This window comes from Dipteris shenzhenensis, chromosome 14, assembly GCF_047967505.1.
Source record: "Dipteris shenzhenensis isolate YYH24624 ecotype China chromosome 14, Dip_SZ_1.0, whole genome shotgun sequence".
Classification (NCBI taxonomy): Eukaryota; Viridiplantae; Streptophyta; class Polypodiopsida; order Gleicheniales; family Dipteridaceae; genus Dipteris; species Dipteris shenzhenensis.
The window spans coordinates 10,049,389-10,193,567 of NC_141609.1; the positions used below are offsets into that span (position 1 = coordinate 10,049,389).

The 144,179-nt window shown below is 42.8% G+C and overlaps 1 protein-coding gene and 1 pseudogene across 1 annotated transcript; both read left to right on the top strand.

Moving 5' to 3' along the window:
- Positions 1 to 22,951: 22,951 nt before the first annotated feature.
- Positions 22,952 to 24,997, top strand: LOC147894175 (L-type lectin-domain containing receptor kinase S.4 pseudogene; annotated as a pseudogene).
- A 13,991-nt stretch (positions 24,998 to 38,988) lies between these two features.
- On the top strand, positions 38,989 to 84,298 carry LOC147894176 (guanine nucleotide-binding protein subunit beta-like). Its single transcript, XM_087384829.1, has 7 exons — positions 38,989 to 39,642; positions 39,937 to 40,031; positions 65,972 to 66,390; positions 66,655 to 67,012; positions 81,400 to 81,513; positions 81,647 to 81,737; positions 83,486 to 84,298. Exons 1-6 carry the CDS (start codon positions 39,519 to 39,521, stop codon positions 81,680 to 81,682), a joined length of 1,146 nt encoding a protein of 381 aa, XP_087240955.1. The 5' UTR covers positions 38,989 to 39,518; the 3' UTR covers positions 81,683 to 81,737; positions 83,486 to 84,298.
- Positions 84,299 to 144,179: the final 59,881 nt, after the last annotated feature.

Sequence of the window (144,179 nt, forward strand, 5' to 3'; positions counted from 1 at the left end):
ACCTGATCAAGTCATATAGCCTCCTTGCAACCCTCTGTGGCTACAACATACTCAGCCTCTGTGGTAGACAAAGCAATGCACTTCTGTGCACGATACATCCATGACACTGCACCACCTACAAAGGTGAACACATAACCAAAAGTGGATCTCCTACTATCCACATGCCCTGTATAGTTTGAATCTGTGTACCCAAGTACATGCATGCCTCCTCTACCAAAGTAGATGCACATCTCCTTGGTACCCTTCATGTACCTCATGATGCACTTAACTGCCTCCTAATGCCTCTTTCCTAGATTAGCCATATACTGGCTAACAACTCCCACTACAAATGCAATGTCTGGTCTAGTAGCTATCATAGCATACATAAGACTCCCAACCACTGATGCATAAGGAACCTTGGCCATCATGGCCCTCTCCTAATCTGATTTGGGACTATCTGTATGACTCAGTTTCACATATGGAGGCAATGGAATACTCACTGCCTTCCCCCCTTCCATATTGAAAGGATGCAATACTTTTGTAACATACTCCTTCTGTGAAAGCCAAAGGAGTTTCCTACTCCGATCATGCGTGATGCGCATACCAAGAATATGACTTGCAAGTCCCAAATCCTTCATATCAAAGGCCTCATGCAACTTGGCCTTTAATGCATCTAGCTCATAAGTATTCTTGCTAGCCAATAGCATATCATCCACATATAGTGCCAGGATTATCAGGCTATTATCCTTAGCCCTTTTAGTGTAGAGGTAGTGATTACTTTCGCTCCTTCTAAAACCCTGGGACTGAATGAACGCATCAAACTTTTGATACCATTTTCTAGGCGCTTGCTTAAGACCATAGAGACTCTTCTTTAGCTTGCAAACTAAATGCTCTTTGCCTTTTTCTTCAAAGCCTTCTAGCTGCACCATGTAGATTTCCTCATGCAGATCCCCATGCAAGAAAGTCGTCTTGACATCCATCTGCATAAGCTCCATATCCTCTGCTGCCACTAGTCCAAGCATGCATCTAAGTGTGGTCATCTTCACAACCGGAGAGAATATCTCATCAAAGTCCACACCCTTCTCTTGCTTGAACCCTTTAGCGACCAAACGGGCCTTGTACCTAGGCACATCATCACCTGTGACCTTCATCTTGTAGACCCATTTACATGGCAATGCTTTCTTTCATGTGGCAAAGAAACCAAGTCCCAAGTGTTATTCTTCATAAGTGAACTCATCTCTGATTGCATACCATACTCCCACTTGCATTGATCCTCGCACATCATAGCCTCTCTGTAGCAAGAAGGCTCCCTGCAATCAGTAAGCATCACATAGTCTACCCCTAGAACAATCCTATCAGGTGGTCTAGACACTCTAGATGATCTTCTCAAGGGCATTTCAGCTTGCTGTCCCACCTGCATATCAGCCACATTTGGCTCATCATTTCCATTAATAGATGATCCATCATCTACCCTTGATTGTATACTTGTGGGAGTACTTGGTGGTACCATTTCTTGCACATTTGGTGCATGGACAACTTGCTGTCTATCAACATATGCAGGTGGATTCACATCCTGGAAAGTGATTCTCCTCATTTCCACATCCCTCATGGGTGCCTTATGCATCTTCTTCTCATTGAAGACTACATCATGGCTATGTATGATCTTCTTTGCTTCTAGATCCTAGAGACGATAGCCCATCTCTCCACTTTCACCATAACCTAGAAAGATGCATTTCCTAGACTTAGGATCTAGCTTCTTTTGAAGCTCTTTTGGCACATGTGCATATGCCTCACACCCAAATATACGTAGATGAGAGTAAGAGGGCTTCTTGCCACTCCATTCCTCTTCGGGAATACCACCATTTAAACTCTTACTAGGTGATCTATTGATCACATGCACTATAGTCTTCATTGCCTCAGCCCAAAAACCACCAGAAAGACTTGCATTGGAAAACATGTATTGTAACCTTTCTTGAATGGTACAGTTCATCTTTTCTGCAACAGGATTTTGCTCTGGAGTACAAGGGGATGTGAGCTCCCTCTTAATCCTAGGGAATGCCTCATAGCATGTTGTGCACAATGTAAGGCCGTTAGAGAAGTTCTTAGGTGCCCAATTGAAGTTGTGATATTGCTTGGCCTCCATAGCATATTCTATAGTGGAGATGAATCAAAAGAAGCCATTGGCATATTTATCCCCACATCATCAACGAGGAGAGGCAAAGAAAGAGCTTGAGAAAATGGAGAGCTTGAGAGGATGGAGAGGTTATAGGAGAGTGTAAATGTGTAGGAAAGCTTGCACTTGAATGGGAGCAAGGGAAAGAAAGGCATCGTGATGCATCGCACCAAGGTTTTTTCGAAAAATTTGCAAAAAAATGACGTGAAAATTAGGATCGATACTAGGACTATTAAGTTTTGTGCGGAAGTTAAAGGACATGAATACTTGTTGCTATATTCAACACATACAAATGATATACTTCAAAGAGGTCATCAATCATGTTCTGTCCTCGTCATTTGGTATGCATGAGGTAACATGTGCTTGTTCTTGCAAGATCTGCTTATGTGATAGAGAGAATGGGTACATCCTTGCAAGCTCTTCCTTTCCCTCTTCGGACTCTTCCTTTCCCTCTCTATCCCTCTCTCTTTTCCCCTCTAGCAGCCCTCTACCGCCCTGTTTCTTACTTCAAGGTAAGCCATCTCTCCATTCCCCTTTCCCCTCTTTCTCCTCCTACTATATATGCATCTTTTACAATACATTTTCATGCCACCATCTAAAATAGTTACTTTGTTGCGAGTGCCAATTCAAGTTGAGCACATATAAAGCTAGTCCTTGCGCGTTTCATTCTAAGTTACCATAAATGTCCAAGTGATCCAAATTGGTGTGATCATATTGACCTTTTAAGGCTTAGGCTGTGCCACGAATTCCTTTCAGAAGCATGAAGTACCGATTGCAGTTCCTTCCCTCTGTCAACCCTACTTTCTACCATTTTGAAGTCATTGACCACTCCACGATGACTTTCTAGACATGTGATCGAATTCCAAAAAACTCTTGTCTGCGGAGTAGAGGTAGGTGCATAAAGAAAGGGGGTTCATCCCCTTCAAATTGGACTTGCACCCAGTCTGTCATTGAAGAACAACTAATCAAAATTTCCTTCGGCGAGATACCTTGGCTGCCAAGTGGGTATTGATATTTCAATAGAGCATCAGTGGGGAGTAATCATTGATTGAGTTCTCTTTGTCTATGGTCTCATTACAAAATAAATATGGTTTGTTTTTGTGAGGTACAGACATTGGATTTTTTAAATTGTATTTCAATGATTTTAATTTGGTTATTAACCTACCAAGGAGTCTTTGGACTCACTTGTGGGTCTGTATGTGATGAGCATGGAGGTTGTAGACTCAAAGGTACATGCACATCATTGGCTTGAAAGTTGGCCCATGGTCAGGATCAAAAACCAACTCTTTGCTTTTATTTAGATGTCTTTTCTTGACCGTTCGACCTCGTTTATGGATGTCCCAGAGTAAAGTGATAAGGAGCTCGAAGAAGTGGATGGTAACTTACACATTTCTTTCATTGAATTTTTCAAGGTGGTAGACAAGTCCATGTGTGGTGGCAACTATCAAGAAGTTGAAGCAAGGAAAATTGAACAAAACATTGGGGTCACTAGCTTGTAACTCCCAAAAGACTCTCCACTTACATCTTCATTGTATAGGCCACTTCTCCTCCTCAATTTCAACTCGAGTTACTCTAGACCACATCCAAAATTGTGGCTACTTCCAAGTGGGTTGCAGTCCAGCCTTATCATCCATGGAAAGGACTCTGCGTATATTAGGAGATGCATAGCCACATCTAGTCTATTTAGGGTGGGTGGCACACCATGGTCGGAATGTTTTCTCTATGAAAGCCATGAGCTTGATGTGAGGGCCCATAATATCAACTGGTCAGAGGTCAAAAGTGTCGAGCTTGCCCTTCCACTAGCTAACGTCTATGATATCATCAAAGATTGCTAGTAGTTTGGTGGGTGCAAGATCACCCTCATCTTTTGTATGATCTTATTTTTATATGTTTGAGTATATAGATATGTGTATAACCGGGGTTACCTAGACAGAGGGGCATTTAACCCCAATAAAAGGATAATGTGCCTTTAAGGGAGAACTACTAACTGCCCAATGCCCATCAATACGCAACAATACTCAAACCACCACTGAGTAGGTAGACTCTTCATCAACATATCTACGTGGTTATCATCTGTATGAACATTGACAAGCTTTAGAGTCTCTGCGCTTGTCCTCAAGTACCTCCCTGATAAAATTGTACCTGACCTCAATGTGTTTAGTCTTTGCATGAAAGACTAGATTTTATGCTAGCTGAATAGCACTCATGGAATCCCTATGCAATGTCGGTACACCTGAATGAATCCCCAAATCTCCCACTAGCTGATCAAGCCATATAGCCTCCTTGCAACCCTCTATGGCTGCAACATACTTGGCCTCTATGGTAGATGGTAGACAAAGGGGAGACAAAGCAACGCACTTCTGTGCACGATAAATCCGCAACACTGCACCACTTGCAAAGGTGAACACAACTAGAAATGGATCTATTGCTATCCACATGCCTTGCATAGTCTGAATCTATGTACCCAAGTACACGCATCTCTCCTCTACCAAAGTAGATGCAACCCATCCCTCCAAAACCAAAGTGGGATACCCTATATAGAGTACTTAAGAGAGAACCTAAAAAGTAAGCACATAACTTATAAAATAATCATGGAATCAATCCATCCCTTTAGAATTAGAGGGGTATACCCTAGACTTATATAGCTTTTTTTGTGTTAATCTTCCTTCTATTACTTATTGAATCCTAGTTTCTTCGTTATATCCTTCTTAGCATCATTTCAATCACTAGATCTACACATGAGCAGCTTTGGTCTAGTCACTCTCACTACCTTCTAGATGGTCTCTTGGTGCTTATGTGTCTACATCATTTTGTTGATCATCCACTTCTGATGAAGTACTTGGACTTGAGCATGGAGGGCTCTTCATTAGCTACTTTATAAATCACTCTTGTTTAGTCCACATCTTGCTTGCAAAAATGTAGTGTCACATCCTTAAATCTGGTCATGAGAAAGGAGCGCATGCAATTCAAGACCACCTTTTTGTTCTTATTTTTCATTACATCCATATCAATTTCAACCTTGTAACGGAGGATTTTCCAGTGCACACTCAACTGTAAAGCATGATATACATGACCACACCTCATGTCTCACCTCCACTTTGACTCTCACTGTATGAATCCGTTCGATGCCTATGATGTCTCACACAAAGGCTTGACCTCATTTCAAGAGAGAACCATAGGAGGGACGTCCTATACTTCTTATCCTTATCCTCACTATCTTCATTGGACTTGATGTATTTTCTCTTATGGCCCTAAGATGATTTGGACTATCAATCAATGACCTACACCTAAATCAATGGACCTAAGTGAAAAGGGAGAGGATGTGAGAGCAAGAAATAGAGAGGGACATGGAATTTGATAAGGGGAAAGTGAGTGGGAGGGGGAGAGGGAGACCCTCTCCATTCTTAGCCTTGTTTATCTAAACTTCCTAGCTCCCTAAATTTAAAAGGAGAGGTAGGGGATAAGTAGGAGAGAAACATTTAGAAGGGGGGAGGTTATGAGAGGGGGGAAAGGGGAAATTTAGAAGTTGATGGAAGGGGATGAAAAGGAAATGGAATTTAGAAGCAAATGGGAGAAACTAAATGAGAGGGAGAAGGCAAATCTTAGGAGGGGATTGAAGGGAAACTTGGAGGGAGAATTGAGAGAGAGGCCCCCTCCATGCTTAACCTTGTTTCCTTAAACTTTCTAGCTCCCCTAAATTTAAAAGGTTTGGGGGGGGGGATGAGACAAAGAGGGAAATTTTATCATAGAATGGGGGGAAGGTGAAATTTCAAAGTTGATTGGAGGTGACGAGAGGGAGTATTAAATGGGGTGGGGGAGGGGATGAGACGGAGATGGGAAATTTTAGAAGGGGGTGGATAAAATGGGGGAACTGGGAATTTTTAAAGGGTATTTACAAGGAGATGGGAGGGGATGAGAGGGAGAGGGGAAATTCTAGAAGGGAATGGGGAAAAGGAGAACTTTAGATGGGATGGGAGGGGATGAGAGAGAAGTGGGATTAAGAAGGGATTGTGAAAGGATGAGAGGGAGACTAGAATTTAGGCCGGGATTGGGAAAGGGAATGAGACATAGAGGGAAAGGGAGAAGGACATAATTTTGTTTGAAGGATATGGGGGGATGAGTGGAAGAAAGGGATGGGAGGGGATAATGGAGACTTAAAATTTACAGGGTAAGGGGTAATTTGGAAGGTGATGGTAGGGCATGAGGTAGAGTGGGAACATAGAAACCGATGAGGGAGAGGAGAAATCAGAAGGGAATAGTAGGGGATGGGAGGAAAGGGGTAATTTAGAAGGGGAAGGGAGGATATGTAGGGGAAGGAATAATACATAGATTTTCTCTTAGTCCTAGAAACTTTTCTCTCATCAATGCTTTGGTGAATGGGTCCTAGTTGCCCTTCTAAGAAATAGTGGAAGAGTTTTAATTGAGTGATTTTCCTATCATAGAATGCTTGAGGGGAATCTATAGTACTTATGAAATATGATTAAGTTATGTGAATGTACACATATGATGTTTAAATTTAACAATCAAACATGTAGACATACATATGAGGGGTCAACAACTATGTAAAAACATGTAGATTTTGAAATTATATATGGATGTTTTTATAAATGTAAAATTTCAAATAAGTGGGTATCTTATATGCACTATTACATAGGGACCACCCTAGAAGGCTGATCAAGTGCATCACAAACAAGTACATGAACATTATTTCAAATATTTTACTTAAAAGGGAGTGTTTTTTTTAAACAAAAGATAGAGAAAATTGCATGGAGGACTACATCAACAATGCGGTAAAAAGGGATGCATAGCTTACTATAATAAAATTCATAAAAGACAAAGATATATTTCTTCACCATCATGACATAAATATGCACACAATTAGGGAAATTTCACTCTCTTTCTCTATATCAGAGGAAAAGGCATGGACACACAATTGAGTCAAGGTAGCAAAGGAGAGGAAAGACCTTATCCCCACCATTATTAAAAGGGATATCTTGAAGTAAGTTAAGGGCTACGTAGAGAAGATGGTGACTAAACACCAATTGAAAAAGTGGACTTCTCACCATACTTTCACTTCATGTTTCAATAAGTGCCAAAACTAGGAAGTAAATATTATATAGGGCAAATGAAAACTTCCTTCCTTTAAACATTGCATGGGAAAATAACAAATTTTCTTTATCAATGAGGTTATAAGCACAAATATCATGAGGTTAGAATTGTTCTTTATCAATGATGTTACAAAGCACAAATGACAACTTAATTATGGATAGACCTCTCTCTACTAGAATAATTAAAGTAGGCTTTGTAACATTGTTGCCTTTGTTAAAAATAAAGATAAAGAAGAGTTGTTTAATTTCTTACAAATTTGGTACTTGAATATACTAAAATATATAACTTGGCATTTTTTATATGGAGAGAAGCAAGAAAGAGCATGGAGGCACATCTTCATCGAATGCATGACAATCACATATCAAGTCATGTCTTTACCTAATAACGTATGAGGGTGTTATGAAAGCTTTGTAGCTTTTGCTTAATGATCATGAAGTTCCATGGTCTATTACATAGGAATCATATTTTCATTGCTCCACATGCAAAATTAGTTGTAGAATTATTGAGTATTTGCCACTGCTTGGATGGAATGTTAAATTATGGAGAATAGTAAATATATCTAAAGATGTGATTAAAAAAGGAAATCCAAGCAATATAAGTGAAAGTAAAGCCTACATGCCTTACTTTAGATTTTATTTACTTTGGAAGGATATCTCATCTTAAAATGGCTTAGATCGTCTTACAAAGTCTATATTCCTTATTTGGAATGTTATCTCATCTTACACAAGGCGTTATGAGGACACATCCATGAATGAGAACTTTCAAAATGAGGAGCATGGAGTGGACACAAAAGAGGATGGTGAGAGTGATGGAGAGAGACTCAATGATAAAGGGAATGATGATGATGAGACAAGGGCTAGGGGGAGGATGAGGATGAGGATGGTGATAAGGACATGGATGGAAATGATTGGGATGATGATTAAACAAAAGATGATTTAGCGGATGAGCATCTTGCCCATCCCTTGCATCATATCCATCATCTTTTATCCACATAAAGAGAATGGATGTGATGATAAAGATTTTGAAGGGGTATGTTTCATAATTTTCATAAATGCAATATGTTTTTCAAGTGTTAGCCATTTAGCTAGGTTCCTATTCACTAATCTTGATGATGAATTCTAGAGCCTCAACCCTATCAAGTATAGGAGCTAGATTGCCTGCCTCGGTTCACACTTCATCGGCCTTGATATGACCATCATCTGTGAGTAATAGTAGAAGGTCATAGATTTCAAGAAAACCAAAAGGTTAAAGTTCACTCCATCTACTCCACTCATGTCCAATGAAGTAACCAATACTAACCAAGGGGTCTACCACCATTGAGTGTTTAGAAGTAGATTGAGGTACATTGGTCCCTTGTATTTTTGTTTTAGTGAGTGATCCTCCTTCAAGTGGAGCCTTCAAAACAGAGAGCCTAGATGTCTCTATTGTGTTTGTTTTCATTCCCTCTGCTATGACCTCTAGCCTTGATTTGCCTATTGTGCCCAAGTGGGAGAAAAATCCAAATATAATTTATCTTTTCCACTCTTTATGATTTTGGCCTAGGGCAAGCTACACTACAAAAATATCTTCTAGTTTGTGGGGACTCATGATAGAAGAAGATGACCTAGTTGCAATAGTGAGCTGCATTTGTTAATTGTGTTGAGACTACCAAAACTCAGGTTATCTAGGAGGTAGTTCATGTGAATGAGTGCATAATTAAATGCAAACTAGTATGTTGAATGTTGAGCTTCTAGCCCTAACGAATGGCATCGATACCTTGAGCTTTGTGCTAGAGTAGACCAAATCTCTGCATTGGGGGATTATGGATGATTTGTAAAAGCACATGGTTGGATTCCTTATTGAAAATGACATTGAGATTCGTAGTTGTCAAAGAGCCAGCATGTGATCGCCACTAAGCCTAGTGCACACAAGATCAGCAAAAGAACTAAGAAGGCTCAAAGCACACTAAATAAGACATGAGAGGGAGATAGCAAATGTATATCTCTTGCAATGTGTGTTCTCCACAATACATGATAGGCCTTTTATATAGAGAGTGCCCTTTGAATAGTCAACACTTGTGGGATCCTCTCATCCACATCTCTCCTTGTGGATATCCTCAATCCACATCTCCACATCATGTAGTCCACATCCTATGGTGGCTACTTTAATACATTCCTTAGCACATACCTTAGCCTTTAATCTATGTGCACATGGCACCATATCTCAACACCTCTTCTTGGTGCCATGATCATTTGGCTACTGCAAGGTGGTCAGATGTGAGTTACATTCCATCATTTCCCCTTAGTGCATGCATTGCTACTTAAGGTGGTCAAGTGTGGCTTTTACAAGATCAAATCCTCCTTGGATGCTTACATGGCAATTCTCAAGTGGTCAGGTCTGATTACAAACATATGGGCTGAAGGTGGCAAGGTTGTTGCTTCTCAATGCTTCATGTCAATGGCGTTCACATCTTTACTCAATGTAGCTTGATGCATGATGCTTTGATCTTCCATGTGCCTTAATGCTTTGTGTGTGGATGCCATGCTTTGTGGTATGGTCATCTCATGACCTTGTGTTTTGGGCATGCTTATGACATCGATGTGTGCATTAATGCTTTGATTTGTCATTTGTTGCAAAGGTCTTACCAATTTATTTTTTTCAATATTGGCAGTGTCTAATTGCTAACAATGATTCTGATCTAACAAGCACCCACGTAGAGCTTGAAAAGACGACCACTTTTTCTTTTTGGAGCGTGTGCAAATTCCTCTTGGATTGCAAGTTACGCTTTGTTGAAGCTTTTGTGAAGAAGAGGGGCCTTGATGATGTGGCTTGGCTATTCACATGCAGAATACAAATTGTGCTTGGCAGGGGTTGTGTGCTTAGGTGGCATTGTGATGATGTGGTAGTCCTTTAACCCCCAATTGCATTAACCAAAGGTTTAACCAAGCTTAACCATAATATAGTGGTTTGACCTCACTGAGGTTTGGCTTGACCAACCCTATCTACTTACTGACGACACCAAACTAACCCAGGGTTACTTTGAACTAACCCAGGTTAAAAGCTATATGCCATGTGGCAGAGATAGACAGAAGAAGCTTGAAGGAGCTTCTCTGCAGAAGCATCGACTAGCGAGAAGGTGCAGGTGCTTGAATTTAGGACGGGGAAAGGCTAAGGATGTGGAATCACTCGCATCCATTCTCATCTGCAGCTGTTGTATTGATTTGCAAAGTATGTTGAGGTCACCCACATCGCTCGTGAAGGGAAGGATGCCCGTGAGCTTTAGAGCTACTTAGCAGGAGCTAGTCTATGATGTTGGCTATGGTGGAGCGATGACAGGAGCTACTGCTGAGGTAGCCGAGGTAGCCACACGTAGAGAGAGTGCGTTGGAGGCTAGAGTTACCTTGCTACACCGTAGGTCGTCTGTGCACATAGGACGTGGGAGGCGGCTAATTCTAGAGAGCCTTGGAGCCTTGTGACGATGGAGTCACTTGGAGAGGAGTTTGCTCATCATGCTTGAGAGGCTAGTAGAAGGAGCTTAGCTTGAAAAGATAGCAGCTGCAATGTGCTTTTATTCAGGATTTTCTCTATGATAAAGTTCGATGCACTTGATCTACTAGTCTTTTTGGGTTTCTTTGGAGTTTCCCACTTATTTGAGGCATATGGAGGCTAGCTGTCAGAGGAGTCGCTGAGGTGTGGCTTGGAGCTGCTGGGGCTTTGGGAGCTGTAGGTCGGAGGTTGTGCATGAAGGAGCCGCATTGAAGGTAATTGTCAATGGAGGAGTGCTGAGCCTAGAGAGCTGGCTGGCTGGGGGAGTCATTATGGCAGCGAAATGCAGCAAAGGTCATTGTTGTTTGAGGGAAGACAACAAAATAAGAAGTGCACATGAATGTTGCACATTTTTGTGGTTTGTAGCAGAGATGAGAATTCGTTAGATCGTGGAGAACAAATTCTGAGTTTCAGAACAAAACATGAGCATGGATTAACAACACGCAGCAACATGCAAATTTTGGATATATTGGTTCGAGCTTGTAGCTCTTCATTGGCGATGCAAGAGCTTGATATAGATAGCCAACCGTGCTTGTTGCTCTTGAGAGTCGCCTTTGTAGGCCGAGCTTGAAACCCATATGTAGAGTTCCTTGGAGGCTAAACAATAAACAACAAACAAAGAGTCTATAGCCAGGCGAGTCATTTGCACAGAATAAGGAAAAAAAATTCCTACAAAATTGTTTACAAAAGGAGCACAAAATTTTTAAAATTACAGGTATATCAAACACAAATTTTCCTTATTGCAATGAATTAGAGAAGTTACTCAATTTTGTTACACTGTGAGATACTCCTTTTTATTGACTCCCAAAAACTTCAAATTTTTCTCAATAGAACCGGATGTTTGAAGAATTGTCCAAAAAATGATTTCCCATCTTTAGTTTAGGCTTTTCCTAAGTCCAAATTTATTGAAATCCATGTTCCTTGTCATGGTATTTCTAGTGATGTCTTATCTAATCATGTTTGCCAACCTCTATAGCTAGTGATTGTTGTTATAGGCTTATAGAATTTGATGGTGCTTTTTGTATGTAGATGTGATGTAGTGAGCATGATGGTGTGATAAGATATGAGTGGCATTTACCATTCATGCAAACGTGTATTTGGTCTACTAATCATGGCCATGGATGTTCTCTTGTGTCTCTCTTATATCTCCTTCGCCCTACTCTTCTACAATGAGTTATTTTGGAGTTTGAGCCACCTTTAAACGTGGAAGCTCCAATCTTCAAGGCTTTGGGTGTGTTTGCAGGTCATGAACAACCTCATGCATCAACTTCTTGGTTGTTGTGAAGCTTATGTGTCTCTTGAGATTAGAGTTATGGTCTTTCATTCTCATGAAGGTTGGGATGCATGCTACAACTAACCTAAGGGTTTAGGATTAAGAAATTGTAATAATGAATCAACATGATGATGTGTGTGGAGGATGTTCACCCAATGATGTAGAGAATGACTTACCATGATGGTAAACCAATGATGTACTGAATGACTTACTAGGTAATGTGGTAAGAATCTACATGTGGCATGTTGCCACTTGTATTCTTGATTAGAACATAAGGCAATCACGTGGTAGATGGATTATAGTGAGCATGATGGCATTCACCATGTACTTATCCTTTCTTGCAATAGATTTGATGTGTGCATGGTTTGATCATGCCTATTGGATGTTCTTTTGCATGTCTCCCATGTCCCCTCTGTTCTTCATCAATGAGTCATTCCAAAGTTTGAGTCCTTTGTGTCATCGCCACCTCCAAATGTAGGAGCTCCAATGATACATGAAGGAGGTCTCCCTCATCATTACCACCCAGCCACGGATTCCCCTCGAGCTCCCATCTCTGTTCCTCCAACTTCACACGAAGTCTCTTCCCAAAATGGAGCTCCTTGTTCTAGAATCCTACCCCTTGCTTAGCACTTACCATGTGGCCTTCCCAATTAGTGCCATGTGTCCCATAGGGGACCTTGGCATATGAGTTCGCTCTTAGAATTCTTTTGCACCTTCTCGTTTATTTCCTAGGCCAAAAACACCGTTTTTAGATACACCCCATTTCTAGAAACGAAAACGCCATTTCTCAGCCTTAGAAATGCCATTTTAAAAAACTATGGTAGCACTACATCTGGAAGATGTCACTAGCATCTAGTTAAAGGCACTTGAGTCCCAGTATGAAGAGCCAGAGTCTTGGCGACTTTTTGTATGTATGCTGCGTACACAATTTCTAGCCTCTCAGTTCAAGCAGGAACTCTTGAGCGAGTGGGATTTGTTCCACCAATGACACACAGAGACAGTCCGTGAGTGAATCTATCATTTTTCCAAGACTGTTCTGAAGGTCCAACACTTCAAGCATGGATTTTAATGGGTTGACACTCAATGGTGTTATCTTGGCACAGGATTTCAATGCCTTAACACTCAGTTTTTGTCCATAGGGGTAGACCAATAACATTGCATGGTATTGAAATTTCCAAACTACTAGTCATTTCAGTAAGGAAGCTAGCCAGAGAGCTAAAAAAGGATAGTGCCATATATGCATTGAATTTGTCAGTGGCTAGGAAATAAATGAGAAGGTGCAAAAGAAGTCCAAGAACGGTCTCATATGCTAAGGTCCCCTGTGGGACACATGGCACCAATTGGGATGGCCACATGGCAAGTAATGGTGGGCAAGGGGGAGGATTCCAGAACAAGGAGCTCCATTTTGGGAAGAGACCTCATGTGAAGTTGGAGGAACAAAGATGGGAGCTCGAGGGGAATCCATGGCTAGGTGGTAGTGATAAGGGTCCCTCCTTCATGTATCATTGGTATTATGGAGGAACAGAGATGGGAGCTCAAAGGAAATCTATGGTGGCTGGGTGGTAATGATAAGGGAGCCCTCCTTCATGTATCATTGGTATCAGAGCTGACCATACCTCCCGTGCCCATAGCCATTGCCAATCCAACACTCGTTGTTGTAGTAGCACACAATAGTACATCGCCATATCTGCACTTAGAGCTACCAGACAGAGCTCGTAGCTCGCCATCTCCATTGCCTCAGTAGGCAATCATAAAGCTATGTCTGATAGTCTAGCAAAGCAATCGCCATAGCCTCAAACATCAGTTCACCGCCACAACCCCGGCCATAGTATTCATGCAACCACAACCATAGTATTCGTGCAAGCAACACCAATTGCCAAATGCCAAATTTCTCCTGTTGGCTGTAATGAGTTCATGGTTGCAACACGATATCTAATATAGCTGAAAGATCTCTGATAGCGTGAATTGAACTGAGAAAGCACAGAGAGCACAAATTTCATTGACGGATTTCGTTGTTACGGTTGTCATGTGACCTTCATAGAGAAGCCATTGTAGTAGAAAAAGAATCCACCATGTCATTCAAAGGTTTTTCAACCTTTGAAAAAGCCACCTCACCCGTCTCTTTTTACCCCTCTCACCCTCTAAGGTTCTTTTTTTCACCCCCTCTAAGAATATATATCTCTAAAAATCCCAAGGTCCATATCATCTCTTTTTCTCTAAACCTCACGAAATTCAAAGAAGAAGATCGAAGCGAGGAGCTAGAGGTTTTGAAGCGAGGAGTTTGAGCTAGAAGAAAGCAAAAAGAGCGGGGTCAAAAATGAACATCGGGAATCAAAGAAATCAAAAAGATGAGTTAGTGCCTCGAACAAGTACCAGGGAAATGGGCATCGCATGTTTCTCTCTATTATAAAGCTTTCTGCTTTATATCTTCTAGAAAAAAATTGCATTTGAAATGGCAACTCCAGAAAGGGATGAAATGATTAGGGACATTGAAGAAAGAGCTAGAAAAGGAAAATCTATAGCTGAAGAGGGAATACATGAGGAAGTACGAAACGAACCTTAGGAGGATAACATGGAAATGGACATAGACTATGGTGATTATGGAATTCTGTATACAGAATTTATTAAACTTGAAACTCGAATGCAAAACATTGAAACCTAGTTAGGAACTATTAATGATACATTGAAGTCCCTAACTGAAGACATAACCAACTTATCCGATTCTCAATTGGTAACTTCTATGAAAAAATCACCAACTCCTCCTAATCAAGTTGCGAGGTCCACCTCTCGACTTCGAGAAACCTCTAACATTCTTAAGGGGAAGAAAAGGAGCGTAATAAAGATGCGATTAATACGTTCTTGCAAAAATGGCAAGACTTCCATCGACTCAGGAATACCCATCCTGAAAATCAAGTTGTGGAAGCAAGTCTTTCCCTTGGAAATAAGGCCTATAAGTGGTGGATGAGAGCCTCAGAGAAAATGATAGAATTCCTAGGTATTGGGATGAATTTAAACAAGCCTTCTTAAAAGAGTCTTTATTGGAAAATGAATTAGCAAGAGCGCAATTATATTATGGGTAAATAAACTTTAGTCCAGTATATAGCAAATTATAGGGAGGTAGTCCTTAAGCTGAAAGGGATCAACGAATTGCAAAAGATAAGGGGTTTCATTAGAGGTCTAAAAGACACGTATATTCTCCCAAAACCTTCGAAGAAACAATTAAGTATACCCAAATATAAGACGATACGATGGGGAAATCCAAAGCTGGAACTTTAAAACAAATAGGTTTTGTTCCTAAGTTCATCGAATTTACCAATTTGAAACAGAAGGGGCACTTTAAGAAGGAGGCTTCTCAGGCACCACCTAAGAATCCTCAAACACAAAAATATCCTCTCTTACAGAAAGAGGATTATGAAAAGGCCACAGAGGAAAACCTTTGCTTCAAATGTTGGGCCAAAGACCATGCTACTTGGAACTGGCCTAAAAATAAACAAGCAGGAGCTAAAGCTCCAAATAGACCTCCACAAAAACAAGTACATGTGCTGCAAGTGTTATGCTTAATGGTACTGAAAAGTAAACTGAGGACCAAGGTAGAAGTCTATCTTAAGGATAGCGTGCTATCTATCACTGGCAATGTGGCATCCCACCTTTGGTTCTCATGATTTAATGAGGATGCATAAAAAAATAAAGGGGCAAATGGTAAGAGTAATGGTTGATGATAGTGCAACACATAATTTCTTGAACTACTTGTTAGTTAAAAAATTAAAATTGCCTGAGAGTCCAAGTGCCCATAAATATGTGGTCTCTTTGGCAAAGGGCATTGATAAAAAGGTTTAGGACACCATGATACATGGTGTAGAGGTGGATATTCAAGGCTATCAATATGCCTTGGATTTCCAAATTATGCATGTCGATCAAACAGATGTCCTCCTTGGTTGAGAATGGTTGTATAGTCTTGGGCATGGCTGTTATCTTAGTAACTCCATTATATTTGAAAAAGATGGTAGAGTCTTTCAGATTCAGGGAGAACATGATGTGCCCAACTCTCCTCTTATTTGTTTGATGGAATTGGAATGACTACTACACCAAGAAGAATGCAAGGTATATCTCTGTGAACTTACTTTTATTGGTGATTTTACGTTTTCTACATCAAAAAGAAGTTATCTTGTTTTTTATCATGTTAAAAAGTATAAATCTTCTTTTAATGATTTAATGTTTGAATTTAAAGATATTTTTTCGTCTGATTTACCTGATGGTTTACCCCCTGAGAGAGAAGTAGATCATAAAATAGATTTGATTCCTGGATCTACCCATGTTTGTAAACCTCCATATAGGCTTAGTCAAATGGAGGAACTTGTAGTCGAAAGACAATTAATTGAATACCTTAGGAAAGGCCAGATTCAACCAAGTAGCTCACCTTGGTCTGCACCAGTTTTACTGGTAAATAAAAAGGATGGTACTATGCGTTTATTCATAGAGTACTGAGCATTAAATAAAATCACCATAAAAAATAAGTATTCTATGCCTTGCATTGATGAGCTCTTTGATCGATTATAAGGGGCAAAATATTTTACTAAAATTTATTTAAGGTCAGGATATCACCAAGTATGAATTAGAGAAGAGGATGTCCCTAAGACATGATTTCATACTAGGTATGAGCATTATCAATTTAAAGTAATGCCATTTGGTTTAACAGATGCTCAACAACTCTCGTGACACTTATGAATAGGGTCTTAAGGACATATTTAGGGAACTTTGTTGTAGTATTTTTAGATGATATCCTGATTTATAGTAAGACCAGGAAAAAACCCTTGGCGCATTTGTGAAACATGTTCCAGCTACTTAGAGATACTTATAAAACGTGTTCCAGGTACTTAGAGATAACTTAATTTTCGCTAAAGAATCCAAATGTGAATTCTTTGCAAAAGAAGTAAAGTACTTGGGACATATAATATCCCAAGAAGGGGTTCCTATGGATCTTGAAAACGTAAGGGTCATATTGGAATGGCCACATCCTACAAATCTAGAAGAATTACAAATATTCTTGGGTTTGTCTGGATTCTATAGGAGATTCACCCAAGATTACGCTAAGATTGCTATTCCGATGACGGACTAGCTTAAGGGGAATGGAAGCACCTTCATATGGGATGAACCTTAAAAGAGAAGTTTTGAAAAATTAAAAGTAGCTATAGAAATAGCTCCTGTCTTAAAGGTAGTGAATCCCAATGAACCATTCATGGTTGAGACAGAAGCCAGTGATTTTGCTGTTGGGGCGGTACTTTTACCAAAAGGTCGACCAGTGGCTTTTGAAAGCAAAAGTTAGATCGTGTCCAACGGAATTACTCGGCATATGAGAAGGAACTATATGCTATAGTCTATGCTTTGAAGAAGTGGAGGCACTATTTGTATGGTGCCAAATTCAAGATCATCTTTGATCAAGAAAGCATTAAGTGGATTTGCAATCAGATAGAGCTTCAAGGTAGAAAAGCTAAATGGGCTGAATTAATGCAAGAGTTTGATATACAATTGACATATCGAAAGGGGAAGTTCAATGTGGTAGTAGACTCCCTTAGCCAAATGCCAATTGCTAATGAATTGAGTTTTACTCAATTTCAAAATGATTTCCTAGAGTCCTTAAAAGAGAAATGTGAGTTTGATCCTCACCTCTCTGAAATTTAGAGGGCAATTACAAATAGCGATCCAACTAATTGAGAGGCTTTCACTGAGGAGTCACATGGAAATGGTGACACATCGGTATAGATTGGTGATGAAGGGCTCAAATGGAAAAAATATACTATTGAGGATGACTACCTACTCTACAAGGGTAGAGTATGTGACCTGGATAATAATGACATGAAGTGCCAAATTCTATTTGAATGTCATGATCGTTCGAGTGCTGGACACTTGGGAATTCAGAAGACATATGTTCTTTTGAAAAGGCAATTCTTTTGGCCTGGAATAGGTAAGGATATCCAAGACTATGTATCGAAGTGCCAAAAATGCTAGGTCAATAAGGCTATATGCCTGAAGGTAGGAGGTCTCCTACACCCATTGGAGATTCCTTCTGGTAAATGGGAAAGCATCTCCATGGATTTTATTGTGGGATTACCTAGAACACAGAAGGGGCACAACTCTATGTGGGTAATTGTTGATCGGTTGACCAAGATGGCTCATTTTATTCTTGTCAATGAAGATGTTAAAACTTTGGAATTATCTAGGCTATTTGTGGAGCATTTATAAATTGTATGGGCTACCAGCCGGTATCGTTAGTAATCGGGATAGCAAATTTAACAGCCATTTTTGGAGGGCTGTGTTTATGAGATTGGAAACTTTGTTGAATATGAGCACTACGATTTAAACTGAAAGGTCAAACTGGTCAAATTGAAAGGGTGACACCATTGAGGATATGTTTCGAGCATATGTTAGTAAATGGCAAACTAATTGGGAACAATATTCGCCCAGATTATAATTTGCACGTAATGATGGTCAAACTGAAAGGGTCAGATCATTGAGGATATGTTTCGAGCATATGTCAGTAAATGGCAAACTAATTGGGAACAATATTCGCCCATGTTATAATTTGCACATAATAGTGGCAAATATTCAACTATAGGTTTCAGTCCATTCATGATGATGTATAGATTTCAACCAAGAGCCCCAATGGTAGGGGACTCAAAAAAGAGAAGGTTCAAGCAACCAAAGACTTTCTTGAAGATATGAATAAAACACTTAAATTAGCTAAAGATAGTATAAGAAGAGCTCAGAATAGAGCAGGAAGTTATGCAAACAGCTTGGAGTTTGAAGTAAATGAGAAAGTCTACCTCAAGGTACCTGAATCTTCAGAATCCCTAAAGATAGGTAAATGCACGAAGTTGTCTCCTAGGTATTGTGGACCATTCACAATACTTAAGAGAATTGGAGAACTTGCTTACAAGTTAGCCAAATATGCTCTAAAGAATTGACATTAGAATTAAAAACCATTTTCATAGTTGCTTCAAGATTATCGATGGTTTTTTGGACACTCATAAGTATGTATCGAGTATATATCAATGGTTTCTTTTGACAACAATATCATGATTAGTGTTTATTTTTAATTTATTCTAAAAATGTATATATTGGTAAGAGTGAAGATCCACTCCAAGGGTGCCAATGCATGAAATATCCATTGGAGCTCCTCCATGCAAAGTTTCATGTTGACTAAACATCATTAAGTCATCTTTAAAATTTACCGTGTGAAAATTTGGCGCTTTTGGAATGGCTAAATAAATTCCAATCATGGTGGGGCATTGTATATACCAGGATATTTTGTGTGTCGATTGTGTTATTTATTTAATAATGATTAGGGTACTTTTGATGGTTTTTTTTATGCTTGTCCTATATCAACAGTTAGAATTTTGTATGTAGGTATTGTGATGCTTATGGTATTTTGTTTTAAGTTTTTTGGATGAAAACTATACTTTAGAACATAGATAATTATTTGTTTTGCATGCTTTATAGTTGAGTTTTATTAGATTAGCTACAATATTGAGACAATATCAACACATAGATTGATCTCATTTTCCTTCTTGAAAGTGTAGTTTTTTATGAAGTCCACCACTAATACTACCACATCTTCAAGAAACCTTAGTCTACCTACAAACATAATTGTACTTGATGAGTTTGACTCATTAAAAGTAAAAGGTCATTGCAAAGCATCTCCTTGCCTCCACAGTGTTTGCTTTGTGTCTTTCTCCCCTTCAACTTGGTCATTGTTTTTACATTGTCAAAGACCTTTGCCATAACTTTTTCGGTTTCATATGGGCAACATGATAATTTTTCTAAATCACATTTTTTGCAAACATTCATGATGGTGAAATGTGGCTCTTGTTGGTTTGGGGCACAGGTGCACAACTCGTGCACAAACTCCCAAAGAGATATTACACTCTTGTATGCATGTTGCAAAAATTTCTTTTAATACTTTAACAAGTTTGACAACCACAATTGCATCCATGAAGGAAGAAATTGAATGCATCCTTGAGGAAAGATAGCTACACATCATAAATGAAATATCTTGTGTACCCTTCATATTTGGCACAAAATAAGGCTTCATGCATCCTAATGAGTGTTGTTAAATAAGCTAGGATGCAAACCACATGTTTCATTGGGCAAAATTATGGACTAACATGCTCAAAATTGCTCAAGAATCCTAGTTATTTCCTCATTGATGGGGAAGCATGGCACCACATAGAGAGTGAGTGGCCAAAGTTCAAATATGAGTCTCGCCATTTACCTCTTGGATTGGTAATGGATGGTGTTAATCCCTTTGGATGCTAATCCACATCTTGGTCTACATGGCTAGTGATAGTTGTAAACTACAATATTCCTCTATAGCTTTATCTAAAGGAAACAGATCTCATGCTAGCCCTGATAGTCCAAGGCAAGCATAAGGTGAAGAACATGGATGTGTATCTTACACCATCGGTGGATGAGCTTCAAGCTTTGTGGCATGGCACTCAATTGTATAAATATATCTGATGACCCATCGATGAAAGAGAACTAATGTTACTTTATGGACCATCTTTGTGTCACATGATTGTGCAAGTCTAACAATGCAAGGATACTATGCTTGTCCATTTTGCGGAAATAGTTTGGAGAGTTGCCACTTTTGTGCACCTCAAAAAAGTGGTGTATGAAACAATCAAGAGTATCTTCTGATGGACCATCCCTATCGCATTCATGCTTCATTTGGTGACCTTCAAAGTGCCTTTAATGATAAAGGCAGGGGATTGGTTGATGGAGTGGCATGATCCTAACACATCGATAACACATCAACACCGTGGAAAGGCTTTCTATGTTTCTATAGCCTTTCTTGTTGGAAACGTTTAAAAGTTAAAGATCTTTTGGAATTGAAATATTTCTAATAGCCCATGAAAGCTTCTTGTATACTAAAGGGTTTAAATACATTAATTTCCATGCAATAAACTATGAAAAAGAAGAATGTATCTTGTCATGGAATATTTGCAAGGTTGCAATTTAAGAGTTTATCTCACGAGCATGATTGATGCTTATTTAAAGGTTTATTTTCATGCTTACATGGCACAAAATTCTAACAGTTGTATCGATGTGCATCAATTTTGTTTAAAAAGCATTGAAAAAAGTCCTATATTGTTGTAATGATGTGGAGTGACATTGTTAGTAAACACCCATGAGTGCTTTTTTTGGTGTTCTTATCACTAGTAATGTCCATCTAAGAAAGTCCTTTACTTCATGGCTATGTGACCTACCTTGAGGTATAAGAGTACATGAATGTGAGACAAATGTCGAGACTTGAGAGTCTATCTTACTTGCATGCATATGTTGCAACCTTTCCCATCTTGATGCCTACTACTATCTACATGATGAAGGCTAAGGTTATTAGAAGTTGTTTGCCTGTGAGCGAGGTTTTCATAGGTTATTTGCATCCTTGAAATGTTGCACATATAGTTGCTTGCCATGCACATTAAATTAAGATATTTGTCTATTGCATTCCTTAGTATTGCAAGCCTCCATTCAGGGTAATGCATTTTGTGACATTTCTTTTATGGTCGGAATTGATACTCGTTATTAGGAGGCTCAATATCCTCTTAGCTTCTCAGAGTTGCTTGAGCAACATTCCCTTTTATGCTCCTTTTTGTAGGTGAAGCTATTTTAAGAAGTGAAAGTGAAGAGAGGGAGAGAGGGACCCTCTCTTCGGGCCACCCATTGTGAAGACCCATGTTGTTCTTGGGAGATCCACTTTAGGTGGAGTTTAGGTGTAGCCATGCATGTAGAGGAGCCTTTGGTAGTGTGCCTACTTGAATAGCCTCTTCAATGGATGGCGTTGGGTTGGGAAGGTGTAGAGGTGAGACCAATCCATGGGAACATGATCTCCACTTCCATGGGGAAACTCTCATCCATGGGAACATGATCTCCACTTCCATGGGGAAACTCTCTGACCTTGAAGTTGCTTGAACTGATCCCTCATTAGCTTAGATAGTCCGAGGTGTACGTGCTTGCCTTGTTTCCAACATTGAAGCGAAAACGCCCATGCAGATCAAGCAAAATGTTGTCGACTGAATGTCGAGGGCTTCATAAAACTCAACGACAACAAAGTTTGCCAAAGCAGTTCAAGAGAAGTAGAGCCGTTCATGACTCGAGCGACTGCGAGCTGGTGTCTCCAGCAGACGTGGTGTGATCAATCAGAGAGCAGCCAAAACAACTTGTCGACGGAGATCAGCGACATGACCTTGGACTAGGGCTGCTCCAAGCAGCCCACAAGCAAACGAGCAGATATGACTTTCCGTTCACAGAATTGAGAATTCAGTAAGCACAATCAGCCACCCTTTACAATGGTTGTGGACCGCGCTTTCACCATCCTAGACCTTTACAATGCTGAACCTCCGAAAACCAGAAGCTCCACCTCTGGACGTCCTCTGGACGTCGATCGTAAACGACACCCCAGCTTCTCGCAAATCATGACGACTGGCTAGTAGCTACCACTTGATCTCCACCAGATTGGCTCTCTCACCTCGCACGATTTATGCAGCAAAATCTAGACTATAAAACACTCGCATCCTGCACCAAGCTTCGTAGCACCCATGTTGACACTTGCTTCGACGGGAACTTGGACGTGCCTCGATATGGGCTACAAAATTGTCCACTTTGCAACTAATAAAATGTTACTACGCTAGAGCATGTGCGGACTCCGTCCTTGAGCTGGCCGCCAATAGCTTCGTAGTTATCCTTCTCTTCCCCATCGACCACCTCACTCCCATGTCCTCGCCTTCAGAATGGTCACGTACTCATCTTGTTCTCCGCTTCCCTTATCTAATCCAGCATAAATTTCCTTTGCAGTTTAGTTTTGTTAACATAGCCATGTAGCTTGTCTCGTCACCATGAACGTCTTTCTCCGCAGAGCTCCAATTCCACCTCCCTTGCTGGGATGCTTCCTGTTCTTCGTTCTCCTCCAGGCAGCTGCCAAAGAGTCTAGCTTCATCTTCAATGAATTTAGTGCAGGTAGCAACATCATACTGAGTGGGATCGCAGAAATCGAATCCGCACTGATTAGGCTCACAAATGTGTCTGCCCATTTCTTTGGTCGAGCACTCTATTCCTTCCCTGTGAATACAAGGGAAACCTGCACCAACCTTACCTCCTGCTTCAGCACGACTTTTGTCTTCTCGATCACGCCAATATATCCGACGTTGTGTGGACATGGCATGGCCTTTCTCATGGTTCCTTCTCTGGATCACAGTGGCGTTCTTCCTAACCAGTACCTGGGCTTGCTAAAAAATGTTGCCGATAACGGAAACGCATCGGATCATCTGTTCGCAGTGGAGTTTGACACGGTTCAGGACCTAGAACTCGCAGACATCGATGACAATCACGTGGGAGTAGATCTTAACAGCATGACATCCGTCAACTCTAGCACAGCAGGTTATTGGAGTTCTCCAACAGCCAAGGTTGGCGTGAATTTGAAAGGAGGACAGAATATTCAAGCTTGGATACAGTGGCAGCTGAATGTAAGCATTGCTCCCGTTGGGCAGCTGCAGCCTGTAATCCCACTTTTATCTGTAAATCTCGATTTGTCCGCAGTGCTCAATAAGTACATGTATGTTGGGTTCTCTGCATCCACAGGAGTGCTTTCTGCAGAACATAAGCTGCATGGAGCTTCTTCAATAGCAATGGGGTGGCCGGAAGCTTGGATCTTTCGAAGCTCCCTTCCACCTTGTCTTCACCGTCGCCAAGTTTCCGATCCAAACGATTAGTCGCTGGTGTGTCAATATTGTCCGCCATTGTTTTCCTGCTAGTGGCTGCTATACCGATGGCGGAAGTGGAGGCGGCGCGAGGTCTTGAAAGGGCGGGAGTTCGGACTGCATAGATACACCGACAGGGAGCTGAGCATTGCGACCGAAGGATTTCACGATAAGCAGATACTGGGTGCGGGTGGCTTTGGGCGCGTATACAGGGGAGTGTTGCCAAGCTCCGGTCTGGAAGTGGCCGTCAAGCGCTGGTCCCCCGAGTCGGATCAAGGAGAGCGCGAATCCCTAGCAGAGATGAGCAGCATCGGAAGGCTACGTCACCGCAATGTGGTGCAACTGCTAGGCTGGAGCAAAGGCAAGGGGGAGCTACTTCTGGTGTACGATTACATGCCCAACGGGAGTCTGGACAAGATGCTGCACGAGGCCACCTGCACCTCGCTACAGTGGAAGGAGAGATACAAGATTGTGGAGGGGGTGGCAGAGGGGATGCTCTACTTGCACGAAGGGTGGGAGGAGCAGATACTACACAGGGATGTGAAGGCGAGCAATGTGCTACTGGACGAGAAGATGAATGCGAAGCTGGGAGATTTCGGGTTGGCAAGGATGGATGATGGGAAAACAAACACGACGAAGGTCGTAGGGACGGCGGGCTATATAGCGCCTGAGTTGACACGAACAGGGAAGGCTACAACGAGCACGGAGGTGTTCAGCTTGGGAGCTCTGTTGTTGGAGGTGGCAACAGGAAGGAGACCTACAGAGGAGAATTTCATCTTGGTGGAGCATGTGTGGAATCTCTATCGATAGGGAAGGTTGCTCGATACACTTGATCCAAGACTCGCTAAGAGCTCTTCTCCTCTTGGTGATGATGTTGGTTATGATGATGTTACAAGACTCGCTAAGAGTTCTTTTCATCCTCCTGATGATCCAAGATGGCTACTATTGATGATCCAAGACTTGGCTAAGAGCTCTGCTGCTACTCGAGCTAGTGGTGTTGCTACTCGTGCTCGTGCTCATGATGATGATACAGAAGAGATGGGGCTTGTTGTCCTTGGCCTTGGCTTGCTCTACTCCCATCCCCACTGCTTTGCCAGACCTTCCATGCTAGAGATCGTGCAAGTGCTTGCTAAACATTCTCCTCTTCCTCCTCTTCCTGATCCCTTGAGTGCCTTCTCCTGCTAACATCACAGAACATCAATGATCACAGCCGGACCTTCCCATGCTACACGTGCAAGTGCTGCTTACCATTCTTCTCTTCCTACTCTTCCTCCCTTCACTGCCTTCTCCAGCACATAACATGAGCAAGGATTTTCAAGAGATTTAAATCAACTGATTTTAAATGGTGAATTAAATGGATTGTTTATTTTGTAAAATTAAAATAGTTGAAAATAGTTCAAAAAATCACTTGATCATGGGTTTTTGTCTTTGGTGATTAGTGGATTGGTAGATTTTCATCATAATATGTTTTTTAGACTACCATGTGATTAATGTTGCTTGTATATGGTATACCATGCAATGAAATGAGATATTAACTTTTTCTTTAAAAAAATGAGATAGTAACTTGTAACACCCATTTCATTAATTTTGGACATTTTTTTCGTTCATTTTTAGACAAAGCCCAAAAATCCTTCCTAACTGAAAAGTTTATTTTCTGAAAATATTCTTCCTAAATCAAAAGTTACTTTTTCGAACTATCCTTTTCACATAAAAGGTTTATTTACTCACACTACTAATAATGCAAAAACTAAGAAACATAATTTGTATCTTACTCTATATTTGAAAAATCCTAGTGTAAATTTTTATTAAATTCCCTTAAAAAATTTTACTTTGTTAATAATTTAAATAAATTTAAATCCATGAAAAAACACATCTTTTCTCTTATACAAAATCTTTTACTGAAGAAAAATAACAAACAAGTAACAATCTGATGCATAATCTGTGGTTTTTCTCTTTTTTTGCCCCCTTTTCTCCTTTCTTTTTCCTTTCTTTTTTGTTTTATTTTTTCCTTTGTTTTATGTTAGTACTAGTGTCGGTATATACCAACACTAAAGAGTGTGGGTATATACCGACATTCAGACAAATTCGGTATATACAGACACTAAAGAGTATCTATATATACTGACATTGAGACAGTGTCGGTATGTACCGACACTAAGAGAAGTTCTTTTACCAGTGTTGGTATTACCAACACTAGTAAAAATTTTCCATACCAATAGAATTATAGGACATTGTTTGCAAAAAGACCCAAAATATTTTTTTACTACCAGTTTCATCATTTGAAAGATAAAAAATATAAGAGTATGTATACCACTATAAAAGTGAAAGGGGCAAAGATAAAAAGCCTTATCGATGGTGAAAGAATCAATCAATATGATTTACATCAACAGCTTCATCTTGAGCTAAGTTCAGCAACCAAATAGGTCTATCTCTAACTATATAGTCAATTGATTACCTATATCATCATCGCCCTTGATCCTCTAATTCATCTTCTTCAATAATATCAGGTGATACAAGATCCCTATCTTCTTCCCCAATATCCTGATCTCCATCTTCCTCCATTACGATGTCATTATATGCACTTTCTTCTCAGCCCATATCGTGATCTTCATCTTATTCCCTAGATCCATTGGGATCAACTGGATCCATTGGCGGCATCTTCGTATCCACATCCCTATCTTCAAAAGTATATTTACTTTGAGGAGCAACTTGGACCACATACCACCATCATCGATCAAAACCATCTAGATGGACGGTCACCACCTATTTTCAAGATGCAAATTAAATGCCATCAATTGTATTAATCGATGATTAATTATATATGAACATGTACCAATTCTTTAAAAACGAAGACATTAGCTTAAGTAATTTATTAATACGTACCTACTCACAATGCTTGGGAAGAACAAAAGTATCACTTTCATCAGTCCATAGTTTGGTGGAGTCTATGGTGAAGAAACCGATGTTGTCTTTTCTTGACTATAGCATTGAGACTATTGTAGATAGTTCTAAACCATTTATTATTAACAATGAAAATACTAAATCATCTAAAATCAACTTCATAGATTTCACGTATGGTTTCACGTCCCAGTTAGGTGCTCTCAACACTAGTGTAGTGGCCTGGGCTAGTTTGAGGGTTTCGAAGTATTTCTGGCATTCATGGGTGAGCCCATCACCTACTCGTATGGCCTTCTTGGACCGGGTCTACGGATGTTGACGGACCTCAGGACCTTGCGGTAGGGGCCCTATACCCTTCCTGGCCTCTTTCCTCATTGCCTTACCTATTGCTTTGGCTTGCATCCTTGTGATGACTTTTAAGGGTACTGCGGCCACCTGGCCTTGTTTGATACTGAGCAAGTTAAGGCTAGTGCTCTTAGGCTGGGTGACTGGGGTTGTGGGTCTTCTAAAGGGACAGCCCTTGAACAAATGCTTGATTCCTCACCCTGCACACAAGGGTGTAGGGCCAGTCGTGGGAGGAGCGGTTGGGGTAAGATCCCTATAGGGGCAGTCCTTCAAGAAATGCAGCCCCTGACACTTGAAACATGACAGCGGAGGGTTTAAAGTACCTTCGTAGGGGCATTCACTTGCCATGTGTGGGCTCTGGTAGGTATAGCATTGGATCAGGGGCCTTCGGGCGACAAAGTTTAGGTCTTTAGCCCTAGAGTTCAAGGGAGCAATCTGGCTTGCTGATCTCCTTGCAGGAGGTATTGACTTAGGTTGCCACTTCCTTCCTCATAGGGGTAGTAGTCGAGGGGTCCGTGGTCTCTGGATCTGTCTCCTCCCAATCATTGGGCACTTCCTCTACCAATACCTGATTGATCGGAGCTATATGGGGTAGTGGAGGTTGAGGACCCAGTATGGGTGGTAGTAACGGAGCATGTTGGTCCCTATACTGGCTTGAACTAGCCAAAGGGCTACCTTGTGCATTCATAGGATTAGGCGGAGCCATCAAGGCTAATGGCGATCTCGTTTGATACATCGGTTGGGGCAGGGACCTCAAAAATTGGCATTGGGAGGTATCGTGGTTTCCCCATCTATGACAATGTGCGCAGTAGAGTGCTACCCTTGCCCTCAGGTGAGGACACTCATTGGAGGGATGGTTGCCATTAGATACCCCACACCAGATGTTGTCTCTCCATGGAAACAAGTGGGGGTTGCTTGGTGCATCCTTGGAGGTTCCTGACCTTCACTATTGGCCTAGCTGATTCAAAAAATTTGAGGCCAACTCACTCATATTTAAGCCCTTGGGCTCGTTGGTTTCCTTCTTAATTGTCTCCACACTGGAAGACTTGACTGATGGTGCTAATTCTGATGGGATCGAGGTTTTATCCGAATTAGACTTGTCCATCATATTGTCACTTATATGGATAGCCACCTTGCTACATAGATCGAAGGAGGTAGGATTCATAACCATCAAGTGGTCGTGCAGCTTCGGGTTTGCCAATCCAGCGAGGCAACAATCGTTCATCGCTCATCCGCTTATATGGTTCGCAATGGGAATTGAGGTGCTTGATTCTAGCTATGTAATCTCGAAGGGATTCCTTGTCGTTTTGCTTTACCTCATATAACTGGTTAATTGGGCTCCATTTATGTCTACTGGGGGCGAACCCCACAATGAAGGCTTTTCTCAGCGTCTCCTAGTTGACATTTTCTCCTGGGGCAAGAGCCCTATTCCATTGGCCTGCTTTGCCATCCACGCTAAGACCAAACGCATTAGCCATTTCTAGATCTGTGGGAGCTCCAAAGGCCTCACATATCTGCTCAAATCACTCCACATGGGAGATCGGGTCTCCTTCCCCAAGGAATTTGGTCATTAACTTGGAGATGGCTATGGGTCGGCTCCTTGATTCTGGCTATGTAATCTCGAAGGGATTCCTTGTCATTTTGCTTTACCTCATATAACTGGTTAATTGGGCTCCATTTATGTCCACTGGGGGCAAACCCCACAATGAAGGCTTTTCTCAGCATCTCCTAGTTGACATTTTCTTCTGGGGCAAGAGCCCTATTCCATTGGCTTGCTTTGCCATCCATGCTAAGACCAAACGCATTAGCCATTTCTAGATCTGTGGGAGCTCCAAAGGCTTCACATATCTGCTCAAATCGCTCCACATGGGAGATCGGGTCTCCTTCCCCAAGGAATTTGGTCATTAACTTGGAGATGGCTATGGGTGGGCTCCTTGAGGGATTTGTGTTCCTGCAGGCAACACTGGGGCAGGTGGAGGTGGTGTGGCCTCCCTTCCTAGGGCATTCACCAAGATGTGCATTGCCTCATCAGTTAGCACTGTTTGGGCAGCTGGCAAAGGCGGTGCCATTGTGGGCCTAACGGGACGTAGGGGTGGCCTTAAGCCTAGCCCTGGTGGTGGAATCCATTGACTTGCTGGTACCGGCATTAGGATGGATGCGCTAAGGCCTACATTCATAGAAGCAACAGGTACGAATGGAAACGGTCGGACTTCCAGAGGGGGTGCATCATGGGGCATGGGCACGGTGGTTCCATGTAAGCTAGGGTGGAACTGGTGGAGCCACATAGTTGATGAAAGTCAGTGGCACAGGGACGGCTGGGGGTTCATAAGACGCCCCTCCTTGAGAGCCTCTTGCATCTCCTCAGAAGTCCCTCATCCATGGATCTTCATCATCCATGCATTGCTGGGGTCTTGTCCTCAGAAGTCCCTCATTCATGGATTTTCATCATCCACGCATTGCCATTGAGGTTGCCTTGCGAAGGAGGAGGGTCATGGATTCACAAAGGGGGGTTTAGTCCCTGTCTGCATTTTAGGAGCTGGTTGTTGCTGACCTTCCCTTCCGACTGACATGCCGGCGAAGGGGTTCTCCATGTCTATGCACTCTGTTTGCCCTAAATGTTTGAACATGTTGGAGAGTGTACCTCTTAATCTGGATGCTACAGAAGGAGTAGGAGAGTTGGGAGAGGCCACACTAGTGAATGGGGCTTCGAAAGCCCTTAGACCCAAGGGGTCGTGCATCACCTCGTCCAAGCTCTCCGTCTCGTTGGAGCGAGATGGATCCTCCTATCGAGGTCCTATTACGGAGTGGGAGCTAGGAATCGAGCTTTCAGATCGAACTAATCCCTAGCTAGGGCGAAAGGTGGGTTGAGCATAGCTCGAAGCACTGTCTTCAGGTGCAGGATCCTTGGACAAAATTCTTCCGGACCGCAAGTGCATGTATGAGACCTTTAACAGGGCACACTCAGGATGAACTATAGTTCTTAATTTGTATTATGGACTACCCCAGAGGTATCCCCATGGTCGTAGGGATGCTCTATGGCGACGGTCATAGGGATAGATTAAACCGCCGGTTGACGGGATACCAATATAGCAACAGGTGGCAAGATAATGCCTAATGCACCGATTGATGGGATAGGTAGTGCCACGTGTTCGGCAGCAAAGGATGCAAGTGGTATCCCCATGGATGTAGGGATGAGCTTAAGACAATGGTCAGAGGAATAATGGGGTCGGCAAGATAATGCCTAACGCATCTATCGGGGGAATAATTATAGCGATGGGAGTGGGGATATCAAGATGGCAACGGTTGCGGGGATGAGCTTACCGCACCGGTCGGCGGGATATATGGATCAGCGGGATACGAATATTGCCATGGACATGGGATAATTGAAGGCACCGATCGACAGGATAATGTTATAGCAACAGTCGTGGGGATAGGCGCTATGGCCATGAGTCAATGGCTATCAGACCGGCGGGATAATTAACTCTGACATGCATTTAATTAGGGCAACAGGCTAGACCGTGGTCAAAAGTTAGGTCATGGGGATAGCGCTATGGTGACGGTCAACAAAGTTTGATTGGTGGGATATGGCTATGGCCACGGTCGGTGGGATAGCTCTAAGCCATCGACCCGTGGGGATAGAAAAGCGCTATGTCATCAACTGGTTTTTGATGATTTTTGAAAGATTTGGAGTTTCTGTTCAGGTTTTTCTATGCTAGGGGGATGCTATATACCTAGTCTACCTACTCAATGAAAAAAACTTGAAAGAAAAACAACATTTGAGTGCCAAAATGCAAGATTTCTTGAGGGGTGACTGTTACCACACAAAATAACTTCGAAATTCAGCTTGATTCTTCATTTTTGGTTGTTTTTTGTGAAATTTGACAACATACACACCTTAGCAATCTGGGAAACTACCTTCTTATCATCTCAAAATTCAAACAAAACTCAAAAACAAGCTTCCTAAGCTTGTGTGGAAATTGAAAGGGAGAGAAGTCTTGTGGAAGATTCAAGAGGACTGTGTGACACTTATGCACAAATAAAGCTCGTGGTCACGGGGGAGAGAAATCTTGCATTCAGGAATGTGCACATCGAGCCTTAGGTTTTGAACCTTGAAGATCACGCCAAGTACTCAGCCCGGCATCATCATCTTGGGAGAACTGCAACAGCTCGTTGGCAAACTTCGAAGTAGACTCCCAGAGTCCTAGTGCGTAGCCAACCTACATCTTAATTAATTGGATTTCGTGCCTTCATGTAGTCAGGACTCAGGAGTCATCAGTGAGCAGCGGCTCATAGCAGCTCGGCGCCCGCTCGTCATCCATCCGTTTCCCTAAACCCAGCCTTGCATTAAAGGATAAGTGCGCAGTGCAGCCATGCTGCCTTTAATACTTTGGCAGCCTCGAATTCCGCCTCACGCTATGATCTGGATGATAGTAGATCGCTTTAGTAAGCGAGCTTATTTCATCCCATGCAAGAAGACTTTAACAGCTCAGCAAGCTGCACATTTATTCATCAAGCATATCTTTGTTCATCATGGCTTGCCAAAGATTATAGTGTTTGATCAAGATTGAAAGTTTTGCATTAATTTTTGGACTGCATTATTTCATAATCTAGGCACTAAGTTAGATTTCTCATCAGCTTTTCATTCAGAATCGAATGGACAAACTAAAGTTACAAACAGTACTATTCTGGATATGATAAGAGCTCATGCGGGAAGTCAACCAAAGACTTGGGACAAATACATTCATCTCTTACAGTTTGCTTATAATAATACTCCTCATTCTGCAACTGGAAGAGCACCCTTTGAGATATCTATGGGAAGGTTTTACCTATTCCTATCACACGATTGACCCATAGAGTGGAGGTAGCAGATGCATTTACCCATGACTATCAAAATATTCTCAAAGAGGTTCGAGAAGCCATTGCAATCGCTCAAGAGAAGTACACAAAACAAGCTAATAAGAAACGGAAACACATGCTTTTTAAAGAAGGTAATTATGTACTTCTTCGGATTGAAAAAGAAGATGAAGAGTGTTGAGAAATGGCCAGTAATCAAGATGTCCCCACGTTTTTATGGACCAGTCAAGGTGATTCAGAAAATCAATGATCTAGCTTATAGGCTTGAATTACCTAATACATAATGCTTTCCATATCAGCCTCTTAAAGCCCTTCAAAGGACCTTTATCTATTCATCCTGTCTATGAAGAGGCTCCATTGATTGTTGATGAAGAAGAAATTCTAGAACCTGAATGCATTATTGATCATCAACAGACCTCGACCCGAAAAGGAAATATCTATACTAAATACTTGCTCAAATTTAAGAATCATCCGAGAGATGATGCTTAATGGAAGCCTGAGCGGTTCTTTCGAACTTTTCTAGACCTCATCAGTTCCTATAATCAAACACGCAATTGAGGTTAGTTGCAATCCAAGCAAGAGGGATGTTACGAAAATTATATTTCTGATATATCTTGCTTTGGACATTATTATTTTAGTCAAGTGTGACTATGGCAAAGTACTCCATAGGAGCGCACCGGACGTGGCGGGGGTCCTACTGGATTTTTGTGTGGTTAGTTGGGGACACCTGACTAGCTTGTGTTTTGCCATGCTAGATGGTTAGTATTGTGGGTGATTCCATGTTAATATTGATGTCGCTAGTGCTATTGGTGTTGTGCTTGATTATTGTGCTTTGAATGCGATTATGTTGGGATCGGTTGATTCGGTGATTCGTTCAATCGATTGTTAATAATAACTAATGTAATTGGCAGCTTGAGTACAGGTGATGGAACTCATAGCAAGCATTGGAGTTAGTGCGAGGGTACCAATTGAGATGTCACACAACGCATTTTATATGGCCATGGGCCAATTTTGTATTTGCTTTATTATTGCAAGTTTGAGCAATATACTTTGTATTGGACATAATCGATTTTTGGGCCCTAAGATGGCTATGTAAAGCAAATCCCTCATTTTGGAAGAGAGGGATAATTTTGGCTCCTTGGTGCTTTTATGAAATATCATAAATACTCTAGATGAGGAAGCGTGAGCCACTCATCTAGGGGGGGAGATTGTATCCAGTCTGTTGTCGTTTTCGTGGTGTGATTGTGCTGTTCTTCTCCAATTGATTAAGTGGTGAATTTGTGTTGAAGATAATTATCTTTTGGTTTCACTGTTGGGGGTATTTGGGGCTCAAACTCCCTGGACTTGTATTGTACTCCCATGGCTATAACTATTGAAGTAAATCATAAAGCCTAATCACCTCTAATCACTAGCTACCCTGCATTCGGTGACTGTACTTCGTGGATGTTAACATTCCTACTTACTGCTAGAGCATTTTGTACAAGGAGCTATTGCTACATTTGCTCTGCCATGCTTTTTTTGAGCTTATGAATTTCTATCTCAGTACTTTGCAACTTGGTTTGGAGTGATGGGAGACCATGGTAGCAAATAACTCTGACCATTGTTGCAACTGTGTGGAGTCGTCAACATTGTTGACTTGTGATTCTTGAAGAGGCATGCTATTTGGCTCACTTGTAAAGTTATTGGATGGCATGGTCTCCTCTTGGATTTCTTCCCTCGAGTCCTTCTGTTGTGGTAGCAATACTGAATTGAGTTGCAAGATTCTTTGGCAGAGTTCCACATTGTCATTCTCTAGAAACTGTTCAGATTGTCATCCATCCATATTATCCATATTGAGACTAGGTGGAGGCTCTAGCTCCCATTCTAGTAATAATATAAAATTTTAAAAGTCTTCTATATCTTGTGTTGAGAGGGGTGTAGAGGCTTCTTCTTACTATATTGCAAACCCAATTATAATGGCCAATAGATGGGCAATGTAGCTTTTGCCATTATGTGTAGTGGATACATAATTAGTTAGTAGCAAGGATATGTGTTTAGCCCAATCTTGTAGTTTTTCCTTGCTAAGGAGTGTAAGAGTTTTTACTGACATGTTATTTTTTCTCACTCCTATATGATTGAAAATGTCAGCCAAAAACTTGGCTGCCTCTTTACATATGGGATCCAGAATCATGTCATAGCTTATCTCCACGCTTTGTGACTTTGTGTTAGGTGGGAATAAATCCTGAATCTCATAGAATCTTGCATCCAAATGTTTCTTTGGATATTCTTCTTGTGCCTCTGGGAATGAGAAAGCTTCCTGCATTGTGGATCTACTAAGGTAGATCTATAAGGGCTTTTCATTGTACATTATTGTGACATACTTATCCTTCTCCAACTCTTTGCTTTTATAGGATGTTATGAATTGACAAATGTATTCTGTCATAGCAGGTGTTGATAAGGATTGCAGCTTCTCAAAAAGACTTCCTAGACCTTTTGATTGCAAGAAGTTGTATACATTAGCTAACACGGCAAACGTTGAGACTTGTGGCCATACAAGCTGTATTGTTCCATCTATTGCTAGCTCTTTGTTAGCTTGGGCATCAAGCTGTTCTGCACCTGCAACCTGCATAGTCAATTGCTATGCTGCCTCTAGTTCTCCTAACTCTAGGTTCCTTAGGTTTTGTGGCATATCTCCTTGGCTTGTTGCATTTATTTGCTCATCACTCTCACTGTCCATAACCACTAGCCATGGTCATTTTGGGGTTGACCTCTGGGTTGGTGATCCTAGATCCTGTCCTTCTTTAGGTTGGTTAATTGCGGGGGGGCGTTTGAGGTTGAGGCTTGGACATTTTGACATGGTTAATTGGGGGGGGGCTATTGAGGTTGAGGCTTGGACATTTTGGTGTGGGGTCTCTTTGTTGAATGCGTTGTAGGCCTTTTTCCCATCTTAGTGGGCTGTCTTCACCCTGGCATTTCACAATAAATCAGGTCCTAGTCCGATAGTGCCAATATAGTGCAATGTAGTAAGAGTGCATGTTTCTTTTGTGAGTGGCTGATGCAGTTTACTCTTTTTGTGATGATTGTGCCATGTGTGTGAAGCAAAGCAAGTATCTTTTGGGGCTTTTATTTGTGTAATTCATTCGTGGTGCTCGAAACGTGTGGGTGCACTATGCATGACTACTGAGGCAGGCGTTCCTCCTATATGCTTAATTTGTTAGGGAAATCATCAGTCATCACCTCTGAGCCCTAGGTTGAAATCAGTTGAAGTTACCTATATGTATGAAGATATGCTAGTGAGTGCTCATGATACAATCTAATTCTAACTATGGAAGACTTGGGCCCCCCAAATCTTCATTATTGCCGGGAAGGCTTGCATGTTGATGTAGTAGTGCTTCGATCGCTCTCGTTTATTGTTATGGTGAATTGGACTCCATATAGTGTTTCTAGCAGCATTTCTCCGATGGGATTCATCTTTTCAACTCTATAAGGTCCTTGACCTAGATATTTGAGTTTGCCCTTATGGACTTTGGCATTGTATAGCAGAACTAGGTCACCTTCCTTAATCTCTTTATCTTTAAGGTTTCTGTCAAACCAAGCCTTCCTTCTTCATTTTTTTGATGTCATGGCATGGTAGGAAACTAACCTTGTCTCTATATGCTTTTCTAGTTGATAGAGTCTTTCCTTTAGGGACTCATGGTCGCCCATGCATTCTTGCACTACTATGTGTAGGCTTAATATTACAAATTCTACTGGGACCACTGCTTCAAGACCGTACACAAATTGAAAGGGCGTAAATCTTGTATTGTGTGTGTGTGTGAGAGAGAGAGTCATGCAGCAAAACTCCCTTGGGCAGCTGCCATTTTTGCTAGGTGGACTCTGCCTTGCCAGTGACGCATAACCTGCCTAGTCCATGTTGTCTCTTTGCATTGGATTATGCATTGGAGCCTCCTCACATCTTGTAGAGGAACAACGACTATCTCTATGCTTGCTGTCTCTGCCTCTTCCCACATTAACTACACCCAACCCCACTACTGCCACACTTATTAGACTAGCTCAGTTTTTGAGCTGTTGAGCTGCTATCTGAATAGTCTGCAACAGGCTAGTCAGCTCCACTTGTTGCATAGCTAGTTACTTCGGCTCTATGATGTGGGCTCCTACATGGCTGCACCACATGCACTGGTTGCAATCTCATTAGCAACCTTGTGTTGCTCATTAGTGCTACCTCAGTCTCGTGAAAACTATAGCTTCAAGGGGCAAAATGAGATACAGTCCATGCACTAGTGTTCCAACCAAGTAACAATCTTTGTTCGTTAGAATATAGGCCATGCACCATGACACATAAATATTGATCAATTTCCTAAATCATTCCTATCCCTATTTCTTTTGAAAGGCATTTCTCATATCAAAAGGCACATCTTTCATCTCTCATTTGGCTCACCTTCACATTTGCCTCTATGGAAATAGAGCAATGTAGTGGCTTTTAATGCACCATATCATAGCCTCATTGCACCTTTAACATCTACCTACTAGATATGATCTTACTATTTCAATAAGAATATACATAAAATGAAGATTAACCATATTTATATAAATATGAAATGGATTAGAGATATGTTACTATTTAACAACTATAAAAGCATTTTGAACATCTTGCTCCATCCTTGAGGCATTGAATGTAATAAAGATGCAAAGAATTATCATAAGCATTGTCAAAAACTTAAAAATTGTTGGCATGAAATGTAGGGTTCTAAATGCTTTAGGTTCTTCATGCACCATGACACATAAATATTCGATCAATTTCCCAAATCATTGTTAATCCCTATTTGTTTTGAAAGAAAAGACATTTATATCGAACAATGTAAGAATGATGCAACAAAAGAGTAATTCTTAGCACATGCTACTTTGAATAGTTGCACGTTATTGGCATTCTAGGAAATACATTTTGTGGTCTGTATTTTTATTTAATAGCTTTGAAGGGTGACCCTATCATTGCTAGTTCACATATACATCATGCATCTCATTGAGAAATTCCATTTGTAGAAGATTCACATTTTTTTCTCATGCCACAAATATTAACTTTATCTAATATGTCCCACCAATTGAAAAGAATTCATAAATGTATTGTTTATAGGGAAAGGGAGGAGTGGAGGGAGAAAATCAGGCGCTCATTTGGGTTTGGGACAAAAAGCTTGGTGACCATGGTATTCATTTTTATTCTTGAAAAAACTATGATGATCGCCTGTAATAGCCAAACTTTGACAACCAATATCTTTTGATTGACAAATCTAGATTGAGTCATGTAGCATATGAAAATCAAATTGCAAGACATGATTTGGATAATTGTCATGTTTTTTGCAACGTTTAGTAAATAACTTCTTTAAAAAAATGATGATTATTAGGTTTTTTGCATCATTTAGTAAAGTTTCTTAGTTTAAAAAAAATGACAATGAGAATCAATCTTTTCTGAAGGTGAATGTTACATGGAGCAAAATAAGCATCTTATGAAGTTATGGCTCATTTTCTCTAGCAAATTTAGAGCATGGTCACCCTTTTTAGGATATCATGTCTCAAGGGTGAGGATGGCATGATAGCCCACTTAAGCGCTCCCTTTTTGAAGATGCACCTTTGAAAAAAAAATGCTGGTGAGAATTTTAAACGATCATACTTTACTTCTTTTGCAAAATCTTCACGTACCCTAGTGGTAAGACCTTGTGATTGGGTTTCTTGAATTCACTCGTCCCTTTGCAATAACTTTTGAAGCTATCCCCTTGAACTTAGCTTAATTGGGTTACTCCACCCTTCTTCACCTAAGAACTGAAGTTGTCAATTGAAAAACAAAGGCCTTAGTTATATTATGGAATAATTTGTTGAGATTAAGAGCCTTTACAAGATGGGAAATAATATAGAAGAGCAAACTAATGAAGAAATTAGGTGAGAGCCACTAGTGGGATGTAAATTTTACATAGTAATGATAAGAATCGAGTGCATTGATTGATATTGGAGGTGGCCCCCTAGTGATCAATAGGATATCAAAACCCTATGGTGCTTGATGTTAATCTATTGGTGAACGTGATTACCTTTTGAGAGAGGAGAAAAGATAATGCAATATTGGTTGTGACTCGTGAGCACCATCTTCCTAAAGGACAAGAAGATGTAAAAATCAATGTAGCTCAAGGACAATGATCCCTACCCACTTGACAAATAAATTGAACATGCATCTCAAGCAACTATCTGAAACACGATGATAATGATCAACTTGTAAGGTGAAGAGGTTGCATAGGCATATGAGAACCGTGCAAATAATGAGACACATGGATGTGAGGGCAAGAGGTTGGTAGCCGACTTCTTGAAGGAAGCTGACATTTAGGGTGGAGTAGATTAATGATAGTATGAATAACGTGTAGCATGAGAAGGAAGAGAAAAGTGTGTAATTGGGTGACAAGGACTTCGAAGTTGTCCATGTGTATATTGCATGGCTTCGAGTTAGGTCAGTGAGATGTAGATTAGCATGTGAGTGATCGTCATTTAGCATCGATGTGGAAGCATGGAGTGATCATTGTTTAGGAGCATCGATGTGGAAGTGCTTGTTGATTAGCATTAGCATCATTTAGCATGTGCTTGTTGATTAGCATGGAGTGACCATACCATGATTTGCTGATTAGCATCGATTTGCTGATTAGCATAGAGTGACCACGGTTTCACATTGTTTGGCATGTGCTTGCTGATGAGCATGGAGGGATCACTGTTTAGAATCGATGGCTTCTTGATTAGAATGGAGTGACCCATCGTTTAGCATGTGCTGAAAAGGGTATAAGTCTGGAATGCGACGTTAGGATTGAGGCGGTGAGATGGCAGGGTGGGCCTAGAGGCCCATAGGACATTTGTTTTGTTTTGGGGGGGGGGGGGGGGGGGGGGGGAAAGGACAATGGAGGGGGGGAAAAAAAAAAGGATCCTCGAAGGATTCTTGGACATGTGCAAGATTGTAGAGGGGACCACGGGCAAGGGAACAAAAAAGGTGTGTGGGGTAAGCATTTGATGTTATGGGGAGCATGTGAACAAAAGGCAGGTGGGCAGCGAAGAAAGTGAGCGCTTCATTTTCCTCTCTCGCGAGCTCTTCTTCGAGCTCCTGTTGCTCCTGCTCCTGCTCCTGCTGCTCCTGCTCCTGCTTTTTGATCCCCCTTCTTCCCACAATCACCTCCCTCCCAATCCCTCCTTCCATTGCCACTCTCGTTTTGCCTCTTGTCCCTTCAGATTTGGTACTTTTTAACGTCGGATTCACCCCCCTGCTCTTGGAGTACAGTCCTCGAACCTTTCCGGGTTGCAGAATGCTCTTCGCATGCGAACTTGGCTTTCTAGCGGGGTTGCGGAATGCTCTAGATGGGAATCTTAAGACAACGTCAGGATGGAACGTTTCCTGGAAGAGAATATGGCCTTTGAGTTTCTTTTGGCTAGATTAGATTGTGATTCTGGTGACCATCGAAGATCGTTGAATTGCTTCCGAGGGCGGCAGAATGCTCTAACCTCTGCACGCATGGAAGACTGAAACTCGCTCAGGAAGAAAGCAGGACCGGGCTGTTCGATTGTTTTGGCCAGCATCCTAGGTCTTCTAACGTGCTAGCGCTGGGGTTTCATGAAAGAGGAGATAGAGATGTCTGTAAAGGACTTGAAAGAGAGACATGTAGCAGCAAAAGTGCAGGCTAACGCATTGAGAGAGCGATTGCGGGAAAGACGTGCCGCGCTTGCTGACACCGATGGTGAGCGATTCCCTTAAGTTTTCCTGTTGCCATTGCTCGCAAACGACTTCCGAGTATTAGCTTGCCATTTTTTTTAAAACATGTATGGAGTGTTTGTATCGCGGGCATGTAACTTGCGTTGTTTTGCGGTCAGCTTAGAGTCCGATGTGCAACACTGTTTTATTTTTACTCTGCAAAACCTGGTTATCTTTCATTTATGCAGACAAATTTTCTACTAGTCCCAGCTCTTTGTTCTCTCAACCCTTACGGCGGGCACAATGCTTTAGTAATGCGTTCCATTTTTCATGTTGGCAGTTGCTGGATATGCGAGACTTAATGGGTATCAGACGACTCGTTTCAATTCCAATGGTCTTGTTTGTTGCAGAAACCTTCAAGGGCATACAGGCAAAGTAAGTACTTTTTAAAACGGTTTTACCGATAAACTCTTTTTGAGTCCAAACCTAAGCGAACGCCAACGGCATATTCCTGCTGATTTTTGAATTCGACTTTATGCTGATGTCATAGTAGCTAGTCCCTGCTATGCATGATGGAGTTTATGGTTTTCAACCTTGTGAGTGACTATCATGAGATTGAAACTGCACTATGTTGTGTTTTTAGAGGATGAGTTTGGGAATGTTCCTGGATTCATCTAGGTATATGCTTCTGCCACATTAGTGGACATGCAAATTTCACCTTGTGAAGTTTTCGTCCAAGTTGCGGCGTGCTGGTATTGTGATAATTCTTTCCATCTCAAAAGGTGCATTGCCCTATCAGCTAGATTTAGATTTAGATGCTCGTTGGGGAGAGACTAAAATGAAAACGTTTATAGACTTCACAAGTAGTTGTAGCTTGAATGAAGAGATTTTGGACTACCTTTTGATTAGCCTTCTCCTTTAGTGCTAGCCTATGGTTGAGTCTGCCCTTCATCTCCGGAGTGCCAACAGAAACTCAGTATGAAGACTTTGTATAAATGGATGCTCAAGTATGTGTGGGTGTGTGGATTTGTATGTGTGAAAGCATATTTTTATACTATGGTCTATACCCACTGTTGGGCGCTGATGATGTCGGTGGGGATGTCATAGTAGCTAGTCCTTGCTATGCATGATGGAGTTTATGGTTTTCAACCTTGTGAGTGACTATCATGAGATTGAAACTGCACTATGTTGTGTTTTTAGAGGATGAGTTTGGGAATGTTCCTGGATTCATCTAGGTTTATGCTGCAAATTCATGTCTTAGCCCCCACATTTTAGAAAGCACCCAGCATACTGCAGCAAGGAACCAAATGCAATGCAAAGAGGACGTTTGAAAGAGCAAAACTGGATTAAGTCTTTGAGTGGTGATGAAAATGGGCGTTCTTTCATGCTTTCACTCTGCCATTGCTAGAGGGGAAAGGAGATGATAGATGGTGCAACACACAATGGCAAATGAATCTGGACATGAACAACAAGAAGAGATCACTACTGAAAAAACAATGAACATTTGCTAGTCAACTGTAAACACGAAGAGGAGCAAGTTCTGCACAGCCCCAGCTGCTATGTGCTCTATGTTCCGAAGCTCAGCAAGAACCTTTTGTCAGTAGGTCAAATGACGGAACACAACTACAAAAGAGGGTATCGATTCTTAATTGTCACTTCTTTTAATCGTTTATAATCTATACACATTCTCCAAGAAGTATCTTTCTTCTTTCTTAAGAGGACAGGTGCTCCCCAAGGTGATTTACTTGGGTGAATATAGCCCATATTCAAACAATCCTGTAGCTGTGAAGCTAACTCATCCTCCTCAAGCTGGCTCATCCTATAAGGTGGAACATTAATAGGTTGAGCCCCAGGTACTAAATCTATGCGATGGTCTACTGCCCGTTCTGGAGGTAAACCTTCCGGCAGTTGAGTAGGGAATACATCCATGAAATCATCTAACAACGTTCTCAATTCATGGTGTTCAAACACACTTAAATCATTCTTGTTATTAATAGAGACAACAAATGAAGAAAGTGGAATCAAAACACATTGATACACATCATAATGAGAAGTGTTCAATATATTCCGAAGCTGCATCGCAGATACAATAGGTCCCTGAGAAGAGGGAATATTATCACACTGAATACAAAATTGGGTGTTCATAGCCAAAAAAGAAAGAGTATGTTTCTTCCATCCAATCCGAATATCGTGGGTTTTAAACCACTCTATTAACAAGTCCACATGCTCCAAGTTCATAACATAGCACGTAAGAGCCAATGTGTAGTCTTGAATCTGGATAGAAGGCGCTTCAATCTTGCGATCCCAAAACTGCTTCCCAGCTGGAAGCTGCACCTTGTAGGTGTGATCGCAAGGTATCGTGGACAGCCTCATCTTCTGCACAAGTTTGTAATTAACAAAGTTGTGAGAGCTGCCCGGGTCAAAGAGAATGTGAACTCTTTGGTCCCTAACTTCTCCATAAACTCGGAAAAGATCATGGGAACCAAATAACGAAGTATTAAAAGTGCAATTACAAGAAAGTGGGCAAGTAATGACATTTACAGAAATACCTGTCATCGAAACTTGATTAGCTCCCTTAGCTTTGGTACCTGGACCTGCATGGAGCTTCGGTCCCGACGCTTGCTTCACCCAGGTGACGAAATCCGCAAGGGGTGTGGAGAGGTCTTCTCGTGTGCACAAGCATGAGCTGAGGCAAAACTGTGGTTTCGCTAGGCTATAACGTGGACGGTAGTGCTTTTAGAAAGCTAAGCTTTCTAAGAAAGCCACCCTCCTAAACTTGGAGAGGTGGTGCTTTTTTTAGCGTCCAGCCCCCCTGAAACAACAGCCTGGCCGCGATCCAGCTCCAGCCTATGGCGCACCCCTCTACACACTCCTGCATGGCGTCACCTATCCTCTGTGCAGCCCTGACCGTACACGGGATCCCCTAGGGTTCCCCTCAGCCCATCGCTTGCCCAGCGACTCCTCTCACGCCTCTCCTACAATTCTTTCCACTCTCTCCAAGCTACATCTCTCACGCTCTCACCCAACCCCACTTATCAGCGTCGAATTCACCCTCTCTCTCTTCCTCCTTCCTTCTTTTCCAATCCTAAACCTCGACCCTTACGATGAACCCATCAATCACTTGTAGGGCAATGAACATGAATTTCGAAATTAGGGCATACCTGGAGAAAAAATCGTCCAAAATTCTCGCAACAGAAGTTTCTACCTCAGCAGTTGGCTCTGATACCAACTGACACGACCCCAGCACTCCTGAAACCTCTGACCTGCAAGCAAACTCAAGAACACACCAAATGTGAAGAAACTGAGCAGGCTACTCACCACCCAACCATGACATCTACGGGATGCGATCCCAAATCAGATCCCGAATCAGATGTCCCCTTTGAGCCACGAGCTGAGCTACTGGTACGAACTCCCAACCAGATCCTAACCAGCTTGATGTCCCATACCACCAGGTGGCGCTGTGAACCTTGGGATCTGTTGCTGGGTCTTGGGCTACACTATGATGGAGGCGCGCGTCTGCGACTCAATCCATGATCAGACTTAGCACCTGGGAACGAGACTTGCTCCCATTGGCTCTATGAGAACTGAACCTCTAGGCCCCTCATATAGACTCGGGCCCCAAGCGCCAAAAATAGCGAAGACCTCTAACTGGTTCGTACCCTTGCCACTCAACCCGAGAATCAAGCTTGCCTAACTCTAAGCCTCCCCAGGCTACCTGAGCTAGTCTTGTGTACCCAGTACACGTCAGATACCAATCCGTGCACATGACACGCAGGCTGCCACATAGGCAGGACAACCATGCAGGCTGCCAGGACAGTGCCACGCAGGAAGTGGGACAGTACCATCTCATCGCTTATGTGAGCAGGCTCCAGATTGCCACATGGCCGTCCGGCCATGTCAGGCAGGGGTCGGTCCAGGTTGGCAGGGGCAGAGCTTGGTCGGTGGGCCTGCAGCATGTTGGTCGGCCAGTTAAGGGCCCAAGGGGCCCTATAAAAGGCAGCCCCTTGGCCCTCATTCTTCATCCACTCCTACAGGTTTCAGCCTTCAGCCAGCGGCAGCCCTCAGAGCTTGGATCAGGGCAGGAGAGTCTGCAGCAGCCCAGCAGCCCAGCAGCCGTCCTTCAGTTAGTCCTTAGCCTGGTTTAGTCTGATACACAGTCTCTATTTCTCTTTTGTAGGTTCTCCCTCCGTACAGTACTTGTTCTTTACAATTGCATTCAGCCCTCTGGGCCCAACATTCTACAATTATTGTTTTCTCTCTTCAGAGGCCAACTATATTGTCTCCCTCTGATTCTCACTCTCACTCCACAGTCCCACTTATGTTTAGAGGGCATCATTCTTTCAATTTAGATAGTAGTGAGCATAAGAGAGAGCGAGTTAGGCTATCTCCCTGTTGCTTTGGTATCTGAGCTTCAGATTTCTTTCATGAGATAAAGAGGGTCAGTGTAGGGACAGCCCCACTGTTTTATGGTACAGACAAGATCCGGAGAGGACACCATGAGTACAAGTGAGAAGTCCAACACAAGTGGGGATGAGGGATCTGCTTCCCAAGGCCCACCACCACAGATTCTTGCAGAAGCTTTGATGTCCGCCATGATGGCCATGATGCAGATGTAGCAACAACAGTCTGAGAGTCTCTTCAAAGCTGTAGGAGGTGCGGGACGATTGTGAGCAGGCCGCCAGAGAGCGCCAGAGAGCAGCTCGGGAGGCGAAAGAAGAACACGATAAAGAGGCTTAGGAGGTGAGGGAGCTCAAAGAGTGTGTACCACTCGGGAGAAGAAGGAAGAGCGGGACCGGCAACTCCTCATTTCTCTACTCCGACCACATGGAGAGGAAAGCATGGAAAGAGTCCAACAGCCCCGTCAAGAATTTGTACGACGGTAAACAAGAACCTCTAGTGCTCAATCAGTTTGACATCCAGTGGTAGTTCGTAGTTTCAGGCCACATGATTACTAGTGTTTATACGGGCTTGCTCATAATTTTGAACTCATGCACAAGGGACAAGGATCCAAGCAAGTCAACAGTAAGAAGCCTAAGGACTCCCCATCAGGAGATCCTGGGAAGAAGTCCGGCAATGGGCAGCAGCAGAAGAACTGGACGGCGAAGATTGACAACGGCTATGATGGGTACTATCTATGCCAAAGAGAACTGATGCTTCCAGTGTCACGTGCAGGGCCACATCAAGCAAGATTGCCCACACCTTAAGAAGCTCAAGGCAGAAGGAGCCACGTCAAATGGTTCATCTACAGCTTTGACTCCGGTCAAGACTACCTTAGTGGTTATAGAGGAGATCGAACCTTAGTGGTTACAGAGGAGATCGAAGATCCGTAGAAGGGGGGAATCTTATCAGTTTTCCATTATGTTTCAGTTCTACGGCCAAATTGGCGGCCAAAAGGTCCTCATTCTCGTAGATTCAGGGAGTTCAGAGGACGTTATCTCCACCAAAGCCTCTCAGCGAGCTATGTTGACTCTCACCCCCACAGATACCATGGCCTTGAATGGGTATTCATGGGACATCAGGTAGAGAGCAACATAGTGGCCGTAGTAGCCTCTCTAAAGATTGCAGGGTGGGCAGATACCCGAACATTCAGGGTCACACTGACTGAGGCAACAGACATCATCTTGGGAGCCTGATGGTGGCACCAGTTTGAAGTTTGACCTGACTATGAGCACTAGGGTTTGGACCTCAGAATTCCAGTCCACGAGGGTAAGTTTATTGTTTGTATTCGCGTTCCGGTATAAAGAATATGGCCTTGCGCATAGAGAAGGCCCAATATGAGTTTGTGGTGAATCTCACGGGGGCACCCACATCATTCAATGTATGATGCTCCGAGTCTTCAAACCTTTGATTGGTAAGAGTGTCTTTGTGTTCTTTTTTTTTTTTTTTGGCAAAAAGTAGTGCTGATTATATTACTTTGAAGACGAGAATACAAGAAGGCCTTACGGCTGGTGGGCTGCTATCACCAAATGGATGCAGCCCTGGAGAAACTCAAAAACAGATGTACAAGCCTCTCAAGGCGTAATCAGCTGGGTGTGGACAAATAGCCACAGTGGGGGCGAGTATCGCCACTAAAGACTCCGAGCGGTGTGCTGGAAGAAGAGCTTCTGATGATCCCAGTCTCGAAGGAAACGACGTCTCTTTTCCTTCCTTGCCCGGGAGTCTCCCTGGATCTGATCCCACTGACCCTTGAGCGTATGAATGATCGTGCTCTAGGTGTCAGCCAGGATCTGTGTCGCAGATGGTGCCTGGTCTCCCAGTATCTGTGAGCATTGGGAGGTCCAAATGTGCCAGCCCACAATGCTCCTGATGATCTCCCAAACTGGGTGTTGGGTCATCGCACTTGCATCTGTCTTTGTTAGCTGCCAGGGGAAGCTCTCCATGCGTGCTCATGTACCCTCGGTAATGAGGAAAACCGGGTCCTGTGGCGAGAACTCGTAGGCCAGGTGATGCCCCATCTCTGTGCTGCACCAACAAAAGGTTCCCCAGGTGATCGGTAGTGTCTTTGTGTTCTTAGACGACATTTTGATTTTTTTAGAGGAGCCCGCACAGCATGTGAAGCATGTTTAACATGTTCTTCAACTCCTGAAGGTCAATCAGTTGTAATCAATGCCAATAAAAACAGTTTTTGCTTGGAGGAGGTACATTACTTGGGTTGCATCATCACTCCTACAGGTGCTTGCCTAGACCCAGCCAAGGTGAAAGATATAGTGGATTGGGAGGTGCCTACCACAGCTTAGGAGGATCTGATGTTTATGGGCAGTTGCTAGGCATATAGGAACCATATCAAGGACTTGGCAAAAATTGCAATAGCCATCACCGACCTTTTGCAGGGATCAAAGGCCAAGAAACAGGCCATTATCTTCACTCCAGCAGCTCGATTAGCTTTTGCCTAGCTGAAAGAGGTTGTTACCACAGTTCTGTGCCTAGCATTGGCACAATGGGATCAACCCTTCGATGTACGGATCGATGCTAGCGATTATGCCATTGGAGCAGTGTTGGAGTAAAACGGCCACCCGGCCGCATTTGAGGGGCGCAAGTTGATTCTAGCAGAGACCAGATACTCAGTGTATGACAAGGAGTTATGTGCTGTCCTCCATGCCCTAAAGTCATAGAAATAATTTTTCCGATAGGATTTCACAGCTCGCACAGATAATTTGGCCTTGTGGTGGCTTCAGACCATGCCAGCTGCTCAGTGGTCAAACTGCCAGGCTAGATGGAGCCAGACTTTTCAGTAATTTGGCAGCATGATTGAGTATCAGCGAGTGCTTGAGAATGTTGTGGCAGATGCTCTCAGTAGACGGGGAATGGTCACTTCCATCTCCATAGTGTAGGAGTCCTTCTAGCAGAGATGCAAGATTTTGGTGCATTGGTACAAAGTCATGCTCAATGACTGTCAGAGTCGTGCTTATGCGGAAGTGCAATTCTAGTTACATGACTCGATAAACTCAGAACCTCAAATAGCCATTATTTTGAGATGAACATCCACACACATATAATCCATATTTCACACAAAGGAATGGGAAAGAATAAAAAAGAGTCCGGCATCCGATGGGGTGTGAATGAGGTGCACCCCCTACCTGGGTTAATCCCAGGTATATTTCTTTATTACAAGCTCAGTTTCAATTACAATAACACAGACCCTCGGAAAGAATCCGGGGTAACCTAGAAATTCTAGGACATGAATAATTCGTCCAAAACATGTACAATGGTCTTCGCTATGGATGAAAAATAGGAGAACTCAGTACATAGCTGTAGAAATACTGTAGAAAAAGTAACCACTGGCAACCCCTAGTGAAAACCAGGCGAAAAGAGTCCCAAAACTTGCCAATGTGTGTAAAAGTTTTTCGGAATTGTTATTCTGGCATCAACCTATCTCTTGGGCTCTAAAACACATAACCCACATCAGAAACGGTTAGTGTTTTCAAACTAAACGAGGTTAGAACCTTTGGAAATCAAAGGAAACGTGTTCAATAAAAATAAAATCAGTTTTAGAAAGCCCTATGAATGAAAAACGAAATCTGAAAATCACTTTCTGGTAGCCTGGAGGACAAAAAACGGAACTGTATTTGAGAAAAACAGTGCGTAAAAGAAAGCATAATGACCGAGAGAAAGGAAGTCCGCGGACTCGTATTGGGCGTTGGAAAAGAAGAAACGTAGCCTGAAGCATAGATCCCAGCAATTCATCGAGTTGGACAACAGGAGAATGGCTAGGAAGAGGGCGAATTTGCAAAGAGAGCAGCAAGGAGAGGCTGCAACACTGAACAGAGAGCAATTGTGACTGTTCAGAACATAGAAAGCTGAGAAAGCACAAAAAGCAAGCTGAAAAAGCTAAAAAATGGTTTCTTATATGTTATTTTCTAATTGTAGTATTTGATTGGTTATTCTAGGTTAGAATTATTTTAATATTTTAATTAGGTCTCTTAAATTTTTTTGCCTCATGACCCCTCTACCCATGCACACAATTAATTAAATTAATAGGCCATGAACAGGTTTGCTAGGCTCATAACTTGACCTAAACAACTCATAATTTATCCAAACGGAATCCATCCTTTAGACCTTGATGTGCCCTATCTAATGTGCACGTGAGTGATCAAGGTGCTAAACCTAACAGTCAAATATTAAAGGTTCTGACGATCATATCCACCTCACGGCTAAACACTACGTGATCTTGATCTGCCCTCATTAAGCTAAGCATCATTGCCCAACACACCAAGGCTCACCCCCAAAGCCAATCTGAAGGTGTCAGGAATAAACCATGGGTACTGAAGACCCGTCGGATGTTAGAAAACCCTTGTGGATGTGTTAGAAATGACCCAACAGAGTGTACGCACAGCGGAAGACTGATAGAATTGCCTAGGAGCTAACACAGTGTGGTGTGGGATGTGGAATCACAAACTTCTTAAACTTACGTGCATAGCATAGGTGTGCAGACTTATCAATAGACAATGAACCAACCAGATAGAGAAACCACCAAAATAATATATTTCCATCCAAAGCTATGGACACAATACAAAAGGGATAGATCCAAAGTCCCACCAATGGTGTGGTCCTCTGATCTAACCACAAGGTCCTCCTATCTGCTGGTTATCTCTAGACTCGAGCCTGCGTGCTCCACCTCGAGCGCAAGTAGACTTTCCGTCCAAAGATTCAAACACCTTGCTGCCCTAGAAGACAGCCAAGGTCCAGCCCTAGATGAACTCTGTCTGCAGCAACTCCTAGTCTCCTCTGCCTCCTGGATGTAGGCCTGAGGGTGTGAGTGTATCTGCTCCTGCTGCTCCTCTGCTGAGCTGTTGAATGAATTATGAGGCCCAGGGCCTCTCTTTTTATAGGCCCCGAGGCCTGCTGCAAAAACCGACTGGCAGACCCCTTCCTGACCGACTTTTGTCTGCCCTAAAAACCGACCTGGTTGGCTGCCCCTACCAGCCCAACCAGGGCCCTATGTAAGGGTCTTTTCTAGGCCCTTTTGCAGCCTTTGTTCCAGGGATTCAGCCCCCCTGGCCAGCCCATCTCCAGGCCTGATTTGCTGGCTCCAACCAGACCCACCAGCCTCAGCCAATGGCCGACCCAGGTGCTGCTGCTCCCTTCCATGGTTGTGCCACCTGTAGGCTCTGTTGCAGGCTGTCCATCTGCACACAGATGCCCTCCACATAGGCGCCTTTGTTTGTGCAATCCCGCGCCATGTCTGCTGCCCCTGACTGACCTCCTGCCAGGTTAGATCCAGGACTTGCTGTCCCCGCCTTCTACTCCTTCCACAGGTTCCGTCCGTTGCAGCCATGCTGGTCTCTTTGATGTGAGGTGCTGCCCATGTGGCAGCCCCCTCTCTTTCTTTTCTCTTGGGCACATCCTGCCCTAGGTCTCCCTCCCCCACGCTCTCCTCATATGGGGGCTTACAGATGGGGAGGTGACCTTTCCAACAGGATGTGCGAAGCATCATCAATCTCGTATGTCATGTTAATATGTTAATATCAGCTGGAGGGTGATCTGGTAGGAAATAGTCAAACGACATGTAACTTCACTGATGTGAAGTTCACCTCATGCACTAGCTTCCATCATCTTGTCACTAGATGTGACTAATATGGATCCATCACCGTATTGAAGATGGTGTAAACAAGTCTGTACTGAAGATGGCAAAAGTAAACCATACTGAAGATGGTACAATCATACTGAAGATGCAAATCACACTGAAGGTGATAGATCACTCTGAAGGTGGTAGATCACTCTGAAGGTGATAGAGTCACACTGGAGGTGACTTAGATACGCTGAAGGTATAACGGACACACTGAATGTGTGACATGTCCCAGCACTCCTGAAACCCCTGATCTGCAAAACAACCACACACAACATCAGAACTGAGCAGGCTGCTCACCACCCAACCGTGACATCTACGGGATGTGATCCCGAATCAGAAGATGTCCCCTCCGAGCCACGAGCTGAGCTACTGGCACGAACTCCCAATCAGATCCCAACCAGCCTGGTGTCCAATACCACCAGGTGGCGCTGTGAAGCCCTGGATCTGCCACTGGGCCTTGGGCTACGCTAAGATGCAGGCGCGCGTCCGCGACACAATCCAGGATCAGACCTTGCACCTGGGAACGAGACTTGCTCCCAACTGCACACTGAGAACTGAACCCCCTGGGCCTCTTTTATAGACTCGGGCCCCTGCGCCAAAAATAGCGAAGACCTATAAATAGTTCGTACCCTTGCCACTCAACCCGAGAATCAAGCCTGCCTAGCTCTAAGCCTCCCCAGGCTAACCTGAGCTAGTTCTGTGTACCTAGTACACGTCAGATACCAATCCGTGCACATGACATACTCCCCCTCCTCTAAGAACTCACTCCTGAGTTCGCTAAGAAATCTGGAAATGTTCTTTGGAGGTTTTGTAATGTCTCCCATGTTGCATCCTCCTCAACACGATCCTTCCACTTAATCTTGTATTCCGTGATAGTACGATTTCGAATCTGTCTTTCACGAAATTCAAGAATAGATTCAGGTTCGTGAGGAATAAAAGTCAAATCTGTAACTTCTATAATCTCATGAGGAGAAATAAGTTGATCATCTGCACCCAATACTTCTTTCAGTCTACTGACATGAAAGACTGGATGTACTTTAAAATCAGGAGGCAATTCTAGTCGATATGCAACTGGTCCAATTCTTTTAATGACCTTGAATGGGCCACAGTATCTGGGGGATAATTTCGGAACCAAACCAATACTTAGGCTCTTGGATTCCTTAGGAATTCTCAAATATACCATCGTTCCTTCAGAGAACTCTCTAGGTGAACGATGTCTATTAGCATAAAATCTGTCCCGATCTTGGGCACTTCTAATAGACTCCTTGGCAAACTGCAACATTTCCTGCATGTCTTGCAAGAAGTTCTTAGCAGCATCATTTTGAATCCCTTTTAATCCTACCATAACTGGTGACTTAGGTTGAAACCCGTACATAAGCATAAAAGGACTATAACCTGTACTAGAATGCTTTGCACTGTTGTAAGCAAATTCAATCATGGGTAAATAATCTTCCCATGAAGACTGTCTCTTAGATACATATGCCCGAAGCATGTCTTCAACCAACTGGTTGACCTTTTCTGTACTGCCATCGGATTGTGCATGATCCGAGGAACTCATACTTAGAGTAGTTTCCAACTTCTCAAATACAAGTGTCTAGAAGTTACTTGTAAACTTTGAGTCACTGTCAGTGACTATGTCAGATGGCAAACCATACAGCTTGAACAAGTGGTCCACAAACTCGTGAGCCAACTGAACAGCTGAAATAGTTGTTCTTGTAGGTAAGAATCTAGCCATTTTTGTCAAATGGTCGACTATGACCCAGATAGAGTCATGACCCTTGCGCGTTCGAGGTAAACCAGTAATAAAATCCATGGAAATACTTTCCCATTTATTACCTGGAATCTGTAAAGGCTGTAATAAGCCCGCGCTTCTAAGGCGTTCAGCCTTAGTAACCTGACAAACCCGGCAACCTACTACATAGTTCTCGATAAATGCACGCATCTTAGGCCAATAAAAGGTATGCTTCACAAGAGACAGAGTCCTATGTATACCTGGATGTCCCGCACTAGGAGCATCATGACATTCCCAGAGAATCTTGGATTTAAGGTCCAGAACATCAGGTACACAAATCTTTTCATTTCGGAACAGCAAGCCGTTCCTAATTATCCACTGACCTCCCGCCGCCTGTATCCTAGGTGGCACAATCCCTGAGTCCTGGTCAACCATGGAGCTCCCATCCTGGACTCTCTGCCAATAAGAACTGAAATGACTATCAGTTGCGTATAGCCCTCTCAAGGATTGAAATAGGTTTGAGGATATTTCCGTAAATGACAAAGCATTTACAAACTTAACTCGACTTAAGGCATCCGCCACACTATTCAACGAACCCTTACGATAACGTATTTCGAAATCAAAATCCTGCATTAGCTCTGCCCATCTAGCTTTCCTTCCTCTCAATTCTGATCCATCACACACATACTTAATTGACTGATGATCAGTCAATACAAGGAACTTTGAACCATACAAGTAGTGTCTCCAAACTTTGAGAGCATACACTACTGCATAAAGTTCCTTCTCAAGTGTGGGCCAACGATACTGGGTGTCGTCTAGCTTCTTACTCTCAAAAGCTACAGGTCTGCCCTCTTGGAATAAAGCTGCCCCAATCGCATAATCACTCGCATCGGCCTCTAAAACATAAGGCCGGGTAGGATTGGGTAATGCAAGAACGGGTGCTTCCTTGATAGAAAACTGCAAGGTTTCAAAAGCCTTGTTCATTGCATCATTCCAGGGGATCGGCTGAGTAGACCTGCGTCCACGACCTTTCAATATGTTGGTCAAGGGTGCCGTGATATGTGAATAATCACGCACTGACTTCCGAAGAAATACCGTAAATCCTAGGAAAGAACGAAGTTGTTTCACAGTCTGAGGGATAGGCCATTCTAAAACCTTCTGGATACGATCCAGATCAATGCTAATACCTTCAGAAGAAATCTTGTGTCCTAAGTAAATGATCTCCTTCATAAAGAAGTCACATTTACTCATCTTGGCATAAAGCTTATGCTGTCTTAGAACAAGTAAGACAACCCGGAGGTGTCCTATATGATCCTCAAGCGTTTTACTATATACCAAGATATCATCTAAGAACACGACAACAAATTTGCCCAGATAATCTCTGAACAAATCGTTCATCATCTGCTGAAAAGTAGCAGGAGCATTGGTCAAACCAAAAGGTAATACGAGGAACTCGTAATGACCATACCTAGTCCGGAATGCGGTCCTATTTATGTGTTTAGCATAGATACGGATTTGATGATAACCCGTGCGCAAATCAATCTTAGTGAAATACTTCGCTCCGGCCAAACGGTCTATCAAATCATCAGAACGAGGTAAAGGATAGCGGTTCTTAATTGTAACTTTATTTAATTGTTTATAATCTATACACATTCTCCAGGAAGAATCTTTCTTCTTTCTTAAGAGGACAGGTGCACCCCAAGGTGATTTACTTGGGCGGATATAGCCCATATTCAGGTAATCCTGAAGCTGGATAGCTAACTCATCCTCCTCTACCTGGCTCATCCTATAAGGTGGTACACTGATAGGTTGAGCCCCTGGGACTAAGTCTATGCGATGACCATCCGATCTGAATATTGTGGGTTTTAAACCACTCTATCCCGATCAACAAGTCTACATGCTCTAAATGCATAACATAACATGTGAGAGCTCCCGTGTAGGCCTGAATCCGGATAGGAAGCGCTTCAACCTTGCGATCCCAAAACTGCTTCCCAACTGGAAGCTGCACCTCGTAGGTGTGGTCGCTAGGTACTGTGGACAGCCCCATCTTCTGCACAAATTTGTAATTAACAAAATTGTGAGAGCTGCCCGGATCAAAGAGAATGTGAACCTGTTGGTCCCTAACTTCTCCATAAACTCGGAAAAGATCATGGGAACCAAACAACGAAGTATTGAAAGTACAATTACAAGAAAGGGGGCAGGTAATGACATTTACTGAAATACCTGTCATCGTAACTTGGTTGGCTCCCTTGGCTGCGGTACGTGGACCCGCCTGGAGCTTCGGTCCTAGCACCAATTTTTGGTTCTTCCGCTTAGGACACTCATTCTTTGTGTGGCCCCGCTCCTCGCAATAAAAACATCGGCCTTCTTTCTTGAGCCTGAGAGTGCGGAGGAAACGGGCCTTACCATTCTTCGCAGGAGTTAAGCTTTTCCTGGAGGCGTTGTCCGTAGACTTCGTCTCCCCAGTACCAGTCGCATGTTGAAAGAACTTGCGTTTGTTCTTTCCGCTCGTCTCGATAACTGTGGTTGCCTTAGTACCGGCCATGGTATCATCATATATGCGCGCATATGTCATGGCCTCCTGCAATGTTGTGCACTTGTTCTTGATCTGCAACTTATAGGAGTCTGGCAAACCATCCACGAAGAAACCTAATAAGGTTACTGGATCCATTTTAGTGGCCCTGGTTTGCAGATCCCTAAATCTTTGAAGATAAACTTCAAAAGTTAAATTTAATTTTGACATATCGAGGGCCTTGAGCTTGCCGACGATATCGTAGTCATCTTCCTTCTTCAGGAACTCCTTCCTGAAGATGCCCTCAAAATCTGTCCAAGTATCAGGCTTAGGCTGGAGTTCTTTCCACCAAAGCAAGGCTTTACCTGACATAAACCCTGCTGCAAGCTGAATCTTTTTCTCATCTGGATAGGGGTGGAATTGGAAGTGTACTTGCCACTTGTGCAACCAAGTGTCAACTACCTCCTTTGTTCTTGATTTTTGGTCACCTGGAAAAGGATCCGGAGTTATATTCGGGCCTAGCATTGAAGCCATGGCATCCACATGCGTGAGTGCCTGTACAGTGCTAGCCAGAAGAGTGAGAGTTGCTTGTATCCCCTGGAGTTGCTGTGTCAACCCCGATTGATTAGCATTGACCTGCTCGAATTTGCCATCAAGAGCAGTCGTAAATTCACTGAAGGCTTTCTTAGTTATCAGGTCATCATAGAGACCTTGATCATCCTCTCCCACTGGAGTGTAATCTAAGTCCTGCTCTCCCATGGTGAACTCGGGATTTTGAGCATCAGACATGGCTGAAATCTGATTTGATTACAAACGGAGAGAAATAACTGACTGAAACGAAGCACAGAGGAGGATGGAGCAGAAGAAAACCGTCCCGAATGAAGCTGACGGAAGGAGATGCTGAAATCCGGCGAATCGGAAGACCACGAGTCCCGGAGCCTCCCCGAACCCACAAGCCGGAAGCGCGTGCTGCAGTAGTAGCTGTACGGTCTGCTGACGCAGGCCGTACGGCTGCTGACGTGGCCTGTACGGCTGCTGACGTGGCCTGTACGGCTGCTGACGCAGGCCGTACGGTTGCTGCAGGTACTGGCGCAGTCACTATTCGGTGCAGCAGCAGGTACAGGGGCTGGCGAAACAGTCCGTACAGGCTGTACGGCTGTTGCAGGGCCTTCGTAGGCTGCGCAGGGCTGACGCAAGCAAGGGCAGATGCGGGAGACTGCTCGAGGCAGGGCGATGCTGACGCAGGCGATGTATGGACGAGGCTGGCTGGCTGGCACAGAAATCGAGGTAGAAGCTCGAAGATCTAGGCTGCTTGTGGGTAGGCTAGCACCCTGCCCCCACCTATATAGGGTGCAGGGCTGCCTTATTTGGAAGCTGAGCTTCCAAAAAAGGCCTAGCCCCTCCAGCTTTGGAGGGGTGCTTTTTTGAAAAAAGCACCCCCCTCCTGCGCAGGCTGCACGCAGCCCTAGGCGCAGGCTGTTCGCAGCCTGTTGTGCAGGCTGTGGACAGCCTATTGCGCTGGCTGTGGACAGCCTATTACACAGGCTGTCTAGCCTCTACTGCCTCGTCTACTCCGCCCCTTCCTAAGCACTGCATCCCCGCCTCCCTTGCTGTCTTTTTCCTGCACATCTCTCCTACTTTTCTGCTCTAATTCTCTTCCCTCTAAACTTCTCTCCGAAGCCTTCAGAAATTTCGATTCTCTCTCACTCCTATTCTTCTTTCTTTTCCAGATATCTCTTCACCCCTTCTATCCCAGGTAGCCAGCAAAAACGCAGCAAGGAATTTCGAAATTTAGGGCATACCTGGAAGAGAAATCCGTCAAAATTCTCGCATCAGAAGTTCCTACCTCAAGAGTTGGCTCTGATACCAACTGACACGTCCCAGCACTCCTGAAACCCCTGATCTGCAAAACAACCACACACAACATCAGAACTGAGCAGGCTGCTCACCACCCAACCGTGACATCTACGGGATGTGATCCCGAATCAGAAGATGTCCCCTCCGAGCCACGAGCTGAGCTACTGGCACGAACTCCCAATCAGATCCCAACCAGCCTGGTGTCCCATACCACCAGGTGGCGCTGTGAAGCCCTGGATCTGCCACTGGGCCTTGGGCTACGCTAAGATGCAGGTGCGCGTCCGCGACACAATCCAGGATCAGACCTTGCACCTGGGAACGAGACTTGCTCCCAACTGCACACTGAGAACTGAACCCCCTGGGCATCTTTTATAGACTCGGGCCCCTGCGCCAAAAATAGCGAAGACCTATAAATAGTTCGTTCCCTTGCCACTCAACCCGAGAATCAAGCCTGCCTAGCTCTAAGCCTCCCCAGGCTAACCTGAGCTAGTTCTGTGTACCTAGTACACGTCAAATACCAATCCGTGCACATGACAATGTGTCATATGCTAGCATTGTAAATAATGTGGTCATGTTCAAGGTGACAGAAGCTTTATTTTTGATAATGTACATGGTAATCAGCCATGTTAAGAGCTCTGAACTCTGAATAAATGTTTGCACAGGATTTGTAGATGATAACCGGTCAGGATGTGATGTCGTGTCACAAGAACTCACACAAAGAAACACTGTGGTCAGGAAGCATGTGATCATAATAAATGAAAATAGGATATCCAAAAATGATCAAAAAATGTAATGGCGAAAAGTGTAGATGTGACCAACCTAGCGACTATGTTATACATGATGGGTGGTTGTTCTTCAAAGGATGCCTTTGTGTGTTGCCATCCATAGCGTGCTACCGTCCTCTATGATATGCACGATCCCATAGCCGGTGGACACAAAGGGATTGCAGGCACTCTCGAGAATTTCGAGCAGAAATTTTTCTGGCCACATTTATGAATTGATGTTCATCAGTATGTATTTCATTGCCAGGTGTGCCAGCAAGTGAAGGTATCCCATAGGATCCTCCTCTAGCCCCTTGAGATTCTGAGTCGGCCTTTTAAGCAGATCAGCATGGATTTTGTTACTGACCTTCCACCAGCCATTTATATTAGAACGCCCATTTGCTTGACCATTGTGGACAGGTTTAGCAAATTTGTTATGCTTATTCCATGCAAGGGTACCATCGGCGCACACGACACAACTTGTCTTTTTTCAAAGAGTGATTTAGGCAATCTTCCTGTTACAAAGCTCAAGGGAGCTTAATAGAGGGCAATATTGGCAAGACTGCCATTTGAAATTGTGAATTTGTATGATTGGATATATTTTAGTCTTACAAAGGTCTATATATGTGTGTGTGTGTGTGTAAGAGAGCGTAGAGATCAGCTCAAAGGTTGATGATAGAGAACTTGTGGAGCAAAAACTGAGAACCTTATTGCATCATATGAGAACGCAAATGTTGTAGTAGTTGCTAGAGAGATCTAGATCGAATTTGATGCACTAACGACAATTCTAGTTCAAGAAGAAGCCATAAGGAATGGATTTGATGAAAGCAATGTTCCAAGGGCCTTGATGTCAAAGGCAAAAGTCAAGTATGAAAGTTGAAAATGTCACAAACAACATCCTAGACATTATCATAGGCATGTTCAACAAAAAGGGTAACGGGTATAACAAGGGCAAGCCAAACCCAAGAAGCCAAAGGTGATATTTTACAACTATGAAAAATAAAATATTGCAAGTCAATTATCAACTCTTCCTAGGCAAAGATCTCTAAAGCTAGTGTAGAGTTGAGAGAAACACACAGTCTTCTGTTGTGGCCCAAGGTTGGAGAGTAGATGGGGGGTCCTCGTCTTTGAGGAAGTTGATTTTTTTTTGGGGATGTCTACCTTAGAAACATATGCTTCCTAAGCATCAAGGTGTTCAATTGGCTGCATATGAGGACACATTGTAACTCCTACTAACAATCTTTGTGGCTATTGTCGGGCACGGCTTCAAAATCAAGCAAGTACTAACTCACTGTGGCCGAACTCATGGGGGGGCCTAAAGAGCCTTGACCAAGATTATCCAAGATCCCAAGGCATGTGAGGAAGTTTTTGGGCTTGAAGTAGGGCTCGGGGAGCAAAAAGTTGGCATCTGTAGTTATGGTGCACAAAGTGCATAATTGGCTCCAAGCCTATGAGAAAAGTGTGAGCCATTGGTATTGGGTAGTAGGGAGCCACCTTGAATCTCATGGCCACTTGAGCCAAGGGCGGAAATTTGGTCAATCCAAGTGGCGTAGTTTGTGGGTCCAGCATCAAATACTAATTTTTGAGCATCTCCTCTATGAACATTAGTGTAGTGTGAGTCCATAACCCAAAGGGTGCAGCTTGAGGGTCCCAATTGTTGTCTTAGGTGTTCTAGTATCTGGTCGTTTTGGTCGAACAAGGATGGGGCCCACATCTCAGCTCTATATGTGGAGAACATGAATGCTGAGGTTGGATGGTTTGCGTGACTGACAATCCCTATTAATGAGGGTGTAGGTAGGGACTTGAGGTTACTCCTCGAGCGGGCTTTGCAAGAGAGGGGTTGTGGGTTGGGACTAGGAGTTAACAGAGATGGATTAGACATAGAGGATGACTAAGTGAATTGGGAGAGGAACGGACCAGGTTGAGCATCAAGGGTTGGGGGGGGGGAACTTTATGATTGATGGAGCTCTTCGGATTGGGCTGCATTGTGTCTAGCAAGGGGGGTTCTGGGATTGGTTGCATGAGATTAACTCTGGGACAATTTAAGAAGGTATGATTTGGCTCTAGCGGGAAGTAGGATTTGAATGAGTAGGGGTCGGTTTAAAGGTCCCTTCAATGGCTTGAGCTAGTAAAATGGGCTGGTAAAGGGTCAAGCTCCATAGGCAGATTTGGGTCCATGGCCTAGGCGTCCTTTGACTTGAAAGCTCTTACCTCAATGCCAGGTGCCACTGGCAAGTCTTGTTCGTGGTCTCTTTTGCCGTGTCTCCTTTGAGCTTGCCAATACTTTTACTTTTTCTTTCCCCTTTTAAGGAGTTCGTTGTTTGGTGGAGCAATTGGTAGGTCTGTATCATTTTGAGAGTCCTTAGTGCGTGCGAACAAGCCAACGTTGTTTCATAAGTTGTGCTCTCCATGTTTTGTGGGGAGGTGCTACCTTTGAAAAGAGGGCATGCCTTGGCGAGATGAGACATTGCCTCTTAGATTAATGATAATACAATGTAGTGTGACTTCTAGGGAGGGACACGTTAAGCTAGGAAGATAGGAGTAAGACATTGGTCATTGGTCGTTAAGTTTGAGTAGCCTAACAATGGGCTTGAGCGGCCTAAATGTTAGTTAGGGCAACTAGGACAGCTAGTATAGGTCCTAGATCCTAAGCAATGTTAGTGTCCTAAGTGGACAAATACCCAAAATAGCAAGTGACCATTGGGCATAGGGGTTCGCATGGGTGCACCTAGAGTCATCTAGTAGTGTGCTTGGGGATGATCTGCCATGGTTGGGTAGAAAAAAACTTCTATTGTGCTATGTGCATATTTAGTTCCTATGGTCGGTTCTTGTGTCCCACGCCGAGGTGGAGAGTGGCTACCGTCCCTTAGGTGGATCTTCACTTCAGCCCCGCTCACTCAGCCCCGCTCCCCACTCATTCGTAGCGTTCTCATGGTTTGGAGGCGGCTCCGCCTCAGTCTCATACAGTCCCCTCCTAGCTGTCAGGAGGAGATCGATCGCCAGCCGCTCATCTGGAACGATCAGGTCAGAGATGTCGGGGGCCTTCAGCTGGGGGAGAGATCACACATCAGGTGGGACGGTTGGATGCGAGGGCCAGCCCGATCCCTTCGAGTTTGGAGGCGTACAGACACTTGGAGACCGCTGCTCTAGCAGCCGCAGCTGGAGGTGCCCGTGGAGCTCAGGCGAGACGCACGGAGATAGACGGAGCGATTCCAGCCGGTTGGTTGGTTCCACCCGAGATTTAGATCCTCATGCCTGGTGATGACCGTTGGTTGGGACAGTTCACCCCCCGTGGCATCCCACTGGTGGTTGCAGGTCGGATGGACGACACCTCTGTTTCCTTCTTCGCGGTTATGGGGGACGGCCGACTCAGGAGAGAGGATGTGCTCATCGACCCCCTACTCCCATGGCAGAGGGTTCGGGTCGTAGGCCTTGTGGGGAAGGTTTGGCGGACCGATCCTAGTATAGAGCAGGATCAGCTGTAGTTATGGCGACTCTGGCTCTGGGAGGGGCGGGCCTTGTCAGAGCTTGATTGGGACCCAGGAGAGTGGAGATGGCCAGAGATTGTGACAGGTCAGGGGCCGACCTCTTTCTTCGCCTACAGCACGACATTGGGCAGGAGAGTTCTCGGGATGATGCAGAGCCGCCCGCCCACCCAGCGGCCCAGTTGGTATGCTCAGGGTATCTCCAGGCTATTTTTGCAGGCCTTCTGGAAGGCCTTGTGGGAGAGCTGGCGGCCGCGGAAGATCTCCTACTTTCTTTGGCTTCTCGCCCACAAAGGTCTTCCAGTGGGGAGCTGGTTGCGGCAGGTTGGTTAGGATGGACGTTGTCAGATCTGTCATGAGACTAGGAGTCACCAAAACACTGCTTGTGGAGCTGCACTCGCGCCCAGGAAGTGTGGAGGTGGACCTTCGGGATCCTTACTCGCACAGCACCGGAGTTAGGTTTGATCACTTGGGGCGCGTTCTGCTGGTGCAGCACCGCACCTGGCTTTCATCAGTTGTTCTGTCCGCAGGACCCCACGTTCCTTATTACACAGGGGACTTGGGGGCCGCTCGAGAGCATTCCGCCGCACCTGGCAGAGGCTGACACAGGATCTCAGGAGAGGCAGCCAGTCTGGGAGATTATTAGCAGCATCGCAGGATGGCACATTTGGACCTCGCGCTGCGCGCAGATCCTCGGTGGCACCTCCCTTTCGACTGCCCAGGTCATGACCGACATCTAGGAGTGAGATTATACACACCCTCAGAGGCTAGTGGGACCAGATACAGGGAGACTCCCGGGCTGGCCGGGAGAAGCGGAGACGTTTCCTCCGTGATTGGGACACATAGGGCCTCTTCTTCGAGCATACTTCGCAGGGCCTTCAGTGGCGCTATTCACCACCTCTCTGGCTGTTCATTCACTCGCCTGATCCCTCCGTGAGAGAGAGCTTTACTTTTTTGTTTCCTTTTTGGGCTGTGTCCGATTTGTGAACGCAGCCCCGTCAGTTGCAAAGCTGACCTCATGTATCTTGTTTTCGAAGTAATATAATCAGCACTGTTTTTTCGGGAAAAAAAAATATTTAGTTCCTATGGAGGTGCAATACTGGTATAGACTCCTATAACGTTGTGTGCATTCTAAGTTTCTACAAGTAGTGTAACATTAGTATTAGAGCAGTCAAGCACTAGCTTGTGAGGGCTGAACTTGGAAGGATAGGTTAGATAGGATGCTGCAAGCACACCCTCACTAGGATCCCTGTCTATTGTCCATGTGGCAGCCATCTTGGTGTCCACATGGCAGCCTCAGTCCATCCCCCTATAGGTGTAATTTCTACCCATATCCATGCTGAGGTGTCAACCCTGTGTGCTCTCCTCATTTGGGGGCTTTTAGGTGGGGACTTTCTCAATGGCACAATGTGTCCAATCCCAACTCTTTGATGTAGATGCTGCATTGGCTCCAATGGAGAAGCCCTTTGGAACCCTTCAGAGGTGTCCTCGTTCACGTTCACTAGTCTTTCCACCAGCAACTCCTGCTCCATTAGGTCCGGTCCCGTGCAAGCAAACCACCTTGGTACACAGGTATATCCTTGGCCGTACCACAAGTCCATGCAATCAGTGGACATCTTGGAGTCTTCCAAGCACTATGCTCTTGAGGTCTGTTCCAACCCGTCTCCACTTTGGCAAAGTCCGGACCCCGGAGCCAGTACCGACCTCAGCACTCAGCAATGAGACCCTAGTGACCCTAGTGGCTGATCCACATAGATCTCCCAACCCAAGTATATATCCAAATAACCTAGATCATGAGGTCCAGATGAGCTCTCAAGCAAGTACTCGTTTGGATTCAGCACACTCTTCTTCTTGAGATGTCTCTGTCTCCGCCACCAAGGCTTCAGCAGATTCATCATGTCTGCCTTCCAGCATGTTGCAACCTGCATTGGAGATTTGAAGAAGCCCTTCTGCCTTCTAGGAATACATACACCTTCCAGTCTCTCATAGCCTGAGAAACATAAAGAACAGAATCTGCCCAAAGCATGCTCTTAAGGTATGAATGAACATACAATAATGCACATACAATAGATCCACTTGTTTGTTTGCTTGCTTTAAAAACAAGCCATGTACCTCATGGAGGCGCACACAGCTTCCCTGTGTAATCCCAGCTTCCATTTGATCCTAAATCCTAAGGTTCGTCCAAAGAGCCTTCCCTCATGTCAATGATACCAGCTTTGCACTCAAACAATCTGAGCACTCCTTGCTGTCCTTACCAACTCACAAAGTTTGTTGACTCCTCTCTAGACCACCTCTCAAAATCAGACATGCGTATTGGTACACCAAGGTATGCATACTTTACCTTAGCAACACTCGGAATGTGTACCAAGAAAAGCTGTTTAGTGGTTACCACATTTGCTGTCGTTTTTGTCTCTCTGATTCCTGACTAGACCCTTAAGGGCTTCTTTCTGCAGTCCTTCACAAAGTGCCTTGGCTGGTCGCAGTAGAAGCAATCATTTGGCTCTTTCTCTTTTTCTTTCTATTTACCATTAGAAGTGTCCCCATCATCTGCAGACTTTCATTTGTCTTAGGCTTGCTGTTCACTAGGCTTTCCTTTCCTTTGCCTTGGATGTTGTCTTTGACATTGCCCTGATCTGACCAACTGTTGAGAGTTGATCCCTCACCACCCTCATCTTGGTCATATGCTCTTGAACCGAGTCCCCCTCATCCATGTGTATGTTGTACAACTGCATCTCAAGGTCGACAATCCTCACATCATTATTCACCCTCAGTGGTGCCAATGATGATAGCCAGGGTCTCCGCGTCACACGTTGTCCAATCCTTCATTGCTACTGCATCTGCTTGTGGCCAGATTGGTTGTGACCTTTGGTATTACCTCAACTTCAGTTGTGATATCCCAACTTAACCTAACTAGTAGGTGGCTCTAGACCTTCATTTTCCAGTGAGGATAATTTGTACCATCAGGCTTGCCTGCTTCCCCAAAGTCTGGAATTGGATATCGAACGCCATGATGAGGATATGAAAGGCTTATAGATTCTGTACACCTATCGAAACTTAAGTCGCCCTCCTTTTGGCAAGGGCAGCTGTCCTTCAGACATAACTTTACAGTGCACAAACTGCAATTTTTGAACTGTACCACCATTCCAAGGTTATTATGGCTTGTAATTTGCACATATTTGAAAATTTAGTGCATTTTCTTTGTGATTTTCAGCAAACTCTGCTCAGCATAAACCACATGCTGATTACATAGTCTAGATACCTGTTGTACCAATTTTTTCCTATTCTAGATTACATAAATGAGGAAATATGCGTGAGATTGCTCCCAAGAAGTACCTGATTATTGCTAAATTTTCACAGATGTGAAGTTTGCTTGCTCTAGGATGATGCAAACCATTCCTTCTTGCCTATAGATGTACACATGCCAAATTGCGACTTACCTGGAGCCACAAAATGTAAACACAACCTGACATTGTATGTGTGCAGCTGATGTTGATACAGATGCAATAGATTACACTCCTTGTTGCAACGACGAAGAATTGTTAGCTAGAGGAGGATGGAACTGGAGCAACCACAATAGAGGATGTACCTAGTGGAGAAAGATAGAAATGTTGAGTTCAATTCATTTCATTCATAAGCTAGGAGCGACATCCTTAATGCATGACCAAGATAATGACTACAATCTAATGCGAGGTGTGAGAGAAGAGCTCACTATCTCTTAGCTTCAAAAGCAAACATTCATTGTCTTCCTCCGTGACTAGAACAATATTTTTAAACTATTGGCTCTTGACAAAAGCCAACATTGGCCACGTTGCCCTCCTCCTGACTAATGTCACCATTGTTTGCGTTGTTCTTGAGGATGCCTTAGTGCAACATATCAAACGTGGGGAACGCATCCCATTTGAAAGCTACTTTTTAGTCATGTAAACAATGGACAGGGGTGACTAGAGAGTGTCATCATGCAAGTCTCGGTGGGGCCAGAGGTGATGGGAAAGTACAAGAAGGGATGGGGGACAGGAAGAGTGTCAGGGTGGCAAAACCGTGTAAGTTGGCAAGGATGTAAATATGGGCAGGTGCCAGGGATGTAATATCACACACAGTTCATAACATTCATGAAAGCATTTTTTGGAGCACAAAGGTTAGATTTGTCAGTAGACTACTTATCAATATATTGCAATCAACATTTGATTCTGTCATCCTTTTTCATTCATGAGTGTGCCCTTCACCTCTGGAGTGCCGACAGAAACTTAGTACGAAGACTTTGTGTAAATGGATGCTCAAGTATGTGTGGGTGTGTGGATTTGTATGTGTGAGCATATTTTTATACTATGCTCTACATCCATTGTTGGGCGCTGATGACGTCAGTGGGGATTTCATAGTAGCTAGTCCTTGCTATGCATGATGGAGTTTATGGTTTTCAACCTTGTGAGTGACTATTAGGAGAATGAAACTGCACTATGTTGTGTTTTTAGAGGAGGAGTTTGGGAATGTTCCTGGATTCATCTAGGTATATGCTTCTGCCGTATTAGTGGACATGCAAATTTCACATTGTGAAGTTTTCGTCCAAGTTGTGGCCTGCTGGTATTGTGATAATTCTTTCTATCTTAAATGGTACGTTATCCTATCAGTTAGATTTAGATTTAGATGCTCGTTGGGGAGAGACTAAAATGAAAATGTTTAGACTTCACAAGAAGTTGTAGCTTGAATGAAGAGACTTTGGACTACCTTTTGATTAGCCTTCTCCTCTAGTGCTAGCCTTCGTCATGGCTGAGTCTGCCCTTCACCTCCGGAGTGCCAACAAAAACTCAGTACAAAGACTTTGTATAAATGGATGCTCAAGTATGTGTGGGTGTGTGGATTTGTATGTGTGAGAGCATATTTTTATACTATGGTCTACACCCACTGTTAGTGGGGATGTCCTAGTAGCTAGTCCTTGCTATGCATGATGGAGTTTATGGTTTTCAACCTTGTGAGTGACTATCATGAGATTGAAACTGCACTATGTTGTGTTTTTAGAGGATGAGTTTGGGAATGTTCTTGGATTCATCTAGGTATATGCTTCTGCCGTATTAGCGGGCATGCAAATTTTACCTTGTGAAGTTTTCGTCCAAGTTGCGGCTTGCTGGTATTGTGATAATTCTTTCTATCTTAAATGGTGCATTGTCCTATCAGCTAGATCTAGATTTAGATGCTCGTTGGGGAGAGACTAAAATGAAAAGGTTTAGACTTCACAAGTAGTAGCTTGAATGAAGAGATTTTGGACTACCTTTTGATTAGCCTTCTCCTTTAGTCCTAGCCTTCGTCATGGCTGAGTCTGTCCTTCACCTCCGGAGTGCCGACATAAACTCAGTACGAAGACTTTGTATAAATGGATGCTCAAGTATGTGTGGGTGCGTGGATTTGTGTGTGTGAGAGCATATTTTTATACTATGGTCTACACCCACTGTTGGGCGCTGATGACGTCAATGGGGATGTCATAGTAGCTAGTCCTTGCTATGCATGATGGAGTTTATGGTTTTCAACCTCGTGAGTGACTATCATGAGATTGAAACTGCACTATGTTGTGTTTTTAGAGGATGAGTTTGGGAATGTTCCTGGATTCATCTAGGTATATGAGATCCTATTTATGCTGGTTTTTATGTGCATTTTGCCTACTCTTTAGATCTTTTCCAAGAAATTTTTATGACGTTTATCCACAAATAGCAATTTCAGTAATGTTGAGTCAAGGCTTTGAACATTCATTTTGTTTCAAATAATCTTGCAACTTATCAAGTTGTGTCAATAGATTAGGATGAGTCTGATTATATTTGGGTGAGCATGACCAGAGGTATTCTTCTATTAAATTGTTGCAAAAGATAATCTGTTCATATTAGGGTAACCACATAAAGTTGTCAAATAAGGATGTTTGAATGGCTGTTTCTGGTTTGTCTAGTATTGATGCTTCTATTTGTTGTACATTCAGATATACTCATTGGAATGGTCATGCGGAAATGACCGAATTGTAAGTGCTTCACAAGATGGCCACCTTATTGTGTGGAATGCTTTGACAAGCCAAAAAATACATGCAATCAGGCTAGCTTGTCCTTGGGTATTGTCATGTGCTTTTTCTCCTAGCGGACAGGCAGTAGCTTGTGGGGGATTAGACAGTGTCTGCTCCATCTATATGTTGAACTCTCAGCAGGATCAGGATCCACCAGCTGCGAAGAGATTAACTGGACACAAAGGCTACATTTCTTGCTGCAAGTATGTACCTAATTTAGATACCCAGATTATCACAAGCTCTGGGGACCAGACCTGTGCTTTGTGGGACTCCGAAAATTGTCGCAGAATTAATGTGTTTGGTGGGGATGCGCCTTCAGGCCACTCTGCAGATGTAATGAGGTGATCTTCAAGAAATGGCTGTACTACAACTTTTAAGGATCCTCGTGTTGTTTGAAGATAGCAATCTGAAGTATGCTGTTGCTTTCTGCAAGCAATCTTTTGTCATTTGAATCAAATTTTAAGGATTGGCTTCTGAGGAGACAAAAGTAAGATAAAAGTTATATGCAATAGGTCTTGATCACACTTGTTGTAGGTGAGTCCAAGCATCGCAGCCTTGAGTGTGAAAGGAAAGTTAAACTCTAATTTGTCTGGCTGTGATTTCAGTGTGTCAATCAGCAGTGCAAACTCTTGTCATTTTGTCTCGGGGTCATGTGATCGTACAGCGTGCTTGTGGGACACACGGACTGATGGCCGAGCAGCACAAATTTATCATGGACATGAGGGTGATGTGAATACTGTGCACTTCTTTCCAGATGGTCTAAGATTTGGGACAGGGTCTGACGATAGCACTTGCAGGATTTTCGATACACGTACTGGGCATCAACTACAGCTATACGAGAAACGTAATCTTGCTAATCAAAATGCATCCGTGACTTCTATTACATTCTCACCCTCGGGCCGTCTTCTTTTTGCGGCATACTCAGATGCAGATTGCTATATATGGGACACCTTAACAGCTGAGGTGAGTGTTCTTTTGTCCTGGCTGCTGGCTGTTGCATCCATTATTTGTATTTGCATCATACGGAAGGCCATTAATGGAATGGGTTGTACTGGATTTGCACTCCCTTAGATTATCTGGAAATGTTTGTAATGAGGGTAGCCTCACGGCAGCCTGTCGGAGAGATGGTATTTCAAAGCTGTTCGATATTTTCATCATCCGACGGTCGCAGAAGATTTCGAATGAGCCCTTAGTTCGTGGCCTAATCCCACAGCTCTTTTAACTTTGCAACTGGACATCCTGCTCAGCTTGCAGGGAGCGCCATGTGGCAGCCACTTTGGCATACTGTTGGTCCCCATATCATATCTATAGCATTCAATGCTTTAAGGCAAGCTTATGCTTGCCATGGGATTGGAATGGCCATCCAATGGAGCAGACCCGGAACACCACACCCCCCTTTGGAGCATGAAGGAAATCTAGCAGACACAAAGAGGCAGTGTACTGCAGCATCGGATCAGCCTAGAGGATCACGGGCTACAAATGTGTACAACATCACCACTGATTGACTAAATTTCCTTGCTAGTTTTCCCAGTTGACCCCTAAGAAATCTCATTCTTAACTAAATTCTTCTGAGGTCCCTTTTGAGCTCACATCTTCCTATTGGCAAGACACTAGCAAAGCCACTATCCTCCAATTGACAAAATGGTGGTGCTCCAATCTAGCTGGGATTTAAGTTGTGCAAGCAAACAGAGCATACACTTCTAACAAGGTGAAATAAGAATTGAAAACTTTGCTGCAATCATGCACATCTTTATGTGAAGTTGAATTTTGTTTCCTTGGAAAGATGAACCTTCTCTATCATGTTTTGAAAATCCTCAGAGTTTCAGCTCACAAACTGCAGAGTAGGCGTCAATAGCTGGTGCGGTTGACTATATCCATCCATGTGAATGTAAAAAGTACTTGTAGGCCAAGCCTTGGAGAAGTGCTCATTATGCTTGGAGGTCTACAACAAGATAACCTGTTGCTGCTGCGCATGTGGCAGCCTCAGCGGATGTTCCTTTCCACCCAGATCTGCCCATGTGACATCTTTCTCTCATGCCCACATGACAGGTCCTCTGAAACAACTATGCTATGCAAGTACCACATAGGCTTACCCTCTTTAAGACCCCTCCAAAGTATCATTGACATATGATATCATTTTCGTGGTTGGGCATGAATATAGGCATAGCAAGAGGGACTAGGCCATGCAAAAGACAATTGTTTTGGAGTGGCATGTCCTTCAACTGCACCTGGTGGCACATCTCTCCTTTCTCCTACAGCATAGGGGCAGGTGGAGTTGTCTGTGGACAAGTGAATAGCCACCTCCTAGTTCTAACCGGCAGCACATGGATGCCTCCCCATCGGTATGTGGCTTGAGAAGAAGAGATGGCACACGTTGTTGCTGCACAGCAGGGGTTCGAGACTCAATTGAATACTGCTTATGGCATTGCCCATCTGCCTAGGAGATAGACTGATGCGACGATGTTTTGGAGACAATGGCTAGCATTACAACTGGTACATATGGCTGCAAGGTGTAGCCTCGTGATCGGGGGCAGGGGCAGCAGACTTGACCTGTGGGGACCTTCATCAATATCTGGCTAGATGTCATTTACACCATGTGCTGGATCTGGTACCAAGGTGATGAAGTCGATACAATATTTTAGGGCAGCCAATCAGGCCACCTTGGACAGCACACAGGGCTGGCAGAGTTGCAGCATACATGTGTAATGGGCAGATGGGCTGGCATACAGCCAGCACAATAGGCACCTGCAAAGGGCTTATTTATAGGCGTGCCTGGGTCGGCAGTCTGTACAGGGAGTTGATTGGCTGGTCAGTCAGATGTGGCGGCCAGATCTGGGTCCGAGCCAGCTGATCTAGGAGGCGCATCCCTATAAGACGTTCCCGTGCCATTCAAACAGTTCGTTTTGGTGCAGCAGACCTCATCCATTTAGGTATTACTGTAGGCCATCTCCTGGTGGTTCTAGTGATGCCCTATAGGCCATGGTATGTGCCTTGTAGGCATAAATATAGGCACTTGTAGGGTTAGTGCCTTTTAGGCCACATAGGACACTTAATCCTATGTGACACCTAGGACACTTAGTCCTAGGTCTAGGTACAAGTACCTTGTACTCCTTTTTCACCTATCCTAGTTGACGTGACGGCAGATTCTATCGACTCTTTGTACCTTGCTCTCTCTCTCTCTTTCTATTTATCGATCCTACAATGGTATCAGAGCAAGGCTTGACTCGTCTTCCTGCCCCCGGACTCCCTGCATTCCCTTCCGTACAGTCATACGGTACGGACAACCGTACTCAGCCTGCACACACGGACGACCGTACTCAGCCTGCACCATACATATCTCCGTACAGGCGTATGGAAGGTTTGGTACCTATTCCGTACTGCATTCAGTACTTGCGCCGTACAGCCCTTATGTGAGCAGACGTACAGATCCGTATCTGCATCGCCGTACAGCAGATACGGACTGCGACTCCGTACATTTCCGTACTTGACACGTCGTACCAGCATGTGGGAACGTACCGTACTTGCTCCGTACAGTTTTCGTACAATGTACCAACAATGTACATGTTCAGTACAACGTACTTGCCTTGTATCTGCATTCGTACATCCGTACGTTGGATTCAGTCACTTGCTCAGTACAACTACCGTACAGCAGTACATTCTGCTCTGTACACTATACCGTACAGTCATGTACCTGATATGTCCGTACAGATCGTACTATTCCCGGGATTTCAGTACAGGTTTGGCACGCGTGAATTTATTTGCAGAGTATTCTCAAAATTTGGGGCTTTTGAGGGCTTTTGCTCTCCTTATCTTCCTTCTACTGTTAGAAATCTTCTCAAGCCATTTCAACAGCTTGGAAAGCCTACATTTTGAGGTTCATACTTTGGGACAGGTGCACTTTTGCAGTCAATTTGTGGACAGCAAGTCCTAATTTTGCAGTTGCAAGCCTTGAGGCTATTTTTTTGGGGATTTGGTCTGCAATTTCTCTTTTGATTGCATTACATTGGGACAGATTGGAGAACATTGAGTCACTTTTGCAAGACATTGAGTTAGATTTTCAGACATTGAGTCTTTTCTGAAGGACATTGAGTCAGATTATCATACATTGGGTCACTAAAATCTAAGCAAAATTTGGGGCTTTTCTGCATTTGCCCTCTTTTTGGCCTATTTGCCCTCATTAAATTTGGGGCTTTTGCCAGATTTTCTGTTTTTGCAGTGAACATTGCCTGCCACAGTCACATTTGGGTCAGATCTGCATTTGCCTTTTGATTTGGGTTGGAAATTTGTAGATATTTGCTGTCATTTTTTTGGACAGCCAGCTCTTTGTAGTGATAGCCTTGAGGCTTTTGGGTTTTCAGGTCTTTTTCAGGGTATCACATTTGCTATGGCTGGGAACAATCAAGATCTATTTGGCGTTCTTCGTGAAGATGATAAGTTGGATGGCACCAACTATCCGATGTGGTCTTATCTCATGAAACATATTCTTGTTGCAAAGCATCTGTGGAATATTGTTTCTGGGGTTGATATGAGGCCAGCCAATGCTATAGTGGTTGCCTCTACTGCTAGTCCCTCTGCAGGGGGTACTCCTCCTGATGCCTCATCCTCTAGCACTCCTACTGCTGCTCTTCCAACTCAGGAACAGTCAAGATGGGATGCAAGAGATGCAGATGCACATTCATGTATTGCTTTATTATGCAAGAGAATCATTATTCCACACATCCGGTCTTGCATGACAGCAAAGGATGCTTGGGATAAATTGGCTTCTGCCAGATACATATCAAGTGCTTGCTACAACCCTTCGATTAGTGGCCATGTCCATACCACTATTCTTTTGATCAGCTAGTTACTTTGCTTTTGCAGGTTTGCAGGAAGAGCAAAGTCGAGCTAATAGTCAAGCCATTATTCTTGATCGTGCATTTGCTTCACAGCAGACAGGAAGAGGCAAGGCTTCCAAGCCTATGGGCAAGCCAAAATCTGCACATAGCAGCTGCAATTCCTTCCATGCATCGAAAAATAGAGCAGATAAGTCAAATAAGAAAAGATGCAATTATTGTCGCAAGCCTGGACATGACATTTCAGAATGCAGGAAGCGCATTGCTTCAGAGAAAAAGAAAGCAGGATTGGCAGTTAATGCCTCACATGCTATTGAATCCCATGAGCCAGCAGATGCTTCACATGCACATGCTCTCCAGGATGATTGGGCATGGGCTGTCCATTGCTCATTTGACCCCTCCAAAGCTGATGCACTCTTTACTGCTAATGATGCTCAGTCTTGGTATTTTGATAGTGGTGCTTCCAAGCACGTCACATCTTGCAGACAGTTGTTTCATTCTTTACCTGATGCACCTCGAGGGGGGACTGTTACATGTGCTAATAATGCTTCATATGCTGTAAAAGGAATTGGAGATGTGCAGCTCACATCTATTTCAAGTCATCCTGTCACTTTGACAAATGTTCTCTTTGTGCCTGGAATTGAAGTCAACTTGATCTCAATTTCAGCAATTGCTACTTCAGGTTTCAGAGTGATTTTTGATGGCTACAGAGGCCTAGTTTATGATCTTCGTGATGACAATGCCATGGTTCTCACTGGCACCTTGCAAAAGGGGCTTTATCACCTTGATCATCACTCAGTTGCACTTTCTACTGAAGCATTTGCTATTTCAGATTCACAGCTTGCTGAAACTCATCTTTGGCATGAGAGAATGGGTCATCTCAATTATAGAGCAATTGCAAAGATACATTCACAGCAGATGGCAAATGATGTATCTCAAACTCGCACAGTTTCAAAACATGTGTGTGAGGGTTGTCTTTTGGGTAAGATGCATCAGTTTCCTTTGTCCAAAACTTTCATAAAGGAAATTGCAGCTAGTGCACAGTGATGTCTGTGGCCCAATGAGGACAAATGCCATTGGGGGGTACAAATATTTCATGACTCTCATTGATGATTTCACAAGATATTGCTGGATATATCCTTTAAAAGCCAAATCTGAAGTTTTCTTATGCTTTCAGAGGTGGGTGAATATGGTTGAGAATGAATCAGGATGCAAGCTTGTCACCCTCAACACAGATAGGGGGGGAGAGTATGTGTCTAAGGAGCTTGATGCATTTCTGTCTTCACGGGGCATTATTCACTCATGCACTACTCCTTACACTCCCCAGCAGAATCCTGTTTCTGAAAGGAAAAACAGGTCCACAATGGAGATGGCCAGATGCATACTTAAGGCCAAGTCTTTGCCCAATAAATTTTGGCTTGATGCAGTGATGTGTGTCAACTATGTGCTGAATAGATTACCTATACAGGCATTGAAGACTGTTACACCTTGTGAAGCATGGAAAGGCAGGAAACCTTCACTTTCACACATGAGAGTTTTTGGGTCTCTTGCATATGTTCATGTACCATCTTAGCTGAGACATAAGCTTGATGACAAGGCAATCAAATGCATATTTATTGGTTACAGCCAGGAGAGCAGAGGGTATCAGTTGTACCAACCAAATATTGGGAATATTATTGTCAGTAGAGATGTAATCTTTGCTTAACATTCAGGTTCTCCTCTTGTGGACTGCAAAGCTAAGCCAGATGTTGACATGTTTGATGCCTTTGACTCTTGGTTACCTCTGTTGGGATAAGTATGATCAAGGGCTTGCTCTATGGTGCATGTATGCATCTAGGGGAGTCACATGTGTGTTTGTGTGTGTTGTAAAGGCACATCAAGTGCTATGATGTGTCTAGTGTGTGACCTAAGTGATGATGTAAGCCAAAGGCCCCCACATGGGAGGTTCCTTTGATTTAGGCCAGTCCCACTGATGTAGGGGCTGATTCCCACTGATGTAGGGGCTGATTGCCACTTATGTAAGGAAGGTATTACCTTCTCCCCCTTTCTATAAGAGAGAGTCCTCTCTCTCACAATCAATAATAGAGAACTACCATCTTTCTTTCATTGTGCTCTCACACCTCTTGCAAGATGCATCTATTCTATCCTATGGGATTCTACACTTGGTATCTGAGCTTTAGGTTCTAGATCTAGCCTAGCCTAGCATTAGATGCTTTCTCTAGCATAAACTACTAGTTTCTCAAAGCTTCTTCATCTTCTCCATTTTCCTCCTCCTTCTCCAAATCTTTGAGAGCTCTGTTCTCTGCCTACAAGCGACCATTGCTCAAACCCTTTGAGCTGCAGACTCCTCACGTACGGGCGAACTTCCAGTTGCAAGCATTTAAGGAAATTTCGATTGTACGCGCAACGCCAACACTCAGAATCCTCGACGAACTTTCGCGCAATGCCGCCTCTGTGCTTATCCTTTTGCAAATTCCTCTGAGCCCGAGCTGCACGACACTGAAGGCAAGCTGCTGTTGAAATCTGAGCTCATTTGGTTAAGAGATGGAGGCGTAACAGACAGAAAACCAGTCGGTTTTCTCAAGCATCTACAGGGCGACCTGGCGCAACATTTCGCCCTTTCTTGCTGGTAGCCCTTCTCTGCTATAAGGCCTTTCTTCCTGCATAAAAATCCCCTTGAAAAGAGCTATGAGCTATGAGAATTGCACCCTCCAATCTACTCTGTTCTCAGTTGACAGAATTCTGCATATTTTGGTCAAAAGATGTTGAGTAATCACTTTAAGGTTGGGGCTTTCATTATTTACTGCAGACTTTCATTGCTTTGATTGTACTTGAGTAGTAGAACTCAGTCATGGAGCTCATAAGTGTCCTTACACTTTGCATTTAGAATGATGACTATGTCATTCTCTTTTATGAGTACTTGAACTATAAACATGACTAAACCCAAGCAACAAGAGAAGTTGGATGGAACTAGTTTCCATACTTGGCAAACAAAAGCCAAGTTTATGCTTATGAAAAAGAAGATATGGAATGTTGTGAATGGAAAGAAGTCTACAAAAGAAAAAATTAATTGGTTGATCAAAGACAAGAAGGCTCTTGCTATCATAGCTTTGGGATTAAGTGGCTCATACATTCACCACATTGATGGAGGGAAGTGCTTCAAATATATCTTGTTCCTTTGCCTACAATTGGAAAAGGGAATGTGTTATTCCATGAAGAACAACAAAGAGAATCAAGCATTTCTTGTGAAGAAGGACTACTTCAACAACAAAGCAAAAACAACAAAGGAAATCTGGCTGAAGGAAGAACTCCATCAGCAAATGAAGAAAATGAAGACTATGCTTTTTAGGCACTTTGTCTTTTGAATTTTTTGTTTATCATCACTTGGTCAAATTTTGAGGTTCTCTGCGTGGAGTAGTACTCCAAAAAGAATATCATATGTTATGTCTTTTGTAAATCACCTTTGGTCACCATATGATGTAAACCATGTGATATGTGTTTTGTCTATCCCATTTCTGTGAACCTCACACCCTTGGGAACCCTTGCTAGCATGAGATCCTAGCCATAGATTTATCCTTAACCACCATGAGATGGCATGAGAAACTATGAGACTAGATGTATCCTTGACACTGCAAGAGGCAACCCCTTGAGGGGGGGTTATGTTGGGATAAGTATGATCAAGGGCTTGCTCTATGGTGCATGTATGCATCTAGGGGAGTCACATGTGTGTTTGTGTGTGTTGTAAAGGCACATCAAGTGCTATGATGTGTCTAGTGTGTGACCTAAGTGATGATGTAAGCCAAAGGTCCCCACATGGGAGGTTCCTTTGATTTAGGCCAATCCCACTGATGTAGGGACTGATTCCCACTGATGTAGGGGCTGATTGCCACTTATGTAGGAAAGGTATTACCATCTCCCCCTTTCTATAAGAGAGAGTCCTCTCTCTCACAATCAATAATAGAGAACTACCATCTTTCTTTCATTGTGCTCTCACACCTCTTGCAAGATGCATCTATTCTATCCTACGGGATTCTACAACCTTTGCCTTCATCAGAGGAAGACTTTGACCAGCAACATGAGCCTCCTGCAGGCCCTTCAACAAGCAATGATCAGCCAGTACCCCATGCTGATTTGCAGGTTTCTCTTTCAGCACAAAATGATCCCACTATTCATGATGTAGTGATCGAAGAAAGAGCTGTCAATAGATAGCAAAGGAAAGTTCCCAGATGGCTTCTTGATACATTGAGGGACAGCAAACAAGATAAGCCTTTTGCTGCCCGGACAAGATCAGGGAATAGAGAGAGGCATGGTCACTTTCTTGAGTTTGCACTCCTTGCTACAGCTTGCAATGAAGAGCCTTTGTGCCTTAAAGATGCTTTTGACAGCAAAGAGTGGATGGATGCAATGAGAGCTGAGCTACAATCCATAATCCATTGCCAAATGACACATGGGAATTAGTAGATCTCCCTCCTGGCAAGCATGCCATTGGTACCTGGTGGGTCTACAAATTAAAAAGGACATCTGATGGCAGCATAGATTGATACAAAGCCCGTCTTGTTGCGACAAAGGGTATGCCCAACAACAAGGCATTGACTTTGAGGAGACATTTGCTCCCACATCCAGGATTACTACCATTAGATGTGTCATTGCCATTGCAGCCCATCATCATTGGCAAGGGCACCAACTTGACATCAAGACTGCTTTTCTTCATGGGGATCTGCAGTTAGAAGTCTATGTCACACAACCTTTTGGCTTTGAGGTTTTCAATTCTGAAAACAAGGTATGCCGGCTTAGAAAAGCCCTTTATGGTTTGAAGCAGGCACCCAGGGCATGGTATGCCAAAATTCATGCACACTTACTATCTCATGGTTTTCAGAATAGCCCCACAGAACCCACTCTTTATGTCCGTGGGAGTGGATCTGATCTTTTAGTGCTGATTTTATGTGTGGATGATATGCTCATGACGGGTCCAGATACTCAGCATATTGCAGCTTTCAAGGATGATTTGCAGCAGGTTTTTGAAATGTCAGACATGGGACAGCTCCACTATTATTTGGGCATTCAGTTTGCTCATGTTGAGGGGGGTATCATGATGTTTCAGTCCAAGTATATTGGACAGCTCCTTGATCGTTTTCAGTTCGAGGATTGCAAGCCAATCTCTACTCCAGTGGACCCTGGCTTCAAATTCTCAGCTCATGATGGGAGCCCACCATGTGATATCACTCTTTATCAGCAAGCTGTTGGATGCCTTATTTATTTATGTCACACCAGACTTGACTTACAGTATGCAATATCTCAGCTTAGCAAATTCATGCACATGCCCAGTTCACAGCATTGGCAGGCAGTGAAGAGAGTCTTGAGATATCTCAGAGGCACTCAGGATTTAGCCCTCTTCTATGGTGATCAGGGTTCACTTACCATGCATGCTTACACGGATAGTGACGGGGCAGGATGTTCCGACACTAGAGTGTCACACATCGGCAATTGTTTTTTGCTTGGCAATTCATGTATCTCTTGGCTCAGCAAGAAGCAACCAATAGTTGCCACATCTAGCTATGAGGCTGAGTACAGGGCCGCTTTCACTGCTACAGTAGAGTGTGTTTGGCTTCGACAGTTACTTACAGATCTTGGTTTTCGCTGACTACACTGACAGCCAGAGAAATCCTCCACTATTGTCTACACTGACAGCCAAAGTGTTTTGGCCATTGCGCGTAACCTAGTGTTTCATGCGCGTACCAAGCATATTGAAGTTCACTATCATTATGTTCAGGAGCGGTTGTCAGCAGGAGACATAGAGTTGTCCTATCTTCCCACAGAGGACAACATAGCATATATGTTTACGAAGGCACTTCCTCGTCCTAAGTTCGAAGTCTTCCGACAAGCTTTACAGTTGGTTTCCTTTGTTACATGATCTGACATCCCTTGTACATTCGTAGGTGGCTATATCCTTTTGGATGAACATGTGCCACCATGACAAAAAAATACCAGGTATTCTGAGACGTTTCCAGAGTACTTCAGCCCATCCCATGGAGAGGGGTTTGTAGGCCATCTCTTGGTGGTTCTAGTGATGCTCTATAGGCCATAGTATGTGCCTTGTAGGCATAAATATAGGCACTTGTAGTGTTAGTACCTTTTAGGCCACATAGGACACTTAGTCCTATGTGACACCTAGGACACTTAGTCCTAGGTCTAGGTACAAGTACCTTGTACTCCTTTTTCATCTATCCTAGTTGACGTGACGGCAGACTCTATCAACTCTTTGTACCTTGCTCTCTCTCTCTCTCTCTCTTTCTATTCATCGATCCTACAATTACGTCGTGCATACCTACAGCTGGTAGGAGAGCACAATTGTGCCTAGGGAGTACAATCGCATGACTAAAACGTCAAGGAATTGATGGGGCCTTCACATATGGGTTGCTCTTCCTAGTAGAGCAAACCAAGCACATCGTGATATGAAGGCATTTTGATAGGAGCTGCCATGTTGAAGTTGGAGACAAAGTTTTGGTATGATGGTGTCAAAGAATTCAAAGTGATTGAAATAGGGTCTTGATCCTCCGTCATAGCTGCCAATTTCTCGGTGATGTTTTATTCTTGGTGAGATGGGTGGAGATGGAGAATGAATCTCCCTCTCTCATGAATGGACTATATCAAGAGGAGGAGATGGGGACTGACACTTAGAGCTAGTTTTGGGACATCAATTTGATTCTTGGTTGGCTAGCCTTCTAGGTGACCTTAGACTTAGGACTACGTCTCCATCTCTAGTTTGTGGATAGACACACCTCATCCCCAAGGGGGGTTAACAAAGTAAACAAATTTAAGTAGCGACTCCTATTTCCTCTTGAGCGTAACCTACGAGAAATTAGCCAAGGTCTTGAGTCTTCATCTTGAACCCTTCCTCTACAGTCTAGACCTAATTCACCTCTAACCCTCCCTCTAGACCACGATTCTTCACAACCCTCCCTCTAGGCCTAATTCATGACACACAACAAGATTTGCCTTGGGCCATACATAATATATTCACTTTCAAGAAGGCCACGTATTGGCGATGGCAACAATCTCAGCCTCTTATGACTTTCTCCTAAATTTTCATAAGGTCTTCGACTAATGGATTTGGGTCTCTTGAGGGAAAACTAAGGAAGATGGCTATGCAAGGTCTCTGCAATATCTATACTCATTCGAGGTCATACAGGATGAGTGAAAATTGTAGTTGGTTGTGGATGGTTTGTGCTACCTGCCAAATCACTATCGTAGGTGCTTTGTAGTGCCCTTTGGTAGCTAATCTTTCGTTGTACTTTTCAATGGATCCATCTAATTTTGACTTTCTTTTTATACATAAAGTTCATCCTACCAGATTCATTGCATGTGGAGGATCAACAAGTTCCAAGTCTATTTTTTTACAATGAAACCTATTTCCTATATCATGGCATCCTTCCAATGTACATGCCTGTTTGAGCTTTGCATCATGAGGGCTACATTTGAATTTTGCATTCTCCTTTTGCTGCTGTAATTAGGTTGGTTGCTTCTTGCTGCACTCAAGAATGCCCTCCAATTTTGCATCCTCTATTGTCTCCAAGTGCAATGTGATGATTTCATGCCAAAGAGCTAAAGTGAGCTATTCTTTTGTAAACTGTGCATTTTCTCTTTTCATCACTTTGCCTTTGAATGTCTAAAGGCCTCTATATTTGCTACCTAAGCCTAAGACTCTCATCAATGGATTCTTTGTAGTACATTTTGTTGTTTTAGAGGTTTACATAATTCCCATGATCACGTATGGCTGAAACATAAAGCAAATCTCTCTAAGATTTTGCACTTTGAAAACAATTTATACATTTTTTTTCACACCAGCATTTCTACCACATCAATTGTGGACTGATTTACTGATTGAAAACAATCACCCTAACCCATCATTTGTTGGCTAGCACCTAAATCTAGCAATTGGACAATAAGCACTCGCATTTGCTAGCATGAGATGCTCATGCATAGGGTGGTGATCCTAAGAAGCAAACTAATCCATCACTATGATGATCATAGACCTGCAAATTTTGTAGCTTCTCGGCCATCAGGTATACGATAATGCCCTCGTTAACGACTTTAGATCAAGAATATGATTCTAGTTCAATGAAGGAGTCTAGGGTGTGGTGCAAATCATTAAACGAGTTAAAATCAAGAATTTGACTACTTCAATGAAGGAGTCTAGGGATGGTGCAATAATGATTTTTTGCACCGTATATGTGGCATAATGCCAAGGACTCAATCTATTTCTAGGTTTTTGCCAAGGTTTTCTAGCAGGACCCATTGTTGATTTGTATCTCAGACTTTGTGTGCAGCTCATTTTCAGCTTCTCAAGCTTTCTCCAACGTTGTGTGTTCTCTCCCCGCTCTCACAAACTCACAAGTTTTTGGTCCCTCGGGTACATGGGGCTTCAAAAAATCCTGTTTGTGTCAAGGGAACCTATTAAAATTATGAGGTTTGGCAAAAAGAAGGGAGGGGCGGAGGAGTATGAGTGATGATTTGTGCTGAAATTGAAGCTTATAGGGAGAGAGAGAAGGAAAAGAAGGGAGCTGAGAAGCAATCCTCGGGTGGCCAAGGGGTCAGCCCACAAGGAAGGACGATAGGCGGGAGGGAGAGGGGAAGGTAGGGGCCCAAGGGAGAGAGACAAGGAGGAAACACAGAGGCTGAGGGCCATCCCATGGGCACCCCCAGTAGCCCACAAGACCATGAGAGGGTGGGGGAAGTGGGAGTGGGCTCAGCCCCTGAAGGGGCTGGAAGAACTGCCGTGAGTATTTCAGTCCATGGGGAAAGGGGTGAACCCGTGGGTTGCAGGGGGTGCTAAGCGGCCACCAGGGGCGGGGGGTGTTATATAAGGAGAGGGGGAGTGGTGGGAGGGGCTATAGAGGGGTTGTGATGCATAGACAAAAGGGGGAAAGCCTGTATGGATCATAGTTACGCTGAAACGCCGAAACGGCGCATCAAATACCCGAAACGCCGTTTCGGACGTCCCAGACCCCCCAAAACGTGAAACGGCCCCGAAACGCGAAACGCCGTCTAAAACGGCGATCAGAAACGCCGAAACGGCATCTGAAACGCTGTTTCAGACCTAAAACGCGCCGTTTTGGGTGCCGTTTCGGGTCTGACCTGAAAAGAGGGCAAAAACACGAAAAAACGCCGCCGCTGTTGCGTGTTTTCGCCCTTCTTCCTGCTGCTCTCTCGCCCGAATTCTTGCCCACCTGGTTCTCTCCCGAGTCTCGAGTCCCAGCCCTACGAGAAATTTATGAGTTTTGGAATTTCAGATTTCGAGTTGGGGCTGTTACATGGTGGGAGGATTATGTGTGTATGCATTACTCTAAACCCCCTTTTGTAACCCCCCCTTGATGACGTGGCGTTTCCCCGTTTCACCCCCTCTCAAAAATCCCGAAACGTTTCCGTTTCCCGTTTCCCGTTTCCGTTTCCTTGTTTCCCGTAACTCTGGTATGGATGCCTGGAGGCTATGCAACAGGTGTAAGGAGGCTGGGAGAAGCGGGATGCAAGGGCCATCAAAGGGCAAGGAAGAGAACTTGGGAGGCGGGCTGTAAAATGGCTAAACGGTCAGGCAAGCTTGAATTCACACGGAACAGCAAAAAATTGCCACAACTATGTTCCGTACAAAGGTTATTTCAGGGAGTTTTACTGGCCCTGTATGGCTCTACGTAGGGATGTACCAATGTATGTACATCTCATTGAACATGTGTGCTTCAGAGTGATGATATAATATTCAAAAGTCGATTTCAGGGACTTTTACTGGCTCTGTACGGCTCTATGTAGGTATGTACAAACTTATGGACGTCTACTTGCGCATGTATGCTGCATCTATTTGCACGTTGGTGCAGAACAGGAAAACCCATCTTTAAATATGACTTGTGGCTAAAATTGGAATCGACACCTTGTAATGCTGAAAAGTTAAACCCTGCTCAATACAGAAATAGCTGAGGCACCTCTTCAGCCTTCCTGAAAATAAGGTTTATAGCGCCTCGAATGTCCTGCAAGGATTTTTTAGATGGATATCCCCATATTTTGACTCTATGGAGCCACTTCAGCCACACAAGGTTAAATCTCAAGGGACTATCTCGTCTTCTTTAAGTACATGATGAGATGGTGGCAGGCCTGATACCAAATGTAGCAATTAGATCAGGTAACGCTGAGTACATGCCTTTTTATAGAAAGGTAAGTCCCTAAGTCTAGTCCTAGGAATTGAACTTCACGTTCAGCTTAAGGTGAGATCAGTCTTTTGAAATACATGCTGAGGACTTTGTGCCTAACGACTCTTAAGGTATGAACCTAATAGCATTTTGATAATGGATCCAAGGGTATGTAAAGACCTAGCCTTTTGTGAATGTATCACAGCCTAGGACTGAATCTCTTAAGATGATTTACTCAGGAAGCCACATTATTTTTAAGGATTAACTGGAAATATGTATCTCATGACTTGAAATGTCGAAGGTTTATGTTTTTTTGCTTTTCAATACAGCTCTGTGCATGCAGGTAGTTACTAACCTAAAGAACCTAGATGATGCACATACAAATCGCGTTAGTTGCCTTGGCTTGGCCCATGATGGAAGTGCACTATGCACTGGAAGTTGGGACAAAAGCCTTAAGGTATGATTCCTTATTCCACCTTGGTCTATTTCACCTGGTAACAATGGTAATGTCTAGCACTGAATATGTGTGCATTCTAACTGCTTTTAGTAGTCCTCAGTTGAACATTCGCTGGTTTTCATTGCTTTTGCAGATTTGGGCACATAATGCTATGAAAGCGATAAGGTGATATGACATTTTTCCTTTTTGTGTCTGGTCAATCGCTTGGGAGAACATTTCTGCATGTAAGGCCCTATCCTGTGTTTGAAACCTTGTATTGTAGCTTTGGTTCATGTGCTAGCTTTTGTGATGACGATTGCGTCAATAATGGAACACTGGCGTATTTCCATGATTTTATTTGATAGTTGTCAACCCTGGAAACTTGCTCTTTCAATCTACTTAAAGGCTTCACGAATTGCTGAGAGTTTTGTCAGTTCTGGACATCAGCCATCTCTTAATCGACTTGCCGCCTTGAAATATCATGTCAACATTTTGAAACCTTTGTGCTCATGCCACCCATCACCAGTTTTTAAAGAAATTGTTCATCAAGTCGGGTAGCCATATGCACACTATCCCCACATCTGTCGATTGTTCCACTAGCCCATCAAATCACTGCAAATCTGTGTCTTACCATCCAAGTACTCCATCTAATGTGGCTTATCTGTTCATAAATGCGACTAGTCAAAACATTTGCATGTTACGAAATCAAATGAGAAATGTGAAACATTAAATTTAACAAATAATGCCATCTATTGTCTAACCACAACTCTGGATTGTTTGGCTTTGATAGAAGTTCGTATATATTAGCATTCCCTAGAACTTGAGGCAAATTCTACTTTTGCTTTACCAAACGGATAACCCCCCCCTTCCCCTTCCCCCCCCCCCCCCCCCCGGGCCAAAAGAAAAGAAAAGAAAAGAAAAAACAAAATGGAAAAAAGAAAACTAACTCTTCTTGGGCCATTTCGCTCAAGGGCTTTGAACCCTATAGTAATCAATGTTTAGGATAATAACCTCACCTGACCACCATTGCCACTAGGTTTGCGTTCTACCTTGAACTGGCTGCCCATCTCCCCATCATTACAGGTGGTGCAACACTTTTTTCAGAAGACAGTCTCCCTTTGGCCTCAAGTCTTTAGATGCATGCCCTGCAGGTTTTTGTGCCTTAGAATTCTTACTAGGATTACATGGAATTTATCAACACTTGGTGTAAAATATGGCGTGGCTTCTACATTACCGTCCTTCATTGTCAAGTGGTTTTAACTTGCTTGGGATGAAGAATCAAGATTCTTTCTAAAATCTGGCATTATATGGCCTTCATAATGCTTCCCATAGAGCATCCCTCCTTTCCTTTGGCACTGTAGTTTCTTTTTCTCTGTAGAGGAATTTCATTTAAAACCGGTTTTGGACGACCCTATTTATTGACATGTGACCTTGTCTGTGCATATTGCTGATTGATGAGTGGAGGAAACCAGATTCTTTGGACTAATTGTTAATGAGGGCCAATGCCCTTATGTCCAAATCTTCATAAGTCACTTTGCTGTGAATTTCAGTCTATGTGATGGGTTACCTGCTGTAATAAATATGTTCGGAGCTCTGCAGAAAACAAGTGGTGAATAGTCACTCTTGTATAGTTATGTTTGAATAGACGCTGAAGACCACATATTTCAGCTCTACTAGTGCTAGCGTTTGTCATGGCTTGGTGCAGCCTTTGCCTTTAGAGGATCAATAGACCATCAAATTATTCGTATATGTGCAGGTGTGAAAATTTAAGTTGTATTTTTTTGTATATGTGATTTGCACCTCTTTGTCACAATGGCATGGGTAGGATATCCTATGGAGGGGAAGGCTTTATGACTGGATACCAAACTACACCCATTTGTTTTAAGAACAAACATGAGCTTGTATGCATTCAAGGTTTTTGGTATATGCGGTTCATACTTTATTGCCCATTACTGCATACCTTTTGTGGACTGATCCTAGTTTGACTATGTAGGCGTTCATGATCATATACACAGTGATCTTAAGATCTTTCTGATCACCACACTATCGTGCATGACAAGTTTTAAGACCACATTACCAACAGCTAAGGGCATGGGTAAATGGACAGAGGGACACAGTTTCAGAAGGGTATCTTTGCAAACTTGCTGTTAATGAGCAGTCATGATTTTGCAACCAAAAAGTCTTGTGAAACAATCCATATGGATTGGATGTTACTCAGAAGAAACTGCTATGCTGCTACGAGTATTGTCCAGAGCTTGTGATGATGTGGCTCAAATATGATCCTACTATGGCATCATTTGGACTCATTAAATTCGTACTTCATGTGGTTATGGCCTTACATTAATGGAAAATAAGGCTGTCCAGTAGATGTTAAATCTTGCCCCTTCTAGTTTTTTCAAAGGATATGCTTATAGCCATCAGTTTAGTTTGCAAAATACAGTCGTCTGGTAATTCCTTCGATTTGTACACCAATTCAAATTTTTTTCCTAGTTGTTTGATATTTGTCACGAGTTTTGATCTCTTTACTTCTCGTTTACTTCCACAACATGCTTTGCTCTCTTCCTATGTCAAGGTTTACAAGCGGACTTGTATTTTCTCTAGAGCCTGTGATACCAACAATTTACAGATGAATATCATGACTATCAAAAGGGATGCGTTTGTTTGTTGACACTTACTTCAGATAACACTTGGGATTCCAAGTTGGAATTCCCTTTGTTTGATGCCAGTAGCTGGCCTTTAACAATGCATTATTCTTTCACTTGTTGGCTAAAAAGGGATGTGTTGGCTTGGTGACACATAAGCATTAATGCTTCAGATAGCACTCCAGGCATTCCAAGTCAATATTCCCTTTGTTTGATGCGAAGATCTCACCTTTAACAAATTTTTTGTGTCGCATAGTATGAAAGGTAATTCAAATTTTTACTGTTGTATTTTTGCAAGAGAGCTTCTTCTAATCTAAATTGCTTGTTTCTCATTTCCTGTATGGACTCCTGTATGCATGCAGTCGAGATAATGTTTAGTCCCCAATGTTTTGTTTCTTTTATAAATAAAACAATCAGAGTAGTTCCTGTTGTATGCTCAGCTCCTGTGCAAACCTATTTGAATGCAGGCTTTCGTCCATATGTTTCATCTTTTGCGCTCTTTGTTGATCTCTATGCAGGCTGAACGATCATGTATGGGACACTTTAAAATATAAATTGTAGCATTTAAACTTGTATGGCTTTTTCTTTGGTTCTAGCCAATCCTAAATGGGTGACTGCATTACAACATAAAACTCTATTTGAGTACTTCATCACAATATAGAGCTCTATGTGTCGAGAATCTAATAAAATACATTGCAGTGCTCTCTCTTTTTTTATTTAGTGAAAGTCTGTTTGTTATTCCTTAACTATGAGATGTTGCGCCTACTACCTTGATACTAATGGTATCAATTCCAAAGCTTGGATATTGGAGGGCCTTCATACATAGTGGCAAACACATCTGTATGAAGCTATCACCTTAGCTGTGGCATGTGACAAGGAATTGGCATGTTCATGTTGGAATTTACTATTTATTTAGGTGCCCCTACTATCAATTTCTTTGGTGTTAACTTTTCCCTCATGATTTCCTCTTTAGCTTGGTATGCTGTTTTCGACTTGCTGTCCATGCGAAACAGCTTTGGCTTTTTTTGGGGGCTTAACTAAGGATAAATCAAATTAAAATGCCTCACCCACGTTTGGTCAGTCAATGCCAACATGCAGCATCACATAGAGTAGGGTCAGTGTCACATGAAAATGCATTTCGTTCTATCGAAATAGGACGAAATGTCTCGTGTCGAAACGTTTCGAAACAACACGAAACGCTCCCAACGAAATGCATGTTTCGCCCAAATCCCAAAAAGGTGGTTTTGCTCATTTTTTCCTTTTTGCCCTTTGCGAATTGATTGCGATCCTCTTGGCCTGATTTCGTTTGTGTACTCAGCATCCTCTCCAGTCCGCTTCTGCTGGCCTACGCTTCCTACAGTCACGTAAGCTTGTGGCTCGTGGGCTAGCATAAGTGCTAGCACTGCTATTGCGCCGTTGACTTGCATGCAAGGCTCAAGCTAGCTGTTGCTAGCCACCACCAAGACAAGGCCTAGAGGCTAGAAGGGAGATCTACACTAGAATAGTGATGTCATCAATGACTTGATGCTTGCACAAGCATCAACGCCATCAGCGGCTTGAACAAACAGGTTGTAATCAACGCCCACGCCTAGGGCTTGTTGCCACCAACAGTCCTGCCCACCATCCCCCTTGCTGCTGCTGTTTTTTTGTTTTGCTCAAGGAGCAGCGTTTGGGATCAAGGTGCAACACCCCAATTCGCCTCAATTCTTTGTTTCTTCCCAAATTTCAGGGCCTTCTCCATCATGCCTCCTCGCAAGTCTCCCACTCAGCGTGATGTTTGGCAAGATTTAGTACTCATTAGCAAATATGATACTTTTGGCACAAAATGTGTGGTTTGCAAGTATTGTGGGGAAACAATTCAAGGAGCATCAAACCGGGTGAGAAGGCACATTACATTTGGGAGAGCACAATGAACATTTGGTTGCACTCATGTTCTAGAAGGTATTTTTTTGGCCCATGGTGGATTGCCATAAAAGTTTGAAGAGGCTCAGTCATTTCTCCTTCTACCTTTGCCTACGGAGATAATTGATGCGAAGGTGCAAGAAGCCAAGGAAAGTGAAGCGTTGAAAAGAGGGGCCTCTACTCTAACAACCTCAATTCAAGTGTCTTTCCAAAGTAATACTGGGGCTTCTTTCCAAGTTCATATCATCCCGAAGTCTTCTAACATTGGTTGAGTCTTTATCCAATATCAATGCAAATGGAGCTCCCTCGCATGTTGTGGCTTCTCCACATTCACAAGCTTTGTTAGTGTTGCTATGGGTCATGAGAGGATCCCAACATCCTCCCATATTCATCTCAAGGTTGTAACAACAAGAAAGAGGGGAAGAGTGTTGCTAAGACGCCAAATCACCCTTGATGCTAGCTTTGCTCCAAAGTTGAAGCAAGAGGCTCAAATAGTTGAGCATCGTTTCTTCTCTCAATGCAACCTTGCTTTCAACATAGTGAGAGGATATCATATTGTTATAAGGTATGAAAATTCGTAGGGAAATATGATATGGAAATTTGTAGGGGCACAGTTCCATGTGGACCTCTTGTTCGAAAGCCTACTAGCTTTGAAGGGACATTCTCTCTATATTTGTAGTTTTTCTTCCCAAAGAAAAGACCTTTCTATTGATGCTTGAGAGAAAACTAACTTAAAGTTAGATATCAGTGTGGCGCATGATAATGGAAGCAAGAGAAAAGGGTTGCTGTCCAGCCTATATCTGCTTAGGGAATCTCAAGATCAGGGGCCAACAACCAGGGTGGGGGACTAAACAACTTGCGGATGCCTCAATCATGAATTTAGAATTGTGCACACCTTTCGGTGGTCATCCAAACCCATTGTTACTCACTGGCATACGAGGTATAGATATCTTGGCAAGTGGCAACGATGGTGGTTGTTGGCAGAGGTACCTGTTGGCCTCCCATCATGAAACCACAACGGGTGACCTAGATGTTCCAAGCATAGTGCCCAGAAATGATGTTTCTCGGCACGTGAAATGGTTCGTAGTTTCCAAAAATTGAAAACTTAAATAGTGTTTTGGTTTGGGTAGTTTAAAAAAAAAAAAAAAAATATTTGTAGTGCCTTCGGGGCCTAGTTTCACACCCTAGCACACACGCTTGCCTCAAAGAACCCCAGTGGCGGCTAGGGTAGTTTTTGCTCTCCCTCCTAGCCTCTCCTCTTGCTCTCCTCTCATCCTACAACCCCCTCTCAGCTCGTTGCCCCTCGTTGCTCTCCTCTCCAGCGTCTCCTCCTTGCTCTCCTCTCGTCTCCTCCTTGATCTTCTCTCCAACCTCTCCTTGCTCTCCTCCCCTCAGCCCTTGCCCTCTTCTCCTTGCTCTCCACAGCCCTTGCCCTCTCCTCCCCTCGTCCTCTCAGGCCTTGTTGTATGACATATGTATTGATAATAATGATAATAATAATATATATATAATATTTTATTAACCTTCAAAATTGAAACTCTGTTTCCATTGTTTCTTCTGGTGGCCGAAACTCCGGAACACCATTTCCCACCCATATTCGTATTCTTATTTTTGAAACTCCTAGGAACTATGGTTCCAAGTGTAATGTTGGACATTGTCTCCCAAACACTTCCTCGGGTGAGGGTACAAATTGTTGATAGGATGGGGATCTAGTCCTACACCTCGATCCGTAAGATCCTCTATCCAACCATTGTGTAGGATGGTGAGACCATCTCAATCGAATAGGACAAATGCCCCTTTTGTCAAAAACACCCACCCAATCTATAGACTAGCCTGACACCTTCCAAAAACACTCGGCCAATTTGTAACTAAACAAATATGCTCCAAAGCCATACACAATCTTGCCACGTGTCAATACCTCAGATCTGTGCCTATCTGTTGACTATTCCACCATTGTCTCGACCTCCAGATCAAACCCAATATGCTCCATTCCTTTTTTACAAAAAAAAAAGCTTTCTATTAATGATTGAAAACAAAACCATACAAGTCAACTGTCCCGAAGGCCTCCATCGAAAAACCCCCCCAAGCTTGGCGCATGCCGTCCTATATCCTTAGAACCCAGTGCACTGCCTAGGATGTCTTCAGGACAGGGGCTAGCAATTGGGGGGGGCCATGCAACCAGTGAGTCCCTCACGACGTGAGAATGTAGAAAAGACTTGCCAGCCATGCTTAGGAGAAACGTTCCCGCCTTTCGATCGTCGATCTAGAGTTTGGTGCCCCGCACTCTAGCTCCTAAATGGCCCACAAAGTGTAGATGATATCATAGCTCCTAGATGTGCACAGAGTGCAGATGATATCCTTCCATATAGCAACGAGAGTGGCCATTGGTGGAACTCGATGACCTCCCATCACTACGCTACACCGTGCAACCGAGATGTTCCATGCCGTGATGTTGGCTACTATCTTCCACATACCATCCTCACGAGCTGAGGGAGAATGGTGCTAGACTGGAGGGGTCGCCTCATGTAGCTCGATTTGGTGGATGCTTTGTTTGTGTATCCTGTAGGCCGAAGAGACCCCATCAATGTGAAAGGCATGACTCCTCTCCGTCAATCGGGTTGCCATGCGTCCTGGTAGATATCTTGCATTAGGGCTACAATCTGTAGGAGCCTAGTTGATCCTTTGAGCACTCAGGCAATTCCAAAGGTAGTGCATGATTGTCTCCAAGACACCCTCCATGCAACTATAACAACGCCCCGAGTCTAATGGAAGCCTCCTGTGAGCGACCAGTTAGAAGAAATATAAGATCTTCTGAGGTCGCAAGTCGGACAATAGCTGCATTTAGAACTGAGATCGAGCTCCTAGGATACCTGTTGCTGCTCTTAATGCCTCTTTTTAGGAAGTCTAGGTTGATGTCTCCATCTATACTTGTTGCCCAATCCATTCTTGTAGGAGAGAAGGGTATCTCCTCCAACCTCTCCGTGTGACCTATCCTAGATGACCAAAATCACTCTCCTAGGTCTCACTGAATCTCTCGAAAGGGGTGGCCTTCCTAGATCTAGGGTTGCCTCCTTGATCTGATATAATGGGGGGTTGATAAACCAAGACTTGCCTAGACAGCCCACTATTCTGATCACCTGTTGGTATAAGGAATCTAGGCTCCCATCCATCTCTGGGTCTCCCTTTGACAGTGATTGAAGAAGTCCCCCCATCCCTACTCTGACGAATTTGGCTCAACCACTGTCGTGCCGCATCCTAGCCCGCATCCCGACCTGCCAAGGGACACCTGTCCTAGAGAACTATCCCAGCCACCTGTCGCCTACCCAAGTCTATAGAGTACCCTCCATGCCTGTGGTATGACATGGTGACGAACTCCTCACAAGTGAGAGATAGCCCCTAGATGCGCCTCGGGGTCAGATGGGAGTCTTCTCCAAGCCCCAGACGGGCTCGTTGGTCCGTTATCCCACTGATCCTAACCTATGTGTGTTCGTTGTCCGAGCATACAACAATCTTGATGCTTGACCTCCTGGTGCCAGATGAGGGGTAGGCGCTCAAATTCTCCTCTGTACCTTAGGTAGGGCCCATACGAGTCCTCCTGCCAGTCTTTGCCAGATTTTGAAGGGGCTCTTCATTAGTAAAGATCCCTTCACTATGAGGGGGGGTCTCTGAGAAGAGCCACCGATAGGACTGCTACTACTAGTGACCGCGTGTGCGTGGGGTGTCCCTGAGAAGCCCCCTCTGTAGAAGGAGCTTCTAGGGATCCGTACTTGGGGTAAGGCTACGCACAAAGAGGACTCTGTTCTGCATTTCCGGATGGAGTAAGTTAAAACATCGAGCGATTGCGTTCGAGCGAGCCCAGAGTTCGAGCGATGCTTGGGAAGAACTTTGTCTAAACCTATAGTAGCAATAAATTTTTACTAAAAATGGTTGAATCTACATGACACTATTAGCGATTGTTTTCACTTATTTTTACAAAGATAAAACTTACTATTGGATAACTCATAAATCCATGCAAGTCAGCAATCATTCAATGAATACCAAAGGGAAATTTCTTGGCAACATACAAAGAGAAAACCTATAATTTGATAAATAATAAATCCATGCAAGTTAGCAATCATTCAATGGATACAAAAGGATAAATGTTGCAATGTTTACACCTCGAGGCAATCACTCAAAATTTTGTAAGGTAGCATATGAGTTGAAGGGGTTTCTTTATTTTGTGGAGTTACATACAAACAACAATAGACCCACCCATGATATGAAGCTCCTCCTAGCAAAACCCATCACAAATAGCTATTTGTAGCTCATTGATTTTTATGCTACCCATATGATTTGATCCATTTTGTACATGAAATGATCATATGAATAAAATGTTTAAACTATGGAACTGATAAATTATTGATCACCTTATGACCATGATGATAACTAAATATAGATCACCTTCATATATACATGACCATGTATACACCTTTGGGATGGAGGGAGGAAACCAAGGACCCGAACTCTATATGAGAAAAATCCATGGTCATAAGAAAATATAGAGTTTGATAAGGTCTAGCTCTAATGAAACAAAGATAAGTACAAACTTTCCAAATCTCTAGAATTTTGACACTTTAGCATGATAAATGGATTCATTCATATCGTTCCGATCATTGTGACTACAAACTTGACCATATTTGGAGTCTGATTGACCAAGTTATGGCCCAAATAAAATTGGCAGAAGGAGCCCCCCAAGAGGCCGCGATATCGCGGCCTCCTAGGAGGCACCTCCTCTCATTATTTTTTTCCTTGAAAATGGAAATTGCACAAGAAAAACACATACTTTGACCCCTTTCTTCCACCCCTCCTTCTTCCTTGACCCTTGCAAAAACATAGGTTCAGAGACAATAGAGAAGGCAGAGAACCATAAGGCGATGTGGAAATTACTAGGAGAGGGCAAGGGAGAGATTCATGGGTCCTAGTGGAGGACCGGAGAACGTGTGAGAGGAGAGAGGCTCAAGCTACGAGCTCGCTAGAGTGAGTGAACCTTTACTTAGCAGTTTTGGAGTGTGACTTTAGGCCATTTGGGAAGTATTCTTTGGGTATGGTGATTGTATCTGAACATGAAAACTAGTGTTGTTGCAGTCTTTTCTTGCTTTCGTGTTGCTTTGGTTCAGTATGACTAGCCTGATCTATTATGTTCATCTTTTTCTTTTCTGTTCTGTTCGTGGGCTACACTTGGTAGTACGAAGAGAGTTGCACCACAGTAACATGAAGACGTATGGTAGCACTGTAGTATAAACATTTTTAGAATTGTTGTTTGTACGTAAGACAATTGATTACTCACAATATCATGGGTAGGACAACAACTATAAAATTAAGCAATGCATGATACTTTTTGAATATAAATCATCACACTGGAATGCCTAAATTTATGAAAGTCATCGCTCGAACCGCTGCCTCGCTCGAATTCTGGTAATCCTCCTTAGCGCATGGACCAATTCTATGTTGGGGATTGAGTGCTGCATAGAGGGGGCTCTATAGGGATTCTAGCAGGCACCATGCTATCAGACAACCTTCATGCAGTGCTACACTTAGATTATCCCTGTAAAGGTCTCCCCCAAAGGGGGGCGCATCCTAGATGATATCCTTTAAGATGACGAGGTACAATAGGTAGTTACAGAGATCTGGAAATAGTCAGAATGAGAGCCTAGTGAGGGTTGGGCCGATTGGGTGGTTGATGTGATTTAAAGGAGCAGCATAGAGCTAATTTCATAGGTCCGGAGATGGAGACGTGTCCTTCAAGAGCGAGAGAGAGCCTTGCACGATGGGACTTAGCTTCCATCGAGAGACTCAAAGAGTAGCATCCAGGCTCTCAATTGCTTAGTGATTGCTATGAGAGTGCGAGGTTAGAGCTCTAGGCCACCGAAGTCCAGAGAGTCGAGCTCTCGTACCCTTTCCCCCACGCCAGGTAGGTGCAAAAGGGGGAATAGGATGACCAGGAAGTTTTTTTGACAGTAGGGCCCTGATTTGCAAGGACCCAGCTCCAACTGTAGGATTAGCATGGCCGGATGCACTTGGACCCCAAAGATCCTTAAGATGACCATGGATTTTAACTGATTATTGTTCGAGCGAGACGTGGAGAATCCCTCGATCCTCTTAGCCACCAAGGAGGCAATTTGGGAATAGGTTCCATCAGTGGTCTCGTTGAGCATGAGCAAACAGCTAGAGACACTATTCATGGATGAGGAGCTGTGAGAGGCCCTCAATGCCCTCCATCTCCAAAAGTGTCTTAGGGAGGATGGTCTGATTCATGTTTCTTTTGGAGTTTTTGGGAGCTTATTGGTACCCTGTTGAGGAAGGCTTGTCAAGATATCTTTGACTCCGGCTCACTCCCTTACTCTCTGAAGTGGGGTTGTATTTGCTTGATCCCAAAGGGAGGAGATAGGTCCGATATTCACCAATGGTGGCCAATCACCCTTCCTGACACCGGATACAAGATTGGGAGGCCATAGACTAGGCTAGGGAGGAGGCACAACCCCTAGCCATCCTTCTCCTGGATTTCAAGAAGGCTTCTGATAGGGTGGAATGATCCTTTCTATAGGGCACTATGTGTTGGTTGTGTTTCTCTAGTGGATATGGGGATTTCATCCCTATACGCAAGGAGCCTGAACCAAATGCTCATTGGTGGCCACATTGGCGAGGCCTCTCTCTTTTTCACTCGGTACAACAGGGTTGTCCCCTTGCCCCCTTTCTCTTCCTTCTTGTAGCAGAGGCACTTAGCTATTTCCTACACTCCAGGCCACGAGTTTAATAGGGATGAGATTTTCGATCCAACAAGAGGAGCTCTTGGACTCTTAGTTTACAAATGACGCAGCGTTGTATGTGGAGGGGTTATCATTGAGCCTACCTGGCCATATATTGTGAGGCCTCAAGGTCTAGGATCAACTGGACCAAATCCATCGGCTTCTTTATAGGGACAGAGTAGGACTAGGATGTTCAAGATTGGGGTGCTCTTTCAGAGGATCTCGCACAGGCGGACAATGAGATATTTGGGTTGTCAGGTTGGCATCGACATTATAGTGGAGCAGTAGATTGCTTTAGTTTTGGAGGGCATATAGCGGAAGCCTCTATACTCTAACTCCGCTAAACTCTGTCTAGTAGGAAGGGCTCTTGTGGCTAACTAGGCTCTATTAGCCACCACTACTTGGGTACATCGCTTCCTACTAGTGTTTTCATAGGGGTTGCATGGGACAACTCAAGTGCCTGGGGCGTAATTTCCTTTGCACTGATTCAAATGGTACAAGGAACACCAAGGCCAGGGTTGCTTGGTGAATAGTCATCATGCTGCAGGCTCGTGGTGGCTTTGGCATCTCTGTCATCGAAAACATATGCTCGAACCAAAAGGAAATCCATTGCTTGTCCCATCCAATCATTTCGGGCTAAGCGAAGGAGAGAAACCCGTGCAAGTAGACATCCGTTGAATCCATAGACCACAGTTGATCCATCCCAAATAAAAAAGTACGTTCATTCTATTCGGAGCCAAATAAGAAAATAAGTTCGTTTGATGATTGCATCAGGATTACACTCTTTGATGCCTAGACCCCCATCGCAACCAAACACATGGGGGTTGTACTGTCTCTGCTCGTCAGCTCGTCTTGTAGGCCTAACCTTTGGGCTTCTTCTTCTTCATCTTCATCTTCATCATCGCTTAATGACACATTTGTCGCTGGCTCAAAGAGACATCACCAGTCTCGCTCGGTTTCGCACCAACAAAAACCCATACACCTGCTCGTTGAGTGCATCATCGTTGCTGGCGTCACTTCCTCAAGCACGTCTCTTCCATGTCCTCCAACCACCGCTAGATCTGGTTCCTCTGCATTGGGTCCACCTGCACAAGAATTGCCCATTGCTCACGCTATTCCTGAATGACCGCTCCAGGCGGCAGATTGAGGTCCTGCCTCTCCTAAAACGATGATGGGTGCTCGAACTCCTGTGGCCAAAGAGAGGGTGCATTTGGACGTGTAGGAAAAGGTGTATTGTCGCTCCGCATAGTGCACGTCCAAAAAACGATCAGCCACCTTCCACCACAGAGGTCAAGGTGGAAGGGTCAGGGAGGAGTGTGTAGTGCACTCCAGCCAGAAGCGCAGTCGGTGCATTTTCTCCTTAAGGCGCGTGACTTGGGCTGTCCGTGCTCTAAGTACAAGGGCTCCTGACTCTGCAAGAGTGTTCTAGTGGGCTTCCCATGACTCTGCATACTCCTCCTCTATTGGCTTGCCTTTGTCTGCAGTGCGGCCGCTGCCCGCCACTGTGGTTCATTGCTGCGATTCGGTGACAGTAGGTGTCGGACCTGTGACAATTGTCTTCGCAAAATTGTCCGCACCCGCACCAGAGGACCCACCCGTTCTGCCACCATCGTCTAGAGGAGGGTGTCTCAGAATGATACTTTAGCACATCTTCAGAACCACCACATGTTGCCACTGCGCGATCTAGACATCCCACTACCATCGGATCTCATCTTGGAGTGTGACCAACAAGTCGTATAGTTGCTCCATCTTGACGGTCGAACATTGTCCCAAGAATGTGGCCAAAAAGTGCGCCAGTGCATCCAACGTCTATCTGTTGTTCAACTCTGCAAAAGTCGTATGGAGTCTCTGTTCATGCAGTGTGGAGACCTGGTCTGCAGACTCCTCCGTAGTCCGAACTTGCCCATCCAGTTTAAGAGGTCCGTGTTGATGAGCATGGGCCACTTGTTGCTAGTGGGGTGCGTTCTTTTTCTGCAAGTTTTTGTTTTCTTTGTGCAGCTCCTACAGTTGCGCTCCTTCCGCCTGATGGGTTGTCCATTGTCGAGACAATTGAATCACATAGCACCCACACGCGTCCAACTGGGCAGAAGGTGACATTGGTTGTGAGATCTGTGGAGAGGTCGTCCGTGGTGGGCCGCCCACAGTGATAAATAGGGCTCGTTGTGATGGAAGAGAGCACGCCACTTGTGTGGACACTACAATTTTCCCTTCCATTGGTGCAGAGACCACATTGGTCAAGATTTGCTGCTGCATTGCCTGTCCCTGAACTGATGTTAGAAATCCCTGCTAGTGTGCTCACTAGGCTGCTTACTGAAAGGGGGTTGGTCACTTCACTCAACGATGTTGTCCCCGCCACGCTGGTTGTTGCTGCCGAACTGGGTTGGGTATCTCCATCGCCTATCGCTGCAGTCATCGCAGTTGATGATTGCTGTTGCGTCGTGATTTTGTCGAAAGTCATCGGAGAAGAAATTGGTGGTTGGCAAGGGTGCCGTCGACACTGCTTCAGACACCAAAAGGGAGGAGGTCAATGGAGGCAAGGGGGTACTAGGGCTGCTGAGGTCGCCATTGCCTGTGAGCGAGCTCGTGACGAACTGTCACCATCTAGATTGCGCTTCTGCTTCCTTTGTTGCTCGATGCAAGAGATCCTCGAGCCTTCTGGCACTAGAGACCTGATGATAGTGCCGAGGTACAAGGGCATGTCAGTGTTTCTAGTGATCGAAAAAAGCAAATTAAGCACCTGGCCCAACTTTGTCGTAATGGCTTTGTCCCTTATTGTTGCTCTCCCCACCCTTGCTGCTTCTACTCTGAGCCGTTCTTTGAACACCACCACCCACACCACTGGGTGTGTTTCTGCTAGCAGCAAGATGACACGAGTGCAAATGGAAATAGTGTATGCTTTGCCTTGCACAAAAATAGACTCGATTAACCACCTGTAGCCCTCTCTGAGATGCATGTCAGCATGGTTGCTCACTCGATACTCTCCTTGTACTGCTGGCCCAGACTCTGCCTCCAAAGCCGATGCATCAGGCATAGGGAAGTCTTGTGTTTCCCCATCCCTCGGCAAGAAGAGTCGCTCGTGGATCAGTCACAGTTAAAGTCCTCGGCCCATCGAGCGTGTTCACCTGATCGCCTTGCTCTAGCTGCCTGCATAGTTGCATTGTCTCAAGGTGTACCACGATTCGAGCCCAATCAATGCTCGAAAAGCTTCTCAGCCTCAGCATGCACAGCCAGCGATCAAGCGTCTCTTCATTGTGACCACGAAGCGGTGTCAAAATAAGAGTCTGCACCAGTGCCATGCCCATGAGTCTGAGAGTGGAAGAGGGAGTAGAAAGGAGGTGTTGGAGGCGAGAGAAGAGATGAGGATGTGGAGGTGTGAAAGAGAATTGTAGAAAACTGAGAGTGAGCGGGAAAAAATAGGAAATCAATAATGTGAGAAACTAGTCATGAACAAGGAGTATAGCTAAATTGAGTTGTTGACTAGGCATAGTGGTGTGTAATTGCATGATGGTGGCTGCTGTTGAACTCAAGATCCCATTAGATGGTACATGTTCATCACTACAAGGAGTGCACGATCCCACCATTGGATACTGTGCTCCTACCCCAATCCATGGAATTAGTATGTCGGGTGTGACTGGGAATGGGCATTGAATATGGCCTTCATGATGATATCTCTGCAACCGGAATCCGTTCACCACCAATGGTAACACTTGCCCCTACAAATCCGCCAAATAGTACGATGTTGATCCACAATACTTGAAGATCCAAAAGGGACCCAACCACCGCATCTTGAGCTTCTCCAGCATGCAGCCCATGTGATTGCTAAAGAGCAAGGCCAGGTGCCCCTTCGTAAAAAATTTCTTCTTTGATGCCAGGTCAACTCGTCTCTTCCTGCGGGCTTGAAGAATCTAGGTCAAGTAATAGCTCTCCATTCTTTCTTCCTCCAACTTCTCTAAGACATCAAGTCTGAGGACTCTTGTGGAAACATGTCTGAAACCACAATGTGGAGGCTTGGCACAACATATTCCACCGGTGTAATGGCCTCCACCTCAAATGCCAACTTGAATGATGTCAGGCTAGTGGTGACTTTGTAAGACGTGTGGTATGCCCAGACTGTGGAAAGGAGCTTCTCATCCCAATCCATGTGATGACTATTCACCAGTAATGTGGTAATCCGCTTGAACTGCTTAGTGGAGGACTCCGCCTGGCCATTCGCTTGCGGATAATAAGATGATGACTTTTTCTGAATGACCATGTAGAAAGTCATCATTTCCTTCACCACTTGCCCTACAAAATACTTTCCTTTGTCACTTACCAACTAGATCGAACAGCCAAATTGACAGAACACACCCTTGTATAAACACTTGGCTGTAGAGCATACACTGTTGTCCCGGATTGGCAAGGCTTCCACCCACTTGGTGCAATAATATGTGGCTACCAGCACATAGCAATTTCGAGTCCATGCAGTCGCAGGCTTGAAAGGGCTCATGAAGTCCAAACCCCATTTCTGGAAAGCCCCCAGAGGAAGCACTGGTTGCATCGACATGCGGTCCCGATGCGAAGGCTGTCCTAGCTGTTGACATAGATCGCACCATAGTGCAAACTTGTGGGCATCCTTCTATAGTGTTGGCCACCACAACCCTGCTTGCAGCACCTTCTTGGCTATAATGTTAGATATCAATGCTCCACTCTCGTGTAACTACGCAGGAACCAGCTAACTCTTACTTGTAAGCCCCCCATATGAGGAGAAGGCATTTGAGTAGCTCGGTTATCCAGTAGGTCCTGGTTTGGACACCAGATGGGGGCCATGTGTGGCCTGATGGCTGGACGACTTCAGATAGAGTCGGCACATCGCCAACTAGGCTACATGCAAGTGCGGGAAGGCATCCCTTGACTGACCGCACTGAGGGTAGACGAAGCATTTCCCGGGGCAGCCCACTCTCGGGTTGCGGGGCCCGTTTGGAGCCTCAGATGATCCTGGATGGCTCTGGGCCGAACGGTGACCATAGGTTAGTTGCTCTGTTTTGCACACTGGTTCTATCGTATGGTCGGTGGCCTATTTTGGGACTGGTCCCCAGTCGACCGTTTTGGGCGGACTGGGTCGGTCACCCAATTGAGCCTAACCGACTACGACTGGTGGCTATATAAGAGCAAGCCCGTGAAGCCCATTTCATCACTGGCTACAGCAACCCTGATTCCTTAGCATCCAACCTCTAGCACACCATCGAAGCTTCTTTCACAGGAGCACACGGTTGGGAGGCAGCGCCATCTATTGTATCAGTTCTATAGTAATCAAATTTTTGATTCTCCATACTATCTTGTTTTCTCTCTTGCGTATGAGATCCTGTTATCTGTTGAGCAGGGGTTTCCATTTTCCAAGCAAAAACCCCCGAGCGACAAGCGGACAAAAGGTAGGAGGGGTCAAAATATATAGGCTCAAGTCATTTTTGGGGAGCAAAAAAATCCAAATTATTTCAAAGAATATGTAAGTAAATATGAAATACTAATAAATAGATATAGATATAAATATACCTTTATATAATATACACATATAATGTCCAAGTGGTGACTTATTTTATCACTTTCAAAAATCCTTTCTTTTCCTTTGACCATTGGTCGGATCATGAAATTTTGAGCAAATATCCTCTTTATAGTTCCTCAGGATGACCTAAGAAAATAATATAATACTTTTTTGATAGACCCTCTAAGTGTATTTTTCCATAGGAATATGGTTTGAAGAGCTTGCCCCCCAACCCTATTCCGCCGACGGAATACCCTTGGAGAGCCTACGCAGAAGGGGTCATAACTTTTGCTCCTTATCTCAGATTGAGGAGCTGTAAAAAGGAAAAATGTTTAAAATTTCATGATCTATGAAATGGTAGGCTTAAAATTATACTTTTGATAGTTATAAAAGATAAAAAGTAAAAATTTCAAAATGTATATGAGAGTTACAACTTCTCCCTAATTCATATTATGGTAGAAAGGAGTTCAATAGAGACCACATTTCCTTAAAAGTACTTAGGTTTGGAGAATTGGGAATATTTTGAAAATTCGTTCCTTGCCTTCCCATATTTGATAATGTATTAGAGATTAATTTATGATTGATTATAATGGCCAAGAGAGTATGGTAGGGAGGTATTTATAGCAGTTTCTAAAGTGTTCACTATTTGTTCATATATAGATGATGTTCTCTAAAATGAGGGTTATAATGAAAAATAAGTAAGTATATGGTTCCATAAATGAGAAATTAAGAAAGAATTTGTATATTCCTTTGAGAAATATACAAGCATGGTTGGTGTCAAAAATTATCACTCGGACTTTTTTGCTCGTAGGTTTTTGCTCGGAAAGTGTGCACATTCTCTGTTGAGCATAGACGTTGTATTATTTTCTTACATGGTATCAAAGCCTAGACTCTAGCAAGAAGATTTGGTAGTCTGTTTTCTGTTTGCGAGCAGATTGTGAGAGATGGCCCAACCCGCAAGACTGCGAATCCCACCGCGTTTGGCGAAAGCAGAAAGTTAGATGTGTCTAACTATCCACTCTGGAAGTTCAAGATGAAGACCATCCTAAGTGCATACGAGCTTTGGGACACTGCTACTGGGGTGGACATGAGGCCGGTTGCGAGATCGGATCCAGCTAATGCAGGACAACAGATAGTACCAACTGCGGATGAGATTCTCGCGTGGACAAGAAGAAATGCAGATGCACTGTGTTCTATTGTCTGCAATGTTAATGATTCCGTCATGGCGTTAATTCAACATGTCACCATAGCAGAGGAGGCATGGATGGTCTTGAAAAATCATTACGAGACCATGATTCAAACACGAATTCAGAATCTGGAGACTCAACTTGCGAACGAGAAGTTGTCTGAGTCTGAAGCGGTAGAGAAGTTCATCACCAGGGTGAAGAATCTGCGCGATCAGATGACTACGATTGGCATCACCATGACCAGCGAGAATCTAGCACAAAGGTGCATACTGATTCTCCCACCAAAGTACGACTGTCTTGTTACGGTGCTGAATACGCAGAACAAAAATCTGCCCCTCAACTTTGAGGATTTCAGCGCGATGCTTCTGGAGGAGGAGATGCGTCAAAAGATGAGGACTGAAGAAGATTCGGCTTTCTGGACCGGATCAAAGAAAGGTAAGGGTAAGGACTCTGGTAACCCATCTTCTTCTGATGATAAAAAGAGAAAGAAGAAGATTAAGTGCTTCTATTGCAACAAGGCAGGGCACAAGGAGAATGAGTGCCGAAAGAAGATTGCAGATGAGAAGAACGGAGTAAAGAAAGAGTCCAGCAACAGTGCGCAGGCAGTACCAGTAGAGCTATTCGTCGCAATTGAGGAGATTTGCATGGAGGCAGTTCATGTACCTGCGGCTGAATCGTGGATCATTGACAGTGGTGCATCGCGCCACATGACCAGTCGGAAGGATTGGTATATCTCTCTATAGCCAATAGGGAATGACATCCTGGTAGCAGTCGGCAATGATGCAAAATGTCCAGCAAAAGGAAAAGGTACGATTGCTCTCAAGTCAGATGGAGTTGTAAAACAGTTGTCCGATGTTCTTTATGTGCCAGATATCAAGAGGAACTTGTTGTCCATTTCCCCGATCATGGATCGGGACCTCAAAGTTCAATTCGATAAGAATGGTGCACAGATTCTGGATCTTCAAGGGAAGGTTGTTGGTAAAGGTACACGGCGCAACAACATTTACGAACTCTCAGCTTTTAGTGCTCGAGCGGATGTGAAGAACACTAAGCTGTGGCATGAGAGGTTTGGTCATCTAAACCTTAGCTCTTTGAAGGAGATGCATAAAAGTGGAATGATTGCAGACCTACTAGAAATTTCAGATCTGCCCAATGTATGTGAAGCTTGCATGATGGGCAAGTAGCATCGGCATCCCTTTCCTAAAGAGGCCAGCAACGCAAAGGCTCCTCTAGAGCTCGTTCACATGGACCTCTGCAGAAAGATGGAGACGGAAGCTTTGGGTGGTTCCTACTACTTCATGACGCTGATCGACGACTACAGTAGAAGGATATGGATATACTTCCTGAAGACTAAAGACGAGGCTTTTAGTAGGTTCAAGGAATGGCATGTAATGGTCGAGGAAGAAACGGGGAGGAAGGTGAAGAAGTTGAGATCAGACAGAGGTCGAGAGTTCACATCAATTGAATTCAAAAGTTACTACAAAAGTCACGGAATCAAGAGGCAGAAACCCCCACCACATACATCACAGCAAAATGGAGTAGTAGAACGCAAGATGCACGTCATTTGCGAAATGGGCCGGAGTATGATGAAAGGGAAAGATTTGCCAAAGACTTTCTAGGCTGAAGCATGTAACACTACAGTTTACATCCTGAATCGTAGCTACACGAAGGCTGTGAACGGGATGACTCCACTGCAAGCCTTTTCTGGTAAGAAACCTTCAGCTGCACATTTCAGAGTTTTTGGATGTGACTGTTCTGTGCATGTCCCTGATGCTACTAGGACCAAATGGGAACTGAAGAGCCGGAAGTGTATTTTCATGGGCTACAGTGAAGAGGCGAAGGGTTACCATCTCTATAACCCTGTTACCAAGAAGGTAATTATAAGTCACGATGTGGTCTTCTCAGAACAGCCGCATCAATTGGAGGAGGATGCTTCCTTCCCAGACAACCGAGACCAGGATATCCATCCAGTACCGTCACCAGTAGCAGACCGAACTCCCCCAATGGTGCTTGGGAGGATTCAAGACAAAGAAGATGAAGAAGAGCCTACAGAACCACAATGGCAACGGCCATTCCCGAAGTGGGTAAAGCAGCTTTTGGATGGCAGAGAACCTCCAGCCATTGAGGAGGAACCATCCGAACACCGCCGGTCCAAGAGATTAGAGGAGCAAAGAAGGGCGCAAGAACACTTGGTCAACTATGCTTTGATGACAGAAGTGATCCGTGCTGATGAACCCAAGTGTCTTAAAGAGGCACAGGGCGATGATAGGTGGATGGAGGCTATGCAGTCGGAGTATGGCTCCATAATGAAGAACAACACTTGGGACCTTGTGGATCGACCACCAAAATGCAACGTAATCGGAACCAAGTGGGTGTATAAGACCAAGTACAAGTCCGACAGCGCGTTGGATAAGTACAAGGCTCGACTCGTGGCAAAAGGATTTGCACAGGTACATGGTTTTGATTATCAAGATACTTTTGCTCCCACAGCTCGACTAACCACAATTCACAGTGTTTTGGCTTTAGCTGTCTAGGGAAGTTGGCCCGTGTTTCAGATGGATGTGAAATCCACCTTTCTGAATGGAGATCTCAAGGAGGTATACGTGGAACAACCACCAGGTTTTGAGATCCCCAGTTCAGAAGGTAAAGTCTGCAAATTGAAGAAGGCACTTTACGGGTTGAAACAGGCCCCACGAGCGTGGTACCAGCAAATTGATGCCTACTTTCTGCAAAACAGGTTCAGGAGGAGCCCATCTGATGTAAATTTGTATATCTTTAGAGAAGGAGGCAGGTGTATGATCGTGGTGCTTTATGTGGATGACCTTGTCATAATAGGGAACCATGAAGAGAAGATCTCACAGACGAAGCATTTGCTAGGAAGAGAGTTTGAAATGACAGACCTCGGACTGACGCATTTCAATTTGGGGATTGAAGTTTGGCAGGAGCCGAAACAGATCTTCATTTCATAGCTGAAGTATGCTAGAGAGATACTAAAGGCATTTGGCATGGCTGAGTGCAAGACAGTTGGTACCCCTATGGAGGTTTTCCAATAAGCCTCGGGAGAATCATTGGAGGGCAGGGATGCGGGTGCTGAAATACATCAAAGGCACACTTGATTATGGCATCACCTATACCAAGGGCAACATCTTGATCGGATTCTGTGACTTGGATTGGGCAGGAGACGTGGACAGTAGGAGATCAGTGATAGGGTACTGTTTCTCACTTGGATCTAGAGTTGTGTCATGGGTCAGCAAGAAGCAACCCACAGTTGCTCTTTCTTCTACCGAGGTCGAGTACAAATCTGCATGCTTTGCTTCTTGCAAGGCAATGTGGTTGAGGAGGGTTTTGGGGGACATGGGTGCAGTGCAGAACAAGCCTACGCAGTTATCATGTGGCAATCAGAGTTGCATGGCGATTGCAAAGAACCCGATGTTCCACGCTTGCACAAAACACATTGAGATTCAATATCACTTTGTACGTGAGCTCATCATGGCTGGAAAGGTTGACTTGGTGTACTGTTCGACTACAGAGAATGCTGCGGACATCTTCACGAAGGCTCTTGGAAGAGACTTGCTGGAGAGGCATCTGCTCCACTCTCATGTAACTACGCGGGAACCAGCTAACTCTACTTGTAAGCCCCCCATATGAGGAGAAGGCATTTGAGTAGCTCGGTTATCCAGTAGGTCTTGGTTTGGACACCAGATGGGGGCCATGTGTGGCCTGATGGCTGGACGGCTTCAGATAGAGTCGGCACACCGCCAACTAGGCTACATGCAAGTGCGGGAAGGCATCCCTTGACTGACCGCACTAAGGGTAGACGGAGCATTTCCCGGGGCAGCCCACTCTCAGGTTACGGGGCCCGTTTGGAGGCTCAGATGATCCCGGATGGCTCTGGGCCGAATGGTGACCATAGGTTAGTTGCTCTATTTTGCGCATTGGTTCTATCGTATGGTCGGTGGCCTATTTCGGGACCGACACCCAGTCGTCCGTTTTGGGCGGACTGGGTCGGTCACCCAATTGAGCCTAATTGACTATGACTGGTGGCTATATAAGAGCAAGCCCGTGAAGCCCATTTCATCACTGGCTACAGCAACCCTGATTCCTTAGCATCCAACCTCCGTCTTCTACTGTTTCCAGCATGCCATCGAAGCCTCTTTCACAGGAGTGCATGGTTGGGAGGCAGCGCCATCTATTGTATAAGTTCTACAGTAATCAAATTTTTGATTCTCCATACTATCTTGTTTTCTCTCTTGCGTACGAGATCCTGTTATCTGTTGAGCACAGATGTTGTATTATTTTCTTACATATAATAGCTCTCGCAAAGTGACCACCTACCACTCCGCAATGCGCCTGTGTGAGGACCGATGCTTGCTCTACACTGGAGCAAAACATCCGTCAAGTGCCTGCGGTAGAGTTGACAGACCACCACCTCTAATCCGTGGCTTCTGAGTGCTAACCGCTTCTATTGATCCCTAGTAAGATAGTCCAGGATTTTTTCAAACATCATGAATTGCATCATCTCATCATACAACGACCATGGCATGCCTTGGGTTACCAACCCCTATGATGGCTCCGCAATGGCCACCAAAACAACATTGATGTCCACGTCCAAAAACTCATCTTCAATGTCTGTTGCGGACTCCCTTGTTTTGAGGCGTGATAGGTAGTCCACCACCGCGTGCTGGGATCTTGGTCTATGTATCACCTCAAAATCATACTCTTGCAGGAGCATCCATCTGGCCAGTTTTTCGGTCAAGTTCTGCTGCTTAACCAAGTATAGCAATGTTGAATGATTGACATGAAAAGTAAAATGTCGCCCCAACAAGTAGTGGCAGAACTTGTTCACAGAGAACACCATCCCCAGGCCGTCGCGTTTAGTTACTGAGTAATTCTGCTCTGTCAGTGATAGTCTGTGACTTGCATAATAAACTGGTCAAAATCACCTTGCCTCGTCCTGCTGCATCAGAACACTTTTGATTTCTTGATCCAAGGCATCTACGAACACATGAAAGGTCTTCTCCCAATCTGGAGGGATCAAAATAGGTTCCCTAGAAAGTTGCACCTTCAACTGCCGTACGCCTTCTGGCATTCTACAGACCATACAAACCTTTTGGGCTCCACATGTGCCAACACATTCAGAGGTATGGCCATGTGAGCCAAGAAACAGAGGTGACGACCATGCCATCGTATCTGTCCTAGGAGCCGTAGGCATTCTTTTGGGTTTGCTAGTGCTGGTGCCTACATGATTGCTGCCACTTTATTCGGGTCCACTGCTATTTTTTCAAAGCTGATCACATTCCCCAACAAGCAGCCACTCCACACCGCAAATGCACACTTCATTGGATTCAGGCTGAACAACACTTCTCTGCAGCATTGATATCATAGCCGCAAGTGATCCAAGTGATTGGATTGGTTCCGAGCATGCTGTCGTCATCTAGGAAGATTCTCATGAAATATGTTAAATATTCCTCGAAGATCTCCTGCATAGCATGCTGGAACTCGATGGTGCATTCTGCAATCTGAACCACATGACCATGCACACATATACCCCCAATGAAAGTGGTCTTTGGCTGGTCTTCTAGCACCATTCGAATCTGATTGTATCCGATGTACCCGTCCAAAAATGAATAAATCTCGTGCCCTACCACTTCATCTAGCATGGAATTCATATATGGGAGTGGAAATGGCTCTAGCACTGTAGCTGCATTCAGTTTGTGGTAATCCACACAAATCTGCAGCTTCTTGTTTTTCTTGTGCACAATCACAATCGGAGAAATCCATTCCAGATCCTGGATTGGTGCAATGAATCCCACCTACAGTAGCCTCTCTAGTTTTGTCTTGACATGCTTAGCCACATGCGGATTCATGCAGTAATAGTGCATTTTGATGGGCATGGCGTACTTCTTCAGACTAACTCGATGTTGGTAAAACTTGAGGTCTAGCCCGTGCATATCAGAATAGTCCCACTTGAACACATCTACAAACTCGACCAGAAAACACACCAGTTCCTTCTTGAATTGTGTTGATCTTCATGGGCTTGTACCTCCCATCGGCACCACGAACACCGTCTCTAGGGTGTCTTCCTATACGCATGTTACTCGTGTCATTCGCTCATCAAATTCCCTCTCTAGTTCCAAGACATCTTTCATATCCAAATCCGCAGAAAATAGGTCCTCCATAGGTTGCAGCTACTGTTGTGGTGATACCAAACCGGTACTTAGTTCTGGCTAGCGGTATTGTGTCAAAATTTCCATGGCATGGACTATAAATAGCGGCACCAAATATGGGTTGTTGTGTAGAAACTCCTCTTCTTCATTGTTTTTGAGGCCATCCGCCATGTTCACTCTTTTGGCCATGATTGGTTGCACTGCTCCCTCAAGCACATTGACCACCCCCACTGGCATGCGGACCTTGTGTGTACCCCGTTGCACCAATAGTGTATTGAGGGCCCAATTCTTCTTCACCTTCGCCTACCATAACTAGGGTCATCTGAAAAGGAAACTGTATTTTGGCCGCGGTGCCTCCATGCTAAGCACGATGAAAGAAACTATGAAGTCGATTCTGGCAACCTCCATGCACACGTCTTGAAGCATGCATGCCCAAAGGACATACTCTCCGCTGATCATCCATTCGAACCAAAAATGGCACTGGCTCCTAATCATTCCAGTCCAATTCTTTGCATGCCCACAGAGTAATGATGCTCATGGTAGATCTACCATCGACTAGTACTTATGAAAAGCTTCGTCCATTGATGCTTGCACGAAGATAACTGGTATCCGCATGTCGATGAGGGGTATGGCTGCAACTTGCATTGATGCGGTATGAAAGACATCTACCTTCGGTGCCGGCGACACTCCAGTCAGCATTTGCAGGAGTCTCTTATGAAATTGTAGCACCAACTGCAGCAATCGTCCCAATGATATCTAAATGGGTGCCTCAAGAAGGTCTTCCACACCATCTTCCTTCATCTGGGCCAGACCCATTCCGGTTGCGTGGCTACCTTCGTCGTTCCTTCGGAGCTTGGTTTCGCCTTGGGTTTTTTAGTGCGACCTCCTAAGTGGCCTGATTCCTGCATGACCACCAGATGCGGCGCCTCTTAAAACTGGACTTTGTAGATTTTCCTTACTCTCAGATAAGCTGCCGGCTTATCTTCCGTTGGGGCCGCTTCTTGCACCCACTTGAGCACTTGGTGATGTATCGCCTCTTGCACACTCCACTGAAGTAGTGCGAGCTTCTTCTTAAATTTGGTCCACATGAATCTGCTTGATCGAGTTACCACATTCACCTTTGGTGTAAAGGCTAGGTTGTCCTCCACGATTTGTATCATCGATGTGCTGGGCATCTTCCCCGCCATCTTCTAATGTTCTTGTTTCTGGCGATCCCATTGTTGAGCCTCAGGGCACTCATTTCTCCAGTGACCTTCACCTAGGCAAAAGAAGCATGTCTTCGCTCGCGGACCACTTCGTTCCTCAGCCACCTCGTCCACACAATCATGGCCCCCTCCACCGCCCCCTTGGGCTAGAGGTTATTCTTGAACTTCTGTGGTACCAGCTTGTTACGCATATGCTGCAACGGGCTCCATAGCTGGTGGTTGTGGCCATTGAGGTTGTCCGAGTGTGATGTCTGTTGCAGCTACATTGCTTTGTTATGTGTGTATTAGTCTGACAATTCACACACCACTACTGACTCCATTCCGAAATGCTCCGGATTCCTGTAGTGTACACACCAAATATCTGCATTTGGATGCCCCGCTGAGTGACTTGCAGATGCTGCGGAGCTCCCCTTCTCTCCTTTCGAGGACTTTTTGGGCTTCTTAACCTCCTCTGCCTCTCCGGCTCATCACTGCTTTCTTACGATGAGCTTTGTACTGAACTATCCTCGTTCGACTCTTCATCACTATCCCTTCATTTTTTCCTTGAAGAGAGCTTTTTGGATTTATCCTTACTCTTGGATGATCGTCTTTGCTTTGCCATTCCCCCTTGCAAGGCTTCACCTGCCCAGATTGCCTTATCGATCAGGTCGTTTGACCTTGTCCACCCTCGCCACTATAGTCCACACATCCTAGGCTAGACCGCTGATGAAATAATCATTCAACACCTGCTGCACTACCGGTCATTGAGTCACTCGAACCATTTGCAAAAGTTAGTAGTACTGAGCCACATAGTATTCCACATCCTGATCACCTTGTCTCAAGATCCTCAACCCCTCTAGCATCTGTAGAAATGTTCTCCTTATGAAACCACTGAAGAAAAGTGACCTTGATTTTATCGTAATTTTGAAAATGGTCCGAGGCATACTCCGCCAACCAACATGATGCTTTGGCCTCCAAAGTGGACTCAAAGACTGCCCCCTTCTGCACTGGATCCACCACACCAGGCATGTTGAGAGTGTAAATTTTATCAAATTGGCAAATGTGGGCATTCGGATCATCATGAGTCTTCCCTTGGAATTTCATATACTTCACATTAGTTGCTGCCATTGTGATTGGATTGGCCGGAAGGACTTAGGCAATCGGTGCCTGCAGCACTGGTCCCCCAGCTTCTATTGCCGCTTGCGGAGTGAAGAATAACCCATGAACAACCGACAAAATGCCTCCCGCGGTCGGTGAATATGGCTCACTTAACAAACATCGACCCTGTGGAAAGGGCTGGATCGCATTGTCCGTACTCAGATTGTGGATGGCGACGAACAGGGTTCCCACGTGTTCTCCTACGGGCCGCTCTGACATGAACTGGGGACCACCATGTCCCAATACACCACCTCTAGCATTGTGCAGAGTTCGTTGAACATCTCGATCCAGATGGAAGTCTCCGTCTATGGAGAGAGACCATCTAGGCCGACGGGGCAACCTCATTGTCGGTACTAGCCGATTTGGAGGTCCTTGCGACCTCATTCGCATTCATGTTGCGGGTTAGTACCGTGATTTGATGAGTGAGACGATCAATGCCCACATAAAGCATCCAAACACGGCGAACCAGCTCACTTGTGAAATGGCGGTCACCAAAACGAGCGTGCTAGGCAGTGTATTCACTGCAACAAGATCCTCAATTATAGCGCTCAATTGTCAGCTATGGATGAGGACCACTTGCAGGTCCGCCAATGAGCCCTTCAATCATGGGTGCATCACATGCCGTCCCTCCCAGCAATGCTAACACGATTGGTGTGCCATAAGGCTAGACGCACACCCCACATGCATGAAAAATTTTGAGTTAATCGTGATCGCCAATGTGTAACGCCCTAAGCCGTAGGTGCTACAAAAAGTAGATAATGTGCATACTCACACACATGCGACACAAAGGACTCGAAAAAGAAGAATGAAGACACAATGTATCCGAATCTGTGAAATGCATAATGATCAAGAGACACTTGGTCTCAAGGATATACAACGTATGTGGTTGTAATTGTTGTTGGCTGAAGGGTTGTGGCCACTTGCATCCCTTGGGATCTGTGCTAACCCCACAGGCTGTTAATGTCTTAACAAGGTCGGATGCATGATCTCCACCTCTGGGGGCGAATGGATCATGGTAACTGCCAAGACCTCACCCAGCTGCGATGAGGAAAAGCCAAGCTGACAAATGGCTGAGTCCCCATGGTTGAGCCATAGGTCAATCCCCTGTGGGCCCATCCACTACTCCGTCATGCAATACATGTGCTCACTCATCATACAATCAAACAAGGATGAGGTCCACCACTCCTCTTCAGTGGAGGCAAAATGAAAGTTCCTAGAAAGGTCAGGTACGGGAGCCACCCACTTGGCTAGCCCAATGAAAGGTTCTGCGCGTAGTTCTCTGGAGGTCCTGAGTTCGATTCTTGGCGGTTGGCCTTTTTTATTGGCACAGTCCACTTAATCTGGGGGTACTGCCAGTTTATTTTGGCAGTTTGGACAGTTTAGTCCCAGCTAAAATTGGTTAGCCTCAACTAGTCAGACAAGGGGTTTAACAGACTTCACAGGAGTTTTCCCCCTCTTGTACTGAGTTTCCGGAGCAAGCCTCGGGCATTACTTTTGCTATGCGGCGCTTCGGTAAGTGTTTTGGGACAGAGAGGTCCTTCAAGGCCGTAGCTCTCGAGAGGAGCTCTAGGCCTTTCTTATGAGCGTCTGAAGGATCAGGGCACCTTTGTGAAGGTGAAGGACAGTCAATCAGGTGGAGCTTCCTGTCAGCAAGGCAGTTGCAAATCCAAGAGGTCAAGCGGGTACTTTGGGATCCCGGTAGGGGACCGAACCGGGGAGCAAAGGAAAAGAGAAAAGTGAAAAAAAATTTAGGAAAAACTTTGCCCTTGTGACAAAGGAGGAGGGGTGGGCGAAAGAGGAGGGACAGGCGAGAGAGGATGGCTAATCGAAGAGGAGGTTGTCGTTCACTTTTTCCTAACCATAGATTTAATAAAAAACCTTGGTTCTTTGACCAAAATATTATGGATGATTGCAACTTCAATACCCCTTAGCTGCAACGACGACGATGACTGTGGTCGCAGGACCTCTACCTTGAGCAGCAAGATGGACTTGGTAGATGGGGCAACTGACACCAGAACCTCAGAGGATCCCACAGAGCCTGTTGTATCTGTGGATGTGTGGCCTGGGCCCTAATCACCAGTGGGTCCTCTGAAAGATCAAAGAAAAAGTCATCCTTTGACATCTGAGGGTGTGCAGAGGGGGCTCCCCAGGTGCACATCCTGTGCTTAGGAAGAGGCCTCACTCTATGCCCATGACTTCTCCTTCGGCTTTGCCTTGTTGTTCATCTTGATTTTTGCGCTTTGTCGTTTTCTTTCCAACTTTGGTCCACTTCATTTTGGATGGATCAAAGCCTTTTTATTCATCTTGCTTTTTGAGCTGTCTTTTTCTTTCCAACTTTGGTCCACTTCACTTTGGATGGATCCACCAAAGGAGTCTGAGACTTATGTTGTTGGTGATGCTGATGCTAGTATTGTTGTTTGCGTGTATGCTGTGGGGTCTCTCTACTTGTGGCACACTCTGCTGCCCTGGGTGCCCCTGCAAGGAGAAGGGGGGGTGGGTGGGGAGACTTGTCTCTAACCTCTAGGGAACTTGCCCAGTAACCCTGAGATCTACACCCGTTGACTAAGCTCCCCATCTAGTATGTCAAGGTAGATCTCAAAAGAAACTTCGGGCACTCCACCACTAGTCAGAGTCCCAAGACCCCACCATAGCTGACGCTACTGCATTTGGTAAAGACTCCAGCACTGTACCAAAAGCTCGGCCTATGGACAAGAGGATGGCTTGGTACTCTCTCGGAAGCCCCAAGAAGAGGAGCATCAATGGAAAGCGAGGAATGTGATATGTTGTGTCCATATCCTCGACCGTGAAACCATGGTACCACGGGAAAAGATACACCATGAATGGGCCAGGGAAGATTGGGATCTGCTCGACAAGGGCCAAGGTAGTCTCCGGTGAGTGCAAAAGTAGGAGAAAAACTCGCCTACCATAAATGGTAACGTCCTAGATATGGTCACCTTCTAGTGCTCAGCTTGCTTGGATCCATTCAAGCACCTGTCGCCTCGTAGGAGTGGGGCCCATGATACTACCTATTAATGCTTTATCTTGCAGTGACTGAACTGCTTTTTGAACCTGTTGCTTGTCTTCCGAGGAGAGGAAGACCTTAATGGCCATGGGATTCGAGGGTGCGACCATAAGAGCCCCTCTAGCCATACCAGGGTCACCGCCAAGAAAACTTCTCCAACATAAGCAAAGAACCATCGGTGCGAGAAGGAAGGGGGCTGGAAGGGGAGGCGAAAATAAAAAGGAAAGAAGGGCAATCGCCTCCATTGACTGGGGCACTTGCTGCCAAAAAAGGAAAGGGAAAAAGTTGAACGGGGCTACAAAAAAATACCTATCGAAAGAGCTTCCCAGAGCCGAACGCTACCTAGAGGCAGGCTGAGGCGACTTGAGAAGGCACAACCAGCCCTAAGGCTGGCACACAACCTCCACACACAGAGGGCTCTAGCAGCCAGCATGGACTGATGGGGAGACCTATGTGCCACGAGGGCGCTCCCTAGGTGCCCGAGGCGCCTACCAGGCAGGCCTACGCAGCACTCCAACAAGGCAGGCGGGGGGCTGCAAGCTTGCGCAGTAAAGGGGAGAAGGCAAAAAGATGGCGAGAGGGGAGGTAGAGAGGAAGCAAAGGCGACAGAGAAGAGGACAGGAAGTGGAGCTCGAGAAGGTCCGATTTCCCTATTTTGGTCCTAGATGTTGCACGTTTTCGGAACCCTGCTTCAAGACTTCTATTCTGGCACTAACCGTTAGTTAAAATGATACATGAATCGGGATGGTTCTGGTGATCTGAAGACCAGTTGGGTGATGTTTGACCATACAAAAATAGTGGTTGGCTAGAGTATGTTTGCTTGTCATGTTTATGATCCAAAGTATAGTGTTTGCATGCTTGTGTGTATCATAACATATATTTCATAGAGTGCATGGTGATTTTGTTTGCTTTCTTTGTATCAAAGCTTGCGCAAAGTGCTCACTATAGCCACATTTGAGATGAAAACTTTTATGGATTCATGGCTGATGAGGCACAGGCAAGGTGGTTGGCCATGCAATAGGTATTTAATGGAGGTCTTGAGATGGAAGAAAGGGAGCGCTCATGCCTATTCCATTTGGCGCAAAGTTTGCACCGCCACGAAGCCTATGTAGTGACTCGCCATCATGCAAAGCATAAGGATTAGTGTGAGCGATGGCATATGAGGGAAACAAGGGTGGAGGCAAGACCAAGTATTTGGAGAGATACGGGCATTTTTGAGGCGAGGAAATGTTCTAAACAAAGAACTGCATTATATGGAGAGCTGGCTTAGTTGGTGGGGAGTTAGGATTCAGCACTAGGGAGTATTTGAAGGAATGGTGTGAGATGCAATGTATGTATGCTCCATTGATGATTTGTTAATAAAGCTTATGCATACTATTGATTGTAGTTCACATTATTTGCAGGTAATACAAAGCCCTGGCACACACCCAACATCGACTGTAAATCTATCCAAAACCAAACACCATAGTTGGCTAGCTGGAGAAGGTTTCAAAACCAAGATCTCTTTGTATGATGCTGCTATCAACAACAATCTGTGTAATGCTATCATCCACAGTGCAAAGCAGCATGCCTATGATGAGGGACGACACATAGGCCATGGCCCATCTATAGCCACCTTGCAGCAGAGAGCAAGAGAGAGGAAGGCACATAGGCCTTTGGAGGTGGAACATGTTGTTATGGATCTGATAGCTAAAACCCCACTATATAATGAGAGAACACAATTGGAAGGTTTTAGGGAGACTGTGCATAAGAAAAGAAAACTAGTAAATGTAAATTGACCTTTGGAGGGTAGCAACCATAGGCTTGAATATGATTATGTCAACCAACCGAGGCAAAGTAGAGGACATCCTCATAGGATATTGACAGATTAGGAACAGACTAGAATAAACACCACCTTACAAGGCCATCAAGCAGTAGAGAAAAGGTGGTAGACATCCTTTGGGAAATTCAAAGAACCAACGAGGGAGTCGAGTTAAATGTCTAGGGTGCACAATTGAGAAAAAAAGTGCAATGCAATTATCTCCAAAAATGGCATTGCAGTACTAGCACCATTCTTTTTTGCTAGAAGGAAACATCCATATGATCGCCTAGTTCTCAAATGGTGTGGTTCTGCAATACCACATGCACACATGCTTGGAATGTTGACTCCAACATCAGTCTAGGTGATCTCTTATCAAACTTAACACATCACTAGACGACAAGTCACTATGTGCATGGTTAATTACACGTTGCATTCATATTGATTAGAGATCTCTAGAAACTATTAACCCAACAAAGACTTATGAGGAGTTACTAACCCAAGTGCTACATTGGAGAAAAGTGGGCCTACAAAGAAGAAGCCAAAGAAAAAGGTTAAAGGAAGTGATGTGAAAGATGCTTCCACAAAACTAGACAAGTTGAAGTCCATAGTAAAGAAGGCCCTAAAGTAGATGGGTTTCCTTGAAAAACTAGGCTTGATTGAAAAATGGTGCAACAAGTGTTCTAGGAAAGGACACATAGAGAATGAATGTAGAACAAAGTATTGTGAAACCTACATAAGTATGCTCACAACAAGTCCGACTACTATTGATGTGCAAAGAAGAGGACTACATATGTAAATTAGGTGGAAACAAATCCTAAGGAAGGATGCCCACCTAAATCATTAGGAAAAAAGGGAGCTCATTTTGGGGCCTTTTAGGGTTTCGAAAAAATGTCTCTCAACCAATGAGGAGAAGGCCAACGTAACGTAGAAATTTCACAAAAAAACGCAAAATAATGAAAAAGAAAATAGTACTTTATGTTGTTACAAGCATGTGGCATTAATGAGAATATTTTTTTAAAATTCTTTTATGGTTCGCCTGTCGTATCAAGAGATGTGGACCCAAAATCTAAATAGAGCTCCATTTTGAAACCTTCCCATGTGGTGAATAGGCTTAGAGGTTCCACCTGGGTCAAATGGAAAGGAGGGCTCTCTTTTGGATCCATGAGTTATCACAGTTCCACTTGGTTCGAATGGAAAGAAGGGCTCCCTTTTGGATCCATAAGTAATCATAGCATCACCGTGGCCTTTATTCTTGCAATCATGGAATTGTCTCTGCTGCAAGGTCATCTGAAATTGGGCATCTTCAATAGCAATTACGATGCTCAACTTTGCTCCTGCCTTACCTTTGCAAACATTCCTATGCACAGGGGTCCACTTGTCCGCACAAAGATAACATAAGTTTTTCTTCTTCCTGTTATCAATGATACCTTAAGACATTTGCTTCACCACTTTACATTAGGCTCCTCCTTAGGGTTAGGCCTGATTAACGCCTTTGCATCCTCATCCCTATATGGTTTTGTGTTTCCCAATTTGCTACCATACACAGTAAGATACCTAGGAATAGGAGAGGTTGTTGCAGAAGATTCCTCTTGCTTTGAAGCCATTGGAGGGCCTACATGCACCAAGAACATTATAAGTGTATTTGTGTAATGAAACACTTGAAATGAAATATATGTTTCTTTTGATGACAGACAGTCTCTTTATTATATATCCCTCATCATAAGAAGAGTGGCAACCACTGGATTGCATACTAGGATTCTTTGATGCTTTACATGGTGCTATTGGGGAGCTATAGTATAGAGGTAGAAAATCAACAACCTTGGCTGAATTTATGATCACTTTTATAAATCGATGGACAATGCTCACTCACACGGTTTATTAAAAGAGCAAGATCTCTTGACGTGGAATACAATTGATTGGCCAGTCCTCCCTGATGGCAGCATCACGGAATTCTACAGAGCCAAACTATTTCGAAAGTACAACATTCCCTGAAACCAAATATTGCTACCAGGATAGTTAAAATCAATGTTTTCATGCCACTTACAGTTTTTGTAGAACTTTTTCAAGATTATCTAGTTAAAGTTTGTAAAACGATGTTGACTTTCAGAGCAAAAGTGTATGACGAAGTTCTAATTCCAAAATTTTTGGATAATGGTTGGGATAGAATGGTGGCCAACAATGTGTATTGTGAGGTTGCTCATAACTCCATCAACATTAAGTACATGATTGCCTCGCAAAACTTTATTTTCTCTTTTTACTATAAATGTAGCAGGATGATAGGCACAAAACTTGTGACAATGGACCAAGACGAGAGGTCATCAGGTCCAATAATTGAAATCAATGTTATTGAGAATGACATCCTTCTAACATCCATCTCACTGGGACAATGCTGCACTCTCTATCAGTTATGCAATGACATTATTATGGAGATTGACAACAAGATCCATAAAGAATTTTCATTCATTTTGAACAACAAGAAAGTAAGTTGGTTTCCACCCTGTGTTTCTCCTAATTTGACCACCTTGTGTTTCTCTTAATTTGATTCTCTTTACATTTGCATAATACATTTACATATTGCTAAAAATTTATTTTTGTAGATACTTTAAAGGAGCGAAAACAAAATTCAATGCAAGGACATTGTAAATAGAGCAATTCAGATAATATAAAGCTATTGATTTAGGTATTACTTGCAACCAAAAAAATATATTTGACATTTGATGTATTAATACAAACTGATTACAAGTATCATCTATTTTTCTATTATTGCTCAAAATCTCTCTCTTGACTTTTTTGCAGTGGAGACTCTTGAGAATCTTCCACATGCTCAAGTTGCTACTGCTGTGGATCCTGTTGCTATGGATCCTATTGCTGTGGATCCTACTGCTGTACATCCTGCTATGGATCCTATTGTTGTGGATCCAGCTGCTCTACATCCTGTTGTGGATCCTGCTACTGTACATCCTCTATCGGTACTGCCTCCTCTTGCATCCACTCCTCCTGCATCAACTCCTCTTGCTGCTTTGGTGTCTCTGCCTCCTCATCCATGGGCTCGGTCTCGGCCTCGTGCTGCTTTGATGTCCCTACCTCCTCGTGCATAGTAGGCTCGGGCTTTTGGAAAAGATCAAGCAGCTCATCAACACCGACACCTTCTAGAATGTCTTCTAGATTGCTACTAGTGCCTGGGACATTTTGAGCCTCTTGTTCAACTCGGAGATCCTTAGTGCCTCAAGATCCTTTCTCCTTTATCCACAGGAGAAAGGATCCTTGTGTTGTGGTGTCTCTTTTATCAAAATAGAAAGCTAAGATGTATATTGGACTATGAAGAGTGCAAAAATAAGAGGGAGATAAAGATAAGTGACAATGATTACTGTACCTGCAATGACATTGGGTGAGCTGAATCTAGCATCTTTAACTTTGGATCACGGAGTTCTAGTGCATCGATTAGTCTTTTGAGACAACTGCAATGGAAATGAAGGGCAACAAATTATAAAATTCACACTTCTGCAAGTAAATGCGACATGGCTGACTTTTCCAGAGAAAACCTGAAAATCGCGTTTTGGAGAAAAAGTATAGGAAATGACTAACTTACAATTCCAAATCCTGGTGGGTACTCTTTAAGGAGTTGAATGTATAGCATAGCTTTTGCTGTACATCTATACGTACCAAACTCCAATGATTGCTGCAAGAGAAACAAATAACATGAGGGGACTAGACCAAGAGGGTGTAAATTTATTTTAAACAATCAGGATTTTGACAACAGAGGGTAGTAGTGGAAAAGGTCAGGGAACGTACTCTAAGCAATATGGGAGGAGAATCATATCAACGACATCCAAATTACAAAAATGAAACCACTTGGAAATGCTTTTGGTTGATGTCTTGTTATCTTTTAGCTTGATAGATATAGCTAGATCAACTATATACACAGAGTTCTAAAGGCTCTGGTGGATCTGACTCTTCAAAAAACTGCAAAAAATAACTTCACTTAGCTTATGAAAAAAGTGAATGCTACAAAGACATAAACACAATTGACATAGAAAGATATACTTACTATAGAGTTGCAAGCATGATTGTGCAAGTCGCATGTTTTTCTTTCTGTGCTAAAGCCGTGATGTAGTCTTCTATCAAGTCCCAGGTCATGTCATCATTCATAGTCTGGATGGCTACTCTGATCCTTGGTCCAAGTTGTAGGAGCTTCTGCTGAATTTGCACCATCTTCACTAATGTTTGGGATTGCAAGACAGACACTGTTTCTTTGACTCTTTCCCTGAGGGACTCTTCATAGGCAACCTTGCCTCTGGTATGAAGTTGGTGAAACACCTCTACAACCTTGAATCCATCATCTTTAGGTTTCCTGGCTGGAGGTATCAACAAGATATCCCTCATTTTCAAATCATCCCAATCCTCTGCATTAAGGATCTTGTTGTATCTATATCTAACCCTGACAAGTGTTTGGATGTCTTTCTTCATGATGGTGACCGTATGTGCATGTGCTGCTACCATCATGGTGTCCATGAAAAACTCTTGAGAAGATCTTGATGGGTGCCAGCTTGATGGTTGTCAGCTTGATGTATGTTGAGCTATAGTGGGTCACTGTGGATAATAGTTTGATGGGTGTCAGCTTGATGGGTTGAGATAGAGCTGTAGTGGGTCTAGGGAAAGGACCTGGAGCTATGTTGGGTCCAGTTGTAGTGGGTTTGGGGGAAGGACCTGGAGCCTATAGGGAGGAAGATGAAACTAGAGATGGAGATGACAACAGGAATGATTAAGTCTAGCAGCTTGGTCTAAAAATAGGTGCATGCAATCACTAGATACTCTAATTATAGTACTTTGAAGACCAGTTTTGGCATGTGTGGCTTGAATAGATATCTCTGCCATCTCCTCTTATCTTCACTTTTCTCCATCCATTCAACAGTTTTGAATCTTCAGCTTCTTCCTCATTTTCATCTGGACAATACATTAGACCTTGCTTTTTTCCCATCATCATCCCCACTTACCTATACTTGTGCAAAGAGCCATGGAAAGAAAGGCTACACGTACTTAAATACACCACAATCTTGATCTACCTTTCCAATTGTCTTCTTCATCTGTCTAATTCTACTACCTCAGCTAGAAGTCATTTGCTTCATCTTTTAAATGATCAAGATAGCTATCTTGTAGATTCACTTGAATTTTCTTTGGACATGATGTTTTTGCATCAATAGGACTTTTTGCTAGAAAACACAATTTCAGTCTATTTAATTATAATGATAGTCATATCGTGTTTTCTGCAAACTTTCAAAGAGGAGGAGCTAACCATCTAGGTGATGCAAGTGATGCACCAAGACCTATCAGGAAGACCATTGACCTCTCAACTTATGCTATAAAGGAGGAGGAATCTTCTGATAAGAATTTCTGTATGAGTGCTTATGTTTCTTTTCAGCTATATGTGCAAGACTCATATTTTGATTTTGTATGATGTCGTGAAGAGAAGAAAGCCCAATGATAAGGGTTCAGAAAAAGGTGGACAATCAGTTGGTAAGGGAAAGGAGAAGGAGGAAAAGAAGTCACCCCAACTGCAGCTCTTTGAATTCCTGTAGAAGTTAGAATGCCAAATGTACTATCACAAATACCATGATATGTTCAATAAGGAGTTGGATTTGCAGTCTCTTCTGACACATCTCTTCTGACACAGCGCAAGGATTTTCTTGAAGAGATGTATGAATCCTTCTACAAGCTTACAGTTAAAGGATCAAAAGTTGTCAACAACAAGACTTTTGTACATGTCAAACACATTACTGCAAACGATAGGATGAGGTATCAAATGCACAAGGTGTTTGATAGTTTTGAAGATAGTCACAAGGGAATATGCACTGTACACAAGGGCAATTGCAGGATACTTGAAGAGGCACTTGCATTTGCCATGTATGTACACTATGCTGACGGATCAGTTGAGGACCCAAAGGATAGCGATGAGGAAGAAGAAACAAAGGAAAAGTCAGATCTACCAGAAGTGGAAGAGAAGATCAACTTGACAGAGGAAGAACTTGCATTGCAGCATTGGACCTAGTGTCCTTAAAAAATGAGACCCTAAGAGATGCTGTCATAGTGGATGATGTGGAGGTTGAGAGCTCTAACCTCACTGTGCCCATTCTTCCCTCATTCACTATTGAGGGAAAAGAGTATGTCTTATTGTATGACATATAGTGCCTATTTAATTTGATTCATATGATGCTTCGGAAGCATTGTCCATCTATTTTGAGCAAGCCAAAATGTATGAAGAGGTGGATGAGACAATCTTCCAGGAAACCCAAGCATGAATGAACCTCACAGCAAGCTTGGATATCAGTGACAACTCCGAGGGGAAGGAGGAGCTCCTTGTTTAACAATGATATACTAGAGAAAGATGAGAATATTGAAGTAAGGAACCTACCTTTCTTGCATTTAAAGTTTAGATATGCAATTTGATGGTTTGTTTTAAATTGAAGTGTGTTTTGCGTATGGTAGTTGTTCGTTGAAGATGACACATTCCTCCCGAGGGCGGTTAAAAGTAGAATTCCTGGGCTTGGTAAATTATCAAGCCTTTCTCATTATATTAAAGACCTATCTACTGCGAAGATACTAATTTTTAGCAAATTGCTTAGCAACGATGGGGTTGCTCTTACTTATTTTTTCAAGTGTTTCTCAAAAGTTTTGGGTGGTCATCCTATATCATGGCAAACAACTGATAGAGAAGCGGTCCGGTTTACTTTATTTTTGGGTGTTATGCTGGGAAGCAAGGCTCAAGAGCTGGCTACTTTTTGACATATACTGCCTAGGCACTAGCTTGTGGTGTAAAGGATCCCCTCTCTTTGGAAGCTTATGGAAAGCATAAGCTCATTAGGAATCGAGAGCCTTCTTTGGTGGTCCTTCTCGACAAATTAGTTGAAGAGCAAACTACAAGCACAACAACTCTTGCACAAGATGAGAAGAGTTCATTTTCTCCTCAGCTCAAGAAAAAAAGGTCTCCAATCAAAGTCAAAAGAAAGATTCCAAGCAAAGTTGGCAAACCATTGGAAGGATAGCCTGTATGGCATTGTATATTTTACAAGATAGAAGTAAGGTTGAATTGTGAGAACACTGTCATTTTAGAATGCCTTGGTTATGTTTATGTGTATTTGTGACAAAAACAATGTACATTTTGAAATAGAAATATATGTAGTACATTTCAAATATTTCAATGGTTGCATACAATGACTTCTTATGAATCAAAGATCTAAGTCTTGGTCATTCCAAAAAAAAAAATTAATTTATTTGATGACACCAATTGATGATCAAGGTTTAGCACTTAGCTTCTATCTACCCATTTGTACAAATATCTTTGAGTGTCTCCAAAATCTACCTCCTTCTTTCCTTTTGAGCCAACCTAAAAGCTAGCTTAACCTATGATGTGTTAACTTTCTTCTTGGCTTGAAGTCTTTGTAGTTTTCCTTGATAGAACCACTGGAACACTTCTTTTAAACTATTGGCTTTCTGTTTTCCTCCAAAATGTTGTGTATGTCTAAAGAATGCATTTTGTGCCATGTAGTGTGATCTCTATTCCCTGTGTGGACCAAATTGCAAGGCATCCGCATTTTTTTACAAAGAAAGGAAGGTGATTGTAGATTATATGCTATTTTGATACATAGGCAAGTGGGCATTAGAATATATAAAACTAAGATTGTTTGCTTTAAAAAAAACATGCACAAAAACTAGATATTGTTCTTACCATGTAATGAGTGATGCTACATGTTGTCCAAGCCTCTTTCATTGCCTTTCCAAAACTCTTTACTGCTTCTTCAAATGCTTGTTGATAATTTTTGCTAAAGGTGGCTTGGTCACAAAAAACAAAAATTTTATCTAAGCATTTCCACACTTCTGCCTTAACATCTCTTGCCAATCCATTTGCTTGATGATCTTTGAAAGCATTGTGGACTTTTCTCCACAAGTTATACTTTATCCTTGATACGTATGTTGTTTTACTGCCATTTATTTATTTATTCTCTGAATGAGATAGAAATCTTCTAGCCTTTACTCCACCAATAGATGGCTTGATAGGAACATCTTTTCCATTTGTAGATTTTTAAAGATCCTTTGTAATATGTACATCTCCTCCATGGAGACCAATTTCTAATAGCACTGCTTGTAACGATTGTAGTGCCTCTTTTCTTCTACTCTTAGGGCAAAGTTTCCATGCAAATCCAATATATAGGAAAACAAGTTTCTCAATGGTCCTACATAATGCATCCAATGTACAAATGTGAACATTGCATAATGGGATCTCAAGAACTACTTTGAAATTTTTATCTACTTTATCTCTATTGGGTGCTCTTTTCCACCATTTAGAATCTAGGACATGCATTGGTTCGTTGCAGTACAAGCAAGGAGATTTTGAGTTACCCCCTTTGCTTATATTGAACATACACTTCAGTGTCTTCAGGTCACCTGCCATATGCCATTCAATTTGAAAATCACCCTTCCCTGGAACATGAAGATGGTGTCCTTGGACTTGACTCTTGATAATTAATGGTATATCTGTTTGATGAAATACCCAATAAAGTACTGCATGGTCCTCAGTCTTCACCTATAATTTAAAACCACAAGTTTGCAAGATATATGATATAAAATTTATTACATTTCGAGCAAAGAGACTAATTTAGAAGGTGATAGTTTACATACCTCAAATGCACCCAACCACCATATGTGCTTTTTCGATTGGACATTGAAGGACTTTGAGCTAGACTTTGTGATCGATTGATCAAGTGCTCGATTCATCAAAGTGATAGAAACTCTCTCTATCTTTTTTTCCTTGATGATTTCACATTCATCGAGCTTCACAACAACAAACTTCAAAACTCCTTTACATTCTTCAAATGTGATACTGTAGAACTCAACCATAAGTCTCTGCAATTGTTCAAGATCTACAAAAATATTATTCCAAGCATTATATGTAGTGCTTCCCTTTTCACTTTCATATACACATTCGATATGGTCTAATACACTTATCAATTTCTTGGTTGAGATGACCTTGTTCCTTCCACACTTGTGCTAGTGTTGGTAACAACACACGTTTTATCCATTGATCTTTTAATGTTGATGACACAACTCTAAATATTAAAGCATATCCCTTTCTGCTCACTCCGCTCACATCAAGAGCCTCTTGAATTTTTGTGACATCAGCTTTACTTTCCAATACAAAGTCTTCAAGCACTTCATGTTTTATCTTCTTAAACTTCTTTTCCTCCATCATGTTCTTTGCAACAACAGTGGATACTAAACCCTTCATTTGTTTGATAGGAATTAAATTAAGATCAATGTTTTCTTTCTCACGTCCTAAAATTTCCCTGCAACAAGTAAACTTTGCAATATTATAGATTTTCTTGCAAGACAGACACATACATACAAATACAATGGCTAAACAAGATGTACTCTTACCTTGCTTTTTGTACTCTGCGCTTATATTCTCCAATGCTAGCTTTCAACTCTGCAATGTTTCGAATTCTCTTGCTTTGTTGTCTCTCTCCAAGAACGGTTCTCTTCATTCTTGCTCTCCTTAGCTCATTCTTTGTCTTTGAATGCTCTTCGATTTCCCTTTGCAACTACTCTTTCAAGTCTGAATTTATCGACATTTCTTGGTCCTTCTCGGTTCTTTCTCAGACACAATGTTTTGTACATTTCTGCAATTGAATATCTAGAGTAAATATAATCTCAAAAGCTGCTCTAGGGATCTAAACTCTCTCCATTATGAGTTCACATGTAAGATCAATGATTATGGAGTCACTAGGTATGATTTCTGATATTGTTATTACCATTGGTAAAGTGCATTATATTATTGCTTTACTCATAATTCCCATGGAAGAGAATGTCTACCCAATACTACTTGATAAACCTTGCTTGCTGTTGAAAAGTGCTAAGGTGTTATATGACTGGGGTTTGAATTGATGACCATTAAGAGATTTTAGCTAATCCAATTCCTAAGTAGCTGTAGAACAAAAGCTAAGAAGGCTAAAGCTAAGCTTGATAGATGTGATTGGCTTCTTCCCATTTTAGGCAGACAAAAAAAAAAAAGGCAATCTTAGAGTATGTGTGGATTACATGAAATTGAATGCTCAAACTATATGAGAACCATTTCCTATTCCATTCATAGATGGCATTCTCGACCAAGTTGTAGGACATGAGATTACTCATTCATGGATGGTTATAGTAGCTACAATGAGATTTCTATTACACCCAAGAATAATAATAAAACAACTTTTATTAGTGAGTGGGGTGTATATGCCACAAAAGGAGCACAAAAGTGATGCCATTTGGGCTTAGAAATGTGCCTTCTACTTTCTAAAGGTTCATGGTAGAAGCCTTCAAAGACTACTTGACCGAGTTTCTTGCTATCTACTTGCATGAATTTTGTGTTTACTCAGTTGTCTTTATGCATCTTACTTATCTTGGAAAGTCTTAAATAAATGCAGACAAATAGGGATTTCCTTAAATCCTACCAAAAGTGTTTTCTGTGTCTTAGTCACTATTCTACTTGGTCATGTCATCTATCAAGAAAGAATCAAAATCAAGCTAGTTAAAATTCACGCTATTGAAAAGATGCATGAGCCTAAGACTCTGACTTAGTTGAGAGATTTTATGGGGTTTATTAGCTTGTATAGAAGCTTTTGGGGTTATTAGCTTGTATAGAAGCTTTATCAAAGATCAAAAGCAAAAGTTTTAGCTCCATTATATGAGCTAACTAAGAAGGACACTAAGTTTTAGTGGTTTTCTTAGTTGTCTGTTATATATTTTCTAAAATAATATAATAATAATTATTTTTCCAAATATGGACCTCAAAAACCCATTTTCACAATGAAGTCAACATAAATATATTTTTCAAGTCTAGGGTTTATATTTTCTAATATTTTCTAAAATGATTTAATAAATACTACTTTTCATAATGGACCTAAAAAACCCACTTTTTTAAAAACCCATTGACTGCTTTTAGGATTCCATTGTTAGGGTTGGGAGAGGATGTACATTTAGTAGCCTTGAATGCCTTTTTCTTTATATAACCCAAGGCTTCTTTTTGGGCACTTTCTGATTGAGAGTGGACCAATTCCTCTTTGTGTTACTATGATCTTTAGGATGTGAGTCTCAGTCTTCACTTCTCTATGATCCTAGAAGTACATCTTCCTCTATGTCATCTCAAAATATTAGCCCACTTGCATGCTAAGAAGATATCCATTGATTTCTTTTAGGATTCCATTTTTAGGGTTGGGAGAGAACATTAAGTATGGGTTAATGGGCTCCAATGTTGTGCTATAGTGATGCACATGCATTTGAGGGCACGCTCTATAAACTTTTTTTGATTTGTTGAAAACCAAATTGGATTGAAAATTTAGAATCCACACAAGTGGGACTACTGCATGGTGGTCTTCAAACATTGATAGTTGATGATATTGGTATCTAAATTCACCCTAAAGTGGAAGAAGTTGAAAATGTGAATTTGTGATGTGCAAAGATCTTTTAATAAATCCAACACTATTTACAATTTTGAATTATTTCTTTTTCCATGCACTTGCTTGCTATATGGCTCATAAGCATGCCAAAGGTCATTGCATTTCATAATACATAGCATCAAACCCGATAGCATGCCCTTTGGCCTATTTGTATTTTGAAACATTTTAGGATACATTGCACTTGTTTAAGATATCCAATTCTGCTGACATGTATCGATGGAGGGGGAAAACCCGATGGCTGAAAATTTTTCTACTCCCATGATTTTTAAACTTTCACATCTCCCGCCCATTGATCTTGGAATATTAAGTACTTGCAATCTATCCCCGCTCTATAAATGCCCTATAACCCACATGCACCTTGATGTGACCTTGTATCACAGACTTTGGTTTGGCCTTGTCATCTTTCAAGTAAGTTGTCTTCTATTCTTTGCTCACCTCACAAGCTAGCTTCTTTCTATTTCTTGAGAGATTTTGAAGGGCCTATTATTCTGGCATCAATGGCAACATGTAACTCGTTGTGGCTTGCAAGAGAAGCAGATAGAGGTTGCAAGACAGGAAAGCTGAAAAGCTTGGTCAAGGCACAAGGAATAAATTACGAGTCGAGGAAAGCAATGGCATGGTATCAGAACGGCAATGGAACACACTTTTGCAATGTTTGTGAAGCTCAAGAAACAACTAGAAGAAAGAAGACTCCTTGTAGAGAAGTAGCAGAAAGTAGTTACAGATGCACGCACTTGATCATTACCATCAGAGCAAAGAACACGAGTTGTGGTGTCAGATTGGTGGAAGCATTCAAGGCAACAACATCAGGCCATTCAAGTGAATACTAGTCTCAAATCTTCAAAAGCTTTAGCGTGCACCCTAAAGTTCATAGAGTAACAACCCTACCAACACCTCAAGAGATGCACACCCAAGAGACGATGCTCTCACACCTGAGAAACGGCCTATGAAAAGTGAAAGGGGTGAAAAGATTAGATCAACTAGCTGCAAAGAGGGTGACATTAGCTATGTTGATGTCCCTTGAAACAAAGAAGAAGTGGCTTGGTCACATAATTTTAAAGATGTTGTCAATGAAAAGAACCAATGTGGCTCCAGTGGTTGTAACGTAGAGCAGAAGTAATGCAAGTTCATCCCGATCTGAGAAGTTTGTGGGCTTCAACAAATGCAAGAAAAGGAGGGATGGCCTATGTGCGGAAGTCATTGCTAGAGTGACGACGCTTTGGCACAAAAATACATGAGTTCTCCAAATAGAAGGGATAGCTATAAAAAGCAGATGGGACGTAAGGTGTTGATGAGCACATCATACACATGCTTGATACAACACTGGTTAGTGGTTGCCTAAACCAGCCTGGTGGTTGCTTGTCATTGAGCTTTGGGATAGTTTACTTGTTTCATTTCTAAACCAGTTTGGCTTGGACTTAATGTGATTATCCTAAACCAGCCTGGTGGTTGGAACATCATGCAACCTTGGTTGGTTTAGCTCAAACACCATTTATGTGATTGTCCTAAACTAGCATGGTTGAATAGAAATTAACAGCAATGTATTTTGCAACAGAATGGCAATATATCATTATTGTCCTAAACCAGCTTGGTGGTTGGGACATCATGTAACTGTGGCTGGTTTAGATCAAATACCAATTATGTGATTGTCCTAAACCAACGTGATTGAATAGACATTAGTTGTTGACTAGCCTGATGGTTGAAATTACTGTGTTTCTTAGTACTTAAATTAGTTAATTTTAATTTTCTATTATTCGGGCCATATACCACTTAATTTCTAGAACGGGATGGCTTGGAATTAATGTGATTGTCCTAAACCAGCCTGGTGCAAGTTCAGATCAAACAACAGTTACTAATTAAAATCAAGTGGCTGAACTAAAATAAAGAACTAAAAAGTAATATATTGGTATTGTCTAATTATGAAATTCAGAAATGAAAAGAAATATATACAGTTATTTTCTAATTGTGAAATTCAGAAATGAAAAGCAATATACTTGTTATTGTCTAATATGTGAAGTTCAGACCATCAGGCTAAACCAGCCCTATAGTTAAAATTGTGACTGTCCTAAATCAACTTGATGGTTGAAATTGTGACCGTCTCCTAAACCAACCTGGTGGCTAAAATTGTGACTGTCCTAAACCAACCCGGTGGTTGAAATTGTGACTGTCCTAAACCAGCACGATGGTTGAAATTGATTTGTTTTGCTAGTAGCTTGATTAGTTTAATTCTTAGATTCATTATATGTGACTGTATTAAACCAGCCCGAGGGTTGAAATTGTTTTGTTTTCCTGTAGGTTGATTAGTATAATTAGATTGCATTTTGGCATGTACTATAATTTGTTTTGTTTTCCTCATAGTAGTGCAAAAGGGGGCTTAGTATATTGTTCACGCATGTTAGGTTAGTAGATGGAGCTGTATCTCAAGTTTATGGATTAAAATCCTAACATTTCAATTGGGTAGAGGAGCTTTGAGCATTGTAAGCCCTAGTACATTAGGAAACTTAAAGACAGGATTGTTCGTTGTTGCAAAACACACATAGACTTTGACTTGACCCGGCAAGCTATGAATGACTTGATATTTGGTTGCGTTGGAGCATTGCTCCATGGAGATCGATGCCCATGTCTCTCGGATGAATGCACAATCCATAGGCCACCTGGATCCTCATCATGTGTTGCAAGGGAGACAAGGTTTTGTAGCCTAAGGTCTCTATGGGAGCTGGTGGTTTGGTCCAAAGGGAGATCGTAAGTGGCATTGCATTGAATGCATTTGTGGCACATGCAAGAATTAGTGAAGAAGAGAAAAGTTCATGTTTGCCCAAATGAAATGAGGGAAAACAACCCTGTTTCTCTAAAATGGAGGAGATTTGAAAATGTCAATGTTGAAGGATCCGATAAAAAGAGATGGCTACTATCATATAAGAGAACTCAGTCAAGGGAAGTTATAGGTCACATGGTCAATCCATCCCAAAATATGTGCTTCACAATTTCATGGCCTGTTAGTAGGATAAGCAGTTCAGGACATGCCTTGTCAATTTTCCCCATGACACTATTGTCTTTGTCATAGATTTTGCGGAATATTATTCATTTCAAGAACAAGATGAGATACAAAGTACTCACTAATACAACAAGCAAACAATTCTTGTGCATATCACGTACAATCATTTTCTTGATATTTCTACGACTGTTCAATTTGCTTGCTGACTCATAGGAGTCCACGTTAGTGTAACAAACATACCATTTCTACATTTTAGATGATAGGGAACGTGATACCTTATTTATATAGCATGCTTTTCTACTGCATTGGGAATGGATGAAAAAAGAAGATCCCCATGCAAAAAATATAAAACAACATTGTGTATGGTCAAATAGTGCTGCCTCTCAATTTAAATTAAGTTATAAGTTCTACTTTGTCTCAAGGTTCAAATCCCTGACCGGCCTAGACATGATGTGGAATTTCTTTGGGTCTAGCCATGACAAGGTGAACATGATGGATGTGGTGTTGTTATTAAGCAAGTATGTTTAAACACCAATTAACATGCCCTCAAGAAAAGCTCAATGATGCCCATGATGCTGTAACATGGCTTACAACCAACCTCTCCACAGGCATGCATTCAACATACAATAAACAAAGCCTTAAGAATAGTGTAGTGTGCAGAATGTTCCATGAAGTGAAAGTGGATGAAGTGCAAAGGAGAAGTCAGCACGATTGCAAGAAAATTAAAGGAGTTTGTGGTTAAGTGAGAACATTGCAATGGTGAAGACATGGAGCAAGTTCAAGTTTTCCCTCTACATTCAGATGGAGTGACAAACAATGGAGAGACAAAAAATGACTCGTCATAGTATGGGAAGAGTTTCGATCTCACTAATTGTGTGGAAGAGGGGAATAACTTTACAGTTGTCACTGCCTATGGGGAGACCGACGAAAATGACCCATATATTGTGTTGCAGTGCACAAAACTTAAGCACAAGGTTGAGGAAGCATTTAAGGATAATTGAGGAACAACCTATGAGAAGTGGGATATAGTAGTTGGAGCTTTTTGGTACCAAAAAACTATGAAGAGAGTGGGAGAAAAGTAAGGAGTCTCACTTGCAGCTTTCTCACATACACAATGGGGGAATACACACAAAGGTGGAGGCTGAAAACAATTTTCCTCTTCTTAGTTGTGAAAGCTGAAAGAAATCTCTCTTAATACAAAAGGAATAGATGAACCCTATATGTGGGTCTCAAACCAAAATCAGCTAACCTAGGTGGCATACTAATTGAGCCACTAAATGCACAACGGTCACCCTAGCATATCATGAGTGGAGCTCGATATCTCAACACTCCCCCTTGAGCTCAATTCCAATTTCTGCACACCAATTCTGCACACCAAGCAGGTCTCTGAACTTGCGCAGCTTCTCTGTGCCCAATGCCTTCGTGAACATGTCAGCTACTTGATCCTCTGTGCTGACATAAATTAGATCAATAAAACCTACTAGAACCTTCTCCCGCACATAGTGATAATGCACCTCAATGTGCTTTGTTCTAGTATGATAGACTAGGTTATTTGCCAAGTGTATACTGCACATGTTGTCACAATAAATGACAACTGGCCCATCTGTAGATTGATGCATATCATAAAGTAGCTTACGCAACCAAGCTACCTCACATGCAGCCATTGTTGCACCCCTGCACTCAGCCTCTGTGCTCGACAAGGCAACTATAGGCTGTTTCTTGATGCTCCAAGTGACTGCAGCACTCCCAAAAGAGAACACATCCACTGGTAGATCGTCTATCAGAAATACTACCAGCCCAATCAGCATCAGTGTATCCATGCAACTGTATCTGAACCCCAGTCTCATAATATAGTCCATACTACAATGTGGACTTCACATACGTCAGTATGCGTCTAGCCGCATGCAAATGCGGTTTCCTTGGAGCCTACATAAACTAACTTACCAACCCAATAGCATAGCTCAAATCTGGCCTGGTAATAGTCATATAAATCAAACTTCCTACTATGCGTCCATACATAGGAGGGTCTTCCAGAAGCTCACCTGCATCTACGGTCAGCTTCACATTCTGCTCCAAAGGAACTGAAATAAGCTTACAGCTTGTCATCCCATATTTGGACAGCATGTCCAATCCATACTGCCTCTGCAAGAGCCATATCCCACTTGTGGATCTAATCACCTCAATGCGCAAGAAATAACGCAGCTCTCCCAAATCCTTCATCTCAAACTTCTGGTTCAATAGCATTTTCACATGAAGGATATCTTCATCACTATCACCTGTGATGCAAAGAATAACCAATAAAGATGCACTTCTCAGCTTTTGGATCCAACTTGGATCTCAACTCATCTGGCACATGAACATAGGCAATGCAACCAAAAACTTTCAAATGAGAAATATCTGGTTTCCTACCAGTATACCTCTCCTCTGGCGTCATGCCATGTATTGCTACAGTGGGAATCCTGTTCATTATGTAGACTGCTATGGCAACTGCTTCAGCCCAATAATAATCTAACAGGTCTTTTTCGTTGAGCATGGCACGAGATACCTCTCCAATATGCCTATTTTTCCTTTCTGCAAGTCCATTTTGCTGTGGGGTATGACTGCATGAATATTGCTACTTTATGCCATGCTCCTGCAGGAACCTTGCAAACTCATTTGAGAGGTACTCTCCCCCTCCATCTGAGCTTAGGCATTTTATTTGCAGGCTTGTTTCTTTCTCAACCATAGCTTTAAAAGCTTTGAAATGTCCAAACACTTCACTTTTCTTTTTCGTAAAATACACCCAAACTTTTCTGCTGTAGTCATCAATAAAAGTGACAAAATAATGACAGCCTCCAATAGATGTAGCTTTAGTAGTCCACACATCAGAGTGGATTAATTCCAATGGCCTCTTACTCTCTTGAACATGTCTAGGAAATGGTTTCCTTGCCTGTTTTCCAAATTAACAGGCTTCACATACCTTATGCATTTTTGCAACCTTGAACTTAGGCAATCTTGCAACAATATTTTGGGCATGCATTAATTTAAGTCGTTGTACATTAACATGACCAATGCGTTTATGCCACATATCAGTATCTACAACTACACAGGTCCCATGTGCAAACATTGCTGCACTCAATTCAGGCATGTCTGCATCCAACGTAAACATCCTGCCCTTCTTCTTCCCTTTTGCTATCAAGCGACCTTTATTTTTCATATCCTCAACAAAGCATCCATGAGGATTAAATCTGACCTGCAAGCACTGCTAAACCATTTGACCAACAGAAACCAGGTTCTTGGTGATATTCGGGGCATGAAATACATCAGATAGGTATTTCTTTTTCCCATCCTACATAGACAAAGGAATTTTACCAATCTGCACAATAGGATGTGCAGTATCATCACCAGTCTCCACAAATCTTGGTCTTATCATTTTCCTTGCATCTTGCATCCATTCTGCATGACCTATCATGTGGTTTGATGCACTTGAGTCAACATACCACACATCATTGCTTTCTTCTGCACTTGTCACAGAATTGGTCATGTGCTACACCATAAACAAAGCTCATTTCTGTCATCACCCTGTCTACTAGAGGATGCATAATTGCCTTGCTATAATTTTCCATTCATGATGTCATTCTGCTTTTTGTAGCAGTCTTTAGCCATATGACCCATTTTACCACAGTAGTAGCATTCAACATTGCTGTTTGCATTTTGGCCTCTCTGCCATCCACCATGACCTCTTTGGCTCCCCCTGCCTCTAAAGTTACCATGTCCTCATCCATAGGACTGGTTTTCTTGAAGTTGTTGCATATTTTGATTTCTGCCATAGCCTCTAGATTGGCCTACTCTACCTCTGCCTCTACCTCTTCCAGCATTTGAGTAGAAGACAGTTTCTTTTGAAGTTCCTCCTGAAGAAGATGCACCACCATTTCTCTACTCTTTAGAAATTAGAAGAGCAATCAACTCCTCAAAATTAGGAAATTTCTCATGGATGGCAATGGATGTCCGTAATTGTGCATAATCCTTTCCTAGACCATTCAAGGTCACAGAAACTAAATCATCATCTTTCACTGATGACCCAATAGAAGCAAGTGCATCTACAATCTTCTTCACCTTCATGTGGTAGTCATTGATGCTCATATTTTCTCTCCGCACATTATGCAACTCCTGCTTGAGCTGCATTTTCCTGGCTTGTGTATTTGTGCTATACATTTTTGTCAAAGTATCCCATGCCTCCTTCGGCGTGCTTGCATCTTGAATATGCACAATCATAGAATCTGAAATACTGAAAGACATCTAGTACATAACTTTTCTGGCTCTCTCATGCTAGCCTTTAAATGCCTGCAACTCTTGTTGATTGGGAACATTAGGAATAACTGGTTCTTCTTCAGCTCTAGTAATCAACTTCCAATAGCCTTTTCCCTTAAGGAAATTCGTCATTCTAAACTTCCATGCTTGGAAGTTGTTCTTGTCAAGCTTTTCAGTGACTATCAGTGAAAGAGCATCAGAAGCCATTATAGAACACTGCAAAAATATTTTGTCACTGCAAAAAAGAACTTCTGCCCCACAAGGGCAAATCTGCAAAACTGACGAAAGTGGTATTTGACCACACAGTCACTTCCTAGTGACAATTTTGCATTAACAGGCAATAAGAATGATTTTGTCACTCCCAATATCTCTATGCATAGGCATACGATGCAATTTCTACGGTAACTTTACACCAACCTACGGAACAATGATCGCACAGCAAAACTAAGACACTTTTCTAAGTGCCTGCAGAAAAATTCTGCCACCAAAATGGGCCCCGAAATGGCCTCGAATCAAAAAAATAATGTCATTGAGGGCTTCACCCACTACCTGCAGCATATACTGCCCTCTTGCCACATCGTGAAGGGCATCCCAATCTAAGACAGTCCACTCTTGCACTTTCCGGCTGTGCTACCTGCAGAGATTTGCTCCCAAACTCAAAAAAGGAAAGCAACACTGATCCTCTTATCAAGACACTGCGAACTTGGTTTGCTTCCTTGAGCTCCTTACCACAAACTGAGCTTTGATACCATGTGAAGAGAGTGGGAGAGAAGTAAGGAGTCTCACTTACAGCTTTCTCACATACACAATGGGGGAATACACACAAAGGTGGAGGCTGAAAATAGTTTTCCTCTTCTTAGTTGTGAAAACCAAGAGAACTCTCTCTTAGTACAAAAGGAATAGATGAACCCTATATGTGGGTCTCAAACCAAACTTAGCTAACCTAGGTGGCATACTAACTGAGCCACTAACTAGAGTACATAAAGACAACTGTCATCCAGCTATTATTCATGGGCGGTGTACCAACCGCATTTGCAGCTAACAAGTCGGTGACATAAATGCACAATGGTCACCCTGGCATATCACAAGTGGAGCTCAATATCTCAACAAAAACATCCAAAGAAGCCACAATAATAAACTGTTACATAAGAGTCCACAAAAGTTGTATACTCTCATCTAGTAAGAGATATTAAGTTTTAGATGCAACCTTTGCAACAACAAAAGAAGGGCAAGAGTATCTTCAAATTATATTTGGACACGCATGAGCACATCTTGGGGTGTCTTGGAGTGGTGGACAAGGACGATTAAGATAGTAGGAGGATAGTAGTAAGAAAATGTACTCTCATTGCAAGGAAACAATATTCCACTTATCTTAGAAAATGAAAAATGTATTTGAGACTACACTTCTTTTAGTTAATCCCAAACCATCGGACTTGTTTTTGTAAATCCCAAATGATAAATCTCACACTTGTTTTTAGTATATCCCAAACAGCCACCATGCTTGTTTTAGTAAATCCCATAACTAATCAACAAATCGTAAACAAATGAATTGTATGCCATTCATTCATCTTGTAATAATAGAAGCAAACTAGTGCATTGGTGGTGGTTAATATGCTAGTATGCAACCAACCATCATGTTGGTAACCACTTGTTCTACAGTTACTGCCATGCTATCCTAAAATTGTTGCAAAGTGCTATACTATAAAAGTCCTCTTTAGGCTAGTTCTCTTTATCTATTGTCAGATTTCATCCATCGGCTAGTGAGCACAAATCCTAAACGAATGAATTGGATGCCATTCATATTGTATAATAGCAATAAACCACTGAGCTGTTGGCAGTTAATATCCTATTGTGTGCACAACCAACCACCACTTATCTTGCACTACCACCATGCTGTAGCATTTTCTTTCTCACTTTTGATAGCTATAGTAGGCATGCATATTCTAATAAATGCAAAGACAATTTGCTACTTAAAACTCAAGTTCTATTGAAAAGCCAATTGTATGAGGGATGGTCATCCCCTAAGAAAGACTCGGGTAATATACATCCAACATTTACTGTTATACGAAAAAATAGAGTAGCCAAAGTTCCAAGAGATGAAGTCTAAGACTCTGAAGAACTTTATATTTACGCAAGGCTTTTAGGACAATGGCTCAGCACAGAGCACAATGGGAGCCTTCAGCAATGTACTTTGTAAACTGTCGGTCCTTATAATATTGAAGGCCTTCCCACAGTTCCTCTTGCAATCAATCCATATTTTAAATGATAATCTCGAGTCGATGTTGTGAAACACTAAGTTCCTCCTCCAATCGATCAATCTCATGTACGATAATCTCGAGTTGTCGAGGGACCCATTGTGAAATGGCTTCATCTTCCACAAGATAGGCTGAAGAAATGGCATTGCTGTCGTGGCTTTCCATCTCTGTTCCTTCACTAGTTTGCATTGAAGAGCATGCAACAAATTTGTATTGAAGACCATGCAACTTTTAGCAATCTTTCTACAACATCACTTCGATCACTTTGGAAATATTATAATATTGGATCACTTCGATCACTTTGGAGCTTTGTACAACATCACTTCGATCACTTTGGAAATATATATAATATTGGATATATATAGAAGTCATCATAGATACATCCATCATCATAGCGACATCTCTTCCTCTGTCATTAGTATTATCCAACTACTTTATTTCAAATCTTCAAATCAGTTTAATCAAAATCTTTCGTCACACATTATGGTCCTTGGCATGTCAAGGACACTAGATCTAGTCACACATAGCTGAGAAAAAATCAATTCAATCACTTTGGAAATATTTTAATATTGGATATATACAGACATATAGATATATGTAGATATTCAGAATCTTTTGTCGGACAATAAATGACACTATCTAGGGTCAAAGCATTCTCATGTTGTACTATGTGCTACCGATCATCATAGCGACATCTCTTCCTCTCTCATTAGCATTATCCAACCACTTTATTTCAAATCTTGAACTTAGTTTAATCAAATATTTCATCTTCTCACATTATGGTCCTTGGCCAGTCAAAGGACACTATCTAGTCACATAGCTGAGAAAACATCACTTTAATCACTTTGGAAATATTATAATATTGGATACATACATACATACATACATACATACATACATACATACATACATACATACATACATATATATATATATATATATATATAAACAATTGCACAATGCCAATCCTCTCTAAACAAATGGCCAGTGAAGTAGTCAAGAAATAGATATAAAAATTTTTCACCGAATTCCCTTTCAAAAATTGAATGGGTAGGGGGTGGTCTCCAGACTCGTCAAGGAGGGTATACCTAATCAGGAGGGGCATTGGTTGGGTGAATCTAGACTTTGTTGATGATATCATCAATGAACTGTTCTCTAAACAACTTTACATTCAATTCAAAGTAGAATGTACAATGTGTGCCTTAAACCGTGTTTAAATGATTATCTGGATGGCACCACCGGGCCTTCAGTCACCATGGTGGCTTAAATTTCCTTTCCCCTCATTTAGGATTTATTGCAACAAGGACTAAAATACCAATAAAGTAGGAAACAATATTCCACTTATCCATTTGAGACCGCTTCTTTTAGTAAATCCCAAACTAACTACTGCGCTTGTTTTGTAAATCCCAAACAATAAATCCCATGCTTGTTTTTAGTATATCCCAAACAAACACCACATTGGTGGCAATTAATATCCTAGTGTGCAACCAACCACCGCACTGGTGACCACTTATCCTACACTACCACCATGCTATCCTATAATTGTTGCAAAGTGCTATACTAAAGTAATCCCCTTTAGGATGGTTAAAAATGAGAGTAAGAGGGCTTCTTGCCACTCCATGCCTCTTCAGGAATACCACCATCCAAACTCTCACTAGATGATCTATTGATCACATGCAATACAGTCTTCATTGCCTCAGCCCAAAAACCACCAGAAAGAGTTACATTGGAAAGCATGCATTGCAACCTTTCTTGAATGGTACGGTTCATCTTTTCTACAACTAGATTTTGCTCTGGAGTATGAGGGGATGTGAGCTCCCTCTTAATCCCACGTGTATCACAGAAATGCTGAAAGTCATGAGAGAGATACTCTCCACCATTGTCAGTCCGTAGGCATTTAAGCGTTCTACCTAACTGATTCTCAACCAAGGCCAGCCATTTCTGAAATACCTGGAACACATCACTCTTCCGAGCTATAGCATAAGCCCACACTTTCCTAGTTGCATCATCAATGAATGTCACATAGTATTCAGCCCTGCCGAATGACCGTGTAGGCATGGGACCACATACGTCTGAATGCACCAAATCAATCTTTTCAAACTCTTTCTTTCCCCTTCTTTTATGGGCTGATTTAGTCTGCTTCCCATAGAGATAGTGCTGACAAAATTCAAAATCAGAGAAACTCAAATGCGGTACATAACCCAAACGGCATAAGAGTTTCATTCCATTCTGGCTCATGTGCCCCAACCTGCAATGCCACAAAGAAGTGCTTGGCTGCTCGATTATTGCAACCACATGATCAAATACCCCTGATACATGTAAGGGATACAAAGTCCCACACTTGGCACCCCTGGCCAAAAGCATAGAGCCCTTCTGAATTTTCCAACTCTGAAAGCCAAAAGTGGTGTGAAAACCAGCATCATCTAGCTGACCCACTGAAATAAGACTCTTGGTCAACTTAGGCACATGTCTCACATGTTTCAAAACAAATGCAGACCCATTTGCAAAAGAAAACTTTATGTCACCTATTCCCACTATGTCACATGCATAGTCATTTCCAAGATGCACACAACCTATCTTTCCACTGTCATAAGTGGAGAACCATTCCCTATGGGGAGTAACATGGAATGAAGCACCAGAATCCAAAATCCAATCTTGGGAATATGCATCATCTGAAGTGGTAAGCAACTCTGTACATAAACTAGACATGAAGAGAACGTTATTGTCACTATAATGTGTGACTGCATTGATCTCCTCGATCTTCACTTTTCCTTTGTCCTCCCTTGGACTCTCTTCCTTTTGATTTGCATCCCAATTTGCATTCTTTTTCTTATCCTTTTGCTCTTTTTTCAGCTTGTAGCAATCCTTTTTCATATAGCGCTTCTTGCCACAGTGGTAACACTCAATGTTCCATGCCCTGGATTTGCTACGTGACTTTCCTCTTTCTTGGGACTTCCCGCTGAACTGTGATCTGTCCCTTTGCACATTTAAGGCTACATCCTGCTTGTTGCCATCCATAGACTTCCGTCTAATCTCCTCGGCCAACAAGCTACCCACAACATCATCAAATTTCAGTACTCCACCAGGTGCAGAGTTACTGACAGCTGTACAGAAGGTATCCCATGAGGATGGCAATGAACATAAGAGAAATATTGCCTTAGTCTCCACATCAAAATTCATCTTTTGAGCCTGAAGCTGGCTGAAAATAATATTGAATTCATTCAAGTGAGAAGCAATGGAGACCCCTTCCTTCATCTACAGCTCAAACAACCTTTTCATGAGGTAAACTTTATTAGAGGGAGTTTCCTTCTCATAAGTGGCACACAGTTTCTTCCATAAATCTTCCGTATTCTGCTCATTTACTACTATGAAATAAACTGACTCTACAAGATGAAGTCTAATAGTAGACTTTGCTAATGCATCCAACTCATTCCAATCATCCTCAGACATATTTGCAGGCTTAGCTTCAATCCCTGCCAAGGGTTTAATCTGCTTCTTTTGAATAAGCACATCCCTTATTTGTTCTTTCCACAAAGAAAAGTTTGTCCCATCAAACTTTTTAATGCTAAAAAACTCCTTTTCAGACATGGAAGAGGATGCCATGATGCAAATGAAACGAAATCCCAAATGCTAGTGCCTGCAGAGAGAATCACACCAAATACCAGGTGCACCCAAATGTGTATGCCACAATAGAGTGAAATATCACCAAAACTCAAAGCTCAAAGCATCAAAAGATGCATCTGACTCATGTGCATATACTATGCATCCATATGAGCAAATATGGCCCAAAGGAAAATGCTAATAAGTGCCAAATGACTCAAGCATAAACACCGTCTACTAGCATATGCATCAATAATATCTCATCCAAGAGAGCATAGCACTATCAGTGCATCACCTGCAATGTGTCAAAGCTGTCCCTCAGCATAAAATAGCATCCATGTGCAAAGCGTCCATAAAAAATAGCATACCATAAGGCAATTTGGGCTTATCAGCGCATCTAATAATGACCGCAATGCATCCAAATGGCCTATAAATCATCCATTGCAACCCAATGCATACCATGAATGAGCGCACACTGCTCAAACTGCAACCAAAGTGATCTGCATAAGGTATGCTCAAGAAATCATGGTCCCATGGTAATGACCGCTACTGAAAATTGAACCTGAGATACCACAAAACATGGGCGCCATTGCATAATCGGACTCAGCAAGAAAATCTGCAAATATCTCTCTTCTGTCAGAACTCCAAAATCCCAACCCATGAGTGAGAAATGGGAGTCAACACTTATCCACTGCCATGTGGCATAAATCTAAGGTTTCAAAACCTTAGAATGAAAAATGCATAACAGAGAGACGAAGTCGAATACACAGAGATCTATAACTCTGAAAATCCTTCACCGAATTGCACAAGAACTGATAGGTAGGGGTTTTAGGGCGTTCGGAACGCAATGGGATAGACGGTTTTGGAAACCGTGGTCTCAATCACTGGGTCCAACACATGGACTGAAAAACGTTTTTGGAAACAGAGCTATTTGTAAACTCCACCAGAGTGCAAATGATGAGCAACATAGAAGTTTTATGACCTTCTGAGTCCACCGGAACTGACAGATCTGCAAATGGTTGCTCCAAACTTGAGTTCCAACACCCGAGCAAAAAACGCAGAAACTGACACAGTGAGTCAGAAATCCAATGAAATGATCCCAGATTCAAGAATGAAGGTGTTTCCAAGCTCCTGAAGTGAAGTGAACACCAAAAGCAAGCAATAGTTGCCTCTACAAGTCAATACGGAGTCTCTGTCATATAACGGAATAGGGAAAAGCTCAAAAAATGACTTTTTCTTTGAAAACTCTTAACAGGCTCTCAAAACCACTTCGCAAAACCAAAGTGATTTTTCCAAAGGTTCCTCCAAGGTCTCTACACACTTAGATGCAAGTAAAGTCACCCACAAAGCTTCCCATAGAGCTTCTCCTTCCTCCCACAGAGCTACTAAGCTTCAAGCATTCACGCATGCTCAACTAGATCACCCGGGCTCTGATACCAGTTGAGAGTGCTCTCAACGGAAGCAAGAACAGAAGAAGGAGAGAGAGAGACAGAGAGCCACAAGTTTTGGTGGGTGCAAAACCACCCTAATCTTCTTTTTCATTCATTTATATATGCGTTTGAGTATTGTACATAACCGGGGTAAAGGCACAGTGACCTTTAACCCCCACAGAATCATAATAACAATAATGACTACCATCAAGGTATGTCATTTATCTGAAGGATCCATTTCTTCCACAATGAATACCTTGATTTCATGATATCTAGTGACAAGGTAGGTCTAACCTTTAGGACTAGTGCTTCAGAGTGATTGGATTGGTTTTTGTTGAGTCAAAGTGTTCAAATACAATGAGAAGATATGATCAATTTTCTCAGCTTGCTTTTGGATCTAAACCATGCAACAAGATGATACATTCATTTGAGATGATGGTCATTGTTTACTTCTCCTCAGTAGAGAAGTGTAAAACAATTATGCATTGTATTTGTAAAAATTAAATAGCACTTTTTGCTTCCATGCAGTAGCTCAAAAGCTACGGTATGCAAAGAGCAATAATTCCATCATCAATTGTCTAATCAAAGAGCTTCTAGAACATTTTACAGATCAAGATGATTGGGACTATGATTTTTTTGCTGAGATAGATAACCACAACATGTGCTCTTTAGAAGCATAGGAACTATGTGGCAGTCGAGAAGGATCTTTTAGAGCAACATTGATCTTGCAAAGGGTGTGTGCAATCAATTATCTACCTGATGCTAATCAGGAAGTGGGAGTGAAGTGTAGCCATGTGAGTGCAATAGTGTAAATGGCTTCAAGAGAGCCCCCCAGCCTATCTACAAGGATGGAGAGCTGGAGCTAATAGAGCTATTTGAGGAAACAGCACTTGGAGTGGTTGCTCCCCTAGCTACATGGGAAGAAGATCAATAGAACATTAAGAAGCATGTTAAAGATGAGCAACTTCTAGATGCTTCTCAATAGAACATTGAGAAGCATGTTGAGGATGAGCAACTTCTAGATGTTTCGTGTTTTGATATTGTATTTTGATGTAATGACCTTATATACCTTTGATTAATATGAGTTCTCTTTCCTTTCTTTCATAGTGTTCATGTCGCATTGCAATTAAATTTTTTACAATTCTTGATTAACTTTTATTTTTTTATTTTATTCTAAATAATTGTAAAATAATGAATTGGAGTGTCTATCCATTAATGTACGAAGTGACTAAGCTCTAATTTATTAGAGTGAGTTCTCTTTCCTTTCTTTCATGTTGTTGCAATTAATTTTTTTACAAGTCCTGATCAATTATGTGGGATAATTCAACATGAAAGTGTCATTGATTATCCCACATACAATGTTCCTTTCTTTGTTCATATGTGTATCTATAATTTTGGCCTTTCTCATAATATCATAAGCAAAGCAAAGAGGTTGCAGTGTCATCAATGCAGCCATATGACATTGACACCTATGGAAGCTTGCTTTTGATATATTGAATTGAAACATGTAGCTAAAATAAAATAATATAGCCAGCTACCTCTTGTGATCTTGACCTATATAGTTCGATTCATAGGAGGGAAAAGATTAAAGTACTAGACTCTAAATTCAATAAAGGTCAACTTCGTAACATTTAGTGCTTCTCATATTAAGAGAGTATCCCTTTGAGAGCATTTATATAAGGTCTTATTATGTGGTTGCTAACATTTTTTATTCATTAAATTATTCTTCCTAGCTTGTATAGTAGGTCATGAATTTCATGGAAAAGAGTATTCTCAAGCAAAGAATCTGACAATCTACCCAAACTTATAAATATTAATATAAAATAAACAAGTATACATCAAAGTGCATCTTATCAAAATTCATGGTCTTTAAATTATAAAGGATTTCAAAATTTTCTTTTTCTTTTGTAAGATCCAATATATATTAGGGTATCTAAAATTACATCACAAAAATATTATATATTAATTTTATTGTGTTTTCTATAGATAAGCTTAAATTTCACCTTAGGTTTGAAATTTAGTTAAAATCTCAGTACTATTTTGAGGAAATCCAACATGTAATGGTTCTCAATTAATACACAATAGTGTTATTGTCTTTAGAGAGTTCTACATTGACATCTTCATTATCTTGGGAAAGATAATGAACACCCTCATCATTGAAGAGATTTACATTGACATCAACACCCTCATCTTTGGATTGACATCAATGCCGGAGCATCTTTGAAGAGTTTTACATCATCATTAGCACTATGGGTACTCTCATATTTTGAGGAGCACTATCCATCTTCATGAACAAAGGCTGTTTTAGTAATTTTGCGACAATTCCTTGATTTTGGGATGAAATCGATCATCTCTCTCCCTCTCTCTTTATCCTCTTTATTGAAAAGTATATGCTAGTTCTCGAACTTAAGTTTGAGCATGGAACACTTGAAAATCATAGGCCATGCTTGAACTCAACATGGGATGAAAGTAATAGTGAATTTTCTATAACATTGGGACTATGAATTGTCCCAAAATTACTAAAATAGTCTTAACATCCATTTAATGTTTTGAGGTTCATCCTTTGATCCAAGAATATATACACGTCCTTGTATGATCAATGAATCCACATGGAGCCTACTCTCAAGTGTTGCTATGTTCCTACCATTTCCATAGTCTACAAGCTGCATAGTTACCACTTGTACTTCATGTTTTCTTAGCCAATTGAGCTCCATGAGGGCATTGAATAATGTTTCTTTGGAGTGAATGCTATTCCATTTAAATGGGAACAAATGGAATAATGGCTTGGACCTTAGCATTGGATAAAGTCTAGCTAAAGGGTATAGGACCATAGGGATATGTGTGCGCATGGATGTAGAGGACCATAGGGATATGCATGAGAGTTAAAAGTACAAGTGTTGGGAGGCAATGGGAAGACATATAAATGTATGAGGGCATGAGTCATTACAAGTAGAATGGTCTTGGGAGGCAATTAGGGGAGAAGTTATGAGAGTTCTTTTTAAAATTTCTCTTACACTTATACTTCTGTCTCTCTTTCTCCATTTATCTCTTTCCCTAGGAGGGTAAACCTATCAATGAACCTATCTTCTACCATTTGTAAATCCCTATCTCCTAGTTTTGGTATTAGATTTGCTATTTTTCGTCATGAATGATTTGATGCATATGTGAAAGCGGAATTCTTGATAGTAAAAATTCCTTCACCCTCTTATTTTCCCTTCTCCTATTGCATTTCCACTTTTCTAATATAACAACAATACCTCTGGAAGAGTGCCCCCAAGTTTATTTGATACACTTCAAACAATTTCGTGTATCTTTAACATTTTGACAAAAGATACATAGTTGGTATTTGTGCCACTTTCCTTGAGGGGCTTGCAATGACTTAGTATGAGAATTAGACTAATATAGGGAAAGAAAGCTTGTCAATGTTGGCTTTGGAACTAGCATATTGGAAAGAGTTAGGACTGTGTACTTGTAGTGGCTAAGCTCAGGCAAGAAGGAGACGATGCATCGATGTGTGGGTTATCCTATGATCTTAGGCCTTCCATGGCTCTAAAAAGGTGATGGGACTCCCTCTACTCATAATTATTCCTTCTTCCATTCCTTATGACTCAGGTATCTTTAAGTATAAATCACCTCGGCGTCTTTATATGTGCACACCTATGTGTATATTCATGCATTGTAGGTTCATGCATGTGCTATGGGGTATGTGTGTGTGTGTGTGTGCGCGGGCATATGCACATGTGCGTGTGTGCTACGCACACCCATGCATGCTTGTATAGACATGCAACATGTATAGGTGAATGTGTGTGTGGATGGTTTATACATGTATTTCGACAAACAATATGTGTCCTACATACCATAATTGTATAGATGTGGTTTCTTAAACATAAATCAAATTATGATAAAAAAAGGATGTGTGTGGTTTGTCTTGTGGCCCTACAACATTTACAACATGACAATTATTCAAGCACATGTAGTATGAGCATTGTTGTGGCAATGTGGTGCATGCATGAGTGCATTTTTCCATGTATAGAGACTACTCGTAAACCTACTTGAACAATCGACCTTTAAAAAAATGTGAATGCATTCGTCTGAATAATACCATGAGTCACATGTTCGGCATGTGGTGTTGGAGTGACATACAACACCAAGTAGTGCATGTTGTTCACATTTGTGTGAATTGTTTGCTAAGGTGGGGCAAAGGCACATGGAATATTGGAGAGGAAAAGAAGGCATCGTAAAGAATGGTGGCATCATGAGATCATATTCAGGAATCATTGGAAGAATGCCTTTGATACTTATCTTATGTATTGTTTGGGGATTTTTCTTTTAAAAATTAAAGCCTTTCTTCCTTTAAAAAACACACACTGAATGCAATGGCATCTTGAGAAGCATATAACAAAATTTTCAGTATTTTGTCTTAACATGTGAAGTAGCAAAAAACTTGCGCATAAAAGATGAAAGGGGGGTCCTGGATGATGCTAAGAATATGAGGACCCCAATAATTTCCATTGGTGAATGGAAAGGACATGGGAACTCCCTTTTCAAGGTAAATAGGACCAACAATACAAGTTTACCTTGAAAAGGGGGACCCATGGCTTTCACTTTGCTAAAGCCAAGGAATTGTGTTCTTATATGGTGTTGTACAGTGTACTCGATGTCTTTACTCCTATAACTTTTCATGTTTTCAAGTCATCGATGACTTGTTGTACAAGAATGCAAGCTATCAGTGGTCCTGAAAGGTCATCATTTCAATTTAGCAAGAAGCGGGGAAGGCAAGAACAAGAAAGGTAGACTACTAAGGAGCCCCTATTATAGATGGTCATGCCCTTCATGTCAGGCATGAAGACAACATGAAGACGACTATAAAATATAGAAAGATTGTATCCAAAAATAGTAAATCGGATAGATTTAAAAAGGTTCTCAGTCAACTAAGTGGGAGGACGTGGAGATCGAAATATGAGGTGCTAATGCTTCTTCTTTTGGGATAGGATTGAAATAGAAAGGTTTTGGATTAAAAGAGTAAACCAAGTGGAAGGGTCTCATCTTGGGGATGCAAGCTACCCTAATTAAGTAAGGATTGAAAGGTTTTCAATTAAAAGACTAAAGAAGGGGATGGAAGCTGCCCTAATTAAGGATGTTCTCTTATCGAGTTAGGACAAGCCCACGGTGTCCTTTCACGAGTTAGGACAAGGCCTTTAGGGTGTCCTGTCACTCAAAGTTTTGTATAGTGGTATTTTTAAAAATCCACATGGCCTG

Bases quoted from the DNA above. Each gene is read 5' to 3' on its own strand.
- LOC147894176 (XM_087384829.1), top strand. From the start codon at position 39,519: ATGAAAGAGGAGATAGAGATGTCTGTAAAGGACTTGAAAGAGAGACAT. The intron at 40,032-65,971 runs GTAAGTACTTTT...TTGTACATTCAG, and splicing joins TTCAAGGGCATACAGGCAAA to ATATACTCATTGGAATGGTC. The intron at 67,013-81,399 runs GTGAGTGTTCTT...CTGTGCATGCAG, and splicing joins GGGACACCTTAACAGCTGAG to GTAGTTACTAACCTAAAGAA.